This window comes from Rhinolophus ferrumequinum, chromosome 3, assembly GCF_004115265.2.
Source record: "Rhinolophus ferrumequinum isolate MPI-CBG mRhiFer1 chromosome 3, mRhiFer1_v1.p, whole genome shotgun sequence".
NCBI lineage: Eukaryota > Metazoa > Chordata > Mammalia > Chiroptera > Rhinolophidae > Rhinolophus > Rhinolophus ferrumequinum.
Window position 1 is genome coordinate 100,369,218 of NC_046286.1, and position 144,179 is coordinate 100,513,396.

Consider the following 144,179-nt stretch of genomic DNA (forward strand, 5'->3'; position numbering starts at 1 on the left):
TATACACACACACACACATATATATATATATATATATATATATATATATTTTTTTTTTTTAATTACATTTATGTTTTTTCCCAAGAATACATTTTGGAATTTGTCTTATAGATATATTTCCTATACAAAATAAACAAACAAGCAAACAAAAGAAAGCAAAGTTATTCAGACCTGCATAACGAATACATGTGTTTATTTATTGTAGCACTATTTTACACAGCAAAAGATTGCAAAAAGGTAATATGATTCATAAGAAAAGTTGTTAAATTTAAATAAATCCAAATCAAAAACATATGTGCCTCAAAATACACTGTTAAAAAAAGGAAAAGGCAAGCCACAGACTGAAAAAAGTATGTTTTAAAAGTGGATGTTTGAGGAAGGACTTATATCTATAATAAATAAAAAACAATTACAGCTCCAACCCAATCAAAAATTGGGCAAGAGATCAGACCAGATGTTTTATAATATAAGATGAGCATATCGGAAATTTGGAAATATGGAAAATAACCATTAAATGCACAGTAAAACCGCCACTACAAAAGCCACAACACATCTGCTAGAATGTGTAAAATTAAAAAGAATAACAATGCTAAGTACTGGAGAGGATGTGGAGTAAATGACTCTCTGATATGTTTGTGGTGGACATGCAAATAGTTCAGTCACTTTTTAAAGCAGTACCGATTGGTCACAAAGAGACGGGATTTTTGATTGGTTGAAATATTCTATATACTATGTGAATGCATACTACATATATTTTTGTACACTTTTCAATTGTACATTCTAAATTGGCATATTTTGAATTTAAATTATACCTTCGTCATTAGTTTTTAATTGAGGTATGATTGACATACAAGAAAAGCTATACATGTTTAATGTATACATCTTGATGACTTTGGAGATAAGTATACATCTGTGAAAGTGTCACCAAATAAAAATGTTCTAAACTTAACCATCATCTCTAAATGTTTCCTCCCTCTTTTTTTCTGATAAGAATATTTAACATAAATATTGAATCATGTTGTGCACCTGAAACTAAGATAATGCTGTATGTCAATTATACCTCATTGAAAAATATTGAAAACAAAACACCCAACAACAATAAAAACTGACATGGATATGTGTTTCTATTGAAATAATTACTTCTTTTCCTTAAAAACTCTTTTAAAAAACATTTAACACAAGATATATCGTTATGACAAATTTTTAAGTGTACAAATATACAGTATTGTTCACTGTATGCATTGTGCTATACAGATCTCTATAACTTGCTCATTTTGCATAAGTGAAACGATGAACCCGGTGGCATCATTGCCCCAACATCCCCTCCCCCAGTGCCTAGTCACCACCGCCAATCTACATTCTGCTTCTTTGAGTTTGACTGTTACCGATTCCTGATATAAGTGGGGTCATGTAGCATTTGTTCTTTTCTGTCTGGCTTATTTCACTTAGCAGAATGTCTTCCAAGTTTAAACATGCTGTAGCAAATGGCAAGATTTTATTATTTTTTAAGGCTGTATGTATACAACTGTGTGCACGTGCCACATCTCCTGTATCCATTCATCTACTGATGGGCACTTAGGTTGCTTCCATGTCTTGGCTACTGTAAATAACGCTGCAGTGAACAGCTATTGCTTTAAGATTCTGACTGTGGTATACTGCTATCTCCAGAAGGGGGATTGCTGGCTCATAGGGTAGTTTCATTTTTAATTTTTTGAGAAACCTCCATACTGTTTTCCACAATGACTGTACTAATTTACATTCCCATCAGCAGTGGGCAAGAGTTTCTCTACATCCTCGCCAACACTTGTTATCCTTTGTCTTTTTGATAATGGTCATCCTAGAGATAGGTTGATATCTCACTGTGGTTTCGATTTGCATTTCCCTCATGGTTAGTGATGTGGAGCATCCCTTCAAATACCTGTTGGTCTCTTGTATGTCTTCTTTGAAGAAATGTCTGTTCTGGTCTTTTGGCCATTTTTTAATCTGGTTCTTTGTTTTATTTAATATTATGTTATAGGAGCCCCTTATGTATTTTGGGCATTCACTGTTTGTCAGACATATGATTTGAAAAACTTTTCGCCTATTCTTTAGGCTGCCTTTTAATTTTGTTGATTGTTTCCTTTGCTGTGCAGACTCTTTTTAATTTGATGTAATTCCATGTGTCTATATTTGCTTTTGTTACTGTGCTTTTGTTGTCACATCCAAGACGTCACTGCCAGGCTGTGGCAGATCTTTGCATCACACCCCTTGGCCCTTCTACCTGGGCCTTTCCTACATTGTAATAGTGCGTGCTTTGCTCTTCACGGAGATACGACGGAGAAGGAGACATTGGCCTTGGAAGCCACATGTCAAAGATGGCAGAGCTTCTTGTGTCTGAATCTCTGAAATGCCTGTTGTACCAGAACTTCTCCTGCCTCTTCCTCCCCACAACCCTGGGCTGGGTACCACTCAACAGTGTTCCCTGAGCAAGAAACAAGCTTGTATTCTGCTGCAGTTATGTATTTTGAAGCCAGTTGTTTTTATTTATTATTTATGTATTTGTTTATTATTTTTAAGTTGGTAACTATCATGACTTGTGAATTTTCTATCCATGATGTAGTATGTACATTTAGTATTTTGATATGAACTCTCACATACACCGTATTATGCACCCCCTTCCGGTTCTGAAAGCCCACATTGCCTGTGATATGTTTCCATCACAAGCAGTACTGCGATAAGCATTCTCATGTCTATTTCTAAAACCTGTGGGAGAGTTTTTTTAGGGGTGGCATATACACAATTGCTTTTACTGGGCCAAATTCCTTTCACTTAATTGTATACAATCTGCTTTCTGAGGTGGCTTTACAAGCCAAAAGAATGCAAGGCTAACTAACAAATCAACAAACTTTTCAACTATTGGATGATTGATAGGCAAAAACAACAACCTGCCTCAATTTGAAATAGGAAATGAGACATAAATCAGAATATTAAAAAATCTAGGGTAAGTTGAAAAACAAAACAAAACAAAACAAAGTATTGTAGGCAAAATGAATTTCTGAAAAAGATGAAATACCACTCTTACTGTTTCCATAAAAAAAGGCAGGTCATGTGCTTTTGTCCCTCCTCTTTGCTCTTCTATTTAAACACTGGAGTAGCTCAGGGCTCAATCTTTAGGCTCCTTCTCTCTCTGTGCTCACTTCCTAAGTGGTAACATTCAGCCTCATGGTTTTAAATATCATCTGTGTGCTGAAGAACCCAGGTGTGTACTGCAGCCCAGAACTTTCCCTTGAATTTCCTACTTCTATTTCCAGCTCTCTACTCACCATCTCCTCCTGGCTTACAATAGGCATCTCAATATCAATTCGTCCAACACTACACTGAGTTTTTCTTTTATTTCAGACTTGGTTTCATTTTTGAATGAGAGGAAAGCAGAATAATAGTCTCTTACACAAAAGAAGGGTTCTCTGCCTCCTAAAGGCATGGAGAGTCCAGGACTGGCAAGGCTGTTCCATGGTAGACCATCCATCCCTGGCCCCTCCTACCCGTTGCTCCTCAAACCACGCCATCACCTCATGAGCCAAAATTGTCTAGTGACCCAGCCACTCAGCATGCATTCCAGCCTGTGGAAGAAGGACGGTGTGAAGAACTGCATATATTCCTCTCCTGGCCTTTAGGGCACATGCCAGAAGTTTCTCATGCTTTGGAGGTATCTGAGAAAACCCTGGTGTGTTACTCCATGCCGAGGTTCTGAATCATGAGAGATACAATCCGAAGGAGTTGCAAGTTAAAGTTCAAATAAAACGTAATGGCACAGAAAACCCTGCTTGTGTCTGTTGGTCACGTTCCCATGCCTGACAGCAGACCTTCACCCGAGACCCGAGGCGAGCCCCCGGCGGAGCAGCTGTCGTCATCCCTAGAGCGTTTTATTTCAATACAGAAGAATGGTGGAGCCGAGCAAGCGTGCGGTCATTCCTTAATCCCTTCAGGAGGAGCAAACAGGACAGACCTGATGGATGAATTCCATTGGAAGGTGCCAGCCCCCTTCCCCAAACAGGCAAGGGAAGGTACAAAAATAAGAGCTTTTATACCTCATTTGGGACCCCCTTCTGCTCGGGAGCTCTGACCCTTTGCTTTCAATAAACGATCCTCTTTTTTTTTTTTTTTAAAAAAACAACAACTCCTTTCCTGTCCTGGGTCCGTGTTTCCATTCTACGATTTCACGAAACACGATCCCAACACTCACTCACAGAAAAATATTCCTACATCACTCCTCTATTGTTTCTTCCATTGAAGGTAACATGTCTTTTTTGCCTCTGCCTTTAAGATTTTTCTCACTGTCTTCGGTTTTCAGCAATTTTATTATGATACGCCCACATGTAGTTTTATTTTAAAATATTTTTCCTCTGGAATCTGCGGCTAAGTGACTTAACTAAAGTTATAAAAAATTAGGACTACCACCTGTGTTCTCGCTTCAATTCTGTTGCTCCTTTAGGCACAAGACAGCACAACCCATCATGCCAAAACAATTACATAGAGAACTTTTAAAATCAAAATACCACAAGTGCTTTCTTTATTCACTTCCTAAATATTTACTGAGCATTTACATGAGCCAGGCACTGAGCTGCGTGCTGGAGATAGGACGGCATAGAAACCGCTGACCCCCTGCCCTCACGGAGTTTCCAGTCCAGTACGAGAGATGGATGTCATCTTCCTTCAGAGAGAATGCTCCTGGGCTTCCAGCAGATAGCTTGAATCCAGGCAAATAGTCCATAACCGTCTGACATTGAGCTCGTTCAAAGCTGGCTTTCAATTCTAGTCAGATCAGTTCCATTTCCAGTTGACTCTTACTCCGAGGAAGACAGCCTTTGAAGGGTTCCAACTGAAAAGTCTGGAGGTCACCCAGCCCCTGCCCTGTAGTGAGCTTGAACTCCAGTTTTATTTCTCTCTAGTAAGATGTGACTTCTGAAAGCATGTTTAAGCTTCCCAGCCTCTCAGTGACAGCGTCCAATCCAGAAAGTACCTTGAGAGGAAAAGCAGTATCTAGTGTCACTCTCACTTAGTGCATTTCCCCTTGCTTTGGGAACTTCTCATGTTCATGGTGCCTTCATAGCCTTGGACGCTTGCTTGGTTTCTGCGCCTCATAGGCATTGCAGGTAGCTTGACTCAGTCTTCCAGCCCTGTGCCGCTTCCACATAGACAAATGCCTCAAAGGGAAACGCAGCCCACAAGGTCTGGCTCACCTCAGTGTACTTCTCTTCAGTCTCTTGGACCCTTGCTTCCTGGCTGTCTTGGTAGCTCCACAATGCCTTGAAATGGTTTGTTTGTTGTTTAATTCCATTTTCTATTTGTTCTTGGCAGAAGAGTTGGTGTGACAGCCCGAAGGGAAATCCAGTGATGAATGCCACTTTAATTATCAAATTAACCTTTTAGCACCTCCACTTATCCACCTTGTTCTTCTCTCAAGCAGCTCACACCTTTTGCCAAGCTTCCCTTCCCATTAGTTACTATCTTCACACTTTTGAACATTCACTTGTTCATGCTGGCTCACCACTTCATGCCTTTTTGAGTCTGTAAAATTCAAAGAAAGTGCTTTCCATTCTAACGGATATGTGACTGTTAGCAGATTAAAATTATCAGAGCCAGTGACTAGGTTGTGGTGGAGATGGTTGTATTCCTTGCATTAATTAGTTCAGATTCAGGTCCCTCTGATGAGTTCTTGGTTTGGTTATCTCTCTCTAGTGAGAGAGAAAGCCAGGCTTTCTTCTCCATTTCTTTCCAGGATGTTTTACAGTGTGGAGGCACTACCAGGGAATTAGAAGTCAAAATCACTTAAGATTCCTTATTTCTATAGAGTCAGCACTGAGATTGGTTACAAGTAAATGGTGGCAAAATTATGTAAGCAAATTGAATAGTGATTAGGCAGTTTGTTTTGTCTTGCAGGCACAGACATTTCACGTTACCTATCTCTATCATCTACCCTTGGAATGCCCTAACTTATGATGGTAGTTTTGTTTTTCATTATTGGTACCCATAATAATATAGACACCAATTTATAGTTGTCTTTGCATACTTTACATACTTTGTTCCTTTCACTCCTCACCATAACCCTATGTAAGACCAGTATTAATTCTTCCATTTAGACGTTGACACAGCTAATGAATAGCAGCACCAGAATCTGAACCCAGCCCTCTCTGATTCCCACTCACAGGCACTTAGCCCCCACACAATGCTGCTTTCCACATGGCTATTCCTTCCAGGGATATTGTCTGCCTCCAGAGAGTTATCTTTGTAGACTTTCACAGGAGTCCACTTCATCCCAAGTGATTTGAGTTAAAGAATAAGATTGTTGTAACCTTTATTGCTAGGCAAAGACCATATTAGGCAAGACGGACCTTCTGAGGATTCCGCGTCTTGTTAGGACAGAATATGTGGCAACTTACTTTGGCAAATTACAAGTTGGTGCATTCTGAACATGAGTCAGGTGCATACTCTGTGTGAATTTTGATTTATCTGATATCTTGAAATCAAACCAGCAAAAGAACTAACTGTGAAGTAATTTATTATATCTGTCATTCCTGATTTCAGGGAAGTTTAATTAGCATTTAACAGCACCTGTACAGAGATGGGCAATTTTGACAACGCTACTGTCACTGGAGAAATAGAAGTTGCCATTTCGTTATTGCTTCAAAAACCTACTCTTTGGAAATATGTATCGAGGCCTGTAAGAACCTTGCCTATGGAGAGGATAAGAAGAAAAAAAGTGCAATCCGTAAGTTCTTTGGTCTAAGCTTTTTTTTTTTTTTTTTTTAAGTGATGAAAGAGCAGTTTATTAGAAGAAAAAAGTACACTTCAAAGAGGTAGAAGCGGGCCTCAGCAGAAGTCAGTGGCTCAAGGGCCATTATTAGAAGAGAAAGTACACTCCAAAGGGTTTAGGGAGTAGGCCGCGGCTCAAAGGCTCAAAGCCGCTGACTGGCTTTTTTCTAAGTTTTGACATAAAGACATATTTATTGATTCTAAAGTTTACATGGAAAAGATGAACGTCTGAGAATAACCAAGACAATTGTAAAAAAAATAAAAATAAACAAAATAAAAAGACTTGGCGGCGGTGAGCTCAGTTGGTTACAGCGTGGTGCTCTTAACAACAAGGTTGCTGGTTCGATCCCCACATGGGCCACTGTGAGCTGCAACCCTCCACAACTAGATTGAAACAACAACTTGACTTGGAGCTGATGGGGCCTGGAAAAACACACTTAAAATAAATAAATAGATAAATAAATAAGAATTGTGTCAAGAATTATTATAACGCTGCAGTAATTCCAACAATGTGTTATTGATGCAAGACTAGACAAGCAGGTCAACAGAGCAGAATCAAACGTTCAGATATTAAGCCGTAGCATATAAGGGAACTTATATAATCAAGGGGTTATTTTAAATCAATGCAGATGAACTTCAATACATAGTATTGGATAATTTTACTTTCCATACAGGAAAAATAAAATTAAAATCCTGTCTCACACAATCCATAAACAGATTAAAATTTTTTTCCAACATGGTATCTCATTATTATTTTAACATGTACTTCCCTTATTACTAACAAAGATAAGCAAATGTTTCATATACACATTAGCCCACTTAGGGGTTCCCTTCTGGGAAACTTCCTGTCATCTTGAAAGATGACAGAGTAAGAAAGCATTAAGAATCCATCTCCCACACAGGACAATAATAACTGCTCTGTCAGAATCTGTCTGATGTAACTATTTGGAACTCTGAAGTCTTTTGAGGCTTGCAACTTCCAGGGGAAAGCTTGGATGGTAAATTGGGGTTAATATCGGTCAATCTAAGCTCTTAGAACAGTAATAGATACCCATTCCTCTACCCCAACCCCTTCGCAGGCAGCTGTGCATTTTGTCCTAGAGCAGTTTGCACACAGCTTGCAGGAGTCAGGGTGGGCAAGAGGATCCTGTCCTCCAAATATCAGGGATCTCTTCTCTGATTGCTGATTGCTGCTTCTGATCCCAGAGGTACAGACAAAGAGGCATGCAGCATTGTTGTTGCATCTCAACCCATTGTTGCAATCCCCTCCACCTCTGGCTGATGTGATTTCCAGGAGGTTTAAAGGACCAGTGCCCTTATTTGTCTCCCTTTTTCAATTTTCTCTTTTCCTCTCTTGGAAGCCAGATACTATAGACTAGGACCTTCAAAAATAACTGCATGTGCAGAAAATTAAAAAGTAATTATGCATGTGACTATGTATTCCCTGTACTGAGGGAAAGGTACAGGCTCAGAATAAAACCTGAAAAAACCTTAAGTTTACACCTCAAGCTGATCCTTGGCACAGAATCAATAAACAAAAATGATAACAAAAAAACAGCAAACTCTGGGAATGGAAAGAATCTGATTTCCAGAGTTAGCACATTATTAGACACAAATGTCCAGTGTTCAACAAAAATCACAAGGCATATAAGAAATAGGAAAGTATGGCCCATTCAAAGGGAAAAAAATAATCAACAGAAACTGTCCCCAAAGAGATCTGATGGCTGGTTTACTAGACAAAGACCTTAAAACATTGTCTTAAAGATGCTCAAAGAACTAAGGAAGATGTGAAGAGAGTCAAGAAAATGATGTATGAACAAAGTGGAATTATCAACTACAGAGATAGAAAACCCAAAAAGAAACCAAAATAAATTGTGGAGCTGAAAACTATAATAGCTGAAATGAAAAATTCATAGAGGGATTTAAAGGCAGAGATGAGCAAGTAGAAGAAAGAATCAGTGGATAGGACAATGGAATTTATTGAGTCCGAGGAATAGAAAGTAAAAAGATTGAAGAAAACAAACAGAACAGAAGGGACCTGTGGGATATCATCAAGTGGACCAACGTATGTATGTGAGAGTCTCAGAAGGAGAAGAGAGAGAGAAAGAGAGAGAGATAGAGAGAGCAAGGGATAGAGAGAATATCTGAAGAAATAACAGCTGGAAACTTCTCAAATTTGATGACGTACATGAATATAAACATCAATGAAGCCCACTAAACTCCACGTAAGATGAACTCAAAAGACCCACACTGAGACACAGTATAAACAAATTTTTGAAAGACAGAATCTTGAAAGCAGTGAGAGGAGTGAATAATCACACACAAAGAAGCCTTATTCAATAAGATCCTCAGCAGATTTTTCAGCAGGAACTTTAAAGGCCAGAAGGCCAATATACTCAAAATGCTAAAAGAAAAAAAACAAAACCTGTCAACCAAGAATACTATATCCAGCAAAACTGTTCTTCAAAAGTGAGGGAGAAATTAAGTCAGTCTGAAATAAACAAAAGCTGATGGAGTATGTTACCACTAGACCTGTCCTGCAAGAAATACTCAAGGAAGTCTTATGGGGTGAAATGAAAGGACATTAGGCAGTAACTCAAAGACGTGTGAAGAAATAAAGGTCTCCATAAAGGTAAAAACACAAGCAATTATAAAAGCTAGTCTTGTAAAAATTGTATGTAATTCTGCTTTTTGGTTTTTACACTAAAGAGACTAATATATTTTAAAAAGTCTATTATTATAACTTTTCTTTGTAACTTCATAGTAAATTTTTGACATAATTTAAGAAACTAACACATTTTAAAGAATTGGTTTGTGGTTTTGGTCATGCCATGTATAATGATGTCATTGTGTAACATCAATGGAAAGACGTGAAAATGGAGCTGCAAGGGAGCAGAGTTTGTGTAACTATTGAAGTTAAGTTTATATAAATTCAAGTTAGAGTGTTATAACCTTAAGATATTAAATGTAATCCCCTTGATAACCACAAAGAAAATAGTTACAGAACATACACAAATGGAAATGAGAAAGGAATTTAAATAGTCATGCACCACAAGAAATCAACTAAACACAAAAGAATACAGTAGTGCAGGAAATGAGGGACTCAAAAGCTATAAGGCAGATAGAAACATAACAAACAACAGAAGTAAGTACCTCCTTATCAGTAATTATTTTAAATGTCAATGAATTAGACTCCCCAATCAAAAGACAGAAATTGGCAGCATGGATAAAACATAGGATCCAATTATATGTCATCTGCAAGAGACTCACTGTAGACCCAAAGACACAAATAGAAGATATTCCATGCAAATAATAACCAAAAGAGAGCAGGGGAACTATATTAATATCAGACAAAATAGACATTAAATCAAAAAGGTTACAAAAGAAAAAGGTTTGCTATAGCAAGAAAAAATTATGTCTGTGCACCTAATAACAGACGATCAAGTCACATGAAACAAAAATTGACATAAGTGAAGGAGAAACAGTTCTACAATAATACCTGGAGAGGCGAATACCTCACTCTCAATAACAGTTAGAACAACCTGTAAAAAGATAAATGAAGAAATAGAGGACTTAACACAATAAACCAATTGAATACACGGGTGTGTATTTTATTATAATGCTTTAAGCTAACAGGTATATTTTATATTATCCTGTTTTACTTGTGTGGGATCTGATAAAGATCAGCAATTTAAGAGCAAATGAGCATTGAGGAATTGGTGACAGTGAGCCTGGAGTACTTTTCCAAGACTTTTGACGGACAGGGAAGAAGAGGCCTGAGACTGGAGCTTCAGAAGGGATCCAGATCAAGGGAGGGTGACTGTTAACTTTTGCTCTGGGAAAGTTGAGCCTGTCCTAACCTGTGGGGATAGAGCCTGGACAAGCTGAGTCATTGCCAGCAGTAAAGCTGCCAGAGGAGCCAGGAAGGGCAGTGTCGGGACCTGAGTGGATCAACCTAGAACAGGATTTCAGTGGGTGGGCAGAGTGCTGGTGGAGAGCTCGCCTCTCTGCTGATGCCTCTGCCAGCTGAGCTGCGGTCTCCAGACTCAGTGGAGAGGGGCTCGCGAGTGCTGGTCCTCAGCAGTCAGGAGGACAGGCTTGGAGGCCTGCAGGGAAGAGCAAAGTGTAAGGCATACACTTTCCATGTCACTGCGTGGTGCAGGGAGGATGAGCTCACACATGGCCTCCCACCATGGAGCCCCGAGATGGCAGCTGATGAGCCATGTAGATTCCAGAATGGTGGCCAGAGACTGTATAAGCAGGAGCTGTGTACCCAGCTCCATTGTTCAGTCAGTGGTGGCCACTGAGCCCTTTCAGTCAACCTCCAATTCCGCAGGAAGCCGGGCAAAGAAAACGCTGATGTGTGATTCTCCTCCTGAACTTTCATCCACGCCCTCTGAGCTTGTACCTTGTCCTGCCTGCATTTGGCTCCTAGGTATGTGAAGACCTATCTGCCTGCCTGACAGATCCTCCCAGGGAAAACGCAAGACCGGAGTCCAAAAGAACACGGTGGACCCAACCTTCCAGGAGACCTTGAAGGTACTTGCTGGGCAAATATTTATGTGTTGAGTCTCCCCATCCTGGGCTGGGCACAGGGGGGCCAAAGTCCAGCGGACGGTTCTTCCAAACTCTTGAGTCAGTTAAACTAGTGCAGACACTTATGCATTTCTGCAGGGCTCGTCAATCAGTGGCAAGTGGTAGAAAATAAATTCCAGCCTTTGTACGGGAAAAGTGCAGAGTCCTGGCAGACTTGAAAATGGCTTTTGATGAATGATTTCCAAGAAAATGGTGAAAAGAGCCTGGCTGCCTCTCAATTTTCAAATCAGTTTGTCCCGTTGAATTTTATAACTGTCAAGGAGGTATTCTCAAGCAATGTATCCTGTAAATTAAAACTAGTAGGTTACTATCTATCTTTGTAAAAGTGCGCCTTTATTATATATCTGCATACCCAGGTTTCTTCTTATTTTAAGAAAAACATAGTCATTTATGGAAACATTTATAGAGAATTGTTTGGGTTTCACCTCTTTGGTGCTGAAGAAATATGATTTGCAGTTGAAGGCAGAGATGGGGAGGGGATGCCTCACGCTGGGATTTAGGATGGAGACTTGGAGATGAAGCCTGGTGTATGCAGGTAGCTAGGTTGTGGGAGGTTCTGAGCTGGAAGAACAGTCCAGACTCATGGAGAACACATGTTCCCAGTCACGGATGGGAAGCCCAGGGATCCCATGTGTCAAGACTGGAAAGGAGAGGGCTTTGTTTGACTTCCTTGGTGAGAAGGAGCATTTGGGAACTCCCGGCAAAGGGCCACCTGGGCAAGCTGGCACAAGGCTTCCATTCGTTAAGTAACAATAGACATTGTTTTATGTGCCCTATTGTGGCCAAGTGTGTCATATTCTCTCTGAGCTTGGTATTAGAACCCTCACTTACCACTGAGACTAGCAGTCCTTCTCCAAAATTTACGGTGCATGAGAATCACACCAAGGGATTAAAAATAAAAAAGTAGATTGTGATTCAAGCCGGTGTTGTGCGGGGTCTGGGATCCCCTCCAGCAGCAACTCACGAGAGACTGGTCTTCAGATGGTTTTGGTCACAGACCTGCTAAAGAACTTGAAAAGCTATGTGCCCTTTCACATATTTTAAGTTGACATCTGAAATTGCTCGTAAGTTTAATTAAGGTTATTTTGTACTAACAGAGGTAAGATTAGTGTCACATTTTATGAAATGAGATGAAATTGAAGATTGACTGCAGTTTTAGGAGAAATATTTAATTATATAATTTGATTGTTAAAGTTTACCGTCTTTAAAATACATGCAGAAATCTCAAAGACATCACCTAAAATTTTTATCCATTGGTTTTTATCCAGTATATTGTGAATATTTTGGTTTGTCCTGGAAAAGTTCCAGAGGACATTTAAAAAGAATCATTCTAACTTCAGAACATCTGACACAGGCTTCATAGAAACGCATAAGACAGGAAGGAAGGGAAGATGGAGAAGCTGAGCAATCATGAAGAGTTTGGCAGAAATCAGTATTTTCGAATTACCCTTTTGTTTAGCACACTGGAGGTTCGTACAACCTGGGGCAAGCCACCAGAGTGAGATTCCGGGTGTAAGAACCGTCTTCTGCCAGTTTTGAGAAAAATACTTGTGATAGTTGAGGATCTAGAAATTGATCCTCAGTTTTCTAAGCAGAGCACTTCTTGGGACGTCTTCCGGTACTTCTGCCCCTGTGGCGCCGGAGTGTGGCCCTGGGAGTCCAGGCTGACTGGCTCTGTTCCGCCTTTGCAGTACCAGGTGGAGCCTGCCCAACTGGCGACCCGGCGACTGCAGGTGTCTGTGTGGCACCTGGGCACACTCGCCCGGAGGGTGTTTCTTGGAGAAGTGATCATTCCTCTGGCCTCGTGGGACTTTGCAGACAGCACAACACAATCCTTCTGCTGGTATACGCTCCGGGCCAAGGTGATGTCTGGTTTGGGACTAAGTGACCTCACACCCACCGTGAGAATTTTTCAAAGGGATCCAAGAAAAGGATACCTACCTGGGAAACCTTGGACCCAAGACAATTGTGGGCACTTGCCAGGCTGCTGTTAAATAGGAACTTCCTAGGAAGAAAAGGCCCAGTGTCGGCGCTCCTGGTGGGGTTCGGCGGAGGGATTTTACCTGCTGTGGTTTGTTCAAGGACCGGAATAGCCCAATTCGCAGCATAACCCAACCGCTAGCCTGGATCCGGCCCGGTGTTCGGCCCTTCCTGTGGCGGGCCTTGTAGCTCTGCGCCCTTCCTCAAATTCAGGGTCCACTTGGTGACAGCTGAGCTGGCCTGGACTTCTCATGGCCCTGCAGCTTCAAAGTCCAAGCCTTTTGGCTCCCCACCCCCACCCCTGGGACCACACCTGTCCTGAGGGCTATAGTGTATTGTTTCTAACTCCCACTCCAGCCACTCCCACAACAATAGGTGAGAACAACTGGACCAAATGCTATCAGGCCGGCCAGAGGCAGAGGTGGCCTGACCAGAGGGCACTTCCTGTCTGCTCTAGCAGAGCAGCAAACCTCAGGGGCGGGGTGGGACACGCCGGGAGGAGCTGGCTGTGCAGGTAGGAAGAGAGGCCAGGGGAAAGGTTAGCATTTCTTGGGGCGGCTGCTTTGCACATTTCCTTGTCTGAATCCAAGATTGGCAGAGAATACATTTGAGATAGTGAAGGAGGAGAAAACATGGCCTCTATTATTTCCTAAGAATGACAACAGGAAGTGCCAACCCCATCAGTGAAAGTCTCACAGGGCCTGGACCAGGTCCCACCATTTCATCTCCTTTTTCCTCTCTGAAGGCAAGGAGGCGATCAGTCGCATTTCCTGTGTGGGAAATGGTTCTGGTTCTCCGCCACGATAGGTCAAGCCAACGGTGCTGGTCCTGGGAGCCGTCCCCTCCCCCGTCTCCTGTCCTCATCTCTGTGGGGCCTGCACAGCCCCCACACTCACCATCCGGTGCTTGTGTTTTCTCTTCTCAGAGCCTCAGTCAGTCCTCAGACCTCCACTTGGCGATATCCACTTGGAGTGCTTTCTCCTGTCTGAGGTCTGCCCAAGACTTTGCTTAAATCCACCTCCTCCGTGAAGTCTTTCCTGATTTTCCTTGCCAGATGAGATCTCCTTATAGGATCCCGTACTAGGGATGCCCTGCCCTCTTCTCCCCCCAGGACCCCGTACTCAGGACAGGAGAGGCTGTCACCAGGCTGGGCATCTACTGGCACGCGGGCTGGGAGCAGGGTAAAGGCGTTCCTCCTGATGCTAGGCAGTGACTGTGGTGCTGGATTTGGGTGTCTGCTCACAGGCCCTGACAGGAGGGCGCAGTGCGGTTGGCATGGGGTTGGTGCAGGTTTCTAGAAGCAGAGGGTGGAGGCAGCTTTATCTCATTTGGTACCCAAGGGCCAGCCTCCTGCCCCAGAGGCAGCCAGGAGACCCAGGAGAGCTGCTGCCGTGCAGGGTGGCTGGCCCTCCACACTCCCGGAGTCCTTGCCGAGCCCTTGCTGGGAGGCTGCTCCTGGCTGCCAGGGGTCCGGATGAAGGAGACCCTTCCCACCCCACAGGGTGAGGGATTCAGTGTATTCCAGTCTTCGCTCTCCAAGCCCTACCTTCACTCACTTTCTGGCGAAATCCCTTGTGACCAGAAGAGCCACCTGAGTAGTCAGGAAGGTGTCCTTGGCAGGGAACTGGGGACAAGGAGTGGGCTAGCTCACTCAGACTGGAGAACCATCCCATGTTGTAGGCACGGAGCCCAGGACCCCATCAGTCTCCGGTGGCTTGGTGTCCCTGGCATGGAAGGGTAGCTGGAATCCACTGACCTGGATGGAATACATTGGAGGGCGGGGGTGTGGGGGCTTGGCTTTACTTTTTCCAGCTTAGGTTGTGTCCAGTTTCTTTGGACTATCCTATGGGAATGATGTGCCAGAGTCTTTGAACCCCTCTGCTTATCAGGCCATCTGCCTCTGGTGGGGTGCACGGCTGGGTGGCTGAGCTGTTTCTCCCACATCGAGGGTGGTAAGGGTGGGAGTAAGGTCACCACAAATGGAAGGAAGAGCAGCCCTGACAGACATCCACTCCACCTCTGACTCTCTGAGGCCTGCAGAGACTTTGCAGGGGTGCTGTGGTGGGGGGAGGGAGAGGGCATTTAGGGACAGACCTGAGGCAACCAGGAGCACAGAAGGTCCTGGGCGCTGGGGACTGCCGCCTGAGCTCTGCCTCTTGCCCACAGGCAGCGAAGTATGAAGACGGTGTACCTGCCAATAATGGAGAGCTTGCAGTCCGGGCCAAACTGGTGTTCCCTGCAGGGCCTGGAAAGCTTGAGGAGGCTCAAGAAGGTAGGTGGTCTCCAGCCTCAGGAATGTTCATCTGTCACTGTGTCCCTGTCCCCAGAGCCTGGAGCAGCAGGCAAGCTTAGAGGTGGGCCAGTGTGTCCTGGCATTTACTACCCATGTGCTCCAGGAACTTTCTCCGAGAGCTGTGGAGCTCAGCCAGGGAACGGGGGTCTCTGGAACCCGTGGCTTGAGGGGAATCGAGTGACTGGAAAATGGCCAGGCCTCTGATGCCCACTTTACAGGGCTCTTAGGACACCAGCTCCGAGGCTTCCTCCCAAGGGGCTGGCTTGGTTGGTCCCCCTGGAGAAAGAAGTCCCACTGTGGCCCTTCTTGAAGAATGACCTTCTGCATTATGGTTGGGAGTTTGACTCTTTGGGAGCCAAGAACCCATCTCAAGGCGCCAGAGCCTGCAAGGAGCAGACACAGCCTCCCTTCGGTCACGTGAGCAGCTGCTGCTCAGCAAGAGAACGGGCCAAGGACATAGTTCCTTGAGGACCTTATAGATTTAACTAACTTAAATAACATGGGGTGTGTGGGAAGATGAGGTGGGAGTGAAGACAGTATGCATGACACTGATGTATTAGTGGTTTGCTATTTGACTGGAAGAGCTCACAGGAGCACCAGCAGACCAGCAGTAAACACCCACGGTCCTCTCCAGCGCCCGACAAGAGGCCTTGGAGCCCCACCTTCCCCCCAAACTGGCTCCCACTTTCTGCAGCCTTCCTCTCCTTGCGTTAGTCTTGACTCTATAGCCCGTTTCCCTAGGATTTTAGCAATCCTTCCCTCCCATCGTCATGCTGACTGTTTGCTGGGTAGCTGGGGAAAGTACGTGAGCAGGGGCAGCAGGGCCTTCTTATGGTGGGCATGCTTCTTCTCCTGGCTACTCTGGTGGGGTCTGAGGGCTGTAAGACATCCTCTGGCTGAGCTCAGTTTTGGGGTGGTGGCATTGCGTCCCAACGTGCAGGAGGGTTGACAGCAAATGCCGGCTTTCCTTCCAGGGGCAGATCAGCCATCGTTTACCGGTCAACTCTGTTTGGTGGTGCTGGGCGCCAAGAACTTACCTGTGCGGTCAGATGGTACCCTAAACTCATTTGTTAAGGGGTAGGTATTAGATGTAATCAAACATTATTTAATGATAATCTACTATACATTTGGCATGGTCCTAGGAACTGTAGGAAACACCAGAAATACCCATTTCAAACTTGTATTTTAGCTTTTCCACAAATATCTAATTGAAGTCGTGTTCAAGACTCTGATGTCCAAGAATTCATGGGGTTTGGGCACGTTGAGACTGGATTTGTAATACTACATTTTAACTGAACCCCAGATCTTATTAGTCCATGTTATATCAGTGAGTCAGCATTTACTGACCCAGATGGAGCACGGAAATCGTGTTTGTTTACTCAGCTTCACATCCCCTTGGATTAACAGAAAGATGGATGACTCTGCAGATTTCATTTTCATTCTTATTCACTACAGGTGTGTTGGTGTTTCCAAAAGTAAAGCAGACACCATTATGTAGCATGCTAAATCCCCAGTCAATGCCCCAAAGGAAAAATGATGGCCTACCAGTCAAGATAGAACAGAGTTTGTGTCCTAACCCTGCTGTTTACCTGTACGGCCTTGGGCAATTTACTAGGCCCTTCTGAATTTATTCTGAGAACTGGGTTAAGGAGATACCATGTGCAGAATCCTGGTTACTGGGCAGCAGGTCTAATAAGCCTCGCGGTAGCCCAGTGGTCGGCATACCGCAGAGGGGGATTAAGACAAGGGCCTTCGGAATCCCAAGTCACCCTGAGCTTAGTGCCTGGTGCAGAATTCAGCTCTAAATTCAGAACATCCTAGCGAGGTCACATAGCCAATCTTGTGATTCTCATTCATTTTAGAATTTGTATTTTGTAATGGATTTAGTTAGCCCTTTTCTTAGCACTAATAGCCTCACTGCTGAGCTAGTACCAACAGGGAAAGGAAGCCCTGTGGAGGGAACATATTGTAGGCCTGTTATCTGTCTCCTTCTACAGCTGTCTGACTCTGCCAGACAAACGAAAACTGAGACTGAAATCTCCGGTCCTGAAGAAGCAAGTGTGTCCCCAATGGAAGCACTCCTTTGTTTTCAACGGCGTAACTCCTTCTCAGCTGAGGCAATCCAGCCTGGAACTAACAGTCTGGGACCAGGCTATCTTTGGTGTGAATGACCGCTTGCTGGGAGGGGCCACGCTTGGTTCCAGTAAGTCTGCTTGAGATATTTATTGGGCTGAAGTGCATGGTTGATCCTTAGTGACTGTCTCACATGGATACCATTAAAAGAAATGCTTTCACGATGGCAGATGATTTAACTGGCTTTGAAATCGCCTAACCACCTATAAATGCAGATTACTAAGTCGACTTATAACCATACAACTGAGCGATAATACAGCAAAGTATTTCAACAATTTAAATCAGATTTAGGATCTGCTAAATTGCAGGCCTCAAAATGGGCTGGGTACAGTATTTTCTTGTTTCTAGCATCAATCAGAAAAGGATTATTTTCTTAAAGGAAAATACCTTCTTAACCCAAACTATTGGCAATTCAAAAAGTATTTCATTAAGAGGACAAAAGGGGAACACTTTTGTGTTGCTCAGCAGGGGTGCTTCTGGCATTTAGTGGGGGATAGTCCTTGTCGGGGAAGGGCTCGAGTGCCCCAGTAACCCCCAGACACTGTGACAACCAAAACACCTGCACACATCTCCAAGGCCTCCAACCGAGGACCACTGAAAATAAACAGACTATTAAATTACAATTTGTTTTAAAAGAAATATTGTCCAAAGCCAAGTCCCTTCCTCTAAGGAACTCATTTCCGTGAACAAACTTGGCCCCTTGGTCTGGTATGCCCACACCTGTCCAGACACCCTAATGTGTTAAGACTTGTCCACCTCCTCCAAGAATCAACCCACTAAACCTGTCCTCTCCTCACTTTTAACTAACAGGAAAGAAAACAGCTTCAGACTTCTGAGGCCTCCAATCCCTGGGGAGGATGCCTGAGCGAGTCCAGTTCTGAACAAAGTTTTGTTGGGGGTGGGGGTGGCTCCCTCCTCCTCACCAGTGGTTGACGTTTGAATATGCTCTTCAGTTGAGGAAAAATTACTTTTCTTACTGGTTTTCATTTCGAAAAAGCTGAATAAAAGGGTGGTAAAGTTACTACCTGGCCCACTGTTACTAATTTGTTGTTTCACTCACATCAGGGGAAGATCCAGCCGGCGGTGCTGACTCAGGCGCAGAGCCAAAGATCCAATGGCAGGAAGTTCTCTCCAGCCCCAATGTATGGACAGACATGACACTCATCCTGCATTGAAGTGCAGGTTCCACTCTGCAGCGGGTTTCAAGTCTGCGTGCCTGCAGGTTAGCTGGCAAGCTGGGTGTGGACGCACACCTGGCAAGGCCTCTGGAGTGACACACTCTTCTGTATCCCTCTGTGTACACTTGTTAAACAGAGCAGTGATCACTGTTATAGACAGAAGTCTCGGGTTGGTTATCTGTGCTTTGAGAGATGTGGAAAATGGCCAGGTTTCAATAAATGTTCAACAGTACCTCTGTCTTCCAATGCTTATCAAACAGTGAAAACTACGGCCTTGTTATGTGCATTTCAAAGAAAAAGAAAGGAGACTGGTGGGTATTAATCCCTTCCACTTTACTATGAAAACTGTGGAGGCAGGTCAGCTAACTCCACGGAGTGCCGGGGTGCAGAAGGGGACAGACTACCATTTTGGGTCTGTCGGCTCTAAGGTACATCCGAGGGAGGCCTGGCCCCACAAAGCATCACTGGCAGGGCTGCACAGACGCTCTGAGAAGGGACCTCTTGCTCAGTGGCTAGCAGACATCCACAGCTGTGCCTCACCTTTCATGTGTCTGTGGTGTGGTGTTCATCCACACATGACATCTTAATCAAAAAGGATGAAGCAGGGCGGGCCTGGTGGCTCAGGTGGTTGGAGCTCCGTGCTCCTAATGCCGAAGGCTGCCGGTTTGATTCCCACATGGGCCAGTGGGCTCTCAACCACAAGGTTGCTGGTTCAACTCCTCGACTCCCGCAAGGGATGGTGGGCAGTGCCCCCTGCAACTAACAAGAGCAACTGGACCTGAAGCTGAGCTGCGCTCTCCACAACTAAGACTGAAAGGACAACAACTTGACTTGGAAAAGTCCTGGAAGTACACACTGCTCCCCAATAAAGTTGTTTTCCTTCCCCAATAAAATCTTTTTAAAGGACAAAGCAGAGCACAGAAGGAAGAGCATGAGAGCAGAAGTGGCAGCCTGTGAGAGCTGACTTTCTCACGGCTTTCCAAGGACGTGGCAGGGAATGGAAGTAGGTCAAAATGGGTTCTTACAGAAACAGACGATCACCAGGTAGGAAGGCTCCTTCATGGCTGGTGTCGGAGTCAATAGCATGTATTTTTCAAACAAGAAATTGTGACCGAACATTGACGTGTGCATAGTCAATTACATGCACGAAGGATACGAAAAGAAAAAGCTCATTTTTACAGATGTGATTGTAGCAGTTCATCAGCTTCATTACTGCCGTCACATCAGGTCAGATCAAGTGCCATGGTTACATGGTTTGGTTTTAATATGTAATTCTTTTATTATTCTGTAAAAGGTAACAAAATATACAGAACAAAACTTTCCCTTTTTTAAACTAATGGTACAAACCCATATCATTGCTTATAAATACTATACTCTATAGCTGATCATTAATTAGGTGTGTAAGTCCAACAATGTAGCCCTCTAACTGTTCAAAAAACAACAAAAAAAGGAAAAGTTTATCCAAGAGTGCAGTGTCCTCCTGTATTGTTTATCCGGAATGGTCACAGGATTTTGTCAGCTGAAGGACCGGAGGGGGCAGTCACTGTGTGCCCGTGTGGAAAGCAGTGCTTTGGACTGTTTTCAAGCTAATGTCACCCCTCAAAAAACATAAATATACAAAGATGCATCCTTCATAGAAATCAAGTACAAATCAATTTGAGCTAATTTCAGATACAGAAAAAAGTATGGCACAGAATATAAGCCACGATGTGGTTTTAATTATACGGAATCTTGTATCACACATGCCAGCATGGAGTTTGCTGTTCAGACTTTACAGGTATCTTTCCTTAATTCAATCAGCCCTGCTCCAAGCGTAAGACAGGAAGTGATTCAATAATAATAATAATAAAAATCAGGCCTGTTTGGCACTATGATACAAATGGGAAAAATAAACCAGGGAAGCTCCCACTGGTCCCAGCCCCAGAATATTCCCACTGAAATAACTACTCTTTTTAAAGAACTGGAGTGCGAGGAGGGGTCTAGATTTAGAGAACTACAAATACAAGTTTTAGAGTCTGCGCATGACCCTCGGCGGAGGCCCGGTGCGAGGCCCCACCCTTCCCAGGCGCAAGGCTCCACCCCGCCCGGTCCCGGCGGCCTTCACATGGCCTCGAAACTCGTCAATGCGCTGCTTGAGTGTTGCCCTGCCGGATCTGCCGCAGCGTCTTATACTTGTCCCGGCCTTGCCTCATGTTCTCATTGTGGATGATGTCGTTGTGGGTCCTCTTGTTCTCGTCTCTGGCCTGGGACAGCTCGTTGGACAGTGTCTGCGACATCAATAAGCATCGGTCAGGACCGGCCTTCTCAGCCACCTCACAGCAGCACGGAGGTTGGGAGATGCAGACCCCTGCCGCCCCTCCCAGGAAGAGGGTGCCCGTTCTATGCCCATGTCCAGGCCGTCTGCTCCAGGGGGCAGCCAAGGAAGCCCTGAGCGCTAAGGCGGGGATCCCCGCGGGCCCACCCCGCCGCTCACCATCAGCTGCCGCTGCACACGCTCATTCTTCTCGGCCTCGGTGACCCGCTTCTCCTCGTTGCGGTCGTCCAGGATGCCTTCGCTGGACAGCTCAGCACTGTAGCCCGTGTACTCCGTGCCCTCCTCCTGCAGGTTGTCCTGGACGTGGTAGCCCACTGGCTCGTACACAGGGGGCGGCGGGGGTGGGGGGGCTGTCATCACCAGATGCAGCTCCTCCTTGGTCTTCACCAGGTCATCCTGGGCTTCTTTGGCCTTCAAAAGCAAATCAGCAGGCAGGTGAGAACTTGTCACACAGAGCCTCGTGTTTGGACCACTTTCTCCAGAATCACCTTTTCTTTATGTTCTCCTTTTCTGCCCCTCTCTCGCCCTCTCCTCTCCCTTCCTCCTGGCAGGCTGCATGCAGCAGGCGCCGGAGGAGGTGGACTGTGGCTCATCACAGGTGTCCCCTGCAGGGGCTCACCAGCCTCTTCAGGGGTTGGGGCTCCGGATTCTCAGTTATCCTGTGACCAGTCGTGCTCAGAGCATGAAGACAGCAACTGATGCCAGGGGCTTGGTATTTGTCTAAGTATCAGAACTTTTTTTTTCTGTCTATAACTCTAGCATATGCTCATGATACATATTTTAAAAAAATTATTAAAGAAAAAAGAATCCCCCAGTCTCTAGAAAGAGCCACTCAGTTTGGTGTGCGGCTTGACTCCCTTGTCTTGCGTGGCCACCATTTACTGAGGTCCTCACTGCCCACCAGCACTGTGCTCAACCCCTTTCCTACCTGTCATCACCCCGTCACCCCTAAGCCTTCCAGCAACTTCTCAGGGGTACACACACTCAATCCCACCCACTTCACTGCCACCCTGACCCCACAGATGAGCTTACTTTGTACCTGTTTTATAACTAGCTTTTCTCACTTAATCCTTTATAACAAGCACTTTCTCTAAAAACCTAAGGACTGAAGTCTTCTGCAGGGAACTTGGGTTGAGAGGTGGGGGCGGGGTGAAGACCAGTGAGGAAGAGACACCAGGCATCCCCAGAAAGGGAAAAGGACAGGCAGGAGGGGAGCGGGGCTCCCACAGCTTGGCTGAGGTCTATACTCTGTGCCATACCCAAAGCTCCCCAGGGCCCGTGCCTTCCTGGGGGGTGGGAAGACTCATGGATGGACAGACAGGCTAGGCTCTCCAGATGCTGGAGTGAGACAGGTTCTCACTATTATGTCTGCAATTTATTAAACCTCTCTGTGGGGTCCTCTGAGCAGCCTTAGAAGTTGGGTATTACTTCCCATCTGCAATAAGGAAATGAGGCTCAGAGAGGTGAGGCCACTTGCCCCAGTCACAGCAAATGAGGGGCAGAGCCTGGACTCTCACTCCAATCTGGACACCTCCCTAGTCCAGATCTTTCCATGGTGCCATGCTGCATATAGCAGCAGTCAGGAGAGGGGTTATTTCAGGCACTGTGGCCCATTGCTGGGGGCACCCACATAATCTGATTTAAAGCTAGTTCCTGGTGGGGGCTGCCTGGTAGGACTGAACAGTTCAGGGTGGCGAGCAAAGTGGGTAGAAATGAACAGTGGCTCTTTGTTCTCCTGATAATCCAACAACGTATTCGCTCGTGCACAAAGGCAGGCCCATTCCTATGGAGATTTCTGTCTAAGAAGTACAACTAGTATCGGCAGAGCATTGCAAAATGCCCCCGAGGCTTTTGATGCGCCATGCCAGCCGGGCCCAGGTCTGTGCCCCCGCCTGCCACACAAGGGCCCACTGAGGGTGGCGCAGCTCTGTGAGGACTCCGCGGGCCACTCACCCTGTGCTGCCACTCCTCTACCTCGTCCTCCTTACGCCTCCGCGCCTCTTCCAGGAGGGCGATCTTGGCGGTATACTCTGCAAGTTCCGCAGCCTGTCACGGAGCAAAGCAGAAATTACTTCTGGGAACACTTTCAACAGAGTCCATTTGTGAATGGACAGCCTCCCGTGTAGCATGGCTATGTCCTCCCTCCTCCCAGGCGACAGTGTCCATCACTGCCCACGTGTCTGAGACCCGCCTGACCCAGACTGCCCGAGGCCCAGCCACCAGCATGGCCCCCCCCACCAGCCACTTTACACCCCCAGGTAGATCATTTTACAGCCCCGACAGAAATTATTGTGAGGCAGGTGTCACTTTTTCAATCCCCAGAGACAGCCTCTCCATAATTCAGCATCGTGAAGGCCGGGTGACTCCTACCAGCTGCTCCTGGCTCTTTATCTGATCCACCGTCTGCCTCTCCAGCTCCTCCTTGGCGCGCAGAGCGGCCATGCGGTCGGCCTCCAGGCGCTCGGCCTCCTCCTGGGCGCGCTTCCTCTCCTCCTCCAGCTGCAGGGCCCTCTGGATCTGGTCCGACAGCTCTGCAGGGGACACAGAACCAGAGCTGCTGACAGGTGCTGTCAGGGGCCTGGAGTCTAGCCCGAAGCTCCCGGTGCGGGGATTGGATGGGGTCACGGGCGGGAGTCGCAGCAAAAGCCTCAGAGCAGTGGCCCGAGGTTCAGGGTGACAGGCTGCTTGCACTGCCACCAACAGGAAAGTGCTCTGTGCTCATGATGGTCAGCGCTGCTGCACAGCACTGAGAAGAGCCAGCCTCTCCCGCACACCGGGCACTGCTCTCCTCAGCAGCCAGAATGCCGGCTCAGTCCCGGTTCATGTTTGCGGAGCAGGGGGGAGAAGGAGCTTAGCTCGGGCACTCGGGGACCTTGGAAAACCTCTTCTACCTGCTAAACCTTAACATCATCTTCAGGAAAATGGGACAACTCAGTCCTGGCCTCCTAGGAGTGGGGGAAAATTTAAGAAGATAATGTCCATAAAGCATTTAGCACAGATGGTAATCAAGTACAGAACTATTTTCTAATCGAATAACCGTTTATCCCGTCTCTGTCAGTCTGCATCCTGGGTGCTGTGTTTCACTGAGATGGGTATTCTTCCTGGGTGTGTGTGTGTGCGCTGACCATCTGTCTGTCCGGCTCTGTGGAAAGGCCTGTCCACACATATCAAACCTGAGCCTGGAACACTGTCTGCCCGAGGAGCGTGGCCCACCTTTCTCGGCTTTCTTGGTTTTCTGCTCGTAGTCCTGCAGCCTGAGCATGAGCTCCTCCTTCTCCCGCATCATCTGCTCTTTCTCTCTCTCAACGGTTTCTCTCCTTTTCTTCTCAGTTTCCAGCTGCTGCCTGTTACAGGGAGGGTGAGAGGCAGCACAGCAGGGTTGAGAATCTGCGGGCATGTGTGCTGTCAGCACACTTTGCAACAGTCAGCCATCCCCGCCAGATGCCCGGCTGCCACCGGCCAGCCTGTCACCAGCCCCAGCAATCTGAAAGAGCAGGTGCTTCTTGGTCACCTACTGTCCCCAGCACCCAGCCGGGACTAAGGAAGTGGCAGCACTGCCCCAGCTCCCCTGAGCACTGGGCTCTGCCACCGCCCAGCCCACAGCGAAGCGGCTGAGGGCCGATCCCACATGGCTACAGGTCCTATCCCATCAGCCCTTCCTACGGCGACCAGCGCCGGCACGGAAGCGGCCCCGTAGGCAGGGCTGTCCGGGGCCCGGGCCGCGCTCCCCTTGGCCTGTAGCCCACTCACCGCTCCAGCTGCTTCTGGTGCTTCTCCTCCCGGGCCTGGGCCTTCATCTGCTGCACCTCGATGGTGTCGGGCTTGCGGCGGCGCATGTACAGCTCGTGGTTGCCCATGCACAGCTGCAGGATCCGCTTGTTGATGCGCAGGCGGGGGGCGTAGAACACGAAGTCCTAGAACAGAACGGGGCGCTGACGCGGGGCTCCTGCCCCCGAACCCGCTTCACAAAGTTCTAGATACCTTTCCTAACAGAACTAACGCAGCAGAGAATGGGGGCCAACAAGGGACTTCTAGATAAAGCCACTGACCCCACGTGACAACGAGGTGTCAGAAATGCAAGTTCTCGGTGCCGTGGGGCGCACACGCTTCAGGACAAGCAGACGGAGGGTGTGCACATATGAAACCCCACGGCTGGACTACAAAGCTGCTCCAGAGTGAGGGGTCTCACGGCCTCAGAGCCCAGCACCCCGAGTCTCAGTGCTTCCTGACCTTCAGGCTAACGTCCCACGTCCCCAATTCCTGCCTGGACCTCCGCAACTTGTAGTGAGCGTCCCGTCCGTCCGCCTCCCCGGCCTCTACCTCTGCCTCCCACCGCCACCAGCACATGGATCAGGCCCTGCCGACCGTCCACGGCCTGTGACTTGCTTTGGTCTCGTTCTCTCACTAGACAGTCATCAGCTCCCTTGAGAGCAGGGCCATGTTCATTCATCTCTCTACTTCCAGGACCAAACCAACGCTTCGCGCTTATTGATGCTCAACCAACTTCTGCCAGATGACGCACAGTTTGTGCAGCACTGCCACATCTACGCCCCACGACCTTGCACAAGCCACTGAGCCTCAGTGTCTCCAACTACAAACCAGGGTGACAGCAACCTATTGGGGGTTGTCGTGGTGCTTAAATCAGACAATGCTTGTAAGGGCTCAGAATGTGTCCGGCACAGTAGATGTTGGCTGGTACACAAAATGCTCACTCAGATTGCTGGTTGCCCTGAAAAAACGCCAGTGAAGAAGCCGTCTTAAAAAGGAGAAGAGAAATGCAGCATCCAAGAACTTTATGACTAGTGACTACAGAAGTTTAAGACATGATGACACGAGCTTGTTTCCTAGCTCCTTGCTACGCCTGTGATAAATGTAGGTGGCAGGAAGGGAAACATGGTTTAGAAACTTTAAAAATGCCTGTCGGGCGACTGGGTGGCTGTTGGTTAGAGCGCGAGCTCCTAAAAGGGTTGCTGGTTCGATTCCCACATGGGCCAGTGAGCTGCGCCCTCTGCAACCAGATTGAAGACAATGAGCCACTGCTGAGCTGTCAGAGGGGCAGCCAGATGGCTCAGGTGGTTAGAGCGTGAGCTCTGAACAACAAGGTTACCGGTTCAATTCCCACATGGGATGGTGGGCTGCGCCCCCTGCAACTAGATTGAAGGACGACGACTTAGAGCTGACAGGCACAGGAGAAATATGGTGTTCCCCACTGTTCCCCAATTAAAAAAACAGAAACTCCTATCTCCTGCCTCTTCCCAACAGCGGGGCCCCCAGTGTCCATTCTGACCACTGAACAGGGAAAGTGTGGCTGAAACAAGGAAACAGTGCCACACGTTCCACATCAAGTGCTGACACCTGAAGGAATGCGCCTGACAGGCTAATCAACACGCCCAACAAGGACCTACTTAGCTTCTCAGTCTTTTCAGCTGTTCCAGAAACACTGGGGACAGAGTAATGTCAAGGCCGAGAGCCCACACACTTCCTGGGCGGGGCTCTCCTTGGGGTTTCACACAATGTTATTAAGTCATCGGGTTTCCCAAGGAGGTGTCCATGGAGCTGGGAGAAACAGGTGTTTTTATTACCCACCTATGTCTTATTACACAAGAGAAAACAATCTTGTGTTTTGGCTGCACAGGCAGGTATGCTACCCAAATAGGTCTTGTCTGTGGCTCTGAAGTATTTGCAAAGCAACTCTGATTAGCATCAACTCCTCCTTAGAAAAAAGTCAGTTTAAAACATCAAGAGACAGCTGGGAACAGGGGACAGTGAGCGTCCCGCGAGCCTGCGCATGGTAGGGAGGTGGAGGAAATCCCTCACGCTGCCTTTGAAGGTCAGCTTCTCACTTCAAGTCAAAAACAAAATCTGAAAACCATATCAATTATTAAAAATTTCTAAATCCAAGTCTCCAGCCAATGTCCCCTAAGGCAAAACCACGACACTGCCGAGACCTGGGACAGGCATCCTAAACTCGGGCAGAGAACGGATGTCCAAAAAACGAAAACTCCAGGCACAAGGAAAAGTTCTAGGAAACAAATCCAAAAGCAACCTTCCAAGTGGTCAGGAGTGAACCAGGAGAACTCCTAGGACACGCCCCCCCCCATCAGGGGCCCCCTCAGCCCAGGGAGGGGCGTGGGGGTGTGAGGGCCAAAGGTCACGGTGATGAAAGATGCTGAGCACAGAGCTGGTCACAGTCAAATGCAAGTTCTCCTTTCTTCAACATTTCAAAGCGATTAAACAGTTAGGTGCCTGAGAGCCTCTGCTTTTCCCATGAGGCCACAGGAACAAAAGGCCCTTTTCTGGGGGGGGGGACAGCTGGTCTTGGCCCCTCACAGGGCCACCTGGGCAGTATTGGAACATTTATGATAGTTAAGGTCCCATCACAAGACTCACAACATGGCAGTATGCGAACTGGCAGGGAGGAGAAACCGGCTTTTATGAGGGAAACTCCGGGTCACAGGGAGCAGGTCTGGACAATGGCTCATTTGTGAGTTCGCTGTAGAAACCGTGGCGTGGGGGTGATAAGGAATCCTGTGCCTTGTCAGCCAGTCAACTCAACCCCCGGGGTTTCCTTTTCTGGCTCTTACAGAAAAGTTCAAACTTGGAAACTTGATTTTTTGTTTTGGTCCCAGAGGCAAAGACTGAGAGGCTGGGCAGTGCCGCCCTGGGAGGTGTGGAGAGTATAGGACGCGTCCCTCACCAGCTCCTAACATCACACCGCCCACGGCGGGAGCCTGGGCAAAGGCCGCCTCCTCCGTGGGGCCTTCCCAACACAACCCTCTGAAGCAATCCCTGCTCTTACTGTCCCTGGTCTCCTGTCCCTTTAAATAGCAAAGCAGATTGCTGATCTACTATTTAATCACACCTGCATTGTTCAATTCACTGCCACGCTGGTGTACCTGTTTTCATCCACCTCTCCCACTAGAGCAAGGGCTTCATGAGGGTGGGGACTCCGCCTGGTCACACTGTGTACACAGCCCTGGAACGGTGTCTGACATGTAGTGTGCACATTTCTCTGCAGGTTTTGTTTTGCTTTTCTAGTAAGTAACGGCCTCACGTAGCTCTACCATATGGTAAGAGTACACCTGGATAAAGCAACTAGATGCATTACCATTGTCTGCTGGGGTTATATGATCAGGAATTATCCTGCAGCTTTTTAAAAGCTAAACTTACACCAAATTTAAAAAACACAACAATTCCTAAACAGTCCAGAATTCCTGCTTCTGTCAGTCAAATCAAAAAAAGAATAAAAGGTTCTGAAAAACTAGCAACATCTCACTGAGCAGACGGCAGCCTACGTGGGGACTTCAGGGTCTTCTCGGTCTCCCAACTGTCCCCGTCTCATGCCCACATAGCACGGGTACCTGATGACCCTTGGTTCGTGTGCTGCATATTAATGTGCCCTGTTATCATGGAGCTCAAGAGTCTGTATGAAATGCTAGTTTAATTTTAAATAACTGCAGCTGCCTGTGGAGGAGTCAAGAGCTCGCAAACAGCAGGAAACGTTTTCAATAAAAAAGAAAATACTTTCAGAGCCGAGACCTCTGGTTTTCACTTAGGCAGGACTAACCCATATGCAGGGAGGGGCAGCTGGACAATAATGCCACACGCTGTTCCACGGGGGCTGATGACCATTGCCAAGCAGTGCCCAAGCCCAGGCAGGCTCCCAGACGTCCAGCCTGGAGTGCAGCCCATGTTTGCCTCGCTAAGCCTAACACTGTAACTAAGGAACAAAAATTACATGAGTCCTTTCCAAGCTATAATTTTGGTAAAATTCAGAACAGGCTCTAAGAAGGAGGATAACAGAGTTTCTTCAAGTGGCCATGTTTTTAAGAACCAGATTTCTGATTAGAAAACAAACTCCCCACCATTCCACCACACTACAGTACGTATGTATGTCTTAAATTTTCTGAGAACAAACAATAAAACCAAATTTCCATAATGTGCTCTCTTTTCCAGCTATCAGCTGACATTCAATATTCTTTAAATTCCAGGATGTAAAGCCCTACTTCCAGCTAAGTCCCCCCAGGATGACTGCCCACCAGTCTCATCTTTGCGAGGGGACGTCTGTGACACCAGCACCAGCGTGAAGGTGCCTGGGTAACGATCACTTGAGGGGCAGGGGCTGGTGAGCGAAGCGCAGAGGCCTAGATCTGCACCAGAGAAGTCGCAGGTGAGCCGTAGATGTGCTGTGGGCGTCTGCAATGCCCTGGACGCAAGTCTGACCTTCCCTAACAAGGGCAAGTGGCAAGGGCAGCTCTGAAAGTCAAATTCCGGCCCCTGAGGCCTGCAGCAATTGTCATCCGTGCTCCAGGCGGGTACGTGAGCCCCACACAGCAGGCACACGGACCTGGAGGCTTTGCTGGTGTTCCACATGAACACGCACATTTCACAAGCCTAGAAATGCTTATCATTTGCCAAAGGTCAATGACTCAGAACCGCCCTTTTCTTTGTAAGGAACGAAGACATTTGAAACTTAGGTGACAGTCAGCTCGCTTTTGATGGCCATGTGGCCTCCACAATAACCTCCCCCTGCAATGGTCAGTCGCATGGCTTGAGGGGTCCTTGACTCTCAGTGTAACCTGCTGGCAATGCCCCCCAACCCCCACAGGTCATCACCGCTCCCTGTCACTTAGGCAGACATCTGATACGTCCTGAAAACACATCTGGCTGTTAGACGAAAAACGGTAACCCCTGAGAAGAATCCACGTGAACTTACAGGTGCCTTCTTGTCGATGGGCTTAATGACAAACTTTTTGTCATTGAAAGAGATGTTCCTGATTTCACTCCACGGGAAGCCAATCTTTGGGGTTAACCTGAGGTTAAAAAAGTGGGTTAAGGTTAGATGTGCTTAAGAGAGGTTTGCAAAGTAGCCTTTGTATTTCTAGTTCAATTTTACAGAGTACAAAGCTAGCCCAGGAAGCATAATACATAATGTACATCATGACCAAATGGTGCCTACCTGTCCTAGGTAAGCCAGGTGACTGTCAGGTTCAAGCGCCAGAAAACCTCAGTGAGTTCCCACTTAACAGTAGTCTTCCTCGGTTTCGGGATCTCACTGCGCCCAGGCACCCCAGCTTGGAACCTTGAAGGCAGCTGTGATTTCTCGCCGTGCCCAGCCTTTCACCCTTCGTCTGGAACCCCTGGCATTGCCACACCACCACCAGCCTAACCCCACCTCTGAGCCGCCAGCAGCCTTGTGACCGACGCCTCGCTGCCAGAGCCCTGGTTTCAGTCTGCTGGGCCGATGAACGCTCCTTGTCCGTCATCCATTCTCCTCCTCAAAAGTGTTGACACCCCTCCCCCATTCCTACCAGGTGAAACCCAGCCCTTCACTTAGCATCCAGGAGTCTTCTAAGCTAGCCCCGACTTCCTGCTTCACGCCACCCTTCCCACACGGGGCTGCACGGCGGTGCCCTGCCTGGAAGGGCCCCCTCCTTCTCTACTCACCCCCAGACCTGCACCCGTGAGGCCAGCTCGCTCTCCCTCAACAGTCCTTCCCCGCTCAGCCTGCAGGCTCTCATGCTACACAAACTATTCCCTTCACGCTATTTAAATTATTGCGCTATCATTTAGCTCTTTGATAAGCTTTCTGATGGCAGAGCTCTCGTCCTGTGTTTGCTGCACATGCTGTACTGGACTCAGAGGGGCTGCTCACTCACGGAAACGGAAACGGAAACGGGCTTGGTGCGGCTCAAGCCCAACACTTCTTGTTGGTTTTCTGTCAGGATGATGCATCCACTGCTGGAAGTGGAATGGAAGTTCATCCATTACTGAAAGCCTCTGCTATTACTGTGTTGTTGTCTATTTCTCCCTTCAGATAAAATGTATTGGCTTAATCGATTTAGGGGCTCCGGTGCTGGGAGCGTATTTACAATTGTTGTATCTTCTTGATGAGTTGAAGGCTTGGGATGGATTCTGCTCTTCCGGTTCTTAGTGACGCGCATGTCCCTTCCCGGGTCATCCTCCACCTCCTGAGCCAGCACCAGACTATATACCCCTAACAAAAGCCCCGATCCTGTGCTGCTTAATCACTACCACTCCACTACTAGCTGGACTCGGGTGGGCGTTTTAAGTTAGCATTCCTGGGCAAGTTCGTATGATTTCAAGACCACACTGCTCTGCCGACCACGAGCCCCACCCTCTTCCCCCACCACTTTTCACCATGGATACCATTCTAGACGTAACACAGATCCCCAAGCCACTGGAGACACTGCCATCAGAAACAGTCCTTTCCCACATGCCAAAACTTTAATTTAGAAAACAGCAGCGGTGGGAGGACTCTACTGCCTACCGACATGTTTAAAGAAACACTGATGGGCAACGTAGGTCTTGCCATAACATAAGCCAGGTCCAGGTGGGGGTAGGGGTGGCCTCTGAAAGCCAGGAGAGGGCACCTAAGCCCTACAGATAGCTCTTTCGGGGCACAAGGACAAGCACACCAGGAGGGACGATGCCGGGACCCTGGCCAGGCTGTGGTTGTAACTGTCAGATCTTTTTGGTCCACATCCGTTTTAGAGCCCTGTCCTGGAGGACCAATGCCCGCTGAAACACGTCCGGCCAATGTGCTTCGTAGCACTCACACAAACATGCAGCGAGCTGGTTGTTATTTTAGCTTCATATAAAGAGTTTTTAATGAGGTAACTTTGTTTACAGGTCCCTGACCACTGAAAGGAACTCAGGGTATCACCTGGTCCTGCCACTGACTTCGACCTATGTCCTCACAAGCCAAGGCTGTAAGAGTGGCATCAGGCAGGCACTTGTTTCGGAGTCCCTTCCTCCAAAACACAAGAGCAATATCCTGTAACAACAGGAGCTGGGAACCAAGCGACTGCTGTCCAGTTCTCAGCTGTACCGTCAACACTACGGGTCGGATTTCCAACTCCCCAACCTTGAACGAGGCAAGGATCTGCTCTCTGGCTCCCCGCTTTCTACAGGCCTCTCAACAGTTTCTAATCCTAGAATACATGGACCTGCAGGCTAGACAGGCACCTTTCTTTCAAGGGCTGGGCATCCTGTCACCATGGGCTCCAGCCTTCTGCTTTTTGGTGTGTCTGGGAAGTGTGTCTTTTTAAGACTCTGAAAGCTCATGTAATAATTTATAGCCATTCATAAGCATGATTGCAGAATCAAAAGATGAAGACTAAACATGGAAGTTATGACTCACATATGAGTTAAAGAACCTCCTTTAATTCTCGACCATAGTTAGAAAATTAATGTCTACAAGGATTTCTTTTTTTTCTTTTTTTAAAGAGTTCCCACATGGGACATGAATGGCGAAGGACCCAGAGAGGAGTTCTAAAGGATTTATACTGTGAGTCTGTCCACGCTTGGGCCACACGTTTTTTTCCTAAAAAAAGTGAGATTCTTAAATAACAGGGGCCAGAGCTCTTTGGAGAAATAGTTGATTCCACGCCTCGAGCAGGAAAAGTACAAGACCATCCTGAGTATTTTGAGGTGAAAAGAAGTGATCAAAAAATAACGGGGTCATATTGAAAGGGCACAGGAGCTAACTTACAAGGGCTGGTAAAGGCAAATCTCAAACAATTTGAGCAACAAAATAATAACAGTATTAGATTATGGCCCAGAGAATGAAACAAATATTCATGAGTCTATATTAGCAGAAATAACAAAACAAAGAAATGAGAAACTGGCTCCTTACAGTAGAATTCCAATTAATACACGTAAAAGGGATTAAAAATAAGACCATTTCTCAAATACCAGAGTAATAGTTTCATGTAAGACTCATCAAGGGATGCTAGAATGAACAGATGACAGTGTGATAAGAAACAGGATATTTACATAGCTTCAAAGTCACTCCCCCAAATATACTCATCGACGAGGAAGGGAGGGCAGTAACTTCGGAGGGGAAGCCTGGCACACACCACCTTGACCAGCGGTAAGGTATTCCAACCCACGGCTGCCTCCCAAGGCCCTGGGAGGGCCCGACAGCACGTGTCTGGGACTCCGTGCCCAAAGTGCAGACCTCGACTGTAATCAGGAGAAAACAGATCCAAGTTGAGGGACTTTCTACGAAGTCCAGGGCCAGTCCTCTTCCAAAGTGTCATGGTCCTGACAGACTGTGAAGTGTCCCAGGTGGAAAGAAACTGGGGTGGCGTGACAACTCAAGGCAGGTGGGACTCTGGGTGAGACCCTGGGCAGAAGAGGGATGTCAGTGGACAACTGATCACGATGGCAACCCATCGACAGACGATGTCGTACGATGTCACCTACCGTCCTGCGTTCTGGCTGTGGTTGTGTACATCTGGGAAGCCGCGGGAGGGGCATACGGGGTTCTTTGTGGTGACTAGTTCTGAAACCTTTACAAGTCCGAAATGATTTCAAAATGGACAGTTAAAGGATTTTAATTCAATATATGCCACTGAGGGTGATGATACTGTTCTACATCTTGGTAAGAGTTTGAATTTTACAGGCATGTTTGTCTAAATTCAGCCAATGAACACTTAGAAACTGTGTATTTCACTATTTAAATTTCATGTCAAAAAAAAATGAAACATACTGAGTTCTAGTAAATAATAAGCATCTTGGGGGAAAGGACAGGCATGCCTGCAATTTTACTTTGAAAAGTGCCTGAAAGACAGGGAAGGTACAGTAACGTGTGGATGGGAGAGACGTGACAAAGTCCAGTGGTGAAATGTCGATGGCAGGATGTTGGTTGCAGGCACATGGCACTCACTGTAAAATCCTCTCCATTTTGCAATTTGTTTTAAATTTTTCATTTAGAAAGTTTAGGGCTGGAGGCCGCTGTGTGCTCCACGGATGGGGAAGAACTGCCGAGTCATCGCCTCGAGGCCATGATGGGGCAGATAACAGGGCTGGAAAAGCTCTGCCTACATTTTCACAGCGGAAGAAAAGACTCACTGATCTGGCTGAGTCCTCCTACTCCCGGAGGGGCCCGTCCAGGGGGTACTTCTGCTCTCAGCAGGGCAGGCCCCTCCGGAACTCTCTCCCCCCCCCTACTGCCTGCTGTAGGGTCAATCTTAAGAGGCCCCTGGCATGTGCCTATACTCTCTCTTCTGCCAGCCGAGGCGCACTTTAAAACTTCTTACTATAGGTGATCTGACTGACTCCTTGCAATAGCAAACTTCTGCAAGAGACTCTGATTCGGAAAACTGTCTGTTCCATGTTCAAATTAGAGTTCCAAAGACCAGAAAGGACAGTGTCCGACAACCGGGATCCCAACACATCTGGTAAAACAAACCCACAACAATGAAAACCACTGCTTGGTACTCTCCTCCCTTATAGGTAAGCTGCCAAGGATAAGGCACAAAGACCCCTCCCCCCACACCAAAACCACCAAAATTAACATATTCTGCCTAATAAGCATAATTTTAGAAACTGGAAATAATTTATTTAAAATGGCTAGTTATTATAATATGCTTGAAACATTTCTAAAGAAAAAAAAAAAAAAAGGAAATATAAATCAGAATATCTGATTTACAACCCTGCCTAAGGAATTTAAGGGAAAAGACACTTGGTTCTTATTTCAGCCCCCAGCTTGTCTGTAGCCCTTTCCAGCATCATCTCCCTTAAAGGGTCAGTCAAGGGGCCCGCTGGAGCCCTGAGCCCACAGCACGGCCAGAACCTCCGAGCTTCGGAGACCCACACAATGCAGGGAGCCCCATGGAGAGGAAAACACTGCTCCCAAAGGACGGAAGAAACTTTCAGGCAGGATCGGGTTCCTCTCGTTTTGTTTTGTTTTTGTTTTTGTTTTTGGTCTGAGGATGCCAAGTAGAATTATAACACAGCTACTCTGAACTCTCTCTGCTCCCAAGCTGATAATGCCTTCAGAGGAGGGGTCTGGGTCTGCCAGTTCCCTCCCTCTCTCTGTTCCCTTCTCTTCTGACCTAAGGGTTTACAGAAAGAAAGAAAAAGAAATGCTTTCAGTCCTACCTGCTCCCACTTAATAGTTATGCATATAATGAAAAAGGGACCCCAAGAGACATTTCCCAATCAGCATATTTAACACTAACACTAAAAAGAAAAGCATTTAGTAAAGATGCATCTGTTTATTTGCAGGGTGCACTAAGTCTCTCATCACCCAACTTACACACTCAGTATATCCAATTTCTCTTGAACAATGGTCCAAGAACTTCCAACGCGCCACTGCTAGTTCTACTGCTAAGGGTAATAAGTCAACACTTAACAAAGTGAAGAGTTGTCACAACATTCCTCAGACTTGAGTCACAATTTCCTGCTTATCCTGGAAACCGGGTTGTCAATATTTGTTTAAAAGGAGAAGTTGGGCCTATTGATTGACTGGTTGGTTTTTTTTTCATAATTGAAGAGGGATGTCCTTCAGGTGCATGGAGGAAGTGAGGCTGACCCCACGCCCCAGCGTTTTCTTTGGGGAGAAGGCCCCTTTTTTTGGAGGGGGAGAGGACTGCCAGTTTTACTGCTAAAATGGGGGGATCGGAGAGGGGGAGCAGGAACAGGTCTGAAAGAGCAGTGCAGCTCAAATTTTACTTGGAAAAAATGAACATTTGCGTGGGTTGGGGGTAGTTACAGGCTGACATCAGCAAGTTCCTGCCTATGGTTGTTTCTTGCAGCTTGAAAAACCTGTTTGGACAGCCATGGCCATGGCTATGTTACAAAATCTGGTCATTCAAGAACGAGTTCAAAGAGCAGGCAGTTTCCCACAGACTCCTGTGAGGCCGCAGTGTTCTCTTAGTGCGCGGCTCCTGGGCCGGGCCGTGGCAATCAACCAGCCCCCGACTCGGGCTTGCAGCATGGACTGGCCTCCCAGCCCGACTTCCCACACTGGTCAAGTCTCTACAACACTGGCCCTACCGCGCTCGGGGAGGAGCAGACAGCAGTCCCCAGTAACCCACTTCTAGGTTCTGGAAGAGGTGCTGTGATGCTCAAATCAGCGTATCATGGACCTAGATTCTTCCAGTAGATGGTGATTCTCCTCGGAGGGTCCTACGCATGCCTCCATCTAATTCACCACTAAGTGGAGGGTGTAGGGACGTCTGAGCCAGGTCCCTAGGTCCCTGCCCGAATGAAATGTATCTGTACTTTGGGTTCTGGCAAGAATACAGGTGGCTAGGATTATAGATTCTTCATGTGGTATCATTTGTCAAAAGCAGTGCCACTCCCCTCATGAATGCCAGAGAGGGTTCTTTTTGAGAAATCTGGGGTGTGGGGGAGCTGAGAGCATTAACACCTGCGCACAGGTGGGATGCCTGAGACAAAGGCAGGAAATGCAGGAGAGCCATGGCTCGAAGGAACCGAACCAGGAGCGTGGTGCAGCCTGGGTTCTGTGCCGTCACAGGGGCCTGCGTACATCCCGTAACTGCGGGTCGCCTGCCCGCATCCATAGAAGCAGGAACCCAGGACAAAGGGTCTGGCTCAGCAGAAAGACCCCGGGAGTACTCCTGCCCTGGCACCTTCCTTCTTGGACCTGAACCTCACAGCTAAAGCAGGGCTTCTCAGGGGAGCCCGTCAGAGCGACATTCCTGGGACAAGGAGCCTATCCTTCTCGTTCCAGAAGAGAGAGTTTCCTCCTGCTGCTTCTTAAATTCAGGTAGCATGTTATCGGAAGAATCTAGAATTTAGGCTTATCCTGTGAGCTCAGGAACCACGTCAGAAGCCTTGCTCTCTCTGCATTAGAATGTTTTCTGTGTATACAGCTTCTTGGCAGAAAACAGGTCTATGAGCAGTGTTTGTCACCACAGGGAAGGGCAAAGGGAGTCACTGGGAGGTCTCATTTCTCGCTCAAAATGAGAAATGCCCAGCTTGCTTTATACCTCACTCAACAGACCCAAGTAACATGAGGCAATTAAATACCTCCTGCAGTATCATAGGATTTAGCTAAATTGTCTGTATATAAAGGCTACTGTTTACAGAATCTTAAGGTCTGACAGCACTATAAATATTCTTGGTTGGATTAGTACAAAGCTCCAGACACCCAGTACTGCCAGGCTGCCTGGGTGTTAGCTCTGGGGGTGCTGGCAGCTGGGAGCGGGGCTGGGGAGGAGACGGGGTCCCAGACCTTTGTGGTCTTTGTGCGGGGCCCTCCATGTGCCAGTAAACAGGCCACGGTGACAGGAGAGAAATAACGCACAACTTTGAGCCAACCTCTGCTGGGACCATGTCACAGTCAAAAAGCCCTTAGATTCATACATTGGGCCAGTCGGCTGCCAGATAAACACTTCAAAAGTAACCCACATGCATAACTGCCATTGTCTCCATTGTTTCCAGGCCCGATACCCCACCAACTAAAGATAATTATAAAGTTCAACTCACTTATCATCTTTCTCATAAATATTTAGTCCCAGGGCATCCACTCCAAGCCAAAGGTCTGTTCCTTTCTTATTTTTTATCTCAAAATAGTTGATTCCATACATTTCCAGGTCTTGGGCAATCTTCAGATACTCCAACATAGCACTGTCTCTAGTTGGGGAGAACAAACATGGGCATCGTTATCAGTGTGTGCGATGTCCTCAGCAAACACTACCAGTATCTGAAACGTAAGGCAGCTGGCGTGGGAAGGGCCACCCGCTGTGTGTGCTTCAGCCGCTGGCCGTCCACGCCTGTGCCCCGGGCTGTCCTGGACCTGACCACTGACGTACTGCACATTCTCAGAGAACTCAGCTGACTCATGCTGGTTTCTCGGGACAGATTTTCCTTTTACATCGCAGTGCCAGGCACAATCTTTCTTGCTGTCTTGCCTACATGAGGCCTCAGGGGCTCCCGCTGTCCGCCTCACTAGCAGCCATGGCTTAGCCTTCGAGTTACTTCCTCCCACAAAATGTGCTTGGCTCAAACAGGAAACTCAGGACACACGTCTCTGCAGCCCCAAGTGCAAACAAGCGTGTGCGGCTGGGACAATGCACAGAATTCCTGCTGACGGCTCTGTGACAACAGAGATCCTGGCCATTTCTTATACTTAATAGCAAGTATTTCTCACTTAGGATCAATTTTTTCCATTTACACACACCTCTGAAGGCAGCCGCCTTAGAGACAATGAAGAAACCAGCACCTCTGGGACAGAAAAAAATAAGTCTGATGGCTTGTGAACAATGTTTGCCTCTGACTAAAAGGAAGTTTTAGACACAAGAAGGAAACAGCGCAGGGCCTGAAAGCTTAAACTAAGCTGATTCGTACCCCAGGCAACAACACCTGGCTTTGCTTAAGAAAAAACTCTCACCCGCCGCTCGTTACCTTTCAGCTCTGCCAGGCTGCACTGGCCTCGAGGACCCTAACTGGAGACAGGCAAAGCAGACAGGCCAGACGGGCTGTGGTCATGCAGTCAGCACTCACCTGAGCATTCCCCGGTGCTCAGCATGCCACACCTGAATCCGGTCCTCCCACTGGTCCCTGGTGAGCTTGTGCTGGTCCATGACTCTGGATTACAAAAAAAGAGAGCATAGCACCGTCCCCCCAACTTTTCAAATTTCAAGTAAAGCCACCATGCAACTGCATTTGTTTCTACTTCCTAATGTGTGGCATTTCTATTTAGGACAACCAGCAACTTGGAAGATTTAGAACCTGGGACAAGACGAACGCAGCCTTACTGGGAAATTTTTTTTAAAATGTATTTTAAGAGGTCTCTTCTTCCAAAAAGGGTAATTGATGTGACCATTAGTGAATAAAGCCAGATTTAACAGGAGCCAAATTATTATACAGGAAATTATTAGACCAGGAAAAGGGAAGCAGTCCGGCCACGAGAAGACTGCTTATGTTACAACAGCCCCAAATGACACGGTGGCTCATCCGCTCCATGAGGAACGGTCCCCTTCCTGCTGTTTCTTTATCAGACCCTGTTCAGGTGGCTCATGGTGCCTTAGGGGAGACGCTGTGCTGGGTCGGTGCCTGCTGCGGTCAGAGCGTGTGACTGCAGACACACCGATTAGGAAATGACCTGCCCCCAGCCCGAAGGAGCACTTGCCCTTGACAAACCCTGTGCTTTCTGATTGCTGCTTTACCACCAGCCTTTCCTGGGCCGGGCCGCCGGCTCACCTCTGGGGGATCAGGCGCTCGGAGCTGAGGTACCCGGACTTGTGCATTTCTTTGTTATAGTCCCCGAACTTGGCTTGTACCGCGTAGGAGCCGAGGAGCACGGCGGTCTCAGGAGGGCAGTAAATCTCATCGCTGAGGATGCCCTCCTTCACTTGGAGGAAGAACAGCTTCTGCGTGATGTCCTGGATGAGCTCCTCAGACACGTCTTCGGGTAGAACTTGGCCCTGAACTTGAACTGGAGAGGATTCTCCTTCCTGACCTCCTGGCTGACACCTGGATGACAGAGCCAAACTCTCACTATTGCGCTCAGAAGACAAAGACCTTGCCTTCCCAAACACCGATTTCTGATCACTGACTCAAAAGGGTCCTGCAGGCCAGTTTCTAGAAGATAATATTCACTCTGGAAGTCGGCTTTTTAGCATGTAAAACAAATAAGGCCAGTTAAAAAGTCCTATTACACTCCCACACTTAGCTGGGAAGTCTAGCAACAGCCACCTACTGACCCACCAAGCTACTAGCCCAGCCTTGATTCCAGGGTCAATGACAGCAATTCAGAAAATTCGAATATGGAAACACCTGCCCTGATGACCAATGAAGCGCATCTGCCACGTGGCCCAGTCTACCCTGGACCATGGAATCTGATAATTCCTCACGTCTCCCCTGTTTCACATCTCCTGTCGCCCTCCTGACTTGCTATAGTAACGTGGGAGGAAACCAGGGGTTTGGGAAATGCGACGTTTTTCAAATTGTTTACAAAAAACACATTTAGCTTATTGCTTTTCTTTATAATTGTTAATGGAATTATCCAGCCTGTAGAGCTGGAAGACAATCTACTGTGGGCTCATACAAAGCAGTAACAGGTCTTACCAAACAGCAGATAACTCATGGTTTATAAGATTAACAATCTCATTGAAGAAAACACACCTAAGGTCAACTAAAAGCTAAGCAATAACCATCCTATGCCCAGTGAGTGAACATAGCAGTAGGAGAAATGCCAGGATCTTATTTCCAACCAGTATCCCTTTAGTGGAAACTGCAACCTTTTTGTCTGTAAAAACTTTACACAACTATAAAGGAACAAAAACAAAAGACAGAGTAAGGCCACTCCGATTTCGATGTCAGTGGAGTGGACCAACACCATTCAACAAGCCTGTAAATAGTTAACTTTGACTTACCTTTTTATCAAGTTTCAACCAGGTAGGAAATCCTTTATTATCCACATACTGGAGGCCAAAGTACCACACTTCCCGAAGGCCGATGTCTTAACCACCTGTGTGAGAGAGACAGGGGAGTAAGACATCACGAGGAACTAAGAGGGCAGCAGCTAACGGGGGGCCACCATCGTGTCATGTAGTGAGGCAGTCACACCGAGCAGGCCTCGCCTGCATCGTCTGGAGTAAGCTATTACTACCCCAGGCGACTACCCCAAAGCCACGAACGATTCATTTTTAATACAAATGTGAACAGATTCGGGGTTAACGTGAACCTTACAAAAGCTTAAGATCTTATAACACCTCACTCCTACTCCTCTGTACTTCATTCTGTTTTCCTGAGTAAAGACAACCAGGTGAGTGATGGGGAACAGATAACTGGGTGCAGCCTAGGGTCCAGCAGTGAACGTGTGTCACAGGTGTGAATGTCACCTGTCAGGTGTGCCCACGTGAAAAGGGGGTTGGAAGTTACCAACGGAAGCAAAGAAGAGTTGGGCCTCTTCTGGCTGCCCGCCTCTGTCTCTCAGCCAGTTGGTCCAGGACCCTGCTTAACTAGGAATGGGGAACCAGGCAGTCCCGGAAAGGCAGGGGACAGATGGTGGCCACACTGCAGGGAAAGGGGACGGGGGCACGCTCAGCTTCACATGCCCTGGGTTGACTAGCACTCTTTAACCTCCAGAAATTTGAAATCGTGATCTAGGAAGGAAGAATTCAACTCTGGGTCAGAGTAGGGATTCCACATTTGAAAACTCCCCCCAGTCCTACGAAAAATGGCCTGTGGTCTTGGCAAGAGAAAGCCACTTGCTGTGGATACCTGCTGCTGAGTCCCACAACTCGCTGTGCGTTTGTTAAGTCCCATGACACAATGTTAGGCTTTTCGAGAAAAAGGTTAGCATTCTTCAAATATATGGCTTCTATCATATTTAAAGGAAAAGAGGAGTGAATACACTAGAAACGACACATCAGGTATCTGGAACACCTGCTTAAAATAATACCTGAAATTCCAAATAAACTCCTGCTCTGAGCCTGTCTCCTCATCCGTTGGAGGACCAGATCTTGCAAGAGCTCCAAGTGTGTTTATTACCGAGGACTGACCTGCTCGTCACGCCTCCCACTCACCCAAAACCGGGAAGGATGCACTACAACCAGGATTCCCCGTCAGGCACGGGTACGGAAGAAATGCTGACTCTTACACGGTGCTTTACTCCCAGTCTTTTATGAAACTCTATGTCTTGTTTTCACGGTAGCTGACTGTAGAGAAAGCCCATCTGCAGATGACATTTCTATGCCCAATTCTGCTAATTTCTTATTCCCACAAACCTCCATCTCATCATTTGGATATGAGACCTGCCTTGCCTTACTCTCTGGGTTGTTTCAAAGTTGCACAAGAAAGCCCCACATACACAGCAATTATTCTCTCTCCAATCTAGTCTTTCCACTTCATCCACCCAACTGCAGCCTGAGCCTGGGTCTTAACCAGCTGACGGACCTTCCCCACCCCTGCCAGACCCTTGCTGACTTTCAGGGTCACAGCTCAGATTCCTCGTCTCCATCGCCTAGGATGTGGCCAGCCCCCTTCACGGAGCACATCAAAGACTCGGAAACCATGCCATGGTCAGAATCCAGGACCTTCATGCTGTCGATCCCTGGCGCCCTGATATGCCACATGTCTTTGTGGTGTGACTCTTCCATCGCTTTCCATGATGACTGTCCTCAATGTTTCAAAGCTCTACTTCTCCCCTATGGTTTCCCCAAAACGACACAATAGAATCAAACAACCTTCCTTTTTGCAGCCCATTCTAAATCCAACCGGTACGTCCCCCCCTAAAGGGAAACCCAACATTCCTAGAAAAACGCACCTCTTCGTTCCCTCCAATGTCCTCAGCTTAACCTGAAGCCGATCCTCACCAGGGAGGCAGAATCTGAGCGGGTGTTGGTCTATTCCTTTCCCTCTGCTTCAGTGGGGTTTAAGTGGCAGGTTTTGGAAAGGAAAACGGGCAGGATGTGTCTACTTCATTCAATCTCAAACAACAGCCGGAAAATACTTTCTGATGATGGAAACAATGGCACACAGAGTCACATGGCAGAACTCCTTCCTCGGCACCTCAAAAACTTCAGCGATGGAAAAGCACCACCCAGCTCCTCCGGGAACCTGGCTCGTGTGTGGTCACTGGCCTCTGACACGCTCCATCCAGCCAGAACCCTGGACTAGAATCCAGCCACAGATAAAGCAACAGCACTGGGACCAGGGCCAGGGGCCGGTTACTGCAGAAGAAGCTTAACTAACAGCAGGGTAGAGACAAGGGGTTCGACTAACCTACAACCTATTCCTTTTAAGGACCATATTTTAGTGACTGGCAGTTGGCCCATGAATGAGCTTCCCAGACCTAGAAGGGATTCAAATGGAACAACAGAGAAAAGACAGAATCCTGCTCAGCCCACAGACCCTAAAAGATTAAGGAGAAAACATGCCCAGCTTGGCTGAGGGTTGGGGGCACGGGTCCCAGGGAGCATCCGCTGAGGACTGCCCTCTGCTCACCTGTGCAGATGAAGGAATGAACTTCTCTGCGTCATGTGCCACCTTGGAAGGATAAACAAACGGACTACCAAAAGACAAGTGTGAGTGGGGTTAAGAGGCAGTGGAGCCAGTTGTTTGACCTTAGCTAACTGTGTGACCTTGGACAATTTGCTTGCTCTCTCTGAGCCTCCATTTCCTCATTTACAACATGCAGACCTAGTCATTTTCCAGGTCTGCTCCAACTCCAACGTTCTCAGGTTACATGACATTTTCATGAGGGATACACGAAACTGAAAAAAATTAAACTAACTCTATCAGAGAGCTTTCTGATCAGGTCCCATCACTGCAGGGAGAGGGATGACACAGGGAATCCAGAATCTTTTGTCCACTACTACTTCCCTTTCTCTGGGAGGCTGGCTGAGATTTAGACAGGAAGACGACGGGAATGGTTACAGCGAGACTGGGCCTTGCTTTGTCTTCAGCATATGGACTCAGGGGACTTTGTTTTCTGGCTGGGGAAGAGTAATACAGTGCTCGAAAGGGACGGTTAATGGGAGCCTAATGAGCTTTGGAATTAATTGGATGCAGAGCGTATCAAAACCTGGCATGTTGGCTGGATTTATGTGTTTACATTTTTTAAATAACCTATCTACTGAGTTCAGGGTCCATTTGTGTATATCTGTTAATCCATAGCTCCACTACTGCTGAGCAGCTAATCTAGTACTAGAAAAACACCTGGCTGGAAACCAATGCACACACCAAATAGATACAATTATTCAGCATTTAGGGATATGTGGAGCTCTGTCAACGTGGTACCCTGGACGGAGAAGCTGAGATACTCTCGTGAAGTGTGCAGCTCAGTGCCTAGCACATAAGCATGCAGTTAGAAAAGAGTGTGTGGAAACGAAACACAGGAGGAAGGCACCAAGGCAGGACTCTCTCTCTCCCTCCTCTCTGTCTGTCTCCCCTCCCTCCCTTTCCAAGGCCCCCAAGTAGCAGAAACAAGGGTCTTGTTAGAAACAATGGCACCTGTATCTTTCAGCGTAAGTACTGCCAACTCTTATTTAATCGTCTCTTCACACAACCTCTGAAAAGCAACATGTGAAGGAAATATGGACGGTGGAGACAAGGGAAGCTACATGATTTATACACCAAAATTATAACTGTCCTAAGATACAGCTGCCCATCTCTGCTTTAAATAAAGTGCTCGAGGCAGCATCATTTCCAGACAAGGACTCTCCATGAGCGAGGGACACGGTGACTGCAGGCAGAGCTAATCAGCACCTGGGACTCCAACCCCATCTGTGTTCTAACTGCTGTGCTGCCTGGGGCTCAGCCGGCTCCACTGAACCTACCCTGTGTCCCCGAGGATAAGACCTGGCCGGACCACCAGCTCTAATGGGTCTTTTGGAGCAAAAATTAATATAAGACCCGATTTTATATTATGTAATATAAGACCGGGTCTAATACAATATAATATAATACCGGGTTTTATATTAATTTTTGCTCCAAAAGACGCCTTAGAGCTGATGGTCCGGGTAGGTCTTATTTTTGGGAAAACAGGGTATTTCAGGATTACCTTTTAGGAGAAACCTTTAGAATCTCACCTTAAGTCCAGCCCCACCCAGAACAGTCAACGTCTTTGTCCTTATTGGGTGAGGCAGAGCCAGGAAATGCCCTCAAAACCAGAGCGCAGGGAGAGCCAGGGACAGCTGGAGGTGCGCTACGCCCTGTCACCTGGGCAGTTCTCACAGGTGCTGCTCCCAGGACAGGGCTAGGGCAGGGAGCACCCACCAAGCACAGGGAACTCACCTACAGCTTCTCGATTTGCTAAAATCCCACCTCCCAGCTTTCCCAACCAGCGCCCACTCCCATTTCCAGGTTTGGTGCTAAGTGGCAGGAACACCGGGAAGACAGGTATGGCTCAAGTGACTTGTAGACTCACATCTGGTCCTGCTCCTATCGGCCCTCAGCCCGAGCAGAATTTACTTAGCCCAGAAAGTAGATCTCGTTCTCTCTGAAGCTTGGAACTGTCCCATGAAGAACTATCCCAGCCTTCACGGCGAGTCCATGTTCTTATTAAAACGCTGTGCATTCATCTTCAGGTTGCAAGAAGAAATCCACAGGAGCAGGAATGTGCTCCATGCTGCCCAGCTCAGGGACAAGTGTCTGCTGCCACCTGAGCGAGCGCACAGCTGGAGAAAGAGCCAGGGAGAGGCGGAGCCCAGATCTCGTGGCCTGTTCCCTCGGGCAGCATCGGACCCCCACTGCATTCCAGCCCGCAGAGCAGATAGCAAGAAAAAGCCAGGGTGACCATGAAGACCCCCCCCGGGGTGGGTAGGCAGTCCGAGCTTTGGATGCGACTTTGTGCTGATGGAGACTTTAGAGCATCCCCTGATTTCCCCCTCAGGGGGCGGTGAACATGGGCCAGCCCTGGAGTGTTCACACAATTGAACCCCAATGGCAGGGAAAAATGGTCTGCTCTACAAAGAAAAGCAGGCAGCAAACCAAGGAATATGCTTACTTAGCAAACAAAATGAGTCGGATGTTGCAAACGTTTTTTTCTAAATGGCAATTCTCACTCGCAAGTTCACAGAGACCAACCTGATCAAAAAGCTGTTTTCCTGTGGTGTTCGGCTGGATGGCGAACTCCAGCTCCGCGTCCATGGTGGTGACTCGGACATTGATCTGGAAGACGGAAGAAAACAAATTCCACTTAACTGAGTGTCCTTTTCGCTTCAGAATCCGTGACTTCCACATAAGCTCCCGACTACCGGGCAGTATGGCAAGAGTATGTTCCTCTGCAACGTCCACTGTCACGCGGGTCACCACACACCCCCGCTGACAATGAGGCAGCTGATGAGACAGCACGTGCACACAGTCTGGATTCAAATGTACGCCCTCTTTCTTTAGTGAAGCACATTCACACTTAGGTCTAAGCTTTGGTAACTGTTGGCGTGTTTTCCACACACCATCTCGTGCTGACCCTTACAAGAGCCAAGTGACCAGTGGGGAGGCAAGCCTGCCCCGAGAACTCAGACCAAGGCCGTCAGAGAAAGGAAGAGAGAAGGATCTATAGACCAGAATGTTTGCGGCAACATTAGAAACCATCTAAATGGTGAAGAGGAAAATGGTTCAATGGCTGGATACATCAAAGAGGACAGAATAGCACACAGTGATTTGAAATGGTAATTATGAAGATAGTAGAAACATGGAAAATTGCTTCAAATTAAAAATGACAAGCAAAATGGTATGTACCCTATCAATGCAAATATGTGAGATCCATCTGGACAAAAGATGATCTTAAAATGCAAAAATGGAAGAATTATTAGGATGGTAAGATCACAGAGAATTGAAGTGGTGGTGATGGGAAGGCCTTAAAAAATATGTCTCTACTGTTGGAACATAGCTGTTTTAAAAAATTGTATTTTGAGGTAGTTTTCAAATTTTCAGTAGAGAAAACCAAGATTTACTACCATATGAGAGCCACACAAATCGCCTTTCTATCACTGTCCCAAAGGAAAATATTAAGAAATGCCTGCTTCTCCCCATTTTATAACAAGTGAAGTAGACAGATGGCTGGAGAGACCCGTCCTGAGTGCTCCTAACACAGACGCTAATGTAACAAAGGCAGATGAACGGCACTGATACTTAGCCACAGAGGTCTAAGTATCCAGCCAGGGCACGGCACACACGCATTCACGACAGCATGTCTTAGCTCTGACTTCAGGAACAAAATCAGTCTTTGCAAATCAACACTCAAGGCTCAGACACACACCCAGTACGTCTTAAAGGTTCTCTGACGGATATTAGGGCATAGAGAAGGGAGGCATAATTTTCCGGAGTCAAAAAAGTTTCCCCTCCAATCTCTACAAATTAAAAAACTAAAGGTTGCTGAGAAGCAAGACTGGGCATACTTTAAATTCTTCAATTATTTTAAAATATAAAAATCTAAGTTTCTTTCTTTTCCTGTTGGCAATATTTTAAATCACAAAATAGCTGTTATGAAGCTTAAAGCAAGTATCTCTGTTAACTATGGTTACGAGGGCACATATTAGAGATGTGAAAAGCAGCCCCACAGTTGAATATTCCAGTAACAACGCAGCTCTAAATCACTGACAAATAAGGCCACAATGAGTATCACACTCAAAACTAAGCAAGGGGTGGCTGGTTAGCTCAGAGCGAGGCGCTCTTAACACCAAGGTTGCCAGTTCAAACCCACATGGACCATTGTGAGCTGCGCCCTCCACAACTAGATTGAAATAACTACTTGAGTTGGAGCTGATGGGTCCTGGAAAAACACACTTAAAATAAAGTTAAAACAACAAACAAAAAATACAACAAACCTAAAGCGGGGGTGGGAGGGGCGCAGCTAACAAATACAGGACCTCAGATATGCTTTTCTTTCTCTATTCCTTACTGATTCAGAAACTGAAACACCAAGTAATGCACCAAATGCCACTAACCTGGTGACAAGTACAAAATACCAGAATCCATGTATAGATTTCAGACTCTAAATTTCAAACCTTGATCACTTCTAAATTTGAGACAGTGAGAAAAATGTCACCTCCTGAAATCAAAGCTAATAATTAACGTTAAAAGGTGACCATCACACCATTTTTGCAAACTGATTAACGGAAATTTAGAAAATAACTACTTTAAGATTCGTATTTGACTCAAAGTTCACACAACTCTTTGAAAAAGCAAATAATCAGTAAAAACTTTCCTGAGCTTGGACATAAGCCAGTAAGTAATATATAGAAAGTGAACTTCTTAAAAATTACACGTATCGTAGTGAGGTCTGCACAGCCTGTATAAACTATACCTCCCATCACAAGGACTGAATCTGACCACCCGCAGTTCCAACACAAGCCATTTTGCTACGATTTTTGTTGGTCTGGCCTTTCCAGAACTTTTCATGTGCTCCAACAACCAAGGGCAATCTGAAGTCTGGTACATAACCTCAAACAAAGATGGCAAGGCTCAAGATCAGTGAATTCTTCCGCCATTGCAGTAACAAGTACTAAGATTGGGAGAGGCAACAGGAAGCAAAGAGTTCGGTCCACAGGCCCTGTCAAAAGCAGTAATTCCCAGTTTTGATTTTGGGACACATCAGAATATTTATTTTCAGAAACCCCTCTAAAATCACGAAATTAAGTTAATTTTAATCAATATGTATATACTCATATATAGTGCATGTTCTACAATCTTTTTTCTGATATTAACTGTCAAATATACATTACTCTGGATATTGATTTTCTGACAAACATATCTATATATATATTTTAAATCTCAACATATTCCTACTTTTAAGATACTTGTTTAATTTATATAAAGTCATCTCATTCCATGGGAAATAACCCTTGTTTTTCCATTTTCTTTTCCACATCTGCTTTAAATTGTCTATCATTTATATACGTCTGTATTTATTTCTGCACATCAGGGTTCTTCTTAGTGGTTTTCTGTATCCAGAAACTCTTGCACTATTCTGGTCATACATTAAGTATGTGTTTTGCTGTGGAAGGTTTGTTTGGTACCAGGCTGGATCCCAGAAAAGTTACATTGCTTAACTTTTAGGTTGGTGCCAAAGTAATTGCAGTCTTTTGCATTTATTTTTAACCTTGTAAACCGCAATTACTTTTGCACCAACCTAATAAATATCTTGTTCCCAGTACTTTTTTATTGCTTGATTTCCAGCTTAACTTTAATCCGTATATGTGTATATCAGGTAAGTGCATGCTGTACTACAATCTTGATACAGAGGTTGAGAAGGGAGAGCTCATGAAAGGTACACACGTGCGTGAACGGCATATTAATGACCAATGGACAAAGGGAGTGTGTATGTCACCTGAATAGTCACTACCCTCCCAGTTTGTCACCGGAGGCGCCACTGGCATTCATTCATTCTGCAGGATTAGCTCAAGTGCCGCACAATGTTTAGCATCCCTGAGCCCACCTCCTTACCACAGGTGTCTCCATCATGGGGCCTCCAACAGCAGCCCCCCCCACACTGCCAAATGCTCTCTGGCAGAAAGGGGAGGCCCCTCCCCAGATGAAGGACCAGGCTGGCGCTGCCTTAACCAAGAGAATGGTCCACAGTCCCATGTTTAAAAAGACTATTAAAATCATTTTCAATTTTATGGATGTTTCATGTGCTGAGAAACAGCATAAACTTTTACCCAAGTTTAAAATGAAATATTTAGGGGTGGCTGGATGGCTCAGTTGGTTAGAGCGTGAGTTCTGAACAACAGGGTTGCTGGTTCAATTCCCGCATGGGCCAGTGAGCTGCACCCTCCACAAGATTGAAGGACAATGATGGAGCTGATGGGCCCTGGAGAAACACACTGTTCCCCAATATTCCCCAATAAAATTTATTTAAAAAAAAATAAAATGAAACATTTACCCAGATGACAGGACCATTTATACATGTTTTGGTCTACTTATCCAGGGGCTTTAAAAGAAATCGGGCTTCAGCAATTAAAGAAACATACCTAAATCCCAACTCTCGTTTTTAGGACCTTTGTTGTCAGCTTCCCGTGGTAAACAAATGTTTTCAGTGAACCCCAGCACTTGGATGAAAGCTGGGACTCGTAGGGCAACGATGCCACGGGAACAAAGAGGGATTATACGGTTACGCACAATAAATGTGAGGAAGGTCCCACAAAAAGCCGGAGGCCCATGGGCTGAAACACACCACCACACACACCCAGACCACGTGCACAGACTGGAGAAAAGAACGTACGCTTTGCAGTTTTTATCGTCTTGGTATTTCCCCCTAACTACACACTTTTATCAAAGGCAGTATTTGCTGAAGGCAGCAAAATCCCATACTGACGTGTGGCAGAGGTATGTGTACAGAGGATGCAGTTAGTCATTTCAAATGTACACCCCAAAAGCAGTGTTACACACACACAAAGAACCGCGTATGTGGTTGAAGGTGTAGATAACAATTCATGCCTCCCTTCCAAATGCTCCTCTATTTGAAGCTAAGACACAAAGCCATAGTGCGAGTTCTAAAACGTTAGAACACATAAGGAACAGATATAATCAGACTGCACTATTTATAATGGGATTTCATAAATACATTTAGATATGGTAGTTAAGTCAGCACTCTACTGATTAAAAACGAGGTCCTTCTATAGCTACATGCTATGTCAGAATTTCAGAGTAAGATGGCGTATTTTAGGCACAAGTCAGGAAAACTCAGTACTGAAGATGCCTCAACCCCTCAAGGAAAATGAGGTTCTGATGACCACATGTGTGTTTTTCACACTGACCATATTTAGCAGAAAAATCTTTTTTGCCCCACATACCGTGTGTTTCCCCAAAAATAAGACCTAGCCAGAAAATCAGCTCTAATGCATCTTTTGGAGCAAAAATTAATATAAGACCTGGTCTATATTATATATTATTGTATTAATTGTATTGTATTACATATTATAATTATATACATTATACATATTATATTACGTATTATATACAAAAATTGTATTTGCTGTTCTCATTAGGGGGTAGCTCAGCTCAACACTACCACACTGCATGCAGCTGGTGGGCACCTTCCATCCTCTGAGGCTCCTCACTCTACAAACCCCAATCAGATGCCTCCTGGGGTCACTGTGGACAGGGGAGTCAACCCTCTCCAGCCCTCGAGCCACTTAGTACGTGGATATGGGCCTCACACAGCTGTCACACACAGGGTTGGGACTAACCGTTAGACTCCCTGGAGCAGCTTTTCAAACACTTGAGTTTCTGGGCCATGGCCCAACAACCTGTGTTTTTCAAAGCCACTCAAGTGATTTTGAGGACCAGCTGAATTCACAGCTCACTGAATAGCGAGCGAGCAAGAGCACTGACAGCCAGGGGAGGCCTGAGATCCAGACTTGGCCCTGTGACCTACTGGGCACCTCAAGCTGATGACTCCCCTCCCTGGGCCTCAGCCCCCTTCTCTGTACAAAGGTCTGGACTAGGTGCCCTTTCCAGCTCTGAAACGTTATAGGTCTCAAGTCCGGAGGGGCAAGGTGAGATGATCAGAGCAAGAGCTGACTCCTTCCTAGAGGGATGCACGCAGATGGGACTGGCAGGGCCACGAGAAAGAAAATAACTAACTATGGAATACTATTACATGCTGGCCAGGAGATTGTTTGCACAGACAAAAGATCACACCTGTTTTCACATTTCCTGGACGGGAGAGTGCAGCTCTCCTGCAGGACACACAGTAATACAGGTTTTATTGCTCCAATGCAATCAGCACCTCTCTCCAATAAAAAAATAGAATCAAAGGCATTAAACCCCAATCTTCTAAAAATAAGCTCAGTAACAATTCACCCACTAAATGGAATCAGTCTGTTGTCCCCTCTGCTCATTCCCTCAAGTAGCTGAGTAGTTGTGAGCACACACAGGCCTGATCGAATAGCGGTGGCCAGGGTCCCCTGCCCCAAGGGGCCCCCAGTCTGAAGGTGACTTTCCCACTCACTTGTAAAATGCAGTTCGTAATTGGAAAAATTCTATCTACAGGGGATCTTCCAACTTTAACATTCTGTAACTTAAAAATGATTTCAGTGCCTTCTGATCCAAGTCAGTGGCTGCCTAGTGCTCTGCACAACTACCTGAATGTAAAGGGAGAGTGACAGATGACTCACGCACGGCAGGGAGGGGGCACAGGGGTGCAAGGTATGATCCAAAACTACGGCGAATGTTTAGATTAAAAAGTATATTACAGTAAAAGACACATTGCCATTAATCCCCCCTCACTTCGAACACACTTATCCCATCGTTCTTGCCACTTTCTGAAGCAGTTCTGGAAGTCCTCTTTTGTGTCTTTAGTTGCACTGTTGCACGATGTCCCGAATCGATTCAAAACGTTTGCTTTTCACGGTCATTTTGACCTTGGGGAAGAGCCAGAAGTCGCATGGTGCCAGACCCAGTGAATAAAGTGGATGAGGACACACCGTAATGTTTTTGATAGAAAGTGCCGTATCAGAAGCGATGTGTGACATGGAGCCTTTCCTGTTTTGATCACAAAATACAGTGAATGCTGCTGCCAAGTGCCATCCAACGGAAAGGCAGGGATCTTCAATATGGGAAGCGGCATGTCGAACCTTAGTAACAGTGTGTGACAAGTTTCAACTTGTTCAGTGTAGTCAGTTGGGTGTGAGCTACGGTTGAGAGAAGCAGGGTTTTAAAGTGTGCCGTAAATCATCCTCCATCATGACAACACATCACTTCTGGCACGGCAATTTCTGTCAAATAAAAACATTATGGTATGCCTTCGTCTACCTTATTCACCACATCTGGCACCGTGTGACTTCTGGCTCTTCCCCAAAGTCAAAATGTTTCAGGACATCGACGCAACTAAAGACACTCAGGAAAAGAGGACTTCCAGAACTGCTTCAGAAAGTGGCAAGAACGATGGGATAAGTGTGTTCGAAGGGAGGGTGAGTATTTTGAAGGGGATTAAGGGCAATGTGTCTTTTACTGTAATAAATTTGTTTTTATTTAAACACTCACCTTATTGTTTCATCATGCCTGCCTCCCATTTTGAGGTCACAGAAGTTAAGGTTCCCTGTTTCTTTTTTCTTTAACTGAAAGGCTTTTGAGTCTTTGCTGTGTTAATGCAAACTGTAAAATCCCAGGATGGGGCCAGTCTAAGCTTCCCAGATTGTTCTGCCCACAGAGGTTTCTTTGCCACGGGATATCCCAAAGGACCAGTATTTTTCAGAATACACTTTGGAAAACATTTTTTTAGTCTACCCAGGTTAATTTTATCAAAATAGTATATTTAAAATGCCTCCTAAGAGCTTGAGAAACGTAAAAAAAGTCATTCAGTTAACAATGAAATATTATATCTTACTTCTAATCCACATTGACTGAATTTTTGCTGCCAAATTATCTCCATTATTTCCCTCATTTTAGTAAATAAATAAATATTTGTCAGTATTTCCTTTGGGAAGTGTCCATTTCCTCCTGAAACACTCATGTAAACTTGGTTTAAGATTATATCTCCAATCACACTTTTTACAGAATAAATTCAAACTATACTAAAGACCAAGACAGTAGGGAAAAAATTCAAGACCAATTCCTCCCAAACTTCACAGACGAGCAACCGTGTACATCTTTAGACAAAGCGACCAGGCTTCATTTTAGTAGCCAGAACACTGCAGGGGGGAAAGTCTGCAGTAATTTTCCGATGTACTCACTCGAGAATCAGGAAAACCATTTGAAATAGAAATTCCAATGGTAACATTTGAACGTTGGAATTTCAGTCAGTGGATTCGTGATAACAGATTAATCCCTATATCATCACACCTGCATTTACTCAAAAATTAGTCCGAGTCGACTATCCAAGCACCACCGAGATTACATTGAGAGCTTGACCTTTCTTAATCATTTCAAATGTCAACGCTGTTTTCCAACATTCCAGCCCTCTTCCGAAGGTGCCACTTCAGCAACTTCTAACAGTTTTCAAATATTTGGATAAGACCTTTCGAGTACTTAGAAAAGCTCTGATAGGAAGTAGATACAGTAAACTTTCTCCCACAAAAGAGGGAAGAAAAGCAGGGGAGTACGGCAAGGAGAACTTCTCACAACTGATAATAAATGAATTATAAAAGCTTTTTCAGATGCTAGTTTGGTTCCCTTAATGGAAAAATTATAGACACAATACTGTATTTTGGTTTTCATGTTGAGTCATTACGTACTCCCTTTTTATAACAGCTTTGTTGAAATATAATTTGCAACCATAAAATCTGCCCATTTGAAATGTGCAATTCAGTGTTTTTTAGCATATTTACAGTCATGCAACCAATACCACTATGTAATTTTAGAACATTTCTTCATCCCAAAAAGAAACCCCAGGCCCATGTTCCCCCCTTCTACCCTACCCTGGCAACCACAAATCTACTTTCTATTCTGGACTTTTCATATAAACAGAATCATATAACATGTGGTCTTTTGTGACTTGCTGCTGTCACTTAGCATGTTTTAAAGATTAATATCAGCACTTCATTCCTTTTTCATTGCCAAATAATATTCTGGATGTATCACTTTTATCTACGGACCACTTTTGAACTAGACTATGGTCAATTTGGTATTCAAATTAATAAGGATAAAATAATTTTAGGCGGAAACAAGGATGAAAGAAAATAAAAATTTAAAAATTAAAATTCAATTGAAGTTTACTGTGTTTAAGTTGTAAATGAAAAAACTACTCTATGTGCTCAGGAAGAAGGCACCAGCTGCCAAACAAACTAAAGCGAACACAGCAGAAAACACGACTCCAACACACCCACGCCTGCTCCATGCTCTCCTGAAGCCAGAAGTAATTTTAGCCGTCATGAATTCTAGACGGACGACTTCTTCACTGCAGAGGAGGAAACGGCACTGGGGAGCAGAGGTGAGTGCCCAGGCTCTTGTTCAGCGTTCTCCCAAGCAAAGTGTGTTCTTTCCTTAAGTTTTAAGCAGGGACTGAGCCTTCTTTTATACATTTAACTGTGATGGTGCCAAGAATGCCAATTCTGGCCCTCAATTTAAATACCAAAAAAACACCAAATATTTAACTGATCGCTGCCTATATATTTTCCGTTTCCCTGGATTAATTTACATGCCTCCGGAGCCCTGTTCACTGCTGCACAAGGAAACAATCCCAGCCAGGTTTTCTGAAGACTGGTGTCCCTGGGTAATCACTCAGGAAATACGGTCAGCCACACCTTATATGCCATTCCCTGGGCCCTCAGTGCTCTTCTAAGGCAGTGGTTTTCTAACTTGAACAAGCAAAATCATCACATGGAGAGCTTGCAGAAACAGTTTCCCGGGGCCGATTTGGATTCAGGAGGTTGGAATGGGGCCCCCATCAAGCCACAGCTCCCCTCAGGACAGCCACTGCTCTCGGGGAAAGAGGCAGCATCCTGAACAGGCAAAAGCCCCCAACTCCTTTTGGCAAGATGACTGTATTTACTGCTACTCTTTATACTCCATTAGGTGAAAACCCTTTCGCTACAGTGTCATTCATTAGTACTGGAGTACAGCCTCAACTCCCAGAGGCGGGTTTTTCTTAATGAAACTCTGGGCCCGTGTCAGCAGCCTCTCTGGGTCCTGGTCTCCTTATCTTTGAGAGAGGTGAACATCAGTATCTAGGAACAATACTCCAACTCATTAAATCATATTAGCTATGACACACCGTGGCCACTTTTCACAAACACTGGCTAACAAATAACCAACCTCTGTAAAACCTCACCAACAACCTAGCAAACCTTAATCACCTTGGTGTAGAAATGCAGACAGCTGACTTCAGCCAAGGAAGGCAATCGTGGAAAGCCCCAAGGCAAGTGGGTGTTCTGTGGTTTAGCTCTTCTCCCTCCACATCACCAACGTTTTTAGGGGGTTACAGCAATGGCTACTATTTAATGATAACTTTGTTTCTATGACATAGAATGAATGTTTGTCTTCGTGAAATGTGCAGTGCTGCTCCCAGTGACACTGTTTATATAAATGACATTACATAAAAGCAGTTGCCTTTGACAATCCAATGACCATATTTTACATTGTTAGAGTGTCTAATAAGCATATAGTCATACGTATCCACCTTTTATACAAGAAAGGCGGTCCACAAACCACCCTGTTGTATATACACAATTCTTTGAAGGATAGAGACGCCAAAATAAAAACCAGTACGTCACTCTGGGAAGGTATTTAACAAAATATCAAAACATTATTGTACAGACAGAAGACAAGTAAAATAGAAATGGAGTCCTTAAAACACAATTTGTCATTACATGGAGCCAAGTCCATGTTAACACGATACTGCACTGGCAAAGACACGAGATGCACTCATCCGTCAGCATCTGGGAGGCCGCGGTCCTTCTCTCAAAGGTTCCCACCACAAGCAGTGGTCACATATCATCATGTGCCCAAAGCAGACTGGGCTCCAAGTGAGACAAGCCAGGGATACATGTTTAACCTCTAGTTCTTCACACCAGACTTCCTGAGGTTTACTGACCTTTCGAAAAGGTGAAAATAACAGTATAAAGATTCTTACTAATAAATTAGCCGTACAGCAAATCTGTAAACTAATGGATAATGACTTATAAAATTACTAGTCCTTTCTTTCAAGCTCCTTTGTATCTTAAGTTTAAATTATACCCAATCACATAATTTTATATATTGTCTTCTCTTTCAAGGTAAAGAAGAAATTGAGAGTGAAGATGCAGCAACTGGCTGGTCAGGCTTAGGAAAATTTTCAGATGCCAAAGAAAACTTGTCATCTAGACCCACAAATCTTGTAAAAAGTCTGTGGAGTTAAATATAACAAAAATTGTCAGGCAATTCAGGAAAAATTCCATGAATCATTTTGTCCATAGCACAACAAACCAATAAAGACAGGTGGGTAGAAAACTCACATTCTGATAAAGTTTTCATGTAATTATGTAATAGTAGGATGATCGTCTAGTCTTTTATTGCCCAGTAATGGGAATAATAAAAGCATCAAATGTGAAAGCTGACAAGAGTCCACTTCTGACAACTCCTGGGAGGTCAAAGTGCTGCTGGCCCATAGGTTCGCAGCTGTTCCTAGAACTTTCCTAGAAATCACGAATGGGCGGTCACGCTATTTCCCAGCATAAGAAGCCCTGAAAGTCACGAGGACTGGGTGCTGCCAGTGTGAGCTGCTCTCTGGTCCCCTGGCGCCCACCAGAGCCTCACATAACCACCCCTATGATGGACAGGACAATTCAGGCTAGGATACAGGTGGACTGTTGCTGACAGTTAATGGAATGACTCTAAATGCCCTGGCGGTAGTAGCACCATCTATGAAGACACAAAATTAACCCCCCACCACCTAGCGCCTCAGGCTGTCATTATCCTTCTGGACTAAAACAGTCCTGCCTGCCCTCCCATTCCTTCTAGATGGAGGTGTAAAAAGGCAGTCATTGGGGAGTGTTTGACTAAGATGCTAACTACTAATGAAAAGCAAGCTCCGAACTACAGAGTTCAACGTCAGATGAGTCAACTGAACTCTTATAAACCAAGCAGTTGTTAGTTTCCCCGTTCAGTTTAAGCCTGGTCCTTCTGTATTTGGTTTTAGGAAATGTGAGCATAAACCCTAACTTGGAGGAACGGGGGCAGGTGTGCCAGGCCCTCCTCAGCCCCGTATCCCAAGAGGGACACTGACGTCATTTAACAGAGAATTCAATATCACTTCAAGGAATTTTGACAGTAACTTTATCACGAAAATTAACTACACACCCCTCACCTTCTTTTCTAAACTGCTCTCCTCCACCACCTTTAGGCTAAGCTTACAACTCAAAAGCTAAATTCTCAATATGCAGTAGATAACAACACGGCAGTATGTGAACATGAAAGCTGGGGCTTGGAACTTCCAAGGAACATTTCCTTCAGGTATGTTATGTTACGTTTTATGGATAGAGAGGCCAAAATAAAAATGTAACATTACGTTCCATTTTATATCATTTTTATGTTATCTAAATGGATGTAAGTAGAACAATTAAAATACTGACAAGGTGTAACTATTTTCTAAGGTGAGTAAATGGATTTGGTGGCTTGGTGAGAGGTGTAAAGTTACCCTAGTCTGACTACCTTCTTTTAAAGACTGAGGAAACTGAGGCCCAGAAAGGTCTACATAACTTTCTCAACTTCTGGTAATCAGCTCCTAAGAATATTTATACTTGGATAGCTCTTAAATGTTATTTCTCAAGTTGTATCTTTCAATATAATCAATGGTTTTAAACTTTTGAAGTTTAAATTTCCGAATTCCAAGGTGAAAAATTACATAAAATTATGTATAAGAAGGAAGTGCCCAGATCAACTAACATATATCCCAGAATTTCAAGAGCATGTAATGAAATCCCAAGTCTTTCTAAATAGCTCTTTTTGCCTCTTAAAGTAAGCCACTTCCTGCCCCCAAGACCCACTTCCTGTTAGCCTCCTCTGCTTCACAATACAAAAAAGCACAATACAAAAAGCGGACAAAGCAGCCCTGTTTGTACTCATTACAACCGGAGAAAATCACGACCTTAGAGCTAGAAGGGAACTTTATGAACAGTCACATTAAAAAGAGGGTCAGTTCCCTCGACTAGAAAACCGGATTGGGAACACTTTGTACTGAGCCCTCCGCACGGATCATGGACGCTTTTGGAAGGAGGAAACTGAGGCACTAAGAAACTGCTTCCGAGTGTCTGACAAATAAAAGGATCAGCACTCTCGGCACCCAAGTGCCAAGTCTGTGCTGCGGAGTAACACTGGTAGGCATTTTCTTATCTACCCACGTGAAAAATAGCATTTCTGATACCCATTAATGTCCATTTTTCAGCTCCTTCTTTTTGTGTCTATAAGTAGAATTGACTTGTACACTGGGAATGACATATACTGGTAATTTTAACATGGGAACTAAACTAGAATGCTTAGACACCACTTTACATAGGAGAGGGAAAGAAATAATCAAAGAATGCTACACTCTGCGAAAGAAACTATTCCGTTTCAGAAACACCAATGATCTACATCCGTGTTCTTTCCCCACCTCAAGGCAGGCAAAGTAAGTTATCATTTGAGGTTGCTTTCTCCTTATCTAATAAACTTGTTTCTGTAACATGTGATTTCAGTTTTACTAGATGTGTCACACATACTTCAGCACCAATTTAGTTCACTGAAAAGTGAGGTTAATTATATCCACAAACTTAGGATCCCATAAAAGAGAAAAAAGTAAGGGACTGGGCCAAGCAAGATGGCTATCACATGCCACAGTGGTTTTCATTCCAGGCTCGTAAGACACAGAAATTAAAGACCTATAGACTAAACTTCATTACCCACCGGGAATGCACTATTTTCTTTGTAAATGTAGAAGTCTGTCAAGAGCCTTTCCTTTCTAATCTAGTGGGGGAAGGAGAGAGCCGGTGAGAGAATGAAAATGTCAAAACAACGTAATTCCTTTGGTAACCTATTGTTTTAGGAAAGGACAGAGAAACAAACCATACTTAAATCTTGTGCCATTTCTGATATAAATCTTTGCCCCTAGTTAAGATCACATGTGCAGTAATATTTTGCAGTGTTAAAGAACATTTCTCTTATAAGAAGAGATGTATTTGAACTTGACCAAGTGTTTACTTTTGTCATCTATCAAAAATAGAGTAAGACCCAAATAGTTTTTTAATCCAAACTAAAGGAGTAAACTTACAAAATTTGCTTGAATAAGCAATGTCCATAAAACTTGTGCTTTTAAACCACCCTGTGTTTCTGAAATTATACTAAGTTGGAAAAAAAAAAACTTCTTTAATTTATACTTTGTCACAATCAAGTATGTTACATGGGAATGAGATTACAATTATGTTCATAATTACTTGATGGGAGCAAGAAGACCCAGCATGTACTTTATAATCCTGTCCCCCATCCCTCCCCCCCCATCCTGCTACTCCCGGGGCTCTGGTCTGCTGCCTTTCCTTCAGGTCGGTCCTACCTCCTCCCACCCGGCCCCCCGCGGCCGCAGCGCCAGCGTAGACCCCATGCACACTGAACTCTGAAAATGGCTGCATGAAATTGCACTCAGTAAGGCCCCATTTATTACGCTCAGTTCCAATTCTCAGCTCTGAGAATGCAGCTATTGAGACAATGACCTATTTCCAGCTGGGTCACAGCACTCTCCCCCCTCCCCCACGAAAAACAATCGTGGGAATGCAGAGTAAGAGTGGGACTAGTTGGGAACAGACAGTTCTGTGTTTCCAAGTCAACTGCAATTCTGACTAGCGATCTCCTTTAATAAAATATTATGTGGAGGGCAAGATGGTCCAGGTGGGATTTAATCACTCCTTCACTGATCAGCACACAAAAGGTCTCCCAAGAAACGGGTTCCACCCCAGGAGTCCTAGGAGAGCGCTCACCAGGACCCAGGACCCAGCCGCGGGCGGGGCAGGCCCCCTGGAGCCAGTCCCAGCTCTTCGTGCAGGACTCCAGACCCCAGGGGACGGAGACGTCCGTTTCTATTGGCCCTCTCACGAGACTCAAGCATTTGGTGATTTGGAATCAAAACAGCATCTTTCCCTTTCACCCTTACAATGTGCTTTTAAAACAAACTTTTTATTTTGGAAAATTTGAAACATTCACAAAAGTCGAGAAAACAGTACAATGAGCCCCCATGTACTTTTCATCTAGCTCTGACAATTAACTTTCTAGCATTCTTGAATCATCTACTTTTTCCACCAGTTTTTTTTTTAATTGTTGGCAAACTTTAAGGCCATTATATGTATCATTTCACTTGTGAACGCTTCAGTTTGTAGTCCTATAGGACTTTACACACACACACACACACACACACACACACACACACCCTACCACTATCATTTCCAACATAATTAAAAACTATTCCTTAATAAAGTTCAATCAATATTCAATTTTCCCCCATTGCCTCAAAAATATCTTTTTACAGTTGATTTGTCCAAATCTGTTATGTACTTTGCAGCCTGTCTTCACACCGTATTTCCAAACTGCCCTGTTTGGCTAGTTTTTTAATAAACATCAAGTGTTCCCCACCCTGTTTGTCTCCCCATCTAAGTCCCACTTACTAGTCTCACCCGAATAGCAATGTATTATGTAAGCAGATACTTGAACAAGCAGCAGCATCCATAATTATTTAACCAAGGCAATGAAACACTTTAATAAGAATACTATACTAATATACATAATATTTGCATAAAGAGGTGGTGGTTCTAATCTAATATTTATGTTCTACGCTTTCGCCAACTGATCTGTGGTTCAATTGGCTCTTTAAAAACATAAGGAACAGGTTGGATATCCTTCTAAGACGTGTTTTACAAGAAATCTATAGAGGCAGTGATGGTGCAGTAGGCAAATTATTCAAAAAGAACAAATTTCTCTGAACCTCAGAGCCTGAGAAATGATGGAAGAATTTAAGTGGGATGGCAATTGATGACATGCTTATCACCAAACATATTTGCAAACAAGTTCTTGGAGAAATGTCATCCTGGCTCATTGTCCAATGCAAGAGTGATTGATCCAAAAACAAAAAACAGATTCAGAAGTCACTCTGCCCAGTGGTTTCAACTCTTCACCCAAGGAAGAGTGAGTGAAAGAGTAAGTGCTTTTGCCTCGTGGCAAAACCTGGATGGAAACTGACACAGGTCCCCCATCATGCCCCAACACTGTATTAACTGTTTGCAAGTAGGTGTTTTCCCCTCTTTAGTCACTAATGTATTCCCAGGACCTAAAAACCTGACACATAGTAGGTACTCTATTTGTTGAACGAACGGATGAATTTTGTGGAGGGATGTGGGTGGTTTTCATTGTAGTAGCAAAGGACAAAAAGTAGGGTAAAATTTATTGCATTATTAGGCTAAGTCAGGAAAAAAAAAATGCCCATCGTGAGACATGACAGTTGATTTAATCAGATTAAAATGTCGTAGTTATAAGCAGTTCTACATGTACTCTGCCCTCCGTGGTGAGGGAGAAGAGAGCCAGGCACAGGGCCAGGAGCGTCCCAGGGCTGTCCCTGCCCTGGCGGCCTCATCAGAACCTCCAAGGTAGGTCCCGGGATCTTGGTCCCAGGTGAGGAAGCAGGGCCGAGGCTGAGAAGCTCGCCCACGAGCACCCACTAAGAGGGGGCACGTTTACCCACTTGGTCACCCTCTTTCCTTCTATTTATTTGTCAGTAAAACAAGTTTGCTCCAGAAGCAGAGAACGAACGATGCCTCTCTCCAACGATGCCTCTCTCGCTTTTGCAGCCAGGGAAGAAGGCAAAGAAACAAGTATCTAACATTGTTACTGATAGAAATAAGTCCTATCAAACAAAATAAAGTGGGGTACAGGGTGGACAGTGAGGGGGGCTCGTATTTTAGACAGAGTGGTCCAAATTAGGGATTGAATTATAAAACCATCTATAGTCAGAAATTCATATACACACTATGGTAAGTTAAAAGTAAATTTTACGTTATCAGTGATTAAAAAAAAAAAAAAGCAACTCATTTATGTAACACTCACCTTCCAACTCAAGTATCAGGTACAAGTTGCTTTCTTTTGGCATATACCAAAAAATCTGTTATTATACAATGGCTTAGCAAGTGTGACACCAGGTGCTACCACTTTCCCTATAGAAACAAGGGCCCGCCAGGACACCAGGCTTGTTTAAAATCTGACCTCAGCACCAACCAACCATACCAGCTCCCTGGGTGAGCTTTCCCACTCCTATCCAGACTCAGCGCATGAGATTTTTTTATTTTTTTTTTTAAATTGGAACCAATGGAGTAGATTTGTTTCCAAATATTACTAGCTTAGTCATAAGATATAATAAATGCTTAACAATAATTATTTTTATCCTAAAGCAAGGGTTGGCAAATTTTTTCTAAAGGGCCAGATAAACATTTTGGGCTTTGAAGGCCGTATTTGGTATCTGTTGTATCTTATTGTTCTTGTTTTAAACAACCTTTAAAAATATAAAAACTATTCCTACCTGGTAGCCCCATACAAAAATAGGCCACAGCCAGATTTGGCCTTGGTCAACCCCATCCTAAAGTAAAAACTATTCTTTATAATATCTGATATGACTTCTTTTACATATATAGACAGTTTTAAACTGATCTTTTCTCAGAAAAAAACAGAAAAGAAAATTAGGATGTGGAAAGTGACTTCAAACTTAACACAAAGGTAGGCAAAATTTGATATATTTGGTTATTGCAGTTTGATCATCAGACGGTATTTGTTCCTTTGTTTTATCAATAAAAGTTGGGTCAAGATCAGAAAATTTTCATTTTGCTTCTAAACTTTGTTTTCTCAAATACATTAGACTAAAAAGATAATTATGTTAATGCAGATTTCCTTTGAAACACTATTACCTTTTATCTGTAAGATGTTAGATTTTTTTTAAACAAGGGCTTAGAGAATGCAATGTGAATCCTAATCAAAGGAAAACAGAACTGACTGCTGCTGCCTAAGGCCCTGGTGCACTGGTGAGTGAGCTCCTATGCATCCAACACCCACCTGAGCGTCTCACCAGCCGGGAGCCCAGCCTTCCCGGCCTCTCCAGGCCACAATTAATCTTCTTCTGTATTTATCTCCATTGCAGAGCACTTACCATCCCGCACAGCAGTTCTTTAATTACCTACCTGACTCCCCTAGTAGACTGAGAATCCCTTAAAAGCAAAATCTGTCTTCCTTATTTTTATAAGTCCCAGCACCTAGCACCTAATGGCACACAACAGGGCTTCAATACAAAGGAAGGAATCCATAGGACCTACAAGGGGATTTTGACAACTAAACGACATAGAGGGTGAAAAGGAGAAGTCAGAGTATTCCTTTTCACTAAGTAACCCAAACATTTCACATGGCTGTTTTCCTTAGGTCTACTGACAAACTTTACCTGATTTGTAGCAACTTGGGAGCTAATACCTTCATTTTAGCTACAGGTTACACTGAACAGTTTGTAAAAAGGATTTGGGGGGAGGGAAGTACACAAGAAATACATCAAGCTTACATAATATAGAAATACATAAAGATAAACTGTTTGAAGTTTATAGATATAAGCTTTGTCTCAGTTTATTTTATGAAACATTCTTTTCATTTAAAAAGTTTACTCCCATTTTATAGATGACAAAATTCAGGTTCACAAAAGTGAAATGGCTTGCCAAGTACCAGTAAATAGGTTATTATGAACCTTCTTCATATGGCTCTTTAGATTTTTATTTGGAAAAATTATGTACATTAATTATGTATTAAGCATTTTATTTTAATCAAAAGTCTCTAAGTCACCTTACAGTGTTTCTTTTTCTTTTCTTTAAAAAAACTATTTGCAGATGGAAACCATGAAGTATTCTGAGCTGAGCAATGAATTGCTTTGTACACCTGAAACCAATAAAAAAATAAAACTAAAAATAAATAAACTATTTACAGAAAGTCTAGAATGGGATCGTTATTCTTTATGTCCACACGCATGGATGGTAAGTGTGTCAGAAGGAAAATAATGCAGACTTCTGGTCTCTTCAATAAATACTCCATATTTAATTAGTAGTGGCAAACATAGTGCTTAAATTAAAAACTAACTGGAGTATTTGGGGAACCCATAGGGATAACTCAAAATGCATTCACTGCTGTCGAAAGCAGGCTGTGAATTTTACTGCTTCAGATTAGAGCTGAAATGTCTAAATACTGTAAGAAGGCCGGCGTATTGAATCATCCTAAGAATCCCCAAATTGCCGATACACAAAACTTTGTATAAGTAAACCGGAATAGTATTTTTTAGGACAGTACCTAACAAGAGAGGTCAGTGAGAACTAAGAGTGAAAAGGAAGAGAAATGGGCTCCTTCTTCCCTGCCTTTCTTGTCTCCCCTCTAAGAACAAAGAAAGCCAAAATGTGAGGGCCCAGTGGTCACAGCCAGATTAAGCTCTGCAACTGGACTCCCTGTAGAGAGAGCAGCTCAAATCAGAGAGATGCTATCATACATCTTAGCTGGCCTTGTCTTTCTGGAGTTTGATACCCATCCAGCTATCTCCTTTTTCCCACCCCACCCACATTCCAAATACCAGCGATGATGGCACCCACAGCGTTCAAGCTGAACTTTATTGAACTTGAAGGTGACTGTGCATCCACTCCCGAGCCCTCAGAGCAACAGCGTCCACCGAATGGACACTCTGGGACCACACTGGGCTTTGCTGCTCCCTCAACACACCATGAACTCTGGTCTCTGCCACACAGCCACCAGATTCAACCCCATTGAGGGGACTTCATTGTACTGCTGGGGTCCAAGAGAAAGGAATACATAAAGTCTGCCATCTTCCTATGAAATCAGCAGTTCCCAAACTCTGGGGTGCATCAGAACCATCTGGGGAGCTTCTTTAAAGCACAGGGACTCAGTCCTACCTACCTGCAGGGATGGAGACTCAGCAGTGCTATAAGGGACCCAGGAGTCTATAAGTCTCTAATCGTGTGCACCAAGGTTTGAGAACAACGCACTAAATTAATCCTAACTTTTAACTTTGTGTGTGTGTAGTGTGTACATACACTCAAGAGAAACATAAGAAGCTGCCGGATGATTTTTAGTTTCTGTGGACTTAGAAATACTCTAGTTTAAAAAGTCTGGTATTTGTGTATATTTTAGGAGGCGGCAGTTACAATTATGAAAGGAAGCAAGGACTTTTTCTCATCAATCACAGTTACAAATTTATTAACAACCTGTAGAAACCAAACCCTCAACCTTCCCTCCTTACCCCTGGTCCTTGTCCAGGCTCCTTATCTCAGAGAATGGCACTGCCATCCTTCCAGTTCTGCAAGCTAGGCACCGGAAGTCGGCTGACACCGCCCTCTGCCCCTGCACATCCATCACCAAGCACATCAAGTTTAACTCCCAAAGACACCCACTGTTCCCCATGTGCACCACCACCACCACCTTGGTCCAAGCTAGCACCACCTCTTACCAGGGCTACTCCAAGTCTCCCATCTCTCTCTGTTCCTGCCACCCCCTGCCTCCTACCGATTCTCATATTGCCGCTGCAGTAACCTTCAAAAGGCCGATCTGATCAGGTCACCTCCTTCCAGTCAAAACCCTTCTGTGCTTCTTCCCGAGTTAAGCCCCCAAAATGCCTGCATGTGGCCTACCAGGAAGGCTCTGCAGAGCTGACTGGCTTCCCTGTTGCCAGGCTGGTCTTCACTGGGAACGCTGAACTCATCCTACTCCCTCCACCGCAGGGCAGGGCCTCTGCACAGGCTGCTCCCTGCCTCCCTCCTTCACCTAGTGAAGGCCTCTCCATTCTTTACATAGCTCAGCTGTCATCACCTCCTGGGAGCCTTCCTCACCTCCCTGACTAGCACTCCCCCAACCGAGACCAGCACACATCATTAGATACACGCAAGTTATTTTAGGACTACTGTCTGTCCCCCTCACCAGACTATAAAGCCATCACAGGGACTATTTCTGTGTCAGCTCATCTCGGTAGCCTCAACATCTAGCATGTAATAGTCAACACCCACTGAGCTAAGGACAAATGTACAAAACAGACTCATTGTGCTTTTGTGTGAGAATGACAAATGACTAATCCCAGCCAGCACTTCTCACTGCCATGTGGGAAAATCTTAGCCACCTAATTGACCATCTGCCCATGGTGAGGAAGGAGGGGTGTACAGAAAACAGATCCCGTGCGTCCTCAATTGGTGAGAGGGACGGAAAATGTATCAGTATATTAAGTAAATTCTGTCCCTATTAAAATACATAGTGGAAAAGGCTACATATTCCCAGAGGGCCAAAGTAATCTCAGAAATTATCTTAAAATTCGGCACAGCGTAGAATTTTGAACACACTTTCAGAGTTTCTCACTGAAGGGAAAATATCCTTGTATTTTAGAAACTTCCGTACTGACACAGGAATGAAAGGCTAAGGCCACACTGGGGCCACTTGCAGGCAGCTCAGTTCTAAACTCCTCAGAAAACAGCTTCAAGAGGACCTGGCCGTTAAGGCCACACCCTTTTCACTCCTACACTGGCTGTAGTGGTTTTCCTTTACATGCCTCCTGCCTCCTTTCCATCACAATGAAGAAAGCGAGTGGGGGGATGGAAGGAGCACCGCAAGTCACCCAGAACCCTGGCCCTAATTCAAGTCACATGAAGAAAGGCTTACTTGTATTTTACAAGGCAAAATCTCCAAAAAACCACCATCCCCGAAAAGGGGGTAGGTACGGAATTTCCCAAGTGGCTCACCTAAAAGGTGACCTGGCAACATGTTTGGATATTGTCACTGTAGATATCATATAGTCTTTCAAAAACGTGCCTCTGGTTATCGGGACCCTAACATACAAGCTGATGGCTACTATCATTCCGTTAAAAGTTTAACAACTGGCTTCATTTTGTCAGAAAAACATTTTCCATCACAAAAGACTTTTAAAGCAAAATGAAATTCAAATGTACCTGCCGTAAGAAACTGCCTTAAAAATGAAGACTATTCTGACACATGCTACAAAATGGATGAACTTTGAGGACATCATGCTGAGTGAAATGAGCCAGACCTAAAAGGACACATACTTTGTGATTCCACTTATATGAGGTCCCTAGAGGAGTCAAATTCATAGAGACAGGAGTGGTTGCCAGGGCCTGGGGAGGTGGGGTTGGTTAGTGTTTAATAGGTAGAGTTTCCGTTTGGGAAGATGATACCTATATTTCAGTACAATTAAAAAAAACACACCGAAAAAGACATTTAGAGTTCATGATGAGAAATGAGAAAGAAAAGCAGTGACTGGAAACCGGTTTACTGACTTGTTTCTGAGGTATATGTTAAAAGCTGAATTCTGAGTCTTTTCTTTCAGTGAAATAAAGAAAACCACGCCTTGACCACTGCCCCACGTAACGCTCGCGACAGGGGGCTGTGTCCTGAGTAAGGGATTGTATTTAGGTCAGTTTTGTATCACAGGCATTGAAAAGCCTGGAGGTCACGTGCCACTTGCAAGTTTGAATTGAAAAGAATTTTGTGTAGGAAAAGAATTTTCTGCATCATGAATGAATCATCTTGATGATGGATGTAACTTAAGCAGAAACTACACTGGCTTCTGAATCTATTAGCATATTAACATAGTAACTTATTTAACCTAACAGTAAAACAAGACTTTATTAAAAACTCCTTTTGAAGAATCCTACATTTAATGGTAGAAAAAGCACATAAGCACTGACTACAGAACTTGTTTGTAAAACTAGAAAGAAATTTCACACCTATCTTTTTATTGCAATTTTTAATGAATCCAGACATTTTCTCCACCATGATTCACAACTCAATCTGAAAATTGAGACTCCTCTCCCCAATGTCTTGTCACTGCTAAAGCTGGTGGAATATATACAACTTTCTAAGAAATGCCCATCATAAAAAAGCTGCCCTGTTCCCACAACTTAAATGAAAGCCAAAACACCCTAGGCCTGACCAGCAACCTAAGTGAGATGGCCACATACTCAGATTCAAGGGGACAGAGGTGCCGGCAAGCAGCCCTTTAGAAGGCTGATGTTTATGGGGTGTATAGCAGCAGGAGTGCACGGCCAGAGAGAGCAGCAGAGAGGCTGCTTAGCCTCCGTATCAAACTCCAGGATAGCCTTCCTTCATCTGCAATTCAAGTCCATTACTAAACCTCTTTTCGAGATAGGAATCGTGCTGCACAAGCAAATTCCCGGGGTAACAGAACACAGCCTCGCAGGCCTGGGGTAAAACGAATGCCCGCCACAAAGGCTGTGTCTCCTCTGCCAAATGCCCGGTAAAGCGCCAAAGGGAGATTTGGGGTGCATTTGGTTCCGGACCCTTGCATGGACTCGGGGTTGCTGTCCGTCATCGGAAGCCACCTGGCTCTCCCAGCGATTCAGACAACTGTTCAAGAACCTTCCAAGTTGCATTAGAATACTTTTTAAACAGACCGAAGCAGTGCCAAAGGGATTCTAATTTTTATAAAAGCCCATAACTACTGGAGGGGAAAGGGAAGAACAAACAAAACGACCAGGGAAAAGCATCATCACCGTGTTTTCTTCAGGAGTTCCACGAGAGGACCAACAAATAACAGCGGGGACAATTTTTCACTCCTGCCCTCTTGTCGGTTTAAAAAAGAACCTTGCCCTACAAAGAGCTGTCCCAGGAAACCACCCCCCCAACCCCCCGGTAACTTCGCTTGAAAATAAAACCCGAAGGTCCGATCCAGCCCAGAAACTGGGTGACTTACTGGTTTCGGCATTTTCGGTTCCTGGTGGGTTTTCCTCAATCCTCTGGAAACAAGTCGCCAGCAGCAGTTGAGACGGCTCTCGGGACCTGGAGGCAGAGGAAACCCTTTAGAGCGCACAGTACTCCTCTTCCCGCCGCCGCGCCGGGAGACTCCGCGCCCGCCCAGAGCGCTGCTGCTTAAGAACCGGCCGGGCGGGCGCCGGGATGAGTCACCGCCCAACCTGCAATTACCGCGGGCCGGGCGGCGGGCCCTGCAGGAGGGGCCGGGCCGGCGGGGAGGGGGCGTGCGCCAAGGGGGTGCAGGGCGCGGGACCTGGGCGGCCGCCCCTGCGGGGAGGAGACCCGGTCGCGGGGGTCGGCGGGGAGGGGGCAGGGGCACGGAGCCGGGCAGGGAGGGGGAGGGGTGGGGGGCCGGGGCGGGGACGCGGAAGCGGCCGGAGGTGGGGGTCCACCGAGGTACGTCTCGGGGCTTCCAGGAAGCCAGCGGGGAGCCCAGCAGACAGCCAGTTTCACTGTGGAGCAACCGTTTGCCCCAAGGCTGAAACCGCAACCGTCAAGCCTTTGAGAAACACTTTTTAAAAATTGTCCCCGCCCGGCCGAGCGAGGCGGGAGGGGCACGGGCAGGGGCGCGTCCACGCAGCCCGGGCTCCGCTGGCACTTCGGGAGGGGGACCGGAGGGCACTAGTGGAAACAGGAAGGTCGCGGAGCTGCCAGCGCAACCACACGAGCAGGTTCAGCTTTACCTGCCGTTTATTAGGGCCGAACAGGAGAAACGTGCGCTGAGGGCCGGGCGGGGACCCCACCGGCCCTACACCCTGGGATCCCGAGCCCCCGAGCCCGGTCGGCGGTGGGGTGAGCCAGGCTCCCCTGGGGGACCACCAGCCCGGGGATCGAGCTCGGTCCTCCCCTCCGCCGGGCCGGCCCGGCCCGCCACACCTGTCGGCGAGTCCCCGCCACTGTTCCCCCGCGGAGCGCGCGCCGTGAATACCCCGGCGGGGCCCGACCCGTCCGCCCGCGACGCCAGCCGCTCGCCCGGCTCACCCGCGACGCCTGCAGAGATCCGCTGCGCTCCCCAGCTGTCGGTGCGTCCGCGCTATGTGCCCGCGGCCCGCGCTCCCGACTGTCCCCGGAGGGGCGGGGTCCCGGGGCCGCGCCCCCTGCCGTGGCGCCCGCCCGACCTGAGAGGTGCGCCCGCGCGCAAGATGGCTGCGGCCACCGCCCGCGCCCCGGGACACCCTCCGCCTCCCACTCGCCCCGCCCGCGGGGCGCCCCCGAGGGTCTCTTAGACCCGGCTGGGGGCGCGTTCTGTCTCCTACACCCTCCTCTGCCTCTCTCCGAAGTGAGGACCGTTTCCTTTTCGTACCTGTCCCCTTGCCCTTGGAAGAGAACTCTGCCCAATTTGGTTCAACTCCTGATTGCAGTTGTAAGTTGTGAGACTCCCTCCTCCACAGCAGACAGAGGGAAATCAAGAAAATGTCAATAAACCTGGAGGACTGGCTGCCACGGGGGAAGCACTGGGCCCTTCTGGGGTGGGGCTGCCCCGTGGTCAGGTCATGTTGTCGTCCTTGCGCGGGGACCGAGGCGGGTTCTGAGAGCCTGGAGCGGCCTTATCCGGCTGCTGTGTCTCGGCGCACGTGGCGGGCCAGCGTTGGCGTTCCGATTCGGCCAAGGACACCGCGTGAGGACTCTATCGCCGAACGCCCTCGTTAAAGGACACACTGTAGTCTCGTTTGACTTGACTAGCACAAAGCTATAGCAAAAATCTCTATAGGGAGAAAGTCTAGTAATTATTTAAACTTTTTTTTTTTTTTTTTTGCAAATGGTTCTCAGGAATTTTTAAAAACACACAAAGACCCATGTACTTTAGTGGCCAGTAGGATTTGGTGCACAGTGATTAAAAGAGCTGGCTTTAGAGCAGTCCATCTCAAAGCGTGGCCCAGACTAGCAGCAGCATCCCCTGGGACTTAGCAGAAATGGAAATTCACAGGTATTGCCCCAAACCTAGGGAATCAGAAGCGCTCTAGCTGGGGCCAAGCAGTAAGCCCTTCAGGTGATTGTGGTGTAGACTAAGGGTTGAGACCTGAGCTCCTGAATTCCTTTTCCTGGGCTCACCAATAACCCTGTGTGAGCTGAGAGAGTTATTTAACTCCTTTGTGCTTTAGTTTTCTCAGCTGTAAAATAGCATAATTATGGCACCTATTTCATAGCATTGCTAATGAGGATTAAAGGAGTTAATAGATGTAAGCTACCTAGAACAGTGCCTGGCACATATTAAGAACTCAAATCTACCCGGGTACACAGTAACCAATGACTTTGGGCAAAGTACTAAACTCTCTCCCAATTTGTGGAATGGAAATATACTCATGTTTCCCCGAAAATAAGATTTAGCCAGACCATCAGCTCTAATGCGTTGTTTGGAGCAAAAATTAATATAAGACCCGGTCTTTATCTAATGTAAGTCTGGGTCTTATATTAATTTTTGCTCCAAAAGTTGTATTAGAGCTGATGATCCGGCTAGGCCTTATTTTCGGGGAAACACGGTAGCAGCAGCCTCCTACATAGGCTTGTAGGGATTAAATGTGTGGGGACAGAGCCAGGAGTGCAGTTTCCAGGCTCTCGGCCTCACGTGGAAAGGTGCTGGCTCAGGTAATAAATGGCCATCAACTGTGATTGGATGGCCATCAGCTGTGGCTAGTTGGCCGTCAGCTGTAACCAGTGAGCCACGGCCACTAATATAACTGCCATGGCTACGCTAGCAGCAAATGGAGGCTAGCAAGAAGATGGTGGCTGAGCTAGCAAGAGCGGATTGCAGTTAGCACAGCGGATTGCAGCTAGCAAGTGAGGTGGGTTGGCAGAGAGAAGTGGACGGCAGGTTGCGGATAGTGTGGCTCCTGCTTCCTGTGTCTCCAACCCAGCCGCCAGCGAGACTATAGTGGTATGACTCCCCTAACTATGGCTCCATGGGTGTTCCTTTTTTGCCTCACCATATCCTGCGTTCTTGTACGGGGAGCGGGACCGGAGACCCCGCATGACACCCCACGTGACAGCGTGCAAAGTGCTTAGCACAATGTGAGCCTCCTGCTAATGCCTAACCTGTCACAGGAGCAGACTGCTTCTGGGGTTCTGGTTGTCAGTCGGTACCTATGATCCTCTCCCACTGCAGGTCCAGGGCATTTCAGAGTTCCAGGTGAAGAGGGAGGCCTTTCCTGAGATTTCATCTTCTATTTGGTAAGTCTGTTCCCTCTGAAAGACTGACTGTTTTTATTAAAATGAAGATGTATATAGTCACAGGATATGGAGTACAGCATAGGGAATAGAGTCAGTGGAATTGTAACAGCTAGGGGTGATAGATTGGAGGAGGAGATTATCACTTGGTGAGGGGTGTAAATGTGTAACTATTACATTGTTTTGTATACCTGCAACTAATAAGCTAAATTAAAAAAAGAAGATATAAAGATAAACGCTATAAGAAGAAAGCTATGAAAGATGTGTAAGGAACCTACAGTATAATGGTTCAGTTTGGACGTGTTACTCCTAGGACAATCTATGTTCACCTCTTATCACAGCCTGGAGCCTCATTAGCCATTTTTGGTCCAACTCTGCTGGTAGTATATGCCTCCAATCTTTTGTCTCCATATACTGTCTTCTAAACTGGATGTTTGGAATAGCAGTGGCCCATGACTTAAACTTCTGAACTTTACCCTTCAGGGAAATGCTGAAAAATGAATTGGTCTATGGCAGTGTGGTAAAAACGAAAAGATCAGTTTCAGAATCAAATAGAGCTACATCTGAATTCTAGTCCCAGCACTTACAAACTGGTCACTTTGGGTGAGTCTCAACCTGACTAAGCTCCCACCTCTTCATCTGAAGAATTAGGATGATAATGTATATTTCATGGTGTTCTTGTGTCACTGAGTCATGTAGTGGGATCATTTAACTTAATCAAATTCAACTTATGAGTATACTTTCCTTGCATAAGTTAAAAGTAGAAAGTCCCATGTGTCCCACATTACGGTAAGCATTACACATTATATTTACATGCTACTACACAGGGTCCCCCCCAAGAAAAAACATTATACTGTATCTTAATGAGTGTTTTAGGGGATTTTCCAAGGATAATTTATTTTCACCTGACTTTAGAACCTAACCCTCCCACACACACACCGCCTCCCACCCCTACCCTCTAACACACACAGAAGATCGAACTCCAAGGAATCTACGAGAATGGCTTAGGACAGCGGTATGGCAGCTTTGGTGTGCATTAGAATTACTCCTGGGGCTCCCTCTAGGAATTGGGGCTCAATAAATCTCGGGTGAACTGCTTCAGTACGATGGTAATGGCGTTTGGGGGCAGGGAGGGGGACACTGGCAGAAAGACTTGATTTTGTTACATCTTTAATCAATCTCCAGGCCAGTCTGACATACACCAAAATTTGAGAACCCCTGGTTTCGGTTATGGCAGGATCCTAACACATATTACTTACCTTGTCTCTCCTTTCTTCTTTTGTGAAGTTATTCCCCTGTACTTGTAAGTCATGGTTTTGTTCACGTTTCATAATCAATGCCGTGGGAGGAAGTGATGGAAACCTGGAGCCAGGAGTTTTGGATACCCTTCTCTGCTTGCCTTTGGACTAGCTCCTGCCCTTGAACAACTCGCTGCTTGTTTCAGGGTTTGAGTTTTTCAGCTAGAGGAGGGTAGTCATATGTCGACACATGAGGCTGGTAAAAGGCTGGTGGTGAAGTGCTGGGAGTTCTTCAGGCAGATGACACCAAAGTGAGGTAGGGTGGCCCTCAAGGTACCTTTAGACACGGCGGCAAGGATGAGAAGTGTCTTTCGTGCAGATCATCCACTTTCCCTGACTGCAGGCCTCCTATCAGATCACCTGGGAGCCTATCTCCACGCTGGTGCCAGGTTCATTTCAACCCATATAGAAAAGTTCACAAAGAGCATGATAATCTCTAGCCTCGGTCACTTCAAAAGAACAATCAAGAGACACTGGGGAACTATATGGAGTACTCCAGGCAAAAGAAGGATTTGGGGTGTTTTTGAGGACTGAATAACCTTGGGGGACTATCTGGAGGACAGCGAGAATGAGGCCCTTAGGGAAGCTACAGGGAGGCCTCAGCTGCAGGAGTCGTGTCTTAGTAAGCAGAGTGGTGGTCCACAGTGCCCTGTATAGCACCCTTTGTACCTTTTTGTGGGTCTGAAATATTTTATAATAAAGATTTTAAATGTGACATTGGATAAGGTTTTCATTGGCACACATGATCGTTAGAGAGCTAAGTCAGCATTTTACGTAATCTTTTAAAGTTCCATGAACTCCGTATGCAAATCCCTGATAGGATTTAACTTTCTCTTCTGACCTCTGGAGGGGTGACCAGTCCCTGCAGTGTGGGTGAGAGAATGAATAAGGACTCACACAGCCTGACAGGTAGCTGCTCTGCCTCGTGTCCAGAATGAACTTTCAAGGGTCTTCAGAGCACAGTAAGTTCAAAGGAGCTTCTTGGTACTATTTTATATAATTTGAATCCACTAAGGAGAATTCTGGCCACTAGGTGTTCTATTTTAATTGTTTCCTTGGTTTTTAATTTATATAAATAACCATAATAGTTCTTGATGTAAAGGAGTACTGATGACCACAGAACTTGTTTGACTGACACACGCCCACATAACATAGCTTCTTTTATTACAGTTTGTTTTATTCCTGATCATTCTGTGAGTTTCTTTGAAAAACTTTGTTTTTCTAGCTTAAAAGCATGTGGTATGAGGAAGTAGTGGATGGGACCCCACACACTATCTATTTTGATGCCCTCATTTTACAGAGGAAACAGCCCCACAGAAATTAAATTAATTGTCCACACTCCTGCACCCAAACTTCTCTTGTTAGGATGGCCAGTGACCTCCATCTTGCTAAATCCAGAGGCTAAAGTTCTCTGCCTCATCTTAATGTTCTCCTAAGTAGCCTTGGGCACATGGGACACTCCGTGGGGACAGTCTGTTCTTAGGATTTCTGTTTTCTCCTCTCTCCCCACTCCGCTCCTTGGTCCTCCTTCAAGGCTGGCTCTCCTGGCCAGCTCCTGCTACCCACACCTCTCACGGCAGGACCCTTACCTATGTACAGTCTCTCCCTAGGTCACCTCATCTGATCCCAAGGCTTAAAGGACATCTCTAGCCCTGACCTCTCTCTCAAGCAACAACTGTGTACTTGGTGTCTCCAGTATTCTTGGTTTTGCAAAAACTGCTCCCCTCCCAGCTTTCCCCTGCTCAGTGAACAGTACCACCATTTGCCCTGTTGCTGGGCCCCAAACTAGAAGTCAACCTGATTTCCTCTCTCCCTTGACCTTGTGCATCCAGTCCAGCAGCCCCATTTCAGAATATATCAGAATGTGTCTCTCCATCGCCAGTGTAAATTTAGAATAAAATTTCCAAGTAAAATGTAGAGTAAAATGCACACCTTTTCCTTGGCCCTGTGTGACCCGGCTCTGGCCTGCTTCTTCAGCTACATCTCCCTTCCGTCTTCCCCACTGCTTGCTGCCTCTGCTCCAGCCTCCTGAGTTTTTGTTCTGTGCCTCAGGGATCTCCTACTTGATGTTCCCTCTTCCTGGAATGCACTGCCCCGTTTGCCAGCCTGGTCTTTTCTTGTCTTTCAGGTCTTTGCAAAAATACCACCACTTCTGAGAGCATTTCTGACTTCCCAATGGGAAGTGCCACCTTCCAGATCACCCCCTGCCACTTCACCCGATTTACTGTGTGGAGATTCCCTTAGCACTGTCTCCAATAGTCTTGCTTTTTGCATCTTTATTTTCTGTCTCCGCCACAGGCATTGAAGCTCCTGTCTGTCTTGTTCACTGCTTTGCCCTCAGCAGCTAAAACAGTGCCTGGCACCTAGTAGATGTTCAATTAGTACTGGTCGAATAAACGAATAAACGAACACTGCTAGGGAATACCAAGCCAGTGTACTCAGGTTAGTTTTCTTTCCAATACCTTACTGCTGTCTGCCGGATTGCTAACCGTGGAAACTCTTTACTTCTTCCCTACATCCCAGCTGTCCAAAACACCATCAGAAACCGGAGATAATGGAAAAAAATATGATAAAAAACAGAACTCATCTATTTAGAATCCTTCTAGGTTTTGCTTAAAGTTTATTAATTCCAATTTTAGGTGGGGTTCTCACAAGTCTGATTAGTCCTTTTCAGGCACAGCAGATTAGGAGGGAGGGTGCAAGGTACAAGCAGACACCTTGACAGCAGTAAGAAATGATGCTTGACAGCAAAGAACAGAAAAATTACACAGAACAGACCAAAGTTCGAAGCCAAGCTGACTGGGGTCACGTAGCCCAGTGACAGACAGGTCTGCATTCCTCAGGAGCCCCGGACACGAAGGAGAGCCCAGGGCACTGATAAGTGTTCACAGGGCAGTTTGCTCAGAAAATGCGTTATGTCTGCTCTATACTATCAGAGAGCACGTTATTTTGTAATTTTTAAAAAATTAAAAAATGTCTTAAGTACTCAGAAAATAATTCAATAGACAATTATGTACCCACTATCCAGGTTTAACGAAGGGTAATATTTTATCACACTGTCTTTAGATTTCTTTTTAATAAGGAAAAAAAAGAAAGAAAGCACGATAGCCCTCCTAGCCCTCTGAGCAGGAGGCTTCCTCCTAAAGTTGCCGTCTCCTCTGTGGACAGTTTAATGTTTTATATGAAAAAAAAAATCCACTTAAGTGAAACAAATCATCTCCCAAATAAATTAGGTATATTAATTAGCTGTTTGGTTGCAGAATATAAACAATAAACATTTAAAAATCATCATCTTTTTCTTCCTTTATTTTTCTTCCTTTTTTGCGGGGGGGATTGTCAAAAGCTATCTGAACAAAGCAGTGAACGTGGGAGATGCCCAGTGTGGCACAGGTGATTTCAGCATCCATTTCAATTGCCATCTATTCAGTCTGAGCTCCTTGAAGGCAAGGCCAGAATCTTCTGTGTTGGAGTATCCGGTACCTAGAACAGAACCTTTGCATGATAGGAGCTCAGTAAACGTTTATTAGAAGAAGTGATCAATACACTGATTCCAGGTAGCAGTGGAAAAGACATAGCAAAGGCTTGCCGGTCTACTTATCTGTTCCATGATGTCTTTGTTAGAAAAGTCAAAATGCTGAAGAAGTCCGTGTTTGTACTGGGAAAGCTCCTGGAGCCTCATGGTGAGGCAGCCGTTCTGGGAAAGCTCCTGGGGATGGACAGGGACTCAAGTTGAATGAGCTGATGGGTCTGAGCCCCTAGTCCAAGAATCTGTTTAAAATTCAGACTTTTAATGGCGACAAATAAAAAATCCTTTGTGATATTTAAAAAAAATATTTATTGGACTGAACAAACACATAGCTCTGCGTGTTCTCTGTAGTGACAACATCTCACTGAGCATTAGTCATCTGGGTCCTAGAAATGTGACAAGCAAACTGGAGAATTGGCAATTAAAACAATTTTTCTAAAGCCGTTTGTGAACAGGGCAAACAAATTTCTGTAGCAGGTGATGAATGTTAATCTTAGCCGCTTGGATCTTACCGAATAGTGAAACGACTCATTCCAGAATGAACTCATCTCGATAACATCTTAAGCAATGCTTTAGGCTAAAACATGGACCACATACTTCATTTGACAAATATTTATTGAGCTTCTACCTCTTGTCAGGCAGTGAGCTATAGCCAGAGCAAGACAGATGAAACCCCTGAAGTTTATACTAAATTGAAGCTTGGTCTGTGGCTATTTGGGGTTTACCAGATTTCCCATGAATTTCTATCAAATCGGCTTCGTCCCTTGGCCAATCTGCAATTCCAAGCCACCTCCTTGGACTGGATCCTCAAGTGACCGCCAACAGCTTGGTTCAGGAATGCATAGACTCCCGAGTGGTGGGGTCCGAAGATGACTGGAGACCTGCAGGTGGTCCCAGTCAGCCTGTAACTGGGAATGTCAGCACATCACAGACCACGCTGGTGGCAGCAGGCAGTTGGGTTCTAGGAGGGAGGGGAGCAGGAGGATCCAGCCCTTTCAGCTTCTGCTGGTGGCTGTTGCCATGCTGGAATGTGGGCCCTGTCCTGCCATGCATATAACTCTCAAGAAAAGCTTGAAATCCTGATTTTAACATGAACTTGCCCAATTCTTAAATGTTGGCAATGATTTAAAACATGTTTCAAAACACTCTGCTAGCCAGACAAAACATGTCTGCAGGCTGTGTGTACACCCACTGCCTTGTGCTCTGTAAACCCGCTTTATTATCTGCCAGACACATGGCGTCACGCTGCTGCCGTGGAAGACCCCTCTCGGCTCCAAAGTGCTGTCAGAGCAGGCATGCTCTTGCACTGCAGGCGACATTGCTGGCAGGGACTGCTGTCCTTGTGTCTGGATGTGGTGGAAAACAGGCTGGCCCCACGCTTTGCCACACACTTTTCCATTCTGCACATGAAGTCGGTTCTTGGGGTCATGTTTTCTGTTTCGGGAATTGTCACTCTTGGTAACTCCAGGTCTTGCGCTTAAGAGATGTTCAAGGAAGAGTTCCCCTCGTTTGTCGTGGGCGCTACACCCTGACAATGGATCACGGCCCGCCCTCCCCAGCAGGCCCGCCCCTTGCTGACTGCCCTGGCACCAGCCGAAGCTGTCTGCCCAGCCCCTTGTCTGCCCTTTCTTCCTCACACTCACTCAGCAAGAAAGAAGCTTCCAGTTTTCTGCACAACCCTCTTTCTCTTGGGAGCCAGCCTGCCTGCAAAGACTGGCTCCTAAACTGTTCTTCCCCTGCAAACCACACACGCCTTAGGGCCTGGCCCATGTGGGAGACCCATGAAGTGTAGGGCTGCCTCTGACCTGGTGGCACGTCGTGTAAGCCTGCGGTTCCATTTTAGGATGTCCACTTGCCCACTGGTAAAGGCCGCATGCTGCTTTCTCTGCAGTACAGCTCTCAGGGTTTCTCCTCACTTGTCCCAGAACTGGCCCGGACGAGCATTATTTATTAGGCTCCTTCAAACTGATTCTCATCTCTCTCCCCCAGCCTGTTCCAGGCAAGTTGACAAGACCTTCCCTGAGTGTCATTTCAGTGCCATAAATGTCCTGCTCACATGCCCCAAATACCTCCTGAAACAAATGAGAACTTCCTCTTATGAAAGACTTCAAGGCACTCTCCATCGGTCAGTCTTCTTATCTATACATTTTTGATCCCTGCAATATCTGAGACAGAATCTGGTCCCACCCAAGCACACCTCTTCACGCCCGTCTCTCCCATGCCCCTGAAACCTCTACGTTCCCTCCTGGCCCCTCTCATTTTCTCCATCAGGAAGAAACGTCTTCAGCAATTATATCTTTCTCCTCTTTCAAAATACTGCTCAGGAATCAAGCTTCCCCTAAACAACAAACGGCTCTCTAAAAACTGTACCAGCTCTCAAAACATTGGTTGGTTACATCAAAGAGAATTTTTCATTAGTAAAAGTCTTTAAGGCAGGAACTTGGTTATGGCTCCTTGTAGACACTTGTCCTTCTTCCCTGGTGTCTACCTCAGTGTCTGACACAGGGTTGTCCTCTGCAACTCCCACAGCACTAAGAGTTCTTAGCAAACAGTAACAACCAATATGTAGCAAGGGCTGACTCACTGAACATTCATCCTCAGAGAGCTTTCGTAGAAGAGTCTCCCTGTTAAAAATGAATCCAGCTCTTTATGTTGTAATTCTGCCTTTTTATTCCCGTTTTCCATTTCCTCATCACCCTGTGTTTAAAGAGTATCTTTTTGTGTGTATGTATTTTCTTGAAAATGTATATTGTTTTGTGTACACATACTTCTAATTTATGTAAATGATATAAGGTGGTGTATCTCCTTCTAATGCTCCAGCCCCACCCCCGCCCAGCACTGCCTTTATTATCCATCATGTTGCTAGGTGTCCATCTAATCCCTGCCTCTCGCACCTACATGGTAGTTCTTCATGTATGTATCCTCCACGTTACCTGTCCTCCCTCCCATGTTGGACATTCAAGTTACTGTGATAGATGTCACGCATATTGCATATAGGACCCTGTGGACCTGAGAATTTCACTGGGACATATAATCACGAGTAGAATTGGGTTCTAGGACGCTTGCCATATAACTTATCATCCAAGCAAGGACAATTCAGAGAATGAAAGGGGACACTGTTAATAATTACTCCAGGACTGGAGGTGTAAACCAAGACCGTCCCAGGCAAACCGAGATGTGTGGTCGCCCTAGTCGACAAGTTTGAATCCGTATAAATTGACTAAGGAGGAGCAGAGGGGCTCCCACACCTGCACTCCCCCATGCAGGTATGGGGTCCCGCATCGCCACATCCCACCACATTTACTTGGTCCCATGACAATAACTACAACAAGATACCTCATTTTAATCTGCATTCCTCTGATCACTAACATGTTTGAGTGTCTCTACTACGCTCGCTGACCTTTCAGATTTCCTTATTTGGAAATTGTTCCTTTATTTGGCCTATTTTTATTGGGGTTTTCTTGTTGTTTGCAAGACTTTCCTAGCTATTAATCCCCTGTCAGTTTACACAGCAAATATGTTCTCCGTCAGCCTAATTAATTTTGTCCATGGCATTGAATTCGATCTTTCTATAATCAGATTCATCAGTTTTTCTTGCATTATAGTTCTGTGCTCTTAACACTCAACTTTAGATGTAGTTTCTTTTCCGTATTTCAGAAAAACATTCTCCTCATTTTCTTCCATTAACTTTTTAGTTTTACCTGCCACACGTGGGTCTTTAATACCCCTGGAAAGTAGTCCACCCTTACGTGGACTGAAGTAGGGGGGCCGTTTTCTTTTCCTCTACAGAGAGGCAGTTCCAGCTTATTCACTTCATGGTCTATCGTTTCCCACTGATGGGTGGTGTCACCTTTATCGTGTATGAAGTTCCCGTGTAGACCTGGGTCGCCTGCCAGTTCTGTGTTCTGCATCCTTGGTCTGTGCCTTCTTGCATCTTACTGCATTGTGGCTTTGTTGTAAGAGTGTCTGAATATCCGATAGGGCACATTTTCTCCTCATTATTCCTCTTTTTTCAACATGGATTCTCATGAAATCCCATGATAGACAATGACTCTCGAAGGTCTCTGCTGGGATCCGTCCAGAATAGGCTGAGCTCCTCCATTGGGATATTTTATCTTAACTTTTGTCTCTTACTATCACGGTCATTGTTTGATCATTAAATGTGAAGGGTCCTTTACAAATACAAACTTTTTGGTATAGAATTCAGAGTGGTATATCATTTCTGTTTAGTTATGATAGCAGTGAACATTTTTAGCATAAACCTTGGAAAAAGTGAATGCAGCATGCCGTGTCATCCGAGAGGGGCCCCTTTGCTGCTAAGGGACCTGGGCACACACGCGGCCAGGACCATGCTGCACTTGCTCTTCGTGGCGATAAATGGGAGGACAGCCTAGCCTTGTCATACCCGGTCACTCGGGAGTGGTCCAGGAATCCTTGTTTCCTCCAAGTCCCCTGCCAGGCAGGCCACAGGTCAGATTACCCTGAAGGTACTCAGTGCCCGCTTGGCACTCATACTAGTTATAAACGTCTGAGTCATTCTCAGCTCTTTTCCTCCTTCCCACCCACATCCTTTGCTCTAGTCCCTGACAATTCCTCTCCTATCCATCTCTTTATTTCCAGTCTGACTCCCGCTGATATTTTCCCAGCCTGGTTTCTAACCTCTACAGCCCTTTTATCCCCCAGCGATAGCCACTTGGTCCACACTAGCCGTCTGGCAGCCCCAAGGGCCGGTGTGGACCCAATAGCTTGGGGTCTGGCATCGGGACATGCATCTGGATAGTCCAGCTGGCTTTTGGGCTCTTACTTCATTTTTTTTTTCTTCTTTTTAAACTTTTATTTATTTTAAGTGTGTTTTTCCAGGACCCATCAGCTCCAAGTCAAGCAGTTGTTTCAATCTAGTTGTGGAGGACACAGCTCACAGTGGCCCATGTGGGGATCGAACCAGCAACCTTGTTTTAAGAGGCCCGTGCTCTAACCAACTGAGCTAACCAGCCACCCCTGGGCTCTTACTTCTTATTTGCACCTTGCACCTCAGATCTGGTCTTCGATGTAATTGGTCTCCGTTTTCTCATCTATCTTTCTCAATTTAATAAGTGCCAACCCAAGGCAAGGCAATGGACTGGTCCCAGTTGTTGGAGCCTTGTTTTATTTCCTGAGCCTACATGCCTGCCAGGCAACCCCCTTCTCCAGGTGTCCCAGACCCTGGAGAACCTGGCTGATGCTTTCTTCTTTGGATTCCTCCTCCAAGGAACTGGATTCTGGGTTGAGGGTACTACCACTCGCTGACCCATTTCCTAGATGCAGATCACTCCAAACTGAAAATCACCTGCTCCACATTCACCCTGCCCAGTGACTCTGGGAGACGGATGTTAATATCTCCAAGCCATGGGGGAGGACGCTGAGGCTCAGAGGTGAAGTCACTTGCCCAAGGCACACGACCGGAAGGCAGCAGAGCCAGGACCAAAGCCAGGCTGCTGAATGGCAAAGCCCTCACTGTCTCCTTGCCACCACAGAGCTCGTGGCCCCCAGGCCCCACCTCACTCCCCCGTCCTGCTGCCGTCTATCTAAAGTGGGGCAAGGCCGCAGTGCTCAGTCCCTCTGTCCTGGACAATCACAATAAACGTCCCATTGTTGCCCCTTCCTCTACTCATTTGACCAAAAGATACTCATTCAGCACTCTGTTCCTGCCAGGCACAGCTTCCGCGTGGTCTGTTTTTCAGTTCGGCATTCACGCATCAACCAGAGCTTTGGCTTGGATCATGTCTCGCTCCTGCTCTCAAACCTTCGGGCTCGAAATCAGGGCAGGGCCTGCTGGAGCAGCCAGGAAGACCTGGGACCTGGAACCAGGCCATCCACGGGGCCAGAGGAGCCGGGCCGACGGGACAGAGGGTTCAGCCAGGGAAGCTGGAGTGCAGAAGGCTCGGCGGGGGGCGATCATGGTGGGAGGGCGCAGATCCAGGCAGGAGCTGACCGGACTAAGGGGAGGGCCGGGGCCCAGACTCCAGGTCAGAGGAAGAACTCGAATCCCTGTGAGGGGCCCCGGAAATGAATGGAGGGCCCTGCCCCAGAACCTGGCCACTAGACCCAGCAACAGAACGGAGATGGACAGCAGAGCTGTGACCCTATAAAAACAGGCAGAAAAGGGGGTGGAGTGTGACTAGCTTGGTCTTGTGTCCTGCAGAGGAATGCCTGCCCTGGGGAAAGGTGGGTCCTAGGCCCAGAAGAGAGAACTTGGGCATCTATGAGAGGGACTCATTGAGGAGGAGGTGCCGGGGGCAGGCAGAGCCTGACAACCGCTCCCCCACTGGCTACCAACTGCCAACATCACCCCATGGTCTCCCCCGCGCAGGCCTTCTCCCTCTCACAGGCCCATCTCCTGCCTCTGGGCCTGAGCTGACAGCTGTGCTCTCAGCCCTCCGCCCCCACCCCCACCGCTTCACTCCCGGCAAGCTACTAGGAAGGACTGAGTACAAAGGCAGCAAACTTAACTTTTCCCCTTTCCAGGTCTTCCCAGTCTGTTTTTCCTACATAACATACGAACTCCTATGATACCATATGCTTCTATTAAAACACTCTACATTCTGCCTGGTATATTAGTTTCCCAGAGGTGCAGTAGCAAAGTATCATGAACCTGGTGGCTTCAAACAACAGAAGTGTATTGTCTTGCACTTCTGGATGCCAGAAGGCTGAAACTAAAGTGTCAGCAGAGCCCTGCTCCCTCAGAAACCTGTAGGGTAACATCTTCCCTTGTGGCTTCCAGCTTCTGGTAGCCCTAGGTGTTCCTGGGTTTGTGATCCCATCATTCCAGTCTCTGCTTCGTCATCACGTCTCTCTGTCTCTTTCCTTCTTATAAGAACACCAGTCATATTGGGTTAAGAGTTCACCTTGCTTCAATCTGACCTCATCTTACCTTAAGTAATTACATCTGCAATGACCCCATTTCCAAATAAGGTTATATTCTGAGGTCCTGGGGGTCAGGACTTCAACGTGTCTTTTTGGGAACACAATTCAACCCCTTACACCTAGTGTGAGAGCTGGGCACCAATATCCTTCACCAGGTGCCAGCTCCTTGCCTATGGTTGGGTGGTTTCAGAGTGAAACAGACCTGGATTTGTCACTTACCTTCTTTTTTTTTTTTTCAAATTAAAGTTTATTGGGGAAATTGTTAGTAAAGTTACATAGAGTTCAGGTGTACAATTCTGTAATACATTATCTATATCTCACATTGCGTGTTCACCACCCAGAGTTGTCACTTACCTTCTTGTGGAAACCTGAATAAGATCCTTAAGCCATCCGTCTTTTCTCATCTGTGAAATAACCACAACACCTAGAGTTATTGTGATATTTATTAGAGTCAGTTCACACCAAAGTGAGTACCCAGGAAATCATAATTATGATTCTTAATATTGTGTGTTGAACAGAGCAGATACTCAATAAATAAATGTTAGTCACCACTTCCGCTAGTAAATACTAATTGGCAGGCCTGCAGAACACCTGAAATGATGAGCTTTTCCAGAGGGAGGGAGAAGCAGTGGCCAACAAGCCCTGGAGACTATCCATCCCCAGCATTGTGGGAATGGCTGAAGTGACCATGTGGCATTTGCCTATCCCTGCTCGATGGCAGGGAGATTCCTGCTCCCACCCCCACAGCACAGAATCCTGGCTGGCTCTGTGGGAATGTGAAGGTGGAGTACAGTGACTCCACACCCTGTTCTTTGTTCTCTAGGTGCTGTGTGTGTGTGTGTGTGTGTGTGTGTGTGTGTGTGTGTACATGTACGTGTCTGTACCTACTGGCGGTGAAAGGTTTGGGAGGCAGGGGCCAGAAGAGACAAGTATCTTTCTGGAAGAATATATTCAGGCTGGAATGAAAGACAGCAAGCAGAGCATGACTTCCAGCTCTGGGGACCTTCCTGATTTCTATGAAGTCCAGATTCTCCTCCAGAAAGAGGGTGAGTAGTGGGCACAGCAAAGAAGCTGGAATCAGAGATCTAAGTCTGAAATAGAGCTCTATCTGAGAGTAGCTGGGGTGACCTCAGGGACTGCAGTTTTCTCTTTTATCAAGTGGATCTGATAAAATCTGCTTTATCAAATAAGAACATGATTCAAATGCCAGCTCTTAATATTTATGTCCCATTGTTGCTAATCCTAGAAGATATTATACATTTCCAAATAAGAGAATATGTCTAAGGCCCAATGTTCATCTGCCACAGGACCAAACTTGGCATTGCTTATTCTCTCTGTATTTCATTAACAACACCCAAAACGATATGCTTCTGTTTAAAGGGGTTTCCTTTTCTTTCTTTTTTTTTTTTTCTTAAGTGTGTTTTTCCAGGACCCATCAGCTCCAAGTCAAGTAGTTATTTCAATCTAGCTGTGGAGGGCGCAGCTCACAGTGGCCCATGTGGAGATCAAACCGGCAACCTTGTTAAGAGCACCGTGCACTAACCAACTGAGCTAACCAGCCGCCCCAAGGGTTTCCTTTTCTTAAGAACAGACTCTGTCCTGGCATATGGCTTCTTTACACTGTGAACAAGACAAATACTTCCATTGTAGAAAGACATCACCAACTCCTTGAAGTTTATAAAGAATTGTTTCAAGGAGATACACTAAAGTTTATGCAGATTTTTAGGAAAGAAGATAATGATGGAACTGCATTCAGGATCCCCATATTTAAGAGTCAAACATCATTGCACCAGGCAGCATGTGTGGTGATCAACCCTGAGACACTCTGCAAAACATGGGAAGTTTTGTTATTAAATTTATATCTTCCAGCATAACCAGGAAGGGCAAGGATAAGATGTGCAGAGATAACCAGAACACAGCACAGATAAAGGGACTTCTATGAGAGGTACAAAGTGTGATGAGGTCAAAGAATAAAAAGCTCACATCCTTTTGTGGCAATAAGAAGAGTACCTAATGTCCTTTTTCTAATGTGGGAGAAATCAGGGCTGGATAAAGAGAAGAGAGAAAACTGTAGTAAGCAGATGATCCGAGTCAGAAAAGCAAGCTCCAACTAGTATGGCCTGGATCCTAATCCTATATTGATTGCTGTGTTTAGTTTCCATTCCAGTCCTGTATTTATTTATTTATTGCATTTGCATTTACCCAGGTAAGGCAATTCTGCAATGCAGGGCATGCAATTATCTTGTCTAGTGAACTCTGAAATCATAACAGAATGTTGTAAACATGCTGCATTCCAAATTCAGAAGTCTAGATAATTATTAGCAAACACTACTCAATAATTTCACCAATAAACCATGTGATAAATTCAGAGACTATTGGAGAGAATTTAATTTGCAGTAAAAGTCCCTAAAACTTCATCTGTAGCTTGGATGGCAGCCAGGAAATGGATAGTACTATTGGCAGGCCCCGCCACCTATTATATTCATACCACTACAATGCTACTTTAGGTGAACATGGCAACTCCTCTTAGAAAACCACTTCCGTATATTTTCAGCATTGAGCCTTTATGTTTGTTACTTATAACTTTGAGGTCTTTACTTTGTGGTAAACTGAAAAATAACTCAAACTGTTTAAATCCCTCATTATCTGTATAATATAATTGCTTTTGGCTTTGAGAAAGTTGGATTTTCCATTTGAGTTCTGCAAGGTGCAACAGATGAGAGAACTGTCCAGCCTGGGATCTTTCTAGGAAGTGATGTCATAGAGATCGTCTGCAGAAAATATCCAGGGTCACAGGACCTCTGCTCTCTGAAATAGGACATGCCACTGTGAGGACCCCACCAGCCATGGTCTGAGCAAGTGCCTACAATAAATGGATCTTGGAAGATGTTACATTTCAAGATGGTTCCGGCTGGGCAATCAAAGAGAGAAATGGGCTGAGGAGAAAACTTATTTGAGACCCTTAGTCATTAGGTCTTTTTAAGACATGAAGATTGGGATTTAACTCTGCTAAATTCAGAGATTAGGTTTGAGTGAACTGAAGTTCTGGAAAAAATTTATCAAGAGATTGAAAACACCTTGAAAATGACTCAGTCTTAAAGGAAAAGATTATAATTTTAAAAAACAAAAATAACATAAGAAAGAACAAAAACAAACCCTGAGATTTCTGAAGTACCAAGACTTTGAGTACTGCCAAATTAAAATTTTATATATATACATATATATATATATATACACATACACACATGTATGTGTATATATATATATATATATATATATACACACACACACACACAGATATATACATACACACACACACACACACACAGAATTCTGTAATACTGTGATGGTGATGTATAAATCACTTTTAATTCTGGTGTAGAATTTAAAAGATAAAAGCATAAAAATAGCTTTATAAAACTATGTTAATGGAACAAAATATAAAAGGATATAATTTGTGACATTGATAATTAAATTTGGAGGGAGATGTAAAAGAGTAGAGTTTTTGTATGCGATTGAAATTAAGTTCTTATCAGTTTAAAATAGATTATTATAATGATAAGATGTTTTATATAATCCACATAGTAACATGAAATATCTACAGAAGATACACAAAAGAAAAGGCAAAAAGAATCAAAGCATGTCACTCCAAAAAAAAAAGACAAAAGAAGTCATCATAGGGGTGGCCGGATGGCTCAGTTGGTTAGAGTGTGAGCTCTGAACAACAATGTTGCCGGTTCAATTCCCACATGGGATGGTGGGTTGCGCATCCTGCAACTAAATACTGAAAACAGTGACTGGACTTGGAGCTGAGCTGCACCCTCCACGACTAGATTGAATGACAATGATGTGGAGCTGATGGGCCCTAGAGAAACACACTGTTCCCCAATATTGCCCAGTAAAAAATAAATAAGTAAAATTAAATAAATTAAAAAAGTCATCATAGGGCAAAAGAGGAACAAATAACTAACATCCACACACACAGAAACAATAAAGTGGCAATAGTAAGTCTTGACCTATCAGTAATTACTTTAAATGTAAGTGGATTAAGCTCCCAATCAAAAAATAGAATGACTGAATAGGTAAAACACAAGATCCAATTTTATGCTATCTATAAGAGACTCACCTTAGCTTTAAGCACACACATAGGCTGAAAGTGAAAGGATAGGTAAAAAAATCCACATAAATGGTAACCAAAAGAGATCGGGATGGCTATATTTATATCAGACAAAATGGACTTTAATACAAAAATTGTCACAAAAGACAAAGGATGTTATATGAGAATAAAAGGGTTAATTCACTGGAATTATATAATTCCAGCTGAAATATATAATAATAAATATGTATGTGCACCTAATATTAGAGCACCCAAATATATGAAGCAAACTGAATTTTGATAGAATTGAAGGGAGAAAGAAACAGTAACAATAGTAGAAGATTTCAATACCTTATATTCAGTAATGGATAGACTATCCAGACAGATCAATAAGGAAACGATGTCTTGAACAACATTATCCATTAATGGAACCTAACAGACAGATGCACAACACTGCCCCCAATAGAAGCAGAATATACCTCTTCTCAAGTGCATAGGGAATATTCTCCAGCATAGATCACATGTTGGGACACAAATCTTAACAAATTTAAGATTGAAGTCATACCATATCTTCTCTGACCACAATGAAATTAAACTAGAAATCAATAGCAAAAGGAAACTGGAAAATTCACAAATATATGGAAATTAATATTTCTGAACAACCAATGGGTCAAAAATGAGATCACAAGGGAAATTAGGAAATACCTATCTTTAGATGAAAATGAAAACACAACACACCAAAACTGATGAGATGCAGCAAATCAATACTAACAGGGAAATGTGTAGCAGTAAGTGCTTATATTAAAAAACAATAACAAAAGACAACAACTTAACTTTATACTTCAAGGAACTAGAAAAAGAAGAACAAAATAAACCCAAAGTTAGCAAAAGGAAGGAATAACAAAGATTAGCAGAAATAAACAAAGAATAGAAAAACAAAAGAAAATTAATGAAGCTAAAAGTTGGTTTTACTTATTTATTTTTTTGACTCTTGGGAGACTTAGAAATGGATTTCCAACAATTAGGGTATCAGGTTGGTTCAGCTGAAAATTAAGTGAAAATGGAAGAAAGCATAACGAAACGAAGAAAGAGAGGTTAGGTTCCAGAAGACATTGTTTGAGCTCGAGTCCAACTTGGCCAAACACCCCTGAATCTTTCAGTTAAGTGAACTAAGAAATTCCCTTTTCTCTACTACGATTGTTTGAATTGGGTTTTCTGTCACTCACAACTAAGAATCCAGAGTAGGGCGGCCGGTTGCTCAGTTGGTTAGAGCGTGGTGCTCTTTACAACAAGGTCGCCGGTTCAGTCCCCACATGGGCCACTGTGAGCTGTGCCCTGCACAACTAGATTGAAACAACTACTTGACTTGGAGATGATGGGTCCTGGAGAAACACTTAAAATAAATAAAAGTTAAAAAAAGAATTCAGAGTAGTACAATGCCTTTGAAATTCAGCTAACTCTAACTTATTGTAACTGATCTCAACCTGGGTATAAATTTGCATTATCACACAACCATTAAAACATCAGGACATACAGAGCATTTATTTAACTCCTTTTTAAATTCTAAATTGTAATATGTAAGTAACATATCCTATAGGTTCTATGAAAACATTTAGAATGCACACCAGTGCTTTTATTGAAAGAAGAGAGCTTAGACAAAGAATCCTGTTTTACCAAATACTCCTTCTATTGCTAAGGTATTTGAATGCTTTAAAAAATATTCTCGACCTTGAATTTGCTACACCAACAATAAAAGCAAACCTACATTTGCATGGCACCTTCAACTGTTTTACATGCCTCATACTTATTTCAATGTGTGTATAATCCAAAACCTAAGATATCTGTGATGTACTTTGGATTTCATCATGATTAGTTTTCTTTTTTTTTTCCTTAGCAAATAAACTTCCTAATTTAGCTCAGATTTCAATTAGTTTGACTTCTCTGAGCAGATAATGATTGAGCAGAAGGAGAAATTTTTTTAAAAAAGGATACAACTTAGTGAGTGTTGATTATATATTATCTAGAATTTCCAAGAATTTTCTAGAATATTATCCAGAATTTTCTCAAAGTGCTATGCTGGCATTTACGGAAAGTCTTTCATCTCACACATTTGTGAGAACAGGCTTTAATTCCTAACCCTTTCATCTGTGGAAAGTTGTGCATAGGCAGCCTTAAGAATTAAACCTAACAAAAGTGCTATATGTATCTACAAATGTACATTCACGTGAATCATGAAAAGCCCCTGAGCTACACTTAGGTACCTGAAGAACAGTACCAGAGTTGGGCCTGAGTCACACTCATCTCAATGGTAACACTGAAGTCTAGAGCCCCTGTCAATGTTGCCAGCCCCAGGGCCCCCTACCCCCAACACAATGCTGGTCCCTGGACATTATGGAAATGGCATAGCAAGAACTAGAGTCTCTTCCAACACTTCTTCCTTCCTGGTCAGGTGCAACAAATGAGTTTTGATTCTGGGGACTGCATTTTTTTGGTAATCCTCCTGCACGTTCTATTAACCAAGCCCAACTTCAGATCTGAAAGAATACATCCCTGAGTCAGAGTGTACCAATTAGTATCTCACTTGACTGAGAGTACCATGACCCCAGGTAGACTGGCTTAGCGCACCAGGGGGTCTTTTGGTTCATTTGCTGGCACACAGGAAGTTTGTGGATTGATGGTTCTGGTGGGTGAGGGCAGCCCATGGGGCCGTCAGGATCCTGGGCTCCTAGTCTTCGGTTCAGCTACCGTTTGCATGTGGCTTTTGTCCTCCTGCACGTTGCCAGGTGGTTGATTGCAAGATAAATGCTCAGCCTCTAGCATCATATCTACATTCAGGACAGGAAGTGGGGAAGGCCAAAGGGCAAAAGGCACATGCCAGGTGAATCTGTCCCTTTTTAAAGAGTTTTCCTAGAAACTCCACCCAGAAAATTTTGTTCCCTCTTATTGGTCTGGGTTTCTCCCAATTTCCTACCCTCCTCCACACATACATATCAGCTGCTGGAAGGTATAAATTAGTAGAAAATAAATATTTAAAATCTTTCCAGATTGACAAATCCATATTGAGCTCCTCTGATAACTGTAATGAATCACTGAGCAACTCCCAAGCTAAGAAATGTTTGATGTCATTTGAAATGGACTTAGAATGTGTTGCTCCTGGTTTGATTAAAAAAGGACAGAAAAAGTTTCCACGCTTCGGATCTTGAGCATATCCCTGTCTCCGAGCGTTTGTATCTGCTCTGTCCCCTGCATGGGCCACCCTTCCCGATATGTAATGACTCTTCCTTCCTTCAGGTCTCCGATTAAATGTCACTTCCTCAGAGAGCCCTACTTATGCACCCACTTTAAAACATCACCTCTTACCAGCTCTGACCCCTTCCTCAGTTTTAATTTCTTCATAACAGTGCCACTGGCCGTTAGAGCGTACGGTTATATGCCTGTATGTCGATGGTCTGTTTTGCTTGCCCAATGTAAACTCCATGAAGGCAGGCACTTTGTCTTCTCTGCTGTTTCCCCGGGCCTAGAACAGTGCCTGGCATACAGAGGGCACACAGTAAAGATTAGTGGAATGAGTGAATGAGTGAACGAATCACTGTTTGGCTTATCATATAATTCTCTATCTATGATTGGCTAAGGAGATATTGCCGTGATCCAAGGAAACAGCAACCTTGCCAGCAAAGAGACTGTCACCCACCTGCACGGTCCCCTCGACCCCCAAGAAGGGGCGCCTTTTGTTAAGTGATTACAAAACAAGAAACTCTACTTTCTGTACATTATGAATGCGGCTACTTTTATACTAGCTGTACTTTCTAAAATTTTCAGAACTTAATTGAACTTGACAGATTAAAAAGTATCACAGATTAAAAAATGTTTCTGAGGAAACATTTTGACTCACCTGAGCAGTTTCACCCAACGGGGTCAGAATAGAGAAGCAGCTGGTAATAAATTGTTCTTGTAGCTAAAAGAATATTTGTGTTGAACGGGTTAACATTTTTATTTCTTATCCCAATTTCCATGTTGTTTAGATAGCTGTATTATATACACTCCAAACCTAATTGAAAGATTGAACCTGTATCTTAGGATGCTGATTTTCCCGTTCACTCCAAATTCTTAAATATCAAGACAGGGAATCAGTTATTTTGTGTTTTCAAGAAAGCCAGAAATCAAGGAGGATCACTGAAAAGTCAGGTGACTTAGAGAATATTAATTCACCTCACTTAAGGAGTTCCGTACGCCAAGACCAACCACAAGTGAAAAAATAATTACACACCGGGGAAAGGCGCTGGCGGACAGAGGAAGGGGGAGGAGTACAAAGAAATGACAAGAAGAGAGCAAGTGATTTTTTTTTTCATGAAAGCTGACAAAAGTAGGAAACATGTTAGCTTACTTTTTCTAAAAGGTGAGGAAGGATGAATATCAAATTATTTGTTCTGCTACTGGGCAAACGGTCTTGTCCTATTCAGTATATTTCCTTCTCCGACTCTGATACTTACTGAAATGTGGAGAGTTGGGGTAATTGTGTTAAGTCTTGGATTTCTCATTTGTTGTGTAAAGTTGAGAGCATTCTGTACATTGCTCTGGTAGCCCTTATCTTGCTGCGCAGTAATAGTTGTTTACATTTATGCGTCCCGTGGTAAGTCACCAACTCCTCCCAACCTGGGCCTGTAGACTCATAATCCTCTTTACACCAGCACAAGCCAATAAACAGCTGGCGGAGCAGTTAGGGAGCAGTCACCTGTGCCCTGCAGTCCTTCATGCTCACTTAGTAGCTCAGCAATTGAAACGAAGTCGAAAGGCATAGAATCCTTTGTCTCGCAATAAAATCTAGTGACTTGTCACCAGTCAGCAGGTGTCCAGCTAGTTAGAAAGCGGAGGATTGGAATTATTAAAAATTCCTGACACGTATGAGATTTTTGGATTGAATGGACTATTAAGTAAATATTCAGGAAATATATTCAAAGTGTGATAGGAAGAATTCAATTTTCACAGATAAGATGAGCTTCTTAACAGTAAGCAATTTTGCAAAGTTTGTTTCCACAATAATCCTCAAATTTGCACTGACTGCCCGTATTCACTACTACTTGAATGTTTTTCAAATACTACAGATTGCTTCCCTAATTGGAAATTCTAGCTGTCAGTACTGACCCACTCACTCATTTATTCATTGATTCATTCAACCAATATATATTGAACCCCAATTGTGTGCCCCAGTACTGAGGATATTACAGTGAACAGATATCAGCATGCCTTCATAGAATTTAGAGAAATCAAACAATTGTACAAATAAGTGAAAATTTTTATTATTTTTTTAATTTTTCTATTTTTTAGTAAGGGAAAATTTTTGACTGTGATAAGAAGATACACATACATGGTGCTATCTAAGGGATATTTACCCTAAGTTGGGTGCTTAAGAAAAGCTCTCTAGGAAAAATGGTGACTAAACAAGATCTGAAAGGATGTAGATTGACCAGGTCGCAAGGAGGGTAGAGATTCAGGCAGAAGGAATAGCAATCAAGGTGCTCGTCAGGGAGCGAGACCCACGTGGCTGAAGCAGGAGACCATGCCAGGGTGTGTGTCATTTTAGGGAGCTAGACTTGTCTTTGGAAAATCGGAAGTCACTGAAATGCTTTCAGCCAGAGAGCGGTGGGGTAGACTGAGCTGTGCCAAGGCCTGATTTGCCTTTCCAAAGACTCTGAGGAAGGATCAGGGTGGTTAGACTGGACGGGGAGTTAGCCAGCCAGGGCAGTAGGCAGGAGATTTGAGGGAAGCCTAACCCTCCCCACACACATGCAGAGAAAGACTCCTTAGCAAGTCAATGTTTGGCCATCAAATTACAATAAAAGCTGAAAACATATTTCCCGACTAACAAGGAAATGGAACACCAACCACGCAGCACCCAAATTATTTTTTAATTGTTTCCCCCTCTAAAGCCTAAAATCTTTTTAAGGATAGGAAATGTATGTTATTCATCATTCCATCTTCAGGACCAGCACACCATAGAAACTGATTAAATGATTGTCAAGTAAATGAAGGAAACATGGTGTTTTGTTTGCTAGGGCCACCATAGCAAAGTACCACAGTCTGGGAGGGTGGCTTAAACAACAGACATGTATTTCTCACAGTTCTGGAGGCTGGCAGTTCCAGAAAGTCCCAGGGTTGGGTCTTTCTGAGTACTGAGGGAAGGATCTGTTCCAGGCCTCCCTCTTGTCTTATCGATGAGTCTTTCTATATGTCATCTTTCTTTACGTGTGTCTCTGGGTCCAAACTTCCCCCTTTTATGACAACAGTCATATTGGATCCATATTGAGCTCCTCGGATAACTGTAATGAATCACTGAGCAACTCCCAAGCTAAGAAATGTTTGATATCATTTGGAATGGACTTAGAGTGCATTGCTCCTGGTTTGATTAAAAAAGGGCAGAAAAACTTTCTACACTTCAGATCTTGGGCATATTCCTGTATCCGAGCGTTTGCATCTGCTCTGTCCCCTGCATGGGTCGCCCTTCCCGATATTTAATGGCTCTTCCTTCCTTCAGGTCTCCAGTTAAATGTCACTTCCTCAGAGACCTCATTTTAATCTTGAATAGTTCTGTAAGGTCCCTGTTACCAAAGAAGACCACATTCTGAGGTACTGGGGGTTAGGACTCTAACATCAGAATTTGGGAACCCATAACACATGGGACTAGGCATGTTGGAATCCACTTAACAAGGCAACTTTTGCTTGTTCCATTTAGCAGAGCCAGCTGCCTCTTATGCCAAGCCCTGGGAAACAGAGTTCAGAATGGGTAGAGCAGAGCAGAGAGAATTCCTTTTTTGGTCTCTTCAAAGCTTATCTCATCTTCCTGAAAAAGCCTAACCAAAGTATTAATAGATGGATTTTTCACACTGTTACGGTTGGAATTGTGTCCTCCCCCTACTCCCACCAAATTCACATGTTGAAGTCCGAACCCCCAGCACCTCAGCATGTGACTATATTTGGAGATAAGGCCTTTAAAGAGGTAATTTAACTAACATTCGGTCATCGGTGGGTCCTAATCTAATATGACTGGTGTCCTTAGAAGAAGAGGATATATACAGCGAGATGGTGGCCAACTGCAAGCCAAGGAGAGAGGCCTCAGAAGAAACCAAACCCCCTGGTACCCTGATCTGAGACTTCTATTCTCCGTAATGGTGAGAAAATAAATTTGTTAGGTAAGCCCTGGTCTGTGGTGTTTTGTTAGGGCAAACATTCCTAGCAAACGAATGTACAAACCAAACTGGACAACACTCCTATTCTTAAAACCTAGTTTCATTTGAAATTCCACACCGTGGTTCGCTTCTTATTAATAAAAAGTAATGTTTCCTGAGCACTTACCCATGTGTCAGGCACTGTGATAAGAGCATTAGCAATTTAATCTGTATAAACCCCTGAACATAAGGACTGTTATGACCTTAAGTTTTATGGAAAAGAAACCTGAGCATAAGAGAAGTGAAGTAACTTGCCTGACGTCATCCAGTAGGAAGGATACAAAGGTGGGGTCCCCAAGGCTGTGCCCTTAGCCTCTGAGCCCCTCTGTGCTGGGCCAAGGACGGTTCTGGGAAATGGAGCTTCAGTGCATCGTGGGATCTAGAGACACAGCTGACACATCTGGTGTTTAGGTGGTGAAGCGATTAACTTACCCCCACAACAACTTAGCCCTCAACAATAAGAAAACAAACAACCTGATTAAAATATGAGCCAAACCTTAACAGATATCTCACCAAAGAAGATATACAGGTGGCAAATAAGCATATGAAAAGAGGCTCCATTTGTCATCAAGGAAATTCAAATTAAAGCAACAATGAGATATCTCTGAACACCTATTAGAATGGCCAAAATCCAAAACACTGACAACATCAAATGTTGGCAAGGATGTCGAACGAGAACTCTTATTCATTGCTGGTGGAAATGCAAAATGGAAGACAGTTTGGCAGTTTCTAACAAAATGAAATACTTTCGCCATGCAATTCAGAGACCATGACTGTTGGTATTTACCTAATGGAGTTGAAAACTTACATCCACACAAAATCCTGCACATGGATAGTGATAGCTTTATTCATGATTGCCAAAACTGGAAGTGTCCTGCGGGGTGTCAGGCGGGGTCTCTGGTCCCACTCCCCACATAAGAACGCAGGACATGGTGAGGCCAAAAAGGAACACCCACGGAGCCATAGGTAGGGGAGTCACACCACTACACTCTCGCTGGCGGCTGGGTTGGAGAAACAGGAAACAGGAGCAACACAATTCTCAACCCTCACTGCGCCGCTTGCAGACTCAGCCCCCATCTTCTTGCTAGCTCCCCCTTTTTTCTGCTAGCCTAGCCACGGCAGTTATATTCATGGCTAATGGCTCACTGGTTACAGCTGACGGCCAACTAGCCACAGCTGCTGGCCATTTGATCACAGTCGATGGCCATTTACTACCTGAGCCAGCACCTTTCTATGTGAGGCCGAGAGCCTGGAAACTGCTTTTTGGGGCTCTGTCCCCACAGGAAGCAACCAAGGTGTCCTTCAGGTGATGGATAAATAAACTGTGATATATCCGGACAATACACTATTATTGAACACTAAAAAGGAACGGGCTATCAAGCCATGAAAGACATGGAGGAACCTTAAATGCATATTAGTAAGTGAGAGAAACCAATCTGAAAATGCTACATATTAGATGATCCCAACTACACAACATTCTGGAAAAGGCAAAAACTATGGAGACAGTGAGAAGATCAGTGGTTTCCAGGGATTGGGAGGAGAGAGAGAGATGAATAGGCGGAGCACGGAGGATTGTTAGGACAAAGAAAATACTCTGTATGATACTATAATTATAGATACATGTTATTATTCATTTGTTCAAACCCATAGAGTGTACAACACCAAGAGTGAACCCTAATGTAAACTATGGACTTTGGGTGATGACAACATGTATGCAGGTTCATCAGTGGTAACAAATGTACCACTCTGGGGGTGGGGGGGGTGTTGACAATGGGGAAGGCTATTCATGTGTGGGGATAGGGCTGTTTGGCAAATCTCTGGACTTTCAACTTTTCTGTGAACCTAAAAATGCTCTTTAAAATGTCTTTTTAAGAAAACTACTTTCTCAGCCTCTTGGGTCAGCTTGTGACTCCAGATTCCTCTTACCGTAACCCTTGCAGTATTAAAATTATACCAACGTTTCCGAGCCAGGATGAAATATGTTTGCTATTATCACAAGTCATTGGACTCCTATTAAAGCTGATCGTAAGCAGAGGAAAAAAGATTGGAAGAAAATGACAAATCATCAAATCCCAAAGAAGTTGTGGGAATGTGTTCTTAATATTGAAGCTGAATGTATTTGTGTTGACGCCACAGTGGTTTCCCTGTTTATTTGCTCAAGAGAACATTTACAAACCTTTAAATGGCGCACACACAGAGTAGGATATACAGAACTCTCCCTCTTATTCAGTCCTTCAGCTAGCATTACGGGTTTAAGACCTTGGAATGCTGACAAGAAAAGCACACTTTAAATGCTGTTTCAAAAGGGTAATAAATGGAATTGAATAACATGTTTAATCCTGTGGAATATTGAAATTTTCTTGAATGTAAAACTGCCTGCAACGCTCGAGATGAAAGAGTCATTCCTGTTTTTACATCTAATTGCCCAACTGCCGAAATTGACATGTTTCCATAATCGGTGCCCTTGTTGATAGCTGGAACATGTATTGAGAAACAATGAATCCAGCTCTGAGCTGAGGTAGCCCTGTGCACTGCCATCTTCCCGAACCAGCAATTTCCCCTCTCCGCATTCCCTTGCCACCACTCAGAAGTGTTTGAGGCTTTGTGCAAAAGAAGGTGAGAGGAATTTCCTCATGCCTGGAAGGGTTAAACACTGAGTCAATGTACAGCAAATGGCACGCCCAGTTTGAGGTCCACGAAGGTGAAGTAATTTATCTGTGAGTCATATCGCTGAATACACTCTGTTCTATAGAGTGTTGGTTAGCAACTTACTTCCAAACATCATGTCCAGTGGTTCTGTTACACACAACATTTGAAAGGGAGAGGAATTGCTCACTGACTTAGCATCGGGCAATGAAAGGAACATGGCGTTGAAACAGAGTTAGGTTTCCACCAAAGGATTTAGAATCTGAAAAGAAGCGCTATGTTGCATAATTCCATTTTCACACTGAACATGAAAGCCAGAGAAGGACCACCCTGGTGCCCCTGGCTAAGAAGCAAAAGAGCAACCCTCCCTGAGGAACTTTCAGCAGAGGAAAAAAAAAGAAAGAAAAAGAATCCAGCCCAATGGCCCTCTTATTTTATTGCATCCTGGCTTTTTCACCGGCTCTGACTATATGATTAATTTCTTAGCAATTGGCAGGAGTTCAGAATGACTGATGTTTTAAACTTGAACCTTAAAACCCAATTATTCCAACCACAGATTCTATTAAAAGAACACTGTATTCGTAAGACAGGAGGACAGAGCCGGCAGGGGTGAGGCTCTGTATGTCTGTGACGGAGGGAAGGTGTGAGGTGTTTGCTGTTTTGTTGCTAGGCAATAAGTTGCATGTGACAACAGTCCCTTTTCTCCAAAGAACTGGAGTGCTCTTTTTGTTTCCTGAAAGCAGTGTGTTTTCTCGGTACAAGATGTACACATAAAGTTTACACTAATTTGTTACATGATAGTAAACAGTGCTATGAAAGGGAATGCTATTTTATTTTTGATTTGTCGTGTTTGCTTTTCATTGCCACCTGAGAAATCATTTGCCTAAGGAGACAGGGTTCTTTCCTTTTCTCAGCTGATCACCACTGTTTGTTTGCTGATTGGGACTCTCTCCAAGCCTCTAAACTCCCCCAGTTGAGTAGTGAATGTGCCTCTGAGCTTCTCAACAGAGAACATGTCCACATTCAGAAATGTTCTTGGATTTGATTTTATGATTTCACACTAGTTTGCTAGTCCTGATGTAAACATGTTATAGTAGCTTTGATACTTCTTTTATTGATTCTAGTATAGTGTAAGCATGCTGTGTACTGGTTATAGTCTCCCCAGGATAGGACCGTAGACCTCTTGCATCTTACAACTTCAGGAGCATCTAACATAGAACTCGGTATGTCGTAGGTGCTTAATAAATGCTTGTTGTGTAGATGAATGAATGGATACATAAAGAGTAAGACAGTGTTGCTTCTTCCAATTATATGCATTTTAAGTAGATGCAAGGCAGGCTCTGAAAATAGTGCAGTGGTGATTGGTATTACAGCTATTGTAAAAAGAGACAGAAATCTAAATACACTTAGTTTAGAGACCTGTCCTTCCTCCATAAAACCATATGTTTTACATAGAAATATCAATCAAAAACTCTTGGGTATAGACTCAGAACCCTGATATTCTTTTAATTTTAAGAGATCATGGTGTTAGTTCTTAAAATGGATAAGTACAGAGGCTTGAGAACTGGCCCATACGTTCCTTTTTTTTTTTTTTTTCTTAAGGTGAGTTATTCTCCTGAAGCAGTTAGGGCTTTGCTACCATACACTTTGCTAATATAATCTGAAGACACACCTCCAACAATAGGAAGTGACATGTGTCTGGTCTTTCTTTTCTTTTTCATAGTGTAGAAGAATCTTTGGATGCACTTTGTCTCTTGGATCTCCAAAGAGTAAGATGCTCCTCTACCCTCTAGGACATTGATTCTTGTTCCCAAAGAATAATGGTTCATATTGGGTTCTTACTATATGCTGGCTACTATTCTGAGCTCTTTACATGAATAACCCCTTTAGTCCTATGAGGTAGATGCTACTATTATCCATTTTATAGAGGAAGAAACTGAGGTAGGGAGAGGGTTAAGTAACTTGCCTAAAGCTCTGCATCTAGTATGTGGCAGAACTGAGCTGGAACCCAGACGGGCTAGCTCCAGACTCAACTCTCCTAGCCCTTCTAGACAGCGCCTCTGAAATAGAGAAAGGGAAAAGGAAGTCCTAACACCAGCATCGTCACCACACCAGGTGTGGACTCTCCAGCCCGCAACTGCCTGCCACAGTCGCACTCTCCTTGGCCTGGTCTGGGCTGCTCTGGGGCTCATGGCTCACTGGCACCTAGACCCAAGGGTCTTGCAAATGTGAGTGAATGCAAGTGCCAGCTCGGCCCCGGAGCTCCTTTGTCCTTCAGCGGGGCTTGTGCTGCGTGGAGCCCGGCCTCCCTGGGCTCACGTGAGGATCACCCCTCCAGCCCTGCATCCTGAATGCCTGGGACTGGCCTCCGTGGGAAGCCAAGCAACGCACTCTGGCACCAACTGCATTCACCCAGAGAAGGAGCATTTCCCTCAAGGGCAAGCCTTGGGCTGCACCCAAGGAGATGTGCAGACTCCCACCACAGAGAGAACTTTCTGGCTAACAGCTTCCAGAACACAAGACTGCCCTCTCTTCCAAGGGGATGAGGTGTGGGGGGCAGTCATACACCACACACACACCACACACATCACACACAAGTATACACACATACCACACACATATACATACACACCACACACCATACACACAAAAAACACCACATGCACCCATCATACACTCTACATACATACATGCATACATACATACACAGCACACGCACCACACACACCACACACACATCACATATACACACATACCGCACTTATATACACATATACTACACACACACCACACACATACACGTACCACACACACAAAACACACCCCACACACACCAAACACACAGTACACACACACACCACAGACACACACACACCAAACAAATACTAAACACACACCACACACATACACTCCATGTGCTCTATGTAACAGGTTTGCCTTCCCACAACTCTCCTTTATCAGCACACACGGCTGAAGGTACAGCCCATACCTGCATTCCAAGACCACACAAATCACTTGCCTCCCTGCTGAGAGGCCCTCACTCCCAAAGTGAATCATAGCAACTCCCACAGATCGAAGGGCGTGGGCCCCACCCTGCCCACAGGAAGTGAGAGAGAGTAAATACAGAGTTTTTCTCTAAGGGCTGGGGCACATGTTAAATAGGTAATTTCAGAAAGCAAGAGCTGTAGAAGAGGCAGTGATACCTTTAGAGGGGACGTGGCAGTAGCCTGAGGAGGCCACAGGAGTCCTAAGAAGTCTTTCATGAACAGGGCTCTGAAATTCCAGAGCCCAGAGCAAGTGGCTCTTTGATCCAGCTGCTGTGCCACCAAGACTGCATGAGGATTAGGGCACGTGGACACCTGAGAGGTGGGGTCAGAGGGGCAGCCTTAGGGGAGAATGCCAGAGAGGGGCTGGGTTCTTTTAGCATTAAAAAAAAAATCAGTGTCACTTTTTCAGGAACCTCCCTGCAGGGTCCTAAAAGTCCTCCAGGACACAAAGAAAGGCCCACAGAGGTGGTGCCTGAGAGGCCACTGCGTCCTTGGGGTAATACTGTCCTTGGGGTAATACTGACGGTCAGGCTGCCATTCCACAGAGCTTACCATGTGATCACTCTGGGGCAAGGACCCCAAATTATCAGGTCTATAACCTGTATGCAATTTGGACAGTCTCCAGTGATTGGGGCAATCCAACATTTACTTAAAATCTCTCCCAAAAGGCAAAGGGCCACATACCAAACAGCTCTAGAACCATAGGGACCTGTTGATAAGTGATGAAGACTTAGATTACAGAGTCTGGGTGCATTGGAGTCACCTGGGGACTTGTGAAAAAGTGGATTTGGGGTAGGGTCTGAGCATCCACATTTCTCCCAGGTGGTGCCAAGGCTACTGGTCCACGGATCACACTTGAAATATCCAGTATTGGGGATACTAGAGAGAGCATTCGGGAAGGGATTGGTGAGTGGACCTTGGTAGAATAGACTTATTGGGGTGTGGGGGGTTGAGATGGATCCTGGTGGTGAGACTGGATGGGGAGAAGAGTAAAGATACCCCAGAGACACCTTGTAAGGCAAGGGGTGACCTGATGAATCCCCATGGTGTACGGCAACTGCCCCCGCTCAAAGGCCAGGGTCAGCCGAAAAGGTACCCTTGAGGGAGTTGAAGCATTGGAGAAGTTAGGAACTTGGAAACTGGGCTCTGCCGTGTAGTAGCGGTGAGACTAGGCAGGTCTGAAAACTGGGGATAGTCATGCCAATCCCATAGGATTGGCGTGAGGATTAAATGAGGTGATATATAAGGTGCTTAGCATAGAGCCTGGCACAACATAAGCAGTTAGTAAATAGAATACTTATCCTCATCCTCATCATCAACTGAAGCAAAGCAATGCTCATCTCTCACTGACTTCTGAGCCCTGGGCCAACATGTCCCAAAACAGATGGCTCCCGGTTGAGGCAGGAGCTCTCTTCTCCCCATTTGTGGCCCTTGTGATGCTGGGATGGATAGGAAAATTGGACGGCCTTGACGAGAGGGCAGCAGCGCCTCATTCCGGGGGCCTAGGAAGGACTGAGACTGTCCCTGCTCCTAGACATAAACGGGGGAAAGGACTCAGGGTGCTCAGGACCAATGTATTGGTGGAAACAGTTATTCAAACATATTCTAAACAACCCATCTACACTGTTTTAGCCGCAGTACCTCAGGATATGTTCTAACATGAGGTGCAACCAGATTCGAGATGGGGAGAGACTGGGGCCAGGTTTTCTGATGCTGGGTATCTATGACAGCCAAGAACTGTGCTTAATGTCGTCACTAGGGCACTTGCAGCCGAGGGTGTGGACTTCACTTTCCCCAAATATTTCCCTTTGAGAGATAAACTGAGAGATAAACGGAAGGTATCAGGCCATGCCAAGCTCCAGCTAGGCCAGACCTCTGGAAGAGCAACTGCAAATGTTGATGAAACAGACAGAATCTAAACAGCAGTGATTTATTTTCCAAAGTATCTGGTACTTTTTAATCCTTATTTTTCTTCTCCTCCTGGTCTCTTTCACAGGGCAGGGCAAACAATCTTAAGGCCAATTGGCCGTGCTTTCTGTTTTCCTCAGATGGATTTATATGGGAAATGATGAAGTTTTTACGTGGCCATTATTAGTGCATTGTTGGGCTGCCGTTCTTTATCTGCTCTTTCAAGGGATGTAGTCAACATGCAAAGATGTCCCCCACTAAGCTGTGTGTCCCCTCTCCTCCCTGCCACTGGCTGCGGAGCCCCCCACCTGTGGCCTGCTCTCCTTGCCCCACCCTCCTGAGGAGCCCGATCCCAGAGCCCCCACCCCAGGCCCACACCCCGGGAGGCTCCCACGGTGGCCTCTGTCTGACCAAAGTTCACCAGCCTGGACTTCCTCACCCCAGATCTCAGTCCAAGATGACAAGTCATCTTCCTCTTGTTTACTGGAGGGAGGAGGCCTCCCAGAAGCCCCCACCCTCTCCTTGGGTCATATATGCACGTTAACGGCGGCATGCATTGATTCATTTAGCAAATAACCTGGCAGAGACTAAGCAGACAGTAGATGGAATGCTTCTTGATATTATTAATAGCTGGAACTTATTGAAACAATTCAGTGCCAACCACATGCCAGGCACAATGCAAGGGTGTTGAATCTGCAGAGATGAGCGAGATGTGGCCCCTGCCTCTGGCTGTTTCCGGGCCACTGAGGATAATTGGCAAGGAATATGTTACTAAACTGAGGGTGATGAACGGAGAACAAGAACAGCGTGCTCTGTGCCCCAGAAGCCCATGAGGGAATGGCTGACTGCCCCTGAGAGGTGGAGAAGACGTCAGAGAGGAGGTGACATTTGGGCTGTGCTATGTTCTGAATGTATCCCCCCAAAATTCATAGGTTGAAATAACAACCCCCAAAGATGATGATCCCTCACCCCACCCACCATGTGAGGACACAGTGAGAAGATGCCAGCTATGAACCAGGAAGAGAGCTCTCACCAGAACATGACCATGCAGGCGGCTTGACCTTGGACTTCCAGCCTCCAGAACTGTGAGAGATAAATATCTGTTGTTTATGGCCACCCCGTCTGTGGTATTTTGTTATAGCAGCCTGAACGGACTAAGACAGGCTGTATCTTCAAGGCTCAGTAGAAGTTTGCCAGAGGGAGAAGAAGGGAAAGAACACGTCAGGCAATGAGAGAAGGATGTGAAGGCAAAGAAGTGAACGTGAAAGGACATGGCCTTTTTGGGGAGAAAAGTAGTCTGGTTTGGCTAAAGAGGAGAGGCTAGAAAAGCACAATGGAGGTGACTTGTGAGGGACCTGTTGCCATCCAAGGAGTTAGAACCTTGGCCTATGGGCGTAAAGAACTGAATGGGAGGGCAGTTGGATGGCTCAGTTGGTTAGAGTGTGAGCTCTGAACAACAGGGTTGCCTGTTCGATTCCCACATGGGCCATTGTGAGCTCTGCCCTCCACAGCTAGATTGAAGACAATGAGCTGCCACTGAGCTTCTGGAGGGGCGGCTGGATGGCTCAGTTGGTTAGAGCGCAAGCTCTGAACAACAGTGTTGCCAGTTCAATTCCCACATGCGATGGTGGGCTGCGCCCCCTGCAACTATGATTGAAAACGGCGACTGGACTTGGAGCTGAGCTGCGCCCTCCACAACTAGATTGAAGAACAACGATTTGGAGCTGATGGGCCCTGGTGGAAACACACTGTTCCCCAATATTCCCCAATTAAAATATATATATTATACTTAAAAAAAAAAAAAAACTGAACGGAAGAGTGGTCTCTTGAGGATCACTAAGGAGCTAAATGGGAAAGTGATCTTTTGAGGACTACGTGGCTCTCATGATGGGATCCTGAGACTTACAGAAGGTGGGGTGGTCGTGGAAGACCAGGTGAAGAGGAGGCTTAGGGGTTTCCTGTCGAGGAAGGTCTGAGTATCTAGTGTAGTACCACACGCGCCCAGACACTTCATCGATTTTATTATGTAGCTGGTGCTCCCTACGTGGTATGAGTGAGGAAAATATTTCAGTAAGTGGTCATTGAACGCCCCTGTAACATTCTCCAGAGTGGCCATACAAATCGCACTGAAAGTCCACAGTTGTTCTCTGTGGCCTTGTTATGATGTCTGTTTATGAAACACAACCCCCAGAGAAGTGGGTTTGCCTGGTTAACAAACCCATGAGAACTCTGGAGTTCCACTGAACACGTTCTCCTTTGAAGGTGGCTACAGTCATTCTGTTGATACCAAGAGGGCGTCTCAAGGGATGGCCCCCATAAAGGCTTAGGTTTATCTTAAGAGAAAATTCCTAGAAGAATCTTGATTCCCAGATTTAAAAGACACCACCACAGAGGAAGTGACTGACTTCTTGATTCTCAAGAACAAGGTATATCTGTCCGCTTCATGTAGAATCAGAGGTGGGTGTACCGAGAAGAAAATGGGATTGAGTTTCAGGGCTCCTCACTTGCGTGGCCCCCTTCCACGGCCTGGTGCCAATTCTTAAATTCATCATTTTATATTTATATAATCTTTCTTGTGAGGGTGTAAGTAAAATGTAGATGTGCCTCTGGGTGTATTTCCAGTTTGAAAATGGCATTTATCTTGAGCAGTCAGCAGGTAGGGTCTTGGCAATATTGAAAACATTTTATGATTCAACATGGCTTCTAACTGTAAGGATGCTTCCTTTGATGGAAAGAATGGGTGGTTTGTGTTCACTGTGCTGCAGAGTTTAACTATAATAGACACTTGATTTCCAAAGTAAATTTTTTTGCTGCCGGGCCCAACTTTTCAGAATCCCTTTTTTCCGCGGAGCACTGGCTGGCTCCCTAAGGGTGACGGCACACACTGCATCGCACCCAGTGAGTGCCTACCACATGTTTAATGAACGTTGCTATCGATCGTGGTAAAAACTTATCCACCCAAGCATGTTTGAAGTCCTTGGGTTTTTGTGGGTTTATATAATTACAAAAATACAAAAATATTGCAAGAATAATTCAAAGAGCATTTTAATTCTTTAATTTGAGAGTAAGTTGCAGGCATGATTTCCCTTTGCCGCTAAAACTTTAGTGTATGTGGTCTACAAACAAGGAGAGCCTTCTACGTAATTGCAATTTAACCATCAAGACCAAGACATCAACATTGTAACATTACAACTACCGCCAACCCGGTATTCAAGTTTTACCAACTGTCTGAAGAATGATGCTCTGTATAGCTAAGTGAGCCAATCCAGGTGAGGCACTTTATTTAGTTGTCATGTTTCTTTAATCTTCAATCTTTCCGTATCTCTCAAAACACTGACATTTTGAAGGTTGCAGGATCAGTGAATTTGTAGAATGTTCCTCAGCTTGGGTGTGTGTCTGATGTTTTCTCATCATCAGATTCAGGTCAGATTAGATTATTTTGGTAGGAATTTCACAGAAGTAATTCATCTTCTCACTGCATCCTATCAGGTAGAACATGGTTTTTATTTGTCCCATTATCAGTGATATTAATTTTTTTGACAGCTGTTGCCTCAGATTATTTGTACAAATCGCACGGGAGGACACCATCTCATGTAGACAGCAGCCCAGGAAGACGCTAATCCTTCTGTCCTCACAGTGGTACATGAAGGTCTCTACTCCAGGGCTATTGTGGGGTCTAGGCACCTTTAGGGGGCCTGACCTAGAGCCAGACGGAAGCTGAATCTGGAGCTAGAACCTAGTTTGAGCTTTGGCCTTTGGTCAGCAAAGCCTGAGACCCTCGGCATTGTAGACACTTGCATGGTTCCTGAGCTTGGAATGGTCAATGCAGGCAAGTCAACTGAAATTGTAGCTGATGACCTTGGGGATCTTGGACTTGACCTCCTTGGGCTTCCCAAGGACCTTAAGAGCCGTGGCATGCATACTCACGGCCCTGGCATTGTTGGCCTGCATCTTCTTCAGGCCCTGCTTGTGCTTCTTGGCACGGCATATGTCCCTCATGAATTTGGGGTCCATCTCATTAGCAATTCATATCTTCATAGTTTCTTGATGTCATTTCTGTGCCATTTTGGGGACTGGTTGTGCACAGTGTGGTTCTTGGACTTGGCGTGTCTGCACTGTAGCCCATCAATGATATCAACGTCGATACTTGATTCCCGTATCGGTCCGCGTTTTCCACCACTGACTTACTTTCTCTTTGCTTTAAATAAGAACTTATTTGAGACTATGCATGTATCTCTTCCTCTTTTCCCATCAAACTTTCCATTCATTTGGTTTAGCATCCATTGAAGTTTCTTGCTTAAATCAATTATTACTATGACAGTTACCAAAAGGTGATTTTTCTAATTGTATCATTCCTCCTACATTTATTGGTTGGCATGCTACTATAAGTTTGAGCTGTCTCTTTATCTATCTATCTATCTATCTATCTATCTATCTATCTATCTATCTATCTATCTATCGTCTATTTCACTATGGATTCATGGTTTCCAATTCTATTCAATGGGCTTATACTCTCTTACTACTATTACATATTTTGATGCTTGAATTGTCCCAGATTTGGCAAGTAGAAGCCCTTCAAGTTAGCTTCTGTGTCCTTTTGATTTAACTCCATCATACTTTGAGTGCTTCCTTACTTTCTAGGCCAACAAGATGCTGCAGGTTCACCTTATGTTTCCCTAATTCAGCTCTGGACTCAGGAAGCCCTGGTTGCTTAGTGGAGAATGGGCTTTAGAAACCATGATTTTGGTGACAGGTGTGCTTATTATTATTATTGGGGTCTCACTACTTTAGCCTCTCTCAATAGTCAGATGTAGAAACCATACATATATGTAGACACACATGTACATTGAAAACCATCACTACATATTAATACCTCTAATTCCAATGCAATATTACATTCATTCTAGCTTCTTCCCTTCCCATGTTTGTAACTCTTCTTTTCAACAGTAAGAAACCTGACTTCCATTATTCTCAATACTGTATTTCCCTGAAAATAAGACCTAGCCGGACCATCAGCTGTAATGAGTCTTTTGGAGCAAAAATTAACATACGACCCGGTATTATATTATATTATATTATACCTGGTCTTGTATTATAGTAAAATAAGACCAAGTCTTATATTAATTTTCACTCCAAAAGACGCATTAGAGCTGATGATCTGGCTAGGTCTTATTTTCGGGGAAACACGGTATATTTACTTATTTGCTCAATCTCTTTGTTTGAAACAAATTTCCTGACTCTGCCAGGCCACTGCCCTGCTCAGCACACCTTTGTGTAGTCAGCCTCTGATTCCAAGGTCCTCGGGACTGAGTTATTAATGAAGGAAGGCCTTGCTTTGTTTTTGGAATGGGAATATGATGGATTATTTATGCCTTATATTTGTGGAGAAGCAACATCAGCGACATGGATCAGCTTAGGAAGCTGACTTCAGAAATTCTGATTTATGTCTTTCACTTTTTGCTGACAAACTGTATCTATAGGGAAGAAGTGGAACTTCCTAAAATTGCCAAACCCCCTAAATCAAAATTCTCCAGTGCAAAGTTATTGAGACTATTGGGTCTTGCTAGTTTAGATATGCATTTAAACATAAATTTGTTATATTTTATTCAGTATTTTAGGTGTTTTGTAGAGAGACTGTTTTCAATTTAGATTGTCTACCTTATTACCAGAAATTTCAGTCCTGAACACCTAGGTATTAACCTTAATTGAGGAATTACTTTGAAATGTATACTTCTAATGGCAGGTGAGTTGTTATGTGGCCAGGCCTAGGATGAATGCCACTGTCTCTCCCTTGGAAACTTCCAGTCTTTGGAGAATGCCTGGGAAATCTAGACAATAGCCAGACAGCAGGCTTTTCAAGGTTTGCCCATCTTGACAACCTATTCCTAGTTATGTGAACTACCTCCTTCCTACAAGGTTTTTCATGCACCTGGTGAAGCTGCCCTATCTAGTATGTATGAGGTCTGACAATTAAGTTTGCGAACTCATCCTAGAAAAAGTGCTACACACCTCATTGCTGAATATCACTACGGTCACCTTCAAAGTACTTCCCTTGGGAAGCTGTGCACCAATGCCAGTGCCTAGTCCACCCTTCAAAGCAATTTTGGGACTATTTTTCTGGAATGGCCATCAGAGCTGTCATCATATTACCCTTGATGTCCTGAATATCATCAAAATGTCTTCCTTTCAATATTTTCTTTATCTTCGGGTAAAGAAAGAAGTCATTGGGGGCCAGATCACGTGAGTAGGGAGGGTGTTCCAATACAGTTATTTGTTTAAAAACTCCCTCACAGACAGTGCTGTATGAGCTGGTGCATTGTTGTGATGCAAGAGCCATGAATTGTTGGAGAAAAGTTCAGGTCGTCAAACTTTTTTCTTTATTTTTATAAATTTTATTGGGAAATATTGGGAAACAGTGTGTTTCTCCAGGGTCCATTAGCTCCAAATTGTTGTCCTTCAATCTAGATGTGGAGGACGCAGCTCAGCTCCAAGTTCAGTCACCGTTTTCAATCTTTAGTTGCAGGGGACACAGCCCACCATCCCATGTGGGAATTGAACCAGCAACCTTGTTGTTGAGAGCTCGTGCTCTAAGAAACTGAGCCATCTGGCCGCCCCTCTGGTAACTCAGCGGCAGCTCCTTGTCTTCGATCTAGTTGTGGAGGGCGCAGCTCACTGGCCCATGTGGGAATCAAACCGGCACCTCATTGTTCAGAGCTCACGCTCTAACCAACAAAGCCATCCGGCAGCCCCAGGTCGTCTAACTTTTTCATGCAAACTTTTCAGCACTTCCAAATAGTAAACTTGGTTAATTGTTTGTACAGTTGGTACAAATTCATAATGAATAATCCCTCTGATATCAAAAAAGTTTAGCAATATTATTGCAACAAGTTTGCAAACTTAATTGTCAGACCTTTGTACATATGTATGTATGCACATATATATGTATATGTATGTATGCATCTATCTATCTATCTATCTACCTACCTACCTACCTACCCTTCTATCTCCCTTTAGCCAAGAGTTCCACAACAATCCCTACAAAATTTCAGCCACTGATCTCTGTCATTTGAAGTGAGCTTTGGACCAAAAACTATGTGAATGTAGCTAATAATTGCTGACTTTAGCCAGAGAAGGGTTTATGTGGCATTCCAAGCATTTTTAGGATTCCTACAGTAAAATGCTACTGTCATGAGCCATCTGCCCAGATCCACCCAATGTGGCATAATTCCTTAGTTTTACCATCCAAGGCATAATCAAGATTCGCCAATGTAACGTACAGCGAATGGGCGGGACCATTGCTGTATTTCATTCTGGTGGATTTTCAGTTACAGTCTAGGGACACAACCATGCTTGTGTCAGCATCCAGCACCTTTCCTGACTCAAATACGCCCCTGAGCTGATCTTCAGGCATTCATTCCATGGTGTGCATTTTTTTGTGTTCTACTGATTCTTTTGGCAGAAACACTCAGCCATCATCTTGCCAAGAGTGTTTATGTTAGAATGTGCCCCTTTAATGACTGTGACCTTCTGTCATGCAGACTCGCCGGCTAGGACCTTGAATGAACCATTATAAACTCCCAAGTAGATGCCAGAGAGCTTCATCGTGTGTTTCACAGTAACATGTCAGTGAGCAAGGTCAGTCAGAAATCCTCAGACTTACAGTTTTTAGACAAAAGGTCATGTCTAAATATATTATGATACTATATGTGTCGGATGTGATCTTCATCCCCCAGGCTGCTGGAACTCTCTGATAGCTTTGTTTGCTGTCAGAGAACAAGGACTGGTGATGGCAGGCAAAACAATTTCCCTGCAAACCCCATAAGTTCACCTGAAGTTTTAATCCTGGGTAAAGCAAAGATAGTAAATACCTCACCAGGGCAGGTCTTAGGGACACCACCGCCACTCGGGAGCACCGTACACCTAATCTGAGGCCCCCATTTTTCTTCCTTTGGTACAGCATGGGAAGCCAGTGTGCAGACCCCAGGAAGCAGCTCTTCTGATAGGCTCTTAACTTTCTTTAGACGCCACTCTACCTGCAGGATGATGGTCAGATGCTTTAGTGTGGCTCTCAGGCTGTTGTGCTCTGACTGCCTTCATCTCCCAACACTCCCTCCTGCTGAGCCCTTGTGCTTGGTGTTGCCTACAATCCAGAGGCTTCTGTGTCTCCACGCCCTTGTACGCATACTGAAATTCCTCCATTGGAGTAATTAGGTCTCCGCTGCAGTATTTGCTTATTCATCTCTCACCCCCTCTAGACTGGAAGCCAGTCAAAGCAGCTACCATGGCCTATTCATACTCATTTATATGCTTGGGTCATAGAGAGAGAGCAAGAAATATTTGCTGAAAGAATGAATGAATGCTTCAAAGGGACCATTTGAAATGTAGATTTTCATCGTCTCAGGTTCCAGGGTGAAGGCTGTGTTCACTTACTTAGCAATAGTATAGGGCACTTTCATTTCCTGCTACTGTTTGGTTTTTCAGTTTTGTCAACAGAAATGTTGTATTGGGGCAACAGTAGAGAGTTAGGGTACAGGCAGGTTTTCAAAAGCATCCCTTTTTTGGAGCAAAAAATAATCTGAGCCAATCACACCCTAAATCACTCTTGCTGGCAATGAAAGGAGTTAAAAGTAAGAAAACGATGATAATGAACAACAATGGCATCCAGTATCTATTACCTTACACACTCAATTCATATCACTATTTTTGTAGCTAATAATTTATTAGTTAATTGCAATAACTAATCTTGTATATAGTATATGTTAATTTCTCACATACTCTATATAATTGTATGATCATTTATCAGCCCTAGGATACAAGTTGTATTAAATACTGGTAAGTCTAAAAGTATAGGTTAATGTAGTCTAAAAAAGTGGGTTTGTCTAATTTCTTTTCTATTGAATTGGCTGCTCATTTGACTGACTCAAATAATCCAAACAGGTTTTTGGGTGTCAAGTATATGTTGCCTAAGTCAGTGCTTTTTAATTAGGAACAAATAGCTCCATTTAAATTCAAACCATTTAATTAAACTTAACACTTAGCAAATTTCTGGAAACTCAGTTCATTTAAAATATATTTGAATATGTAATAGTTTGCAAAGTTTGCAAAGTCTGCATTGCTACCTCACTGTACACACTGAACACACACACACGTATGAACACAGCATATTTTATAACTTTATGCTAGAAAAGAGGACTTAAAAGTTTCCCTTTGACTGACTAGCAGTGATGAAAACAATTTCTTAATTGATTATGCAAGATCAATTAACAAATAAGTGATTTTAAAAGGGAGCTACTTTCCCTACGTTATATTGAAAAGAAACACCTTTAATTTCTCTTAAGGCCTAGTTCTGTTCTTAGTTTTTTGTGTTTTCTTTTTCTTCCTTTTTTTTTTTTTTTGTCTTGCCAGACCAAATCATTTTCCTTAAGAATTAAGCTCAGAGGGGTGGCCGGAAGGCTCAGTTGGTTAGAGCTCAAGCTCTGAACAACAGGGAAGCCGGTTCGATTCTCACATGGGCCAGTGAGCTGTGCCCTCCACAACTAGATTGAAGGACAACGACTTGGAGCTGATGGGCCCTGGAGAAACACAATGTTCCCCAATATTCCCCAATTAAAAAAAAAAAAAAAGAATTAAGGTCAGGGTTGGAGCTTGGAACCAGCGAGAAAGAACAGGTTATTATTACCATAAAGTACAGTGTGTTTCCCTAATACCTATTTGTGAAATAGTCCATTTTGCTGTAATGTCTTCAGAAAGCTCTATTAAAGATAAATGTCTTATACCTAAAAGATTTTCAGTAACTATTTGTTAAATGAATGAAAGACACAGCTAAAGCTGAAGCTGATATTTGGAAATGATGTTACTGAAATTTCAATAAGGACTTTTAAAGTTATGGATGGTAATCAATGGTCTTAATGTAAATTGCTGACTGAAATTCACTACAGGTCGTGTAGCTCTGTAAAAGGAAAAAGAAAGGAATAATCACCACAGCTACGTGCTTTTCTTCTTACACATTCAGGGGAAAGGGCAAGAAAGAGAACTGACAGTTTTGAATATCTATATACACCACAAACTAGTCCAGCAACATCATCTATCCTACTTAATCCTTGCAGCAAGGTTACAGATAAAAATGAGGCTCAAAGAAGTTTGGAAACACACAGCATTAAACAGAGGGAGAGCAGTAGGCTGTGGGTTTCACCCAGGCCTGTCTGGCTCCAAGGAAACCCTCACTGCAGTGTCTATTGTACATGTATTCGAAACTTTCACCAGGTATTTCTGGTAGGTCTGTGGGGGAAAGTATAGAAAAATGTTCGAAAGTCATTCTTATGACCAGTTTGCTTCCTGGTTCCTAACCAACCAAGGAGATCTAAGTGAGGCCACTTTGTAAACAGTCCAGGTTCCATATCAATGAGCACAGCAGAATCAAAAATCTTTCCAAAAACCTTGTACTGCATGTTTAATATGTGCTGCTGTTCAGGGGAAGTAGAGATTGTTAAGACCCCCTGGCACCATTTTCTCTTAGTAGCAATCCTTTTTTCAAGTCAGCAGGGGGACAAACATCTTCCTGAGGATTTATAATACTTATTGACTGATCACAACTCCTTTTGTGTCAGAATAAGACTTAATTTCCAATTAGATAAAGAGAAAAGAAACTATACAGAGCTTAGTAGTTAAGGGCACAAATGTCAGAGTCAGACTACCTTGGTTATGAATCCTGGCACTGCCATCATACTAACATATGACTCCAGTCAAGTTATTCAATCTATTTGGGCCTTGGTTTCCTTTTCTGTAAAATGGGTATAATAATGGTATCTAAGTTACAGAGATTTTGTAAGGATTAAATGCAACACCTTTTAAGCATTTACAATGGTTGGCACATTAAAAGTACTTAATAAATGACAATTTTTACTGATGTTGTTCACATTCAATAGTTACTAAGTTATGTTCTTTCTACATCTAATTGCAAATGATCTTGAAGGCTGTGAGCTCAGAAAGTCTCAGAGGCCCTTATGAGCTATGCAAAATCAGAGGTGCTCTTTGTGATTCTAAGGAGGAAACAGAACTCATTGACGGAACCCCTTTCAAGCTCAGTTCCCATCCAATAGGGAGTGATGGCTCTTAATGGTCCCTTTTGCTTATCTTTTTAAAGTATGATCAAAATTTTTGATATTCTGTAACCATACTTGATATTTATTTAGTAACTTTCGACAAGCTCAAAACCAGTTTGTCGCCAAAAGAAATGGAAGACCCTTAAGACTCAGAGAAATAATGCCGCCTGATGGACAACCAGAATCCATGGGAAACCAGACGTGGCTCTGATCGTGCTATGGGAATGCGGTGGAAATGAGATCCTTTTGAGATGTCTAAGCAGTGTTTTGTTCCTCTGGCTTCAGTGAAAGGTAGATAAAAGCACTGTAGGGAGAGAGGGAGGCCAGGCGACAGCCTGGATGAAAATCACGAAGGCCTCTGAGGTCTTGTTTAGCAAAGGACGAGGTAAGAATGGCAGAAAGACAGGTCTGCAGAGGGAGCTGACAGTGCTTCTGGACAGGAAATGCAGCTTTGGGCTAGCATCTGGTACGGTTCATGTGCTTCCGCCATGTGGCTTGTAAGAAGTGTAATGCCATCTAGCAACTCCCTCCCAGAGGTGTTTGGCTCTTAGCAGCCCTTTTTAGCCACACAGTTTCTTTCATTAAAATATAACCCAACCAACAGGTTGCGGAGTGGGCCTGGAGGTCCCGGAGTATCCGTAGAGGAGGTCCGGGCCTGGAGGCCTGGAGAGCACAGACTCCCTGGGACCCAGGCCCACTCCGTCATCCCTCGGGGGCTGCCGGAAGCGCTCCTCCCCCAGGTCTCGGTCCCGTCCTGCCCCGCGGCGCGCGAGCTTGTCGTCACCCGCGGCCGGCCAATCAGAGCTCGCGACCAAAATAGCGCCATATAAATACGTGCTGGCCCGCGCCGCCGGCTCAGAGCCGCTTGCTGGGGTGGGGTTGCGCACGCAGGTGAGTGGGGCGGAGCTTGCCCCACCTGCGGGGCGGGGCGGGTCCTGCACACCTGTTGCCGCGTGATGTAGGCGAGGAAGGTTGTTAGCGGCTCCTCCAAAACACTCGCGTAACCTGGCGTTTCTGTGTGAGTAACAGTGACGCGCCTGGGCGCTAGTTCATCACAAGTCATCGCTCTACTCCTCCTAACTGGTTTCCTCCTCGGAAAGAAGGGCCGACCGCAGCCTGCAGCTTGCGTAATCAAAGGGCATGTTCACAGAGCAGGCTGCTACCGTTTCCAGCGGTGACTCCTTGTCCCGCTGGAGAAAATGTTAATGCAGCCGGCGCTAAGCCTTGGAGGAAAGTCTAAAATGAACCGACGCGTTTCTACCCCCTGGGAGCAGGTCACAGCTGTGGGTGGGGGACAGAAGGGTCCACACCCAATTGAGGCCGTTGGTGATGAATAGGCATCCTTTCCCGGAGGACGAAATCAATTCAGTGTGGGAGGCGTTTCTCGGGGGTCACCTTTCCTGGAGGAGGTATTTCGAGCTAGTAGGTGGAAAAACAAAGGCTTTGGCGTGATACACCTTGAGTGCTAGCCTCTGCTCGAGTCACACACCCGCTCTAGGACACTGAACACATCAGCAAACCTTGGGGTGTTCCCGTCTTTAAGATGCAGATAACAGTGCATGCCCGATAACAGTACATGCCCGATAACATTTTTGAGGCACACTCCTGGTGATCATGTTCATTTCTCCCTTATTTCATTCCTTCCTTCCCTCCCTCCCTCCCTTCTTTTCCTACTCCGTCCTTTCTTGTCTCTCATTCTCTCAGTTTTTTTTTTCCTAATTCATTGCTGCTTCTTTCTTTTTTCTAGTTGAAGTGTAACTTACGCATAATAACGAGCACAGATTTTAAGAGGATAGCTGGGTGAATTTATACATACCTATACAGGTGATCAGCTCCAAGATCAAGATACAAGACATTTCTATCACCCAGGTTTCCACCTGCTCCTTCCCAGTTGATACCACCCCAGAGGTAACCACTATTCTCACCTCTATTACTATATATTAACATACCTGTTCCCAAACATCATATAATTATGATCAAGCACTGTGCTTTTTTTTTCTGTGGTTTCATCCAACACAATGTAAGATTCATCCATGGCATTGCATATATCAGTAGTTTGTTTATTGCTGGGTAGTATTCTATTGTAGGAATATACTGCAATTAATTTATCCGTTCTACCACTAATGGACCTTTTGGTTGTTTTCAGTTTGGGGCTATTATGAATGCAGCTGCTGTGAAATTCATATGGTCTTTTGGTGAATAAATGCATTCAATTTGTTGGGTATATGCCTATGAGCAGAATTTTTGTGTCATAAAATAAGCGTATATTTAGTTTTAAGAGAGACTCTAGCAGCTCCCAAAAAAGGTTGAATCAATTTATGAAAATTACTTCACATCCTTGCCAACAGTTGGCATTAATAGTCTTAAATTCTTGGTGAGTATGTAGCAGTATTTTCGTGTGATTTTCATTTGTGTTTCCCTGATGAATAATGATGTTGAGCTCCTTTACCATTTGAGTAACTTTTTGTGAAATGATTGTTCACGTCTTCTATTTTTCTAATGGGCTCGTCTGTTTTTTCCCTATGATTTCTAGGAATGTTTTATATTTTCTGGATATGAGTCTTTTATTAGGCATCATGAATATATTCTCAGTCTGCTTTGCCTATTTGGTTTCTTATGATGTCTTTATTTCATTTTGTTTTAAAAATCAACACAATAACATTGAGTTTTTTAAAAATGTACAGGTCTATGAGATTTTTGACACATGCATAGTGTAACCACCACCGTAATCAGGACCCAGAACAGTTCTGTCACCCCCAAAATTCCCCTGTGCTGCCCCTTTGCGGTCGTATCCTTTCCCCACCTGTAACCTCTGGGAATCACCAATCTATTCTTATTGCCATAGTTTTGCTTTTTCCAGAATGTTATATACTAAATAGAATCATATAGTAGGTAGGCTTTTGAGTGTGGCTTCTTGAACTTCTTTAGCATTCTACCTGTAAGATTCATCCACGTTGTTGCATATATCAGTAGCCATTTCTTTTTATCACTCAGTAGTATTCTGTCGTATAGATGTACCCCTGTTTATTCCCATGTTGAAGGAAATTTGGGTTCTTTCTACTTTTTGACAATTATACCTAGTGCTGATACAAACATTTGTGTACAGGATTTTGTGTAAACATACATTTTCATTTCTCCACATTAAGCACCCAGGAGAGGGTTGCTGGATCATTTGGTAAGTGTATGTTTAACTTTATACAAATATGCCAAACTGTTTTCCAGAGAGGACCATTCTGTGTTCCCGTCAGCAATGTGTGTGAGTCCCAGTTGCTCTGTACCCTCTCCAGCACTTGTTATCATCACTTCTTTTTTTTTAGGGGTTCTAATAGGAGACCGCGATATCCCATCGTGGTTTTACTGTGCGATCCCTGAAGGCTAGTGGTGCTGAGCACCATTCTGGGGGCTTGTCTGCCACACACTTTTATTCTCATTGGTAAGGTCCGTTCATGCCTTTTGCCCATTTTAAGAAAAAAAGTCAGGTTGTATTCTTCCTGTTGAATTTTTTAGAGTTCTTCATGTATTCTGGATACAAGTCCTTTGTGAAAAAGACTGTATTTATTGAATTGACTTTGCAACTTTGTGAAAAAACAATTGGCCATATTGTGTGCTTATTACTCATCTGTTCTTGCATATCCACTTTTGCTTGCAACCCTTAACTTACTCATCATACTTGTTTTAAATTCCTCGTCTGATAATTCTAAAATCTGTTGTATGAGTCAGGTTCTGAGGCTTGCTTTGTCTCTTCGGACTGTACTTTTTCTTGCCTTTTAACACGCACTGTAATTTTTTTGTTGAAAGCCAGACATCATGTACCAGCTAATAGGAACTGGGGTGATTAGGCTTTTAGTGGGAAGTTTTGTGTTAATCTGGTGGGGATTTGGCCTGTGTTTAACGTTCGCTATAGCTCGAGGCTTCCTTTAGTTTCCTTGGTGTTTTATGCACCCCTGTTGTCATGGGATTCTCCCAAGAGTCTTCTTAAACACAGTCTGTGTTTTGCAGCTAGCTCTCTCAGTTGTAATCCCATTATTATATACTGGAGCCCTGGGGATGTGGTGGTGCGGTGTGGGGGAAGGGAGGTGTTCTCTAATCATATAATTAAATCGCAGTGTTTTAGTGGGCCTGCGTCCTTGGCCTATGACCTTCAAAGGCAGTTCTTACCTTTCTTTTTTTTTTTTTTTCTCCTCCTTATCTGAGACTAGAAGGTTCAAGGGGGCTGGAGTTGGCTAATTGCCACTCCTCCAAATCAGATAAAACTGGTGGTTTCCCTTACAGGGCAGGCCTTTGTTATGGCAACCGCTCTGGGTGTTTTTCAAAATCTTTACTTTTCTCCTTCCCCTGCCTGAAACCATGGTGGGGCTCCTGGAGATAAAACCCATGAAAGTGTGGGGTCCTCTCAGACGAGACCCCCCAGGAGAGCTGAAACCAGAAATTCTGTTGGTTAATTTTTAAGTTTTGAGATTTTCCAGTTATTTTTCTCTTATATTGGTTTCTCTTGTGGCCATAGAACATGTTTTGTATGATTTCAGTTCTTTTAATTTCTCAAAGTTTGTTTATGGATATGGTCTATTTTGGTGAATGTCCTCAGCAAGAATGTATTAGGTCAAATATTCTACAAATATCAGTCAAGTTGGTTGGTTGAGGGTGTTTTTCATTCTGTATCCTTGCTGATTTTTTTGTTGTTGATTACTGAGAGAGGAATGTTGAACTCTCCACCTGTAATTGTGGATTTGTCCATTTCTCCTTTCAGTTTTATCAGTTTTTGCTGTAGGTATTTTGAAGTTCTGTTGTCAGGTGCTATCTGACATGTGTTATCTTGGAGAGGCTTTCATCATTTGCAAGGGCAGCGAAAGGTCTGAGGTTTTACTCCACTTGTAAGCTAACCAGTTAGCCTGCCAGTTTCACGAATGCTGGCAGAAGACATTGGGTCCTGCGTCAGCGGCACAGGACTTTATTAGCCACAGGAATAGAAGCCACAGTATCGGCATTTGCACCAGTTCCTTGAGCCCCATTTCCCACTGGATGATGGGAAGGGGACCAGGTGGTACAGGTTGCATCACAGCAGAGGACCCCTGAGATTAGGGGGACCCAAATCTTTGATCAAGCCATACTGAATTTTGCTCCAAAGGGAGACAATATCATTGTTATACTGGACTGAAAACAAAGCAACCCCTTGCTTGGGTGGGAAGCACTATTTCTATTTCCAATGCTGTGGACTATACAAACACTCTTGAAAAGATACTCACAGATCTACGAGAGTCATTGCCCTGCTCACAAGATGTTCCGAATGTGAGAGCCTTTGGAGAATTGTCTTTCAACAATAACGTACGTCCCTCTTTATCCCTGGTAGTTTTTCTTGCTCTGATGTCTACTTTGTGTAATGCTAATTTAGCCACTCCAGTGTGTGTATGTGTTTTGTTTTTTAGACAGCCTATAGTTTGGTCTGTTTTTTTTTTTTAATCCATTCTGAAAATCTCTTATCTTTTAATTGTTGTGTTTTGACCAGGGGCCACCAAATCGGGTTAGCTGCCTGGTTTTGTAATTAAAGTTTTATTGAAACCCAGCCATGCTCATTCGTTTATGTCTTGCCTATGGCTGCTTTCCTACTACAAAATGAGTTAAACAGTGGAGGCCATATGGCTGAGAAATCATAAAATATTTACTGTCTGGCACTTTAAAGAAAAACTTTGCTGACCCCTCTTGTAGACCATTTATGTATTTATTGATATGTCTGGATTTAGGTTATTTTTAAATTTTATTATTTCTTTTCTGTTTGTTTCCTTTATTTTTAATTTCCTTATTTCCCTTTTCCTGCCTTGTTTTGGGTTATTTGAATATTTTTTAGTATTCCATTTAAATTTTCTAGTGAGTTTTTCATTATGTCTCTTTGTATGTCTTTAGTGGTTGCTCTAGCAATTGTAATGCACATACTTAATTTGTTTTAACACTTCACAGTCTAATTAGAACAAATATTTTATTTCAAGTGGAATGTAGAAATGTTACCACCGTATAGATCCCTTTACCCTTCCTTCTTTATATTGGAATATCTATCAGTTAGGTCTTCTTTAATTTCTCTCAGAAATGTTTTGCAGTTATCAGCATGGAGATTGGGCCCTTTCTTTGTTATTAGATTTATTTCTATATATTTATATTTTTGATACTATTATAAATGACATTTAAATTGTTTTATTTTCCAATTTTTTATTATCAATATATGGCAATATGATTGATTTTTGCATATTGACCTTAAAGGCCCACGATTAATTTATTTACTAATTCTATTAATTTATTGTTTATGTTTTCTATGTTTATAAATATGTCATCTACAAGTAAATACAGTTTTACTTCTTCTGAGCCATCTTTATACCTTTTATTTCTTTTTCTTGTCTTCTTGCATTACCTAAGACCTCCAATGTAAAGATGAATAGAAGTGGTGATAGTGGATACAACTTAAGGGACTTGGAAAAATGAGGGTGCTTCCTCTCCACTGTGGAATGGTCTGACCTGGGCCCTTGGAGGGACTGAGGTACCTTATTTATTTCTAAAGGCATTAATTTTGTCTTTTGTAGACTCCCGGGAAGCAAGAGGTAGATAGATGCCTCTGTCCTATACGTGCCTTTGTTTAAATTAGAAACAGACACTTACTTTAGTGGTCAGACCACTAAAAAAAAGGTGTTCTTTTTTCTGGACTGGTATAGACCTGGTCAAGGCCAGGGCTTGGTGAACTGAGCATGAGCTGGATTTCAGCCTCTCTGTCTTCTTGGGTGGCCTCTATGCAGTGCACACATTGTACACTGTTTGGAGAGGAAGTCCAGGCACAGGAGTAGAGAACACAGCCAGCTTATCCTGGGGAGGTGGGTCCCAGTCCTCAGTGCCAGCACTGGGAACAGAAGGCCCATCTTTTGATGTTCCTAGGGTTTCTGACCCCAAATCACTGATATGCAACTGATATTGCAAACCTTACACTGCTTGTGAAATAATTTCAATTCCTGATATTAAGAAAAAGGAGCAGAGGATTATAATCATTCCTGCCTTGTGTTTCTTTGATGTCCTCTTGCTTTCATCACCATTGTCTCCCACCTGCCTCTTTCTCCTCATTAGATCACACATCCCTCAACTTGGTGCATGTGAGAAGATTTGAATGTACTGGCTCAGCTGCATTCATAGAAGGCCAAGGAGGCAGCAACCGGGGCTTGGAGGGTGAGAATGGAGAAGCTGTCACTCCCCTGCTAAGACAGCCCGTTTACCCTCTTCTAGTATCTGACAGAATCCACTTAGGGGCATGCAATCTGTTGTTGTTGTTGTTGTTGAGGGTGTTTAAGAACTTTCTGTTATAAAAAGTAAATGACCCTAGAAGGAAAAAGCTTGAGAAGTCACTACCAGTTCTTAACACCATTCTGTTACTTCATTAGCACATTATTGTGCATTTATCACTTAGCTTTCTAATGACTCAGCATGGTCAAGTTTTATTGGTGGGAGCAAGTGGAGAGGTATGAAGAACAGGGAGTATTGGCAGGGGAATTTCTTCATCTACAAAAGAATGTTCTTTTCCAGCTCCAACGTCCAGGATTCTCAGTATTATCTGCACAATACTGGAAGGAAGGTAGGTGAGAAGCCAAGTGGGGATCTAACCAAATATGTGGTGACCTGGTACTGTTGGGGTCCACCCACCACACCTTGTGCTCAGGAAAGCGAGACAGCCTACTTGGGGCTCCTTCCCATCTACAGTGCTCTCCTTCCCACAGACCCAGACATTCTACCCCCAAACCCTTGGGAATTTTCATCTTTTTGCCTCCATCAAAGCCATGGCAGAATGAACCAGTGGTGGGGAGAGGTGTTAATGTGGACGGCAGTACCTGTCATTGGGATTAAAGACCCTCCTCCATGCTCTGCAGAACCCTGGGCCAACTGCCAGTCCTGCATCTCCAATCATTTTTATAACTGTTGAGTCTGTCTTTTGACTAGGCTATGAGCTTCTTGAGCAGACGCTGTCTCTCTTTCCCGTCTTTTTCATCTCTAGTTCTTTGCACAGGGCCTGCCACATAGTAAGGATTCACCTGATGTTCGGTGAATGAATGAATGGGAAGGGAGCAGGGGAATGAATCAGATTTCCCCAGATTTCTGTGTCAGCACTGACTTTAAGTCTTTCCTTATTTGAACCATCACATCCAATGTTAGGTTCCAAAATTCAATGATTCTTATTTCACAGTGTGTGTTTTTGTGGCTGCCTCCCCAAGTCCTTCATCTCCTGGGGAGTAGCCTACAGTCTAGCTTGCTCATCAGAGCCAGTTCTCCCTTCCTTGCCCATCCTGCACAAATCCATCTCTCTAGGCACATTTTCAACTTATTGCTGGGATGCTCAGAGCATTTATTTGACTCACTTTCATGTATGAGATAAAATCCAAGTTAATCAGCTCCCTCTTCCATAGCCTACCATCCCGTCCATCCTATCCATAAATGTCCCTTGAGCTTCTGTCCAGTCTCTGGGGAGAAGCAGCTCCACCCACATTCTCTGCGTCAGTCAGATGGGTTTCATCACTGCCCTGCCTCTCAGCCCTTGCAAACTGTCACCTTGCTTGTCCCAACTACCTACATCTCTCCAGGACTTGGTAAGCCCAGCTCTCCCAAAGAAGCTCCTTGGGCATCCCAGGCTTTCTCTTCAGTAGCACTTGGTCACCCAACTGAGCATAGAATGGGGTCAAATCAATGTTGACATGATTTTAAATTGTGACAACCACTGCCATCCCAAACAGGAACAGGGAAGTAAGAACAGTGACTGGGGTGGGGTAGGGTCGTGGGGTGGCAGCCTAGGTGGGCGCGTGTGTGGACTGATGGTAAAGGCATTGCACAGGCTTCCCATCTATCATTAAAACATCTGTGCAGTTGATTCTTTTTTGCAGAAATCTACAAGAGAATTTCTCTTTAGATTCTGATCTGAGAGTCCGAGCCTTCTCAGGGCTCTGATCTCTCTCTAAGTGCTTTTAAACTCTGTAGGGAAGAGTCCACAGAGCCTTTTGTGGGCACAGGTGTTAAAAGGGAGGAGGAGCAGGGACAGCAGAAGCGCTGGGGGGCTGAGGTAGCCCACTCCCTCCTTCACAGCTCTGCGCCGGCCCCACCTCGTGTGAGGTGTGGGAGAGGATGCAGCGCGCTGCTCAGGTGTGCAGGGCGCTTCTCTGTCCTTGCCTATGTCTTCAGTAATTGGTTACCAAGAAGAAAAATTATTTTATCAACTTCTTAGCTTACCAAAAATGGAATCGTCTTGTGCACATTGTTCATAACGGTTCTTTCCATTTATTATATTGGCAACAATTTCCCTTGTTGTTAGCATTCTTCTGTAGAGTTTCAAAAGTCTGGAAATGTTCTATCTTATGTACGTGCCGTAATTTATTTGACCAGCACTCAATTGTTCAGCATGAGATAATCTCTTTTTTTAAAAAAATGACAGACAATTCATTGAACATTCTTGCAATTAAATTTTTGTGCGCAGCCTTAATTATTCCTTTAGGATAAACTCTCAGAAGCAGAAACACATATGTAGGTCAAAAGTCGTACATATTTGTAAAGCTTTGTCAATCAGAACAGTTGTTCTGATTTTACATTAGCAGTACCAGTGAATGCATGTCTCTGCTTCGTCAAATCTTTACCATTACTGGGCATTGTATTTTGAATATTTGCCAATGTAATAGGTGAAATATATCTTTAAAAAAATTAAATATTTTAAAAAATGTGTCTTGTTTTAATTTGCATTTCTTCAATTACAAATATAGTCAAATCTTTTTTACATGTATTTAGTACTTTTTGTTTCATCTTTAGACTTGTGTCTGCGTCAGGCAAGGTTCAACTGTAGATAACAGAAACCGCTCATGCTATCTTAGTGCGAAAGAGCTTTGACAAAGGGCATCAGCTTCTTACAAAATCACTGGAATAGCTGGAGGAGCAGGACCTCACTGGGCTTCCAAGAATGACTCTGAGAACAACTCCTGGAACTGGTGCCTCAGGAGAGCTGCTACTTTTGCCCCAGTCAGCTTCACTCTAGATACTGGGCAGCTGCTGCCCCAGCTGTTGACCCTTGAGACATGCTAGATCTCCTAGGGCTTCTCCAGCAAAAACGAATATTCCGTGTCCTGCTCCCAAGACACACCATGCTATTAGCTAGACTGGAACCTCTGCTAATTCCACCACCAGAACAAACAGCAACAAAGTGAAAAGAACGCAGATACATATACCTAGAAATGCTAGTGTAAATGTAACTCATATCCTTATAAATACTTCTTTGAGGTCAGAGATCAAGGAAATTCCCAGGGGTCACAAATGGGAAGGGAGCTGGAAACTGTAGTTGTAGATGAATGTTTAAGCCAGCGCCGTGCTGGGGGGTGTTTGCCAGTCTGGTGACTTCACTGTGTAGATGGCCACATGGGCTTGGGAGACAGTGCCCTGGGGGGCACCTGCGAATTAGGGAGGTGAAACTCGACTCCACATAGTCCCAGAGCCTCAAAGCACTATATCCTCTGGAAACAATGGCCTGAATACAAGAACACAAATTTCATACATGAGGCATGTACGGCATTCTGAGCTATGGATGAAGTACGGTATCTTGGGGCTTCAAAGGGTCACTGCAGGACAGTAAGAAGAAGAGATGTTTAGCAATTAGAAGTTTGCCGTAGGAGTGGCTGGTTAGCTCAGTTGGTTAGAACATGGTGCTAATCACACCAACGTTGCCTGTTCGATCCCCGCGTGGGCCACTGTGAGCTGCGCCCTCCTTAAAAAAAAAAAAAGAAGTTTGCTCTGCCCTACAGATTGGTCATAAAGAGGTATTGCTGGCGATACCTGTTAAGATTTTTTAAAGGCTAAAAATTCTTATGTATGTAATTGAGCTACTAGAAATAATATAGGGATGACTACACAAGGAAAGGAAGAAGATGTGTTCCTGGCTAAGAAAAGGTATGAGGGGGCTGGCCTGGTGGCTCAGGTGGTTAGAGCTCCATGCTCCTAATTCCGAAGGCTGCCGGTTCGATTCCCACATGGGCCAGTGGGCTCTCAACCACAAGGCTGCCAGTTCAATTCCTCGAGTCCCGCAAGGGATGGTGGGCAGCACCCCCCACAACTAAAATTGAACACGGCACCTTGAGCTGAGCTGCAGCTAAGTTGGTAGGAGCGCGTCCTCTCAACCACAAGGTTGCCGGTTCGACTCCTGCAAGGGATGGTGGGCTGCACCCCCTGCAACTAGCAACGGCAACTGGACCTGGAGCTGAGCTGCGCCCTCCACAACTAGGACTGAAAAGACAACAACTTGAAGCTGAACGGCACCCTCCACAACTAAGATTGAAAGGACAACAACTTGACTTGGAAAAAAAGTCCTGGAAGTACACACTGTTCCCCAATAAAGTCCTGTTCCCCTTCCCCAATAAAATCTTTTTAAAAATAAATAAATAAAAAATAATTTTCTGTGTTTTATGTTGTTTTACTCAGGTCTTTTACTTAAGAAAAATGAATCTTCTCATAGTAAGAACTAACCTTCTGTACTTGTCTTTGAAATTTTTATCGACACTTTGGCAAATAGATAATGTACATCTTTTTAGTAAATGTCAAAACCTTTTTTGACAAACTTCCCAAAATCACATCCAAACAAAAAGAAAGTTTTTATGACTCCAAACTAACCTTGAGAATTCCCAGAGGACCCCTGGAAAAATCTCAAAGAATTTGTCTCTTCTTATTAAAAGGAGGTGTTGAACTAGTTAGGCTTGTTTGACATGTTAAATTACATGGGAAGCATTGTCAAATAAGAAGTATAGGGGGTGACCGGTTAGCTCAGTTGGTTAGCGTATGAGCTCTTAACAACCAGGTTGCCGGTTCGACCCCCACATGGGCCGCTCTGAGCTGCGCCTTCCACAACTACACTGAAACAACTATGTGACGTGGAGCTGATGGGTCCTGGAAAGCACACTTAAATAAATAAAAGTTAAAAAAAAAAAAAGGAAGTATAACATTGAGCCTTCTTTATGTTGTATTTGTATATGTTACAAGTGTTCCACAAATTACGTGAAATTCCCGGAAGTCTGAGATGTCCTAGCATTAGGTGACTGTCATCAAAGTTGAGGCACACACAGAAAGGACTGAACCTGAGTATCAGATTGTGGTACGTGTGGATGAAGTCCGTTCTGCTTCTGCAAACATGGCCCCTCGTCGCCATCCTTTGGTATGTCCTTGTAACTTGGCAGCAGTCTGCTCTTAAATCAGAGAAGCTAAGACGGGTAAACGATAGCTGTAAGTTGAACGAACAGTTGGGCGATGGGAAACCTGAGATGGCTACTTGGTTCTTTCAGGCTCCCTGGCAAACCCGTTTTTAGGTTTTTGCTTTCCTTCGTTCACCATAGTACATTTAAGTTGGACTTCATTCAACTCCCACTTAGTACGGGTTTTCAGTGTGTTCTTGTGGTATGTGTGTTTTCCAGATGGGTTAAAGCTTTCCCCTACCATCAGCCTGATACCCTCACAGTGGCAAAGAAACCATTAGAAAATGTGTTTTCACTCCACACGGAATCATGAGATAGTCCTTGGTAGACCAATGTGTGTTGGTTTTTATTGTTTTGTTTGTCCCTTGTTTCATACTAGTATGAGCAGCTACTGTAAGTCTTTAATGTCCTATGCTCAAGCCCACCATTAACAGGTTAAGGAAGATTTCCCAGACCCCAAATCAAAGGTTTCTGTTGGTTATAATGTAGAGCCTGGTGACTGGGTATTCTGGAAGTTTCATCAGAGACGCACAGCCCATGAGCCCCGGTGGAAGGGACCTTACCAAGTACTCTTGACCACTGACACTGATACAAAACCAGAAGTCATCGAACCTTGGGTACACATCTTACAGCTGAAGAAGGCTCACCTTTTGATTCTTCACACCAGCTGAGGACCTCCAGGTCAAATTGACTAGGAACAGAAGTAGCTGACATTGGTGTAGACTGCTTCTGCCCAAGACACTGGATCCAGATTTCCAACTGAGCTAACCATGAAACCCTTTCTTCTCTTCTTCCTTTTCTTTGCTTTGGCATCAGCCTGGAAAGATAACGCCGTCCTCCACATCTCTGAGGCCATTGTTAAGGGGGAATCCTCTGGAAGTTAGAGCAAGTTTTTATTTCAGGCTAGGAGAAAACCTAACTGACCCCTGGCTTGAATGGGCTGTTGCGCCCTGACAGGATTTATCCTTGTCTGTAGTTGTCATTCTCGTTGGGCCTGTGAATGCCTAGATGGCTGCCGCTCAGTTGGGCAATGCCTCTTAGGTGATCTCATTGTATCCTGTCTGTTCTAGAAAGGACCGACCTACGAGGCTTTCCATGATTTAGGCTTTGCTAATTTGGGCAGGGCCATATTTTCCTGGTTAGGAATAGATACAAATGGGAATAGGATCAGAAAGTCCTTCCTTAATGCTTGGAGACATTGCAGATTTAGTTGCTAAGGCATCAGCTGTCCAGCAAAGATCCTTAGACTGTCTGACTAAAGGTGTTCCCCACAATAGAATAAGCCTTGCTTATCTTTAGCTGAGCAAGGAAGGGCCTGTACTGTGGCCAGCACCACCTGCTGTACCTGGATCCTGCCTTCTGGGGAAGTTGAAACTCAGCTTCATGAGCTCATTGAGCAAGCCATTTGGCTTAAAAGGATGACTCCTTCAATGGGGTCTTTCTTTGATTGGTTTGGTTCTTGGGGACTGTGGCTTCAAAGTGCACCCCAAACATTGGAAATTATAGTTATCATAATAATCTCCCTGGCGTTGTATTCTCTCAAATGCTTTAAATGCGTGTTTGCAGTCCCTAATTGCCCAGTCAATAATCTCCCTAAGACTGGAATATCAAAGAGGGAAATTAGAGAATGACCGATTTCAGGATTATGAACCTGGAACCAAACCTGTAACTGTGACCTGTAAATGTCACAGATTAAGCAAAAATGTCATGCCACACCGCGGATCAACAGAGCTGCAGAACAGGAGCTGAAAGAGACACTAATGCCTTAATTTTTTTTATCACATCTCTTAGTTAAACTGAGAATATGACCAAAGGGGGGCTAAACGTTAAAAAAAAAATAACCACCGGTCCCAAATGGCGTCACTCTTGCTAAAAGCCCATGATACCAAACCTAGATTTAATACCTGGTCTAATTGCAGTTTCAACCTGTCCCAGAAACATAATCTTAATCAACCAGTGTGGAATTTTCTGGTCAAGCACCAGTAAGGTAATCTGTCACATAGGTCCTCTCCAAACCCCATAGAAAGAAGAGGCAACCTACAGAATAAAAACCCTTCCCCTTTTATTTCCCTAAAGAAAAGATGGCCTAAAAATAATCCTTTCTTTTCTTTTGTTAACAGCTCCCTTGCCCCACCCTTCTTCCTATAAAAACCTTCCGTTTTGTTCAACCCCTCAGAGGACCCTTCTGTTTGCCAGATGGGGTGCTGCCTGATTCGTGAGTCACTTAATAAAACCGATTAGATCTTCAAATTTACTCGGTTGAATGTTGTTTTTAACAACATTCACACGAAGCTTTAAAATGTACAGACTAACACCTAAATAGAGTTTAGAAATATATACACATTAGTGAAAGAAGTCCGTGGAAATGAGGACACTCAAGACAGGAGTTGCTTCTTGAAGGGAGGGAGGAGAATTAGATTAGCATTAGGGTTACACTGGGAACTATTTTTGTAATGTGTTATTTCTTAAACTGAATAAATAGTGTTGATCATATTACTTTTCATGCCTTTGTGTATGTTTGAAATCTTTCATTCAAATAAAAAAGGAAGAAAGAAAAACAGCCACTTGAGGCCCCTCTCCTTTTTAGGGCCTGGAGGGCGAGGTATCTGGACTTCAGCGCTGAACTGGTGGTGGGGGGGGCCGTGTGAGGTGTGTGTGCGGGGTTGTTGCCGAGATCACTCATCCTAACCTTTATCTTTTCCCCTGAGAAAATCCCTCTCTGCACTTTCCCTCCATTTCAGCAGTTTAGTTGAGTGATTGTGTGACTCATCCGTGCTTTTGTTAATCCCTTCACCAGCAAATACTTGTTAAACATTTAAATCTTGCAAATGGAAAGAAAATCCCACAGTACAGTTCAGTGTAAGAGTCATCCAAAACTGAGTCTTGGACAAGACTGGTTTAAAACAGTTCTGTGTTGAAACTTTATTAAATTCAATCATAGGAAACTTATTGTTTTGATGTGAATCTCAGATATTTAAATGTAGGAGTTTTCATTTGGTGATTCTTGCCAGTCACCTGTGATAATAATACGTGGACAGGGAAGAAATCGCGAGATAAATAAACTTCACTGGGAAGTGGGCCCCTTGCTAAGTTCCCTTCTGGAAGTGACGCCTCCCAGTTTTGCAAACATTTTCTCCTCCGTGGTTTGAGTTCCAAGCCAAACCAGTTCTGCAGCATGCTTTTGTACCTTTCGAGAGACTGAGCTGAATCAGCTAGCCCGGACTTTAAAACCCATTTGATTCTTTCATTACTTAAAAGCCTCTTTCTTTTGAAAGCCTTTGGGTGAATCATAAAATTAACATCTAAAAAGACTTACAGCCATCTAACCCGGGAAAGGTGGGAGAGTTTGAGCCAGCGCACCATACCTGACCTTCCTGAGGGCACTTGGACTTGGCAAGGTGCTTTGCAGGTGGAAAAACGGTGGCTGCTGAGAGGTGGAGGTCAGGCAGGGGGCAGAGGGGGGCCGCCCCCATCCCACCCCCAGTTCTCACGGACCTCAGATCGGAGAGCAACCCTCCCTCCTGTTTGTGTAATCCTTTCTCTAGCTCAGTTCTAAGCAGACATCAGCAAATGTTTTAAACAAGAATGAGGGGAAGCCTATTTCAGTTACTTTCACTTCTCTACATTTTTTACTGCATCAGTTAGGTGTGACATGTTTTTGAATTTACATTTTCAATTCTATTTCACACGTGTTTTATAAAAGGTTAGACTGTAGACATATTCTTTTTAATGAAAAGATTGACTTTAGGATTCACATTCAAAGTATTTGAGTCATCAGGGCTTAGTTTAGCATTTAAGAACTCTGCTGTGAGAATTTCCACGTTTTTGTTTTTGCCCTGGATTTTTCTTTACCTCTTTTGTTTCCTATATCTTTCCAGCTTTGTGGATTTCTTTGAGGAGAAGAGGGCTGTGAGGATTGAAGAAAGAAAATCTCTTCTCCAGTAATTTATCATCATCAGGATTCGTGATTATCGAGTTTCTTGCATCTTTAATGTTAAGACGGGGATTGTAATGGTGGCACTAGAGCTTCTATTTTGAGATTTGGATCAATGGTATAATTTGATTTAACAAGTGTAATTTAGCTGGGTCTTTCTGAAAGCTTTCTTTTCTTTCTTCACTTCCTTTCCACCAGGGCTTGATTTTGCTTCCTATACATTTACTACGCAGACCAGTTTCAATGTTTTTATTTACTTCGGCCCAGTGCTGGCCCCTGTGACTTGGGAAAGGTTTTGCCTCTGTATGGGACTAGCTTTCTCCTGGCTCCAACTGAAATCTACATAACATATGCAAAGGTTGCCAAAACCAGTTTAACTGCTGCCACCACCACAACGGACAAAGCTGAACTCAATAGAAAATTCCCCTACAGGCCGAAGCGATTTACATCTTGGTTAGAAAATATAAAACTTCAGGCAAACAATGACCCGATGCAGTAGTTTGCAGTAGTTTCCAGCAGACTCTGCCCGGCCGACCCTTCTCTTACTTGAATAAATCTTCCTTCTGTATTTCTACCTGACTAGTGAATTTTTTCACAACCCGTGAGTGAGCAGCCACAACATTTAACCCCTCAGGAAAACTCTGAGCCCATCTCCACCCTTTCAGGTAAGTTATACAGTTAGTGACACATCAGCGAACCTGAGTGACAGTCACAGGACATTGTTCGTCCATGAATAGGGTTGCCACACATGGCTGACCACTTGCAAATTTGTTTCTAGCACGTCTGTAGGCAGGAAAGGGACTTCAGATGTGTGGTTAGGTAGTTGTTTGTTCCAGCCCAGCCGTTGCTGCTCGGGAGAATGGGGGAGACTGGGGCAGACGTGGGTGGGATGGTCCCAGCCACAGGAAGCCTGCGGCTTGTGGTGGGCAGGTGATCTTTGGACTGGGCTCCCGGTGACTTTTGTCTCTTCTGCTTTGGCCTAATGATGAACTTACATGTGGAAGGGGTTGGTGAACGTTGACCTTTATTTCATAGCCCAGCTCCTTGGAAAGGTGTCTTCTCCCCCTGTCTATACTTCCTCATCATCCATTCATCACCCTACAGTTGGATGTCTGCCCTCACACTCCACCCAAGGGACGCCCCTCGCTCCACCTAAGGGCCTCCCCTCGTGGTCCATCCAAGGCCTCTCCAGCCAGAGCTCTCAGCTCACTCCCTTCTTTAAACTCTACCCTTCAGCTGTGGGCACACCTGGGGGCTGTTCCTTTGATCTCTCTGGCTTCTAGTTTCTTGTCTCTTTGTCCTGTCCTCATGGGTTTGCATTCCCGGACTCCTGGCTCTGGAGTCATGGGACGTGAGCTCAGCGCCCAGCTCTCCGGTCACTACCACTGAAGCCTGGGACAAGTCATAAAACCTGCTTACGCCTCAGTCCCTTCCTGTGAAATGGGGTCATACAGCACCCACCTCATTTAGGAGAAGATGAATTGAGACAATAATTATTAAGTGCCCCCACCACACAGTTTTTTACAGAGTAAGTACTTCAGGTACTGGGATTTTTTTCTCACTCTGTCTGCTTCTTCATTCATTACAACCAAAGCCTGAACCACCTCCTGGGCTCTGAAAGATCGACCCCCACCGCAGCTCTTCCTCCTGAACCCCACCCCAGCCTGTCATGTGCCTCCAGCACCATGAATGTTCCAGAACAAGTCTGTGATCGTGGGTAAAGATTCCACACTGTTCTGCAGAAGAAACGACGCCGCTGGTTGTGATCAGGCACGTGGCTCGCTGGTCCAAGTCCCTGAGGCGAGATCCTTGCTAGGTGTGCATCTGGTGCCCAGGAAAGGGAGTCTTTTCCTTGAAATTCAGATACATCAGAAGACCCACTCCCTCGTACCCTGGAGGACTGCGTCCCTGGTTAAGGGAATGCGATGGATATTGGGAGGTTTCCCAAGAAACTTAATTTTATGCATTCTGATATTTTTCTGTAATGTGTGATACAGTCTCTTACCCTCAACTGTTGTGCTATGATACAACTCCTGTGTGGGTCGTGCCCTGGAGGGACAACGGTGGTGCTGATCTCCTGTCCCCTGCCACTTTAAGGCTACCTGTCTTCTTTCCACTGTTGGGATAGACCGTTAATGTCTTCGGTCACTTCTAGTGCCGCTTTGTACAAACCCTATTCCCACTGTCTTGGGAGTGGCCCTGCTTTCTACATCTTCCTCCTTCTCTTCAGTCACAGCTCCTTGAACTTGGGAGAAAAGACAGGTGTTTTATAGACACTGCCAGCCAGTGACAGGCCCTGCAGCCTTTCAGGGAGAGGGTTGTCTGTGAGGAGGGAGATGTGTGACAGCGCTCTCTCTCCACGACCAAAGTGTCCGCAGGCTCCTCTGAGTGCTTTTTCAACTAGGCCCCATCCTTGCGTATGACCTAAAGTCAGCTTAGCCAGAGTCTCCCGCTGCTTTGCTATTTGATACCTCATACCTGACTAAATCCCTCATCCCCCCAGCCCTTAGGTAACTGATACCTCACCGCGGAGACCCGCCTTCAGCAAGCATCTTGTTAGGTCAGTTCAGCCAGAACCCCCCTTTTAGTTATTTTCCATCCACTGACCCCCACTCTGCAACCTGGCTATGTCTTCACTTTTTTCCTTATTGTATCTGGAGACGAGCCCAATGTTTCCCCCTACCTAAAACCAAGGGCAGTGTACACCTCTCGATCGTTGAGTCCTGAATGAAGCCTGCCTTACCATTTTCACAAGTATCACAACGATTTCTTCTTACCATGTGGATGGATTGGTTGTTGTTTGCCAAGTGTGGCTGGACAGTTTGTGGTCGCTGGCGCTCAGCTTCCGCTGTGCTTTGCCATCAGAGCAGTTACATACGTGTGCGTAGGTAAATGACAGCATAAGCTATTGAAACATTGTGTTTTGTCTTGTTCTTTGGGAAATCTGAAGGAATGGAAAGGTAATTGTTCCTTTTCCTATTCCCAGAAAGGCAGCCAAAGCTTTATGCCCTGCAGCCTAGACAGGGATTGCACAATTCAGTTCTCACCAGTAGGCACTGGAGTGTGTGATGGCCCAAGTACCATGGCAGGGAGCAGCGGAGACTGTGGCAACGCAGGGGACCCAAGTCCCCTCCACAGCTGGGGCACGTGGGACTGTGAGCCTGGTATTGTCACAGCACCTGCTTTTCAAATAGAAGATAGGAGGCTCGGTTTTTAGGTGAAATTCTAGATTATTTTAAGTGTTGGCAAGTAATAAAAGCAAACAAACCAAACGGGGGCCAAAAGAACTCAGAATTTTGCCTTCAGGCATCTGTTTTGTAATATCTGGGCTAGAGTCTTGTTACCCTCCTAGTGGGGGGAGGGCAATTAGGAGGCTGAAATTGCCCCCTCATGCCCACCCTCCAACAGACAGGAAGAGGGAAATGGGGCAAACCAGAGAGGGATTAGACAGCTTGAGTTTAGGATTTTGGGGGTTTCCACTGCAGGGGTGGTGGTGATGGTGGTGGTGGTGGTGGTGTCAGGGCCCCAGAACTGCCCTGTGTACCTGTAATGTTTTGGATGGGATGTCTGAGTTGTGTGCCCTTGAATAGTAGCCAGTCTGGGCTGGAAGCCTTGGCTCAAACTCTTCATGCTGAGGCTCAGCCAGGAAGAAGCGTGCACCCAGCTTCTTGAGGACCACGGTGATGGTAGTGTGTGTGTCGGGGGGCGGGGGGCAGGGAGGCTGGGTGGCACAGGCCCATCCTCCAGTTCTCTGACTGCTTAGGCCAGGAGTTCCTGCCCGAGCCCCGGGCGCCTAGAGAAGGGAATCCCCTAAGCACAGCTCAGTCTGGATTTTCTGCTAAGGCCAAGCCATACTTAATTGATTAAAAAAATGAAGAGTTGCAAATATATTCTGGGTATCCGCATGTCAGTCTGTGTGTGCTTAATATCTCCTGTTTGGGACCCAGTTTGGAAGCCCAGGAGTTCTGAAGATGTGGATGCCCGAGAGTCGGGGTTTTACTAGGCAAAAGTTTTCCTCTTCTCCTTAAATTACTTGTAGTTGTTATAAACTCTAGGGATTTGAGTTCTGTGTCATTTTCTCCACTTAAGGCTGAATTTTGGAAACCATGCAGGTGCTTCATTTCCCTGTCCAAACATGCTGCTGACTGACTTACCTTCTAATATCTGAGCCACTAAGTTTTTATTGCGCTGTCATTTATTTTCATACTTCCGCTTCCCTTGCCTGCGTGTCTCCTTATGGACTTCGGATGTTAGTGATGTTTTCAGCCTCACCTTCTTCTTTATTTGAAATTTAGAACTTTGGAAGCTAAGGTTGTTTGGTTAGAAGGCTTTTATTCTTCTTAAGCTCCTCTGCACACTTGGAACCTTTCAGGATGGAAATGAATTTGCTGTAACCTGTGTCACCTAACACACGATTCTCAAAAAAGGCTGTTTATATGGAGAATAAACGAGGCCCAGGACACTCTGTCCTGTCCATGATACAAACGCAGAGTTTCCATCAGGAGACAGAACTTTCATTTCCAAAGGCTGTGCATGGCTCTTGAAGAATAATTCCAGCTGTTTGAATTGAGGGCCCTGGAAACGTTCACTGGAAGGGAATTTGCAGCTGGTGCCTCTTGGCAGTTGGGGTTCCTTTACTCAGGTGTAGCAATTAAACAGGGGCCAAGAATGCCCTACTTTCCTTGAATTCTGAATTTCAAAGGTTACCTTAGTGTCCTTATATTTGTTGCTGTATTTTCATAATTGATTATGCCAGAGATGTAATATTATATTAAACTGTGCCCTCAGCCTTCCATTTGCTTTTCTTTTCTGGAGCATCCCATTGCAGTCTTGACTTTCTAGCTCAGTTTATAACTTATTTGCCATAAAATATTGTCAGCGAGTCTAATGGAAAATTCCACTAAAGGAGGAAATCCATCTCAATATGGAACGGTTAGCTATTAATTAAAGCTGGCACCTGTCCTCGGAGCTCCTTTCTTTAGTAATGCTTGCAGCAGATTGTGGTTAGCATAGTATGCCCAGTGGAGGCTGCTTTTCCAGGCATTCACTCGCCTTCTGGGAACAACCAGCCTCTTTCTCACGTCGGTATTGAGTGTCGTCCAAGTGAATCACTTCTTTCCCCTTCATCTTTATTTTTTATAGGGTGTTACCTCTTAGCAGTCCAAGCGTCAGGGTGGCTGCTGAATACAAAAGTGATGGACTAATGTCCCCATTCCCTCACACAGACCACAGGGGTGACCCTAGGACTCCAGGCTGGGACATGGCAGCAGCATGTCTCCCCAAGATGCCACTTGGGGCTGTCACCTGATGGTGTGAGTGGGGAATGGGAGGGAGGTGTGACACGATGGGGAGGGAGTCAGAGAAGGCAACTCCCCCCAAAATAAGGGGTTCTGTTTTGAAATTCCTCTAGTAGAAACGGATTCCTTTGGATGGGCTTTCTCTCTTTGGAAGTTTTTTTTTTCTGTGTGTGTGTATGTGTGTGTTTTTAACAATTTTTTCTCTCTTTGAAAGTGTTACATATTCATTGCAAAAAAATTTAAAGATTTATAGAGGCAACAAACTGCTAAAATAATGAAGTACTACATACATAGAACTTATATATATATAAATTTAATATAAATATATATGTATAAATATAAAGATATATGACTGCGGTCAAAAAAACATATAGAGAGATTTATTCTTTTATTCATTTTTTTAAAAAAGGCATTGTACAATATATACATCTTCACTACTCTTAAAAAATTTATCATGGGGGCCGGCCGGGTGGCTCAGGCGGTTGGAGCTCCGTTCTAACTCCAAAGGCTGTTGGTTCGATTCCCACATGGGCCAGTGGGCTCTCAACCACAAGGTTGCCGGTTCAACTCCTCGAGTCCTGAAAGGGATGGTGGGCTGCGCCCCCCGCAACTAAGATTGAACACGGCACCTTGAGCTGAGCTGCCCTGAGCTCCCAGATGGCTCAGTTGGTTGGAGTGCGTCCTCTCAACCACAAGGTTGTGTTGCTGGTTCGGCTCCTGCAAGGGATGGTGGGCTGTGCCCCCTGCAACTAGCAATGGCAACTGGACCTGGAGCTGAGCTGCGCCGTCCACAACTAAGACTGAAAGGACAACAACTTGAAGCTGAACGGCACTGTGGGGACAGAGCCCCAAAAAGCAGTTTCCAGGCTCTCGGCCTCACATAGAAAGGTGCTGGCTCAGGTAGTAAATGGCCATCGACTGTGATCAAATGGCCAGCAGCTGTGGCTAGTTGGCTGTCAGCTGTAACCAGTGAGCCATTAGCCATGAATATAACTGCCGTGGTTAGGCTAGCAGGAAAAAAGGGGGAGCTAGCAAGAAGATGGTGGCTGAGTCTGCAAGCGGCACAGTGAGGGTTGAGAATTGTGTTGCTCCTGGTTCCTGTGTCTCCAACCCAGCCACCAGTGAGAGTATAGTGGTGTGACTCCCCTACCTATGGCTCCGTGGGTGTTCCTTTTTGGCCTCACCATGTCCTGCGTTCTTATGTGGGGAGTGGGACCAGAGACCCCGCCTGACACCCCGCACGACAGGCACCCTCCACAACTAAGATTGAAACGACAACAACTTGACTTGGAAAAAAAAAAAGTCCTGGAAGTACACACTGTTCCCCAATAAAGTCCTGTTCCTCTTCCCCCCTTTGCCAATTAAAAAAAAAATGATCATATAGTGAACATGTTTCCTTTTCAGTAAATATAAATCTACATCGTTATATGGTGCTGTCAAAATGTATTTAAATTAAGAAGTTGTCTAGGAGTTCACAGCTTTGTGCTTTAGTGAACATCGTTTCATATAGGCTTACATAAACGTTATGAAGTTTACATATATAAATCTCTTTCCACTGCCTTCATTTTTCTTTTAGAAGATGCCGAGTATTCCTGGAGAGGTAGAACCTCAAACCCATGTACTCAAAGGTCTGGTGACTACTGATGGCCACCGGGACTAAAACCAGACCAAGGCCCGCAGCTCACGCGATTAGTACCGGGGCACCCACCTCTCCCTGTCCCCTTCTCACCCCCCAAAGTGTTGGAAGCCTGTTGTGCTTTTGTGTCTGTGTCTCCATTTCCCTTTGAATGCAGCCTTTGATTTGAAGCCATGGTTCCTGTGTAAGAAGGTCAGGCCTGGGTGGGAAAAGGAGTCCGTTTAGTGGCTTCGCATAGGGTGAGATGGGGAACAGATGGCTCTGGAAGACACAGCTTTGCCCCCGTGGGATCATTATCTGAGAAGTGACCATAGAACAAAAATGGAATTTAACCAAACACACAGAACTTGGGCTCCTCCAACAGGGATTCAGTCCCTGAACGGTGGGTACCGCAGGCTGGGGCAGTGATGACCTGTAATGGCCGAGAAAACCATCTTATCTCATGGAGATGGAACACTGGATTCAAATTCACCTGTTCAGTAAGGACTTCTTTGGGGATCTCTTGGCCATATTTTAGCTTTAGACAGAGCCAGGATTGTAACTTGATGTACGCGTTTCATTTGTCTCCACAGTGCTGGACTCTAGAAAGGGTAGTAACCGCAAACATTTTGGCAAGTTTTTAGAGCTGCCATCCTGCTCCCCTTTGGGGCTCTGAAGGAGTGAAGCCATTTGGATGATTACTTAGGGTGTTAGGGGGCCTGCTGCTCCACGTTGCTAAGAGAATTCAACACTCTCTTTCCCTGAATAATTGTGTACAATTCCAGCAAGTTCAAGGGATCCAGAAAAATGCTAATGCTGACGCCAAGCACAGCATATGTAGGACTTAGTAGGATACATCAGGCTTTTTTTCTAAAAGCTTCTTGCCTATAGACTCACTCAATCCTTGTAAAAACCCTGCGAGGAAGGTGCTGTCATTAAGCCCACACCACAGCAGAGCCTGCGGGCACCCAGCGGCTTCCCCGGGGCAAAGCTGGCCTGCTCCACTGCGATTCTTTGCAGAGCTGTTTACAGTCACTAATTCACCTGTCACTCTAAAGCCTCAGGAGTTTTCAAAATTTGCAACAACTCTGCACCACGAAAACTATTGGGTTGGTCAAAAAGTAAAGGCTCTCACCTCAGACTCAAGGAGTGAACTTTCTCATTCAGAATTTATTCATTTATTCAAGAAATATACAGTGGGTATCAATTATGTGCCAGGCAGTGTTTACACACTTGAACTACGTTGGTATTCATAATAGATACTTTAACGTAGGCAAATGATAAGAGCTCTGAAATATATACTTAGTTAGTCTTAAAATTATTTTTCGGTTAAATAACTGGTCCAAAGAAAGACACAAGGCAGAGGATGATGCCTGTGCATTGAAGGGCTTTTGAAGCCCCTCCCCCACCCATCCCCCTTTCCTCCCTTCCCCTTTCTCCTCCCTCCCCACCCCCAGGACAGAGCCTGGCCAGGTGTGGGTTGTAGCAGTGCAGGGCACACAGAAGCTGTATTGTTGCCCAGGCCAAGAAGAACTTCTGTAGCTTGTCCACCAGACTTCCATAAGAAGATTCACCTTAGACCAGAGAGGTCAAAACAAATGGAGAGACCATCCTCTTGGAATTTCACTTTTCCCTGAGGAAGCATGTGGGCGTAGTAACTGGGGTCAGAGGGTAAGGGTCTGCTAGGACTGCTAGGGTAAGGTCGGTGCCAGAAACAGCTTTAGTGCTGTTCAGATTACTCGTTTATTGTGGTAGACCATTAAAGAGCTGCTTTGAATTACTCTAGGAACTGACCCTGGGCTCACTATGGGGGGCCCAGTGGTTGTTGCCTGATAGATCATACAAAATCAGCGGAGGGTATTTTCATGTGAACTTTGCCAGCTATTTGCTAATCTCATAAAGCAAGATCTCACATTTTTTGTGAGACATGTGTGCGCGCACACACACACACACACACCCAGACAATTTTTTTTCTTTCAGGATACAAAGGTGTTTTAGAAGAAATAATAGCTCAGCTTCACAGAGGAACAGAGAAATTCACACCTCAGCTTGGGGGTCAGTGACAAACACCAAAATCTCTTCCCAGGAAGTGCCCTTCATCACTCCGGAACCTCCAGCCTGTTTGGTTCCATTCTTGCTGAAGTGGAGAGTCTGTAGGACTATTATGCCACACTTGACATCAGCCCTAATATTAGCATTTCTCCCACTTCACATGTGGGTTTTCCCCCCACACCTTAGAGGAAATCAGTTATTGTTCCCCTCTTGACTGACTCATTTAACGGGAATAAGAAACTCACGTCTCAAGGAAGGACTGGACCATGAGGCCATGGTCCATTAGCTGGAGCACGGATAAACAGATTGAGGTGTAGCCATGTAATGGAACAGTACTCACCAATAAAGGAATGAACTATTGTAAATTCAACAACATGGGTGTATCCCAAAATAATTACACTGAGTAAAAAAAACCACACACAAAAAGAATATGCAGTCAGTTCTCTGTATCTGCAGGTTTCACATTTCTGGTTCAACCAATTGGTGATCGAAAATATTCTGGGAAGAAAAAATCCCAGAAAGTTCCAAAGAGCAGAACTTGAATTTGCTGGTGCTGAGCACTATGCTGAATGCATCCAAATGAAATGATGTGTAGGCATACCCCGCTGTAGTCTGTAAGCAAATGTAGGTTATATACAAAAACGACCACATTTTATTTATATAAGGGACTTGAGCATCTGCAGATATTGGTTTCCTCAGGGAGTCCTGGTACCAATCCCCCAATGGATACCAAGGAATGACTGTATACTGTATGATTCAATTTCTAATAAAATTTCAGACAATGCAAACACATCTACAGTGACAGAAAGAAGGTTGCCTGGGGATGAGGTGGGGGTGTGTGTGTCGATTATGAAGGGGCATGAAAAAACTTCTGAGAGCAATACACATGTTCATTATCTTGACTGTGGTGATCATTCCACAGGCATGCACATATATCCAAACTCACCTTACATATGTGTTGTTTATTGCATATCAATTATATCTCAATAAAGGTACATAAGCAAAAATATCTAAACTAGGGTAATCTGCAATAATTTTTAATGAGATAGGAAATGACAATTAAAATCTTTTCTACCTCATTGGTGCTCACTAGTTCTCATAGAAAAGCCTTCAGAAAGAGTTATTGAACTTAAATACGAGTTACCTAATTTTCTTATGTAAAAAGACAGTGTTCCAAAATTGCTAATGTTTTCCGACATTCTGAAGGTGCTCTCATTTTCCAGACATTTTCCCCACCCATTGGGTGCTACCCCTCCCATCAGAGATAAAATTCTTGGTGACCATTTTTTTTTTTTTTAAAGCATAATCTGATCCTTCATTGTCAAAGGAGATATTTTTAACATCGAGTATGTTAGTAATTGTTTTGTAAAAGAAACTTTAGATAGAGCATTTCAAAACAGATCTTTGGAACTATTTCTATCATTACGTGATTTTGTTACTGAAAATGATGCGTGTCACTCTTAAATTTTCATATTTTCCCATTTCAAAAGCTGGAAATGTAATTTTCTAACCTGCTTAAAATGTTCTAAATTAAATTTTCAGACTTTCAAACCACTTTCTAAAATTATAAAAATGGAACAACCTCTGATTAGTTTGCAAGAACAACTGGTGAGTGTCAGAGAGGATTTAAATTTGCTAGCCAATTTTCCATAAAAAACCTTTTGTGTAATTGGTGAATAAGATTGATAAATGAGTACTATAATTTAATAAACCAATAATATTTGTTCCATTTGGCTCTACTCATCTTTTTCAGAGATACCTTTTTTTTTTTTTTTTTTTTTTTGGCTAAAAGCACCCATCAAAACCAAGTAATGAAGTAAGAGAAACTTAACACCAGACCTTCAACTTGCTGTATCATGAAGTATTAAACCAATATTTTTTAAAATTATGCATTTTAAATCACATTGCTCTATCTATACATAATAATAATATTCTTAATGAAGACAAAACATCTTTGGGACCACTAATAAATAAATAAAACATTATTTCAGGAGACACACCAATAGGGATGCAAGATGAAAAAGTGGTAATTTCTACTCTAGGGATGTTTCTGAAGAAACTCATTCTCCAGAGTCTTTTGCCCACCCCCTGGGGGCTACTCTCCTGCTACAACTAGTGACTCGGACTGTGGAAACTGGCCTGGTTTATTGCTTGCATACAGTTTAGTTCTAAAGATAGTTATGGGCTTTCTGATGTATAAATTCAGTGTGCTGTCTTGGTTCTGTTGGAGCAGTCTCAGGTCTAAAGAATCCCCCAGAGCACTCAGCAATCATATGTTGATGTTGTGTTAGAACATGTGGTTATGGTACAGTTTAACAAAACGACCTTCAAAAGCAGAGTAACACTCAGGATGACTGTAAATTATTAATCAAGTCAATGTGAACTGGGAGCACAGGTCCCAGAAACAGCTGACCAAGCACGTCTTATTCCACAGGACAGCTGCCTAGCTGTCCTTGTGCCATAAAAGAAACTATCTAGACCCTCTTCACGAGCCGATTCAAGGGGTCACAGTGACTGAGGCTACTGCTTTGCCTCAAAGAAGAACAAGAAGCCTAAAATTGATGAGAGTGAGAAGCCAGAGTAGAGACACTATGATGGGCTTGTCAACCTTGGCTGCACCTTCAGGTTACCTGGAGAGCTTGCAAAATATACTCTGTGGCACTGGTATTGAAAAAAATATCCTCAGGGTATTTTACTGTGCAGCTGTGATTGAGAACCACTGTTTTACTCTTAAAACCATAATCATCATTACATCTGCTTGACTTCTACTTGTGGCCTTTATACAGAAACCGGCATTAGGTTTGTCCTTCTGCTGAAAACAACTAGAGAAATGTACAGAATATATGAGTCAACTATTCGGAGCCATTGAAGAACAGTCGGAATGTGATCTTGAGATAGGGAAACACACAAGGTGAATCCCACAATGACCCTGGCTTCCTGCCCGCTGCTGGACAGGGAGGCGGAATTCAAGCTGAGTAGTGACCTTAAAAGTTCTTATCATAAAAAGATTTTTTGTAAGTATGTATGGTAGGATGTTTGCTAGTCTTATTATGGTAATCATTTTGCAATATACACAAATATTGAATCATTATGTTGTACACTGGAAACCAATATAATGTTGAGGTATGTCAATTATAACTCAAAATTAATACTGATATGGTTTTATCAGAAACATAATCTATATTTAAATTTCACCAATTTTCCCACTGATGTCCTTGGTTGCAGTCTTTTATATTTTTTCTTATCCCAAAATAATCTAGGGCCACACCTTGGATTTAGAGTTCATGTCTTTTTACTTTTCTTTGAAACATTCCTTCAGCCTTTCTTTGTTTTCATGCAATTGATCATTTTGATAGGTACAGGTCAGATGTTTTATAAAAGATTCCTCAATTTGGGTTTGATTGTTTGATTAGAATCAGGTTATGCTTATTTGGCAGAAACACTGTATAATTAACTGATGTTGTGTCCTTACTGGATCACTAAAGAGGCACACGATCTCAAATAGTCCTTTTTTAAAAAGATTTTAGTGTGAACATTCTTTATTTTATTTATTTATTAAATATTTTTGTTAAAAATACAACTAACATATAATATTATGTTAGTATCAGGGGTACACCATAGTTATTCAACATTTATATGCCTAAAGAAGTGATCACCATGATAAGTCCAGCAGCCACCTGACACCGTACTATGCTATCACAATATTATTGACTATAGTCCCTATGCTATAACCTACATCCCCATAACTACTATGTAACAACCAATTTGTACTTCTTAATCCCTTCCTTTTTTTACACCCACACCCCCAACGCCCCTCCCATCTGGCAACTACCAAAATATTCTGTGTATCTATGAAGTTGTTTTTGTTTTTTTTTGTTCTTTATTTTGTTCTTTAGATTCTACATATAAGTGAAATCACATTGCATCTATCTTTGTCTGATACTTAACTAAACATAGTACCTTCCAGGTCCATCCATTCCACCATAGATGGCAAGAACCCATTCCCTTCTAGAGCTGAGCAATATTCCATTATATATATATATATATATGAACCACCTCCTCTTTATCCAATCATCCATCGACAGACACGCAGGCTGCCTCCACGTCTTGGCCATTTTAAACAATGCTGCAATGAACATATGGATGCACACATCCCCAAAAGTAACATTTTGGGTTTCTTTGGATAAATAACCAAAAGTGGGATTACTGGGTCCTCTTTGTCTCTTGTTATAGCCTTTGTTTTAAAGTCTATTTTGTCTGGTATAAGTACTGTTACTTCAGCTATTTGTTTTTCATTTCCATTTTTATAAAATATCTTTTTCTATCCCTTTACTTTCTGTCTATGACTATCTTTCAACCTGAAGTGAGTCTCTTGTAGGCAGCATATGTGAGGGTTTTGTTTTCTTATCCATTCAACCTGCCTATGTTTTTTGATTGGAGCATTTAATCCATTTACATTGAAAATAATTGTTGATAGATATGTAGCTACTGCGATTTTATTATTCATAATTTTGATCTTTCTTTTTTTTTTCTGTCTTAAAGAAGTCCCTCTAACATTTCTTTTAATACTGGTTTGGTGGTGATGAATTCCTTTAGCTTTTACTTATCTGGGAAGCTTTTTATCTGTCCTTCAATTTTAACTGATAACCTTGCTGGGTAGAGTAATCTTGGTTTTAGGTCCTTACTTTTGATCACGTTGAATATTTCATAACAATCCCTTCTGGCATGCAAAGTTTCTGTTGAGAAATCAGCTGACAATCTTATGGGGGCTCCCTTATAAGTTACTAGTTACCTTTCTCTTGCTGCTTTTAGGATTCTCTCTTTGTCTTTAACCTTTGCCATTTTAATTATAATGTGTCTTGGTGTGGGCCTGTTTGGGTTCATCTTGTTTGGGACTCTCTGTGATTCCTGGATTTGTATGAGGTTGGACAATTAAGTTCACAAACTCATCCTAGAAAAAGTGCTACATGCCTCATTGCTGAATATCACTATGGTCACCTTCAAAGTGCTCCCCTTGGGAAGCTATGCACTGACACCAGTGCCTAGTCCACCCTTTAAAGCAATTTTGGAACTCTTTTTTCTGGAATGGCCATCAGAGCTGTCATCATATTCCCCTTGATGTCCTGAATGTCATCAAAATGTCTTCCTTTCAATATTTCCTTTGGGTAGAGAAAGAAGTCATTGGGGGCCAGATCAGGTTAGTAGGGAGGGTGTTCTAATACAGTTATTTGTTTACTGGCTAAAAACTTCCGTCACAGACAGTGCTGTGTGAGCTGGTGCATTGTCGTGATGCAAGAGCCATGAATTATTGGTAAAAAGTTCACGTTGTCTAACTTTTTCACACAAACTTTTCAGCACTTCCAAATAGTAAACTTGGTTAGCTGTTTGTCCAGT

At 44.5% G+C, this 144,179-nt stretch overlaps 2 protein-coding genes and 1 long non-coding RNA gene across 3 annotated transcripts; 1 reads left to right on the forward strand and 2 right to left on the reverse strand.

Moving 5' to 3' along the window:
- Nucleotides 1-6,574: 6,574 nt before the first annotated feature.
- SYTL3 (synaptotagmin like 3) lies at nt 6,575-19,673 on the forward strand. Its single transcript, XM_033094173.1, is given in 10 exon segments — nt 6,575-6,664; nt 6,667-6,732; nt 6,735-6,748; nt 11,228-11,246; nt 11,248-11,331; nt 13,080-13,250; nt 15,535-15,640; nt 16,636-16,738; nt 17,659-17,864; nt 18,860-19,673. Coding segments are annotated over 10 exon segments (942 nt in total). The 5' UTR covers nt 6,575-6,601; the 3' UTR covers nt 18,970-19,673.
- Nucleotides 19,674-20,226: 553 nt separating this feature from the next.
- Nucleotides 20,227-68,854, reverse strand: EZR (ezrin). Its single transcript, XM_033101640.1, is given in 15 exon segments — nt 20,227-21,106; nt 21,108-21,239; nt 21,446-21,697; nt 23,240-23,332; nt 23,657-23,817; nt 24,500-24,630; nt 25,037-25,200; nt 30,003-30,099; nt 37,553-37,699; nt 38,570-38,653; nt 39,269-39,482; nt 39,485-39,541; nt 40,434-40,529; nt 45,592-45,685; nt 68,685-68,854. Coding segments are annotated over 15 exon segments (1,860 nt in total). The 5' UTR covers nt 68,697-68,854; the 3' UTR covers nt 20,227-20,980.
- Nucleotides 68,855-76,858: 8,004 nt separating this feature from the next.
- On the reverse strand, nt 76,859-91,691 carry LOC117015734 (uncharacterized). The gene is made up of 4 exons (XR_004421792.1): nt 91,624-91,691; nt 91,092-91,260; nt 83,990-84,039; nt 76,859-76,912 (listed from the first exon to the last, which is right to left on the reverse strand). It is a non-coding gene; the product is annotated as an uncharacterized LOC117015734 (long non-coding RNA).
- Between the last annotated feature and the right edge of the window lie 52,488 nt (nt 91,692-144,179).